Here is a 121,896-nt window from a genome sequence, read left to right as displayed (position 1 = left end):
ATTCTAAATTCAGATTTTTGTGGTTTCATTCTGGTTTTGGTTGGTTAGTTTTTGTTTTGTTTGTTTGGGGTTTTGGCGTTGTTGTTTGTTCATTTTTATGGTGGTGGGGTAGATGACAAGGTGAGCCTGGTCCAAAAGAGGACTGTGGAATTTCAGGAGCCAGATTGCCAAGAAGTAGAGTAAATCTGTTTTGTACAGGTTACTGTTTTAATCCTATTCTATATTAATCCTGTTCTATTTTCTTACAATTGAAAGTAATAATTTACCTTAAGACTAATGAGGCACATTTCTAAGGCCAGTATTACATGTGTTCCAAAGTGACACAACAAGACTGTCATTTGAATTCTCTGAAAACCCAGAACTGTACTTCTGCAGATCCTACTACTTTGCTGATGATTTCACTGATGACCTTCAGCTTTCATTGGCTTTGTAGCACTCAGAAGAGCCATATATTGGGTACTGGCACTCTCAATCTGAGTATCTAAAAGAGAGGAATGTGTGAAATTAGTATTTATTTTCTCAGGATCAGATAGGAACTAAGGAGTAAAACCAATTCTTCCACGAGATATCCTCCCTCCTTGAAGTATTGTATCTTAGCCTTTAATGTTTTAGTCTTTAGCTTCTGCCTTCTGTGGGACAAATATTTTGCCCAGACAGGAGTCTCATTTACTATCCGTCCTGATTAAATGCTGAATGAGTGAGGCGGTATGAAATACTGTCATTATGCATTATCACATCAGTACACCAGAGGGCAGGATTTAGATAGCATAAATATTTTTATAGTTTTCATGAATTGAATGCAGCAGCTAAATGATCTTTTCGATATGTTTATTGTAATCTGATTTTCAAAAGGCATACAATCATGCATTTACTTACATATTGTATGAATAACAATGGCACTGAATTAAGATATATCTAGTAATAGGAACAGTGTTTTTAAAAAACTGTTTAAAATATGTGCTTTAAATGCATCCATTAGCTATGTCTTCTAGCCAGAAAAAAATCTACCATTCTTTACAGTAACTATTGTCATTCTTATTGAGTGAAGAGCATACTGGGGAAAAAAAAAGTGAATTTAGGGTAGTCAGTTTTGTTCAATATAGTCAACCAAACTGATCCAAAGTGTAAGTCCTTTGACATATTACATTCATGTACTATAGAACGGTCACCTTCTTTCATACTTTTTTAGATCTGGATCACATTCTCATTCACTTACAACTCTTTAAGCTTAAGAATCATTAATTTACTTTCTCTGTCTTTATACAGAAGCTCTTTGTCAGCTCTCTCTGTTTCTTTTTATTTCTTCTTTACAATTTTTGAGTTGCAGTAACAAGAATAGCAGGAAGTTTTCAAGGATAGGTATTGTACCAGGAAAGCAAGCTGATACATTATTTTTTCCAATAGAGTAGGTGATTTAGCATGAATGCAGGAACTGCAGGCCTATTAACTCAAAATTCAATAGCGGCATGAATTTTACATATCAAACTTTGTATTGCAGACCAGAGCTTTAGTATGGTCACATAATGAGTACATTTAGAGAGATTCAATAGTCCTGGGAGCTGGATGCACTGAGCATCCGATGCAGAGCTGGTGGTGCAGAGCAGCCATTGAAACAGTCCTGTACTAAACAGCTCAGCAAGAAGTATTAGTAGTGTTAAAAACAGCACTGTAAATCTGAAGGCTTTACTTCCATCAAATTTGATTTCTAAGTGAATATAAACCTATGAAACTGAATACTGGCAAGACTAGTGGAAAAAAAAAAAACCACCAAAACAAGAAACAAAACCAAACCAACCAAACAAACAAAACCCCAAACCAGCAACAACAAAGACAAAAAATCCCCACAACAAACAAAAAAACCACAGGCACAAAAAACCCCAAACCAAAAAACAACAACCCCCCCACACACACATACAAAAAAAACCAAAACCACAAAACACTAACGCTGTGAATTGTACATCTACAATCCTGTAACAGAACTGTCAATATCCACATTGTATAATACTTCCAAAACACAATAAGCAGCAAAGAAGAGCTTAGGCTGTTTCCAGAAACCAATTACACGCAATATGTAACAGATCTACAGATTTTCTAGCCAGAGAAGTACAAACAAACTTGACCCCATTGCTGTCTGAATACTGGATGTTTGTGAGAACTACCAGGTTATATGGGTATTTGACCAGTCAGAGATTGTTATGTCTAAAAATCATAAATGTTTAACATTTTCTGACCACTGCCAGGTGACAGCCATTTTTGTAGGTCCAAAAAAAAGTGAGAAATCTTTGAACACAGCTGGAAATCCATTCACTCACTTCTGTTTTGGCACATAGTGCAGATAAACCCTGATGACTGCTGGAAAAAGTATTTTCCATAGCTGACAGTCTGTATCTGGGTGGACAGGCTGTATACAAGTCTCGATCTAAGCATGCATAAGAGGAAGAATAAGCATGCAAACAGTATGAGTGATGCATTTGAATAATTTGTTGCTAATGAAATGCTTAATCATCACTGTTGTGGCTGATCCAACAGATGCTGCATGGTGCCACTACTTATCGTTTATATATAGCATTAACAGATATTTAGTGTAAAATATCATGTTCCATTGAAACTCTTCAGTCTCAGCTTGTATAACGAAGGCAAGATTTATTTAATGAAGACAATTAAGCTGAACGGAGGTGACACAGTCTTGTCTGTCATCTGAGAAGTTTCTAGGAAGGAGGCCTTTCAGTTGCAGGCTGCAGCTGCTGGGACAGCTGATCCTTCCTCGCTTGTGCTGGGTAAAGACTGTAGGTGGTGGTGACATGCATGATCTTTTTCTAGTAGCAACATGTTCCTGCAGTACGTTTCATGTCAACAGAGCATGAACAGACTGACAGTTCCATGCAGGAATGGTCCTGGGTACAATCATCTGGCAGGCGAACAGCTCTCCCGTGCAACCAGATTAGCGTTATTGCCATCTTTGCGAAGGGCTGAGACCTCACCGAGTTACTTGGTGTGTGTTGTCTCACTCTTGAATTAAGTTGAAGTTACATATGCTGTTGTAACTTGAGGCTTACAGCACACATGAATAGATGATGGGTGTTTGCAAAGGTGTGATTTCTAGCTGAATGTCTTTCTAAAAAGGGATCTACCCTTGGAGAAGCAGAAAGGGGGTAATTAAGGAAGTGTTTGGTCTATCAATAGAGGAGACTTTGCTCCCAGGCTGGATGAAAGGTGCTTCTGCTAACCTGAATGAGGGCAGAGACTTTTTTATGCTCACTGGCCACTGATGTACTATTATTTTTCCCCATGTTCTTTCCCCTTCACCAAAATTTGAATGAAATCAGCAGGAAATATACTCTACTTACTTAAAAGCTCCTAGCCAGCATATTCCATTGCTGTTCTTTAAACATTAAATAAAGGGCAAAGCAGGCATGATTTCTGTACAGGGGAACTGAAAAAAGACAGGAAAGTGTAATTATCTACACCATTTTATAATGGCAATGGTTTGTGAAATACCACTTGCTTCAGTGTCTGTGGCCAGGGAGATCAAACAATGCAATAACTGTCCAATTTAGGAGAAACTCTGGCCTAGAAGACATTCAACTACATCACTATTAGACTCTGTAACTGTACCAAAAATAAAAAAATGAGGATTTGATTAGTGAAGTTTAAGTAATTCATTATTTTTCCTTGTATTTTTTCATGCTGCAGAATTTGAAGGTAATCTGAATTTTAGAATGTTGCTCTCCTCTGTGGGTTGTTTCTTTCCATCCCTGCTCATGACTGTTTCAGCTTCCTTCAAGAAGAATATAACATTTTTATCCAGATTTATTAAATGTGCCTTCCAGTACATCAAGTTGTTTGATAAAGAGTGAAACTAAGACTGGTTTTCTTTGGCTTCTACATCCCCTACACTCCCAGCCATACAACAGTAACCTCAGGTTTCCCAATATTTCTATTTATTGCAATGCACCCAGCTACTCCAGTGTTTGGAGTCCTCTTTTGCGGTACTTCTGATCCCCTCCCATGTTACATAAGTTTCTTTTTTTTTCATTCCCCTTCCCTGTCCTCACTGCTCCCACCACCCCTACCAGCCACCCACATATTTCCCCTCTGTTCTGGCCAGAGTTGGTGAATGATGTGCCTGGTTTGCAGCCTTGGGCTCTGATTACCAAGTTCATGAGTTCATCTGGACTGAGCAGCCAGCGGACGAAACTCAAGTAAGGGCTGACCTCTCTTTGCCGTGTTTGTGTGTGTCAGGGGGTGGTGGTGGTAGGTGCCACCAAGTGTCGCATTCACTGCGTGGCTCCTGTTTCTTATTAAAGGTGCACAAACTTAGTATTTCTCTTTTAAATCCAGTAGAAAGTAGCCAACAAAGTCAAAGGCTGACTGAATGACGTGCACTTAAGTTAGAAAAAAGGCTCTCAGGATTCTGCAGGAGGGAAAAAAGTTTTCCCCACCTTGTTTAATCTGCCATGCGGAAAATATCCCCCATTAATTTTAACAGATTTGGTTTTATTTGAGTAGCTGATAGACTGCTGCAGGTGTAGTTCAGTGGATTTATAATCACAGAAGGCTGCCCTCTGCTACTTGTGTGCTTCTAGAAGCCCTTCTTGTTGCCTTAGGCTTAGGGAATCATTAAATGGCTTTAATATTTTTTCATTTTGCATTTTTAATTTAGCATATGAAACAACATCAATGTCAATATTTTGATTTATAGTTATTATTTTTTCTTTATGTTTCCCTGTTTTCCCCGTAATAAAATCTGGTTGGTAGCAAATCATCAGGTTTTTAAATGAAATTTCTTGATAAGGAGACCGGGAATTCTCTGAGATGAAGTACTTGCACTCTACCATGTTGTGCTCTAACAGCTTTCTAAAGGACTTGCTGTGAAAGGGCTGTGCTTGATGCAGAATAAACAGTTGTGCTTTAGCATTTTTTTGAAGGCTGAATGTTTTCAAGAAGAACATACCAATGGCAATTGATAAGCATAGTAGTCACTCTGTTTCTGCTAAATAACCGAATTAAATCTGCAATATCAAAATAAAAGTTTAGAAATTCTATATTCTCTGCCTTTTCCTTTTCATCTTTCAGATACACTCTTCCTACAAAACTAAAAAAGCAGAAATTACTTACAGAGGAGGCGAAGCCTCAGCTTTCACATTTTTCTTGATAAGATGACAATTCCTAAGCTTTGCGCACTACTTTCCGTGCTGGAAATGTCTTCTGTGTAATGAGAGATATTCACTTCACAGCGAAACTTCCATTGGATGCTGGAACAAAAAGAGCACACACAGTCTTTGGGATTATAAATACAAAAAAGCCATGAATAGGTAACATTACTGTCCTATAGAATTAGATGCTGAGCCTGTTTTTGGTGTATACATTTTAAAAGTAGTGTCCCAGGCATAAGCTACCAAGGTGATCTCAAGTCTAGAAAATCTATCTTGAGAAAAGTTAAGGGGTAAAACCTACATGGCGTTAGGCAGATTTTTTTAAAGCTATTTAGTACAGTTGGATGGTTAGTAAACAACTCTTTATACGTTTTCAGTCCTATGTTTTTGATGAAAGATTGGACCTCTGCCAAAAAATCTGCTTCAGTCAAAACCATCTTTTTACAGTGTGTTTTTGAAATGCGTGATTTATTCGTAATTGCTTTAATCTATAACAGAAACATTTCAATGCTTAATCACTTAGCAGTCCAGAGACGCGATTCACCCCAGCAATGTAGCCCGAATCCTCCGTTCTGCAGCACCGTGCGAAGGAGCCCTCCCTTCTGTCCTGCCACCAAGGTGCCGAGGGACGTCTTGCCTGGTAGCAATGCCCGTCCAGAGCCTGGGCACTTGTCGTCCACACAAAACTCCCTCGAGGCATGTTGTGATTCCTTGGGACTCACCATTTTCATACTTTCTCTCACCCTGATTTTTTACTTAACGCTGCGACAAAACAATTTTACTCTGGAGCCTGCCATTAGATAAAGCAAATATAATTTGCATGCAGCACGCTGAGAGCTACATAAATGACAGCTCCATTTAGATATCCTGTCTGTTTCTGACCCCTCAGAGGATTTAAAAAGCAGAAAGAATTTCTGAGGAAAACCGCTCAGGAAGACTTTTTTTTTTTTAAGTTGTCTTTTATTATTGTAATTGCTAATGCAATCGCCACCTTTGAGACATGCTCATGGTCCTGGAAGACTCAGCAACCATCAGGTCAGAATTCAGTTCTAGCCTACGAATGATAACGTATCAGTCTCAAATCTCTGATCTAGCCAGTGCTGCAACATTAACATGGACAAACTGAAAGTGTGGCTGGCAAAGTGATGAGTAAAGGCACAAACTGTCTAAAGTGAGTTTTTTGATGTAAAAGTTCACTTATTTAAAATGGGAAAACATTTCTTCTCCCAGACTGACACTGTCCCTTTAATAAAATGGCTTGGTCTCCCTCTCAGTCCTGGCTTAGTGCCTAACGATCTTATTTTAAACTTTGGCCAACTGAGCAGCAATAATGGACTATAAAGGATCTAGATGCAAGGTAGAGCTATTTACAAGTGATTAAGCTATATATTTATAGATTGGTTTATTTTTTGTAAACAAAACCTATTTTCCAGTATGACCTACTGGACATATTTTCAACACTGACAGGTTATTCAATCCAGAATTTGCTTTTTGAATGCCTTCAAAGGTAAGAGACTTAGTTATTTTCTCTCTCTGTTTTTAAAAGACTACATCGATGGTTTCTGTATCTGTAACTGCTTGATGGATTTGAGGATTTAGGAAGGATGTTTAAATTCAATATATTGTCTTTGTTATGAATGATATTTAAAATGAATTATTGTAAACTGCAGCAATATTTTGTAAATCAATTTAAATGGAGGTCAGTTTTCTCTGGAAACCTGTTGACTTACTGGCTTAAATGTTGTAATGTTCATTTTATTAGTATATATTGTCATTATAACAGAATATTTTCTTTATGGAAAATATTGCACACATTCTGTTACAGCCATGTAACATTAATAATACATTCATGTATTGAATTTCATTACTAAGCCATTGTTTCTTAGAAGAATAAGTTGTTCATACTGATGCTCCAGACTTGGGTAATATATCTGCATCCCAAAACACCCAGATCTCTGTTTATTCCTAACAATTAGGGATTTCTAGAAACAAACTGTATTCTATGCTTTCTATAATATTTCTGGTAATTTAATATAATTAGTTTAATAGCAAAGTATGTTAATAACAATATGTGTTAGCAACAATTTCTTTTACCCTTCTCTGATAGATGTTCAAATGACAGCTAAAGATAGCACTGGCCTTTTTTATGAAAGAAAAGGGAGCACTGTGTTTGTTCTACCCATATTTCTTCTCTAATAAACCAGGTTCTAATATACATATGAGCTACAACTGGGATTGTACTGGCTGCTCTGCTTAAATCACCTACCCAGTGACTATTTACAATTGGTTTTTATACGTTGTCTCTAGAATTGTGGTTCCCACAAATGTGTATTCTGTATGTAAAGTATCTGTATCTGTATGTGTAGTGTAATATTTGCATCTACTAATGAAGTATAATATTTGCATTTATTAATGAAGTATTCACAGGTGGTTTTATACTTTTAGCAGGAAGAAAAAGTCGTCTGATTTGGGATCAAAGTCACTATGTGGAAAAAACATTCTTTCTTTTGCTTTTTACTTCTGGCTGTGGCAACAAACCAGATAGTATATGGGCAAAACAGAAAGAAAGGAAAGAATTCTTATTCTCTCGTGCAAAAAGATGAAGGTAAAACAATTTTCTTAAAGTTTCTGATTGACCATGTTGTGTGTCTCCACATATTTCGTGATAGTTAGCTAGTAATTGACAACTTACGTATGCATTTATAAAATGTGATTTATTTTGATTATCAGGCCTGGAATATACTGTGTTGACATTTACTTGGTCGTGAACTCCAGTTTGACCTATGATTTTCATTGACACATGTACTTCTTTTAAGATAAATGCTAAGGAGCCAAATTTTTAGTTTGAAATTGCATGAGGAATATTTTGTATACAAAATCAACTAAAATGCTAAAACGATCCCATCAAGACCTAATTTGAAAGTTCTTGTCTGTAGACTGTATTTAATAATACCGGTATGAATCAAAGTTATTTAAATTTAGTTACTTGACTACAGTAGAATTTATTGGCATTTAGAGTGAAATTTATCCTTTACTGGGAAGACAGAGGAATCCTTGGGGAAATTATCTGAGGACTGGGATTGTTGCAGAGAATTATCTGAAATCTGTGGTACAGGTGTGCCCGTCATTCATAGATTTAACTTTCTTGTTTCATTACAGGTGATACATGTCTTGTTGATATAATCTTTATCTTGGACAGTTCAGAAAGTGCCAAAAATCAATTGTTTGATTTACAGAAGAATTTTGTTCAGAACTTAACTGACAGCATTTTCCAGATGAAGCCGGTTAAGTCTCAGAAGTATAATGTCAGACTAGCAAGTATGCAGTTCAGCAGCACAGTCAGCATTGATCATCCCTTTACATCCTGGAAAAATGTGCAGAATTTTAAAGAGAAAATCAGGTCTCTGGGCTTTATTGGTCATGGCACCTACTCCTATTATGCAATTTCCAATGCTACTCAGCTGTTTAAAACTGAAAGTCGCAAGAGAAGTGTGAAAGTAGCTTTTTTGATGACTGATGGCGTGGATCATCCAAACAGCCCTAATGTCCAGGGTATAGCCACAGCAGCTAGGAGTCTTGGAATACATTTATTTACCATTGGCCTTTCTAAGAAAAATGTCCAAGAAGAAAAGTTGCGTTTGATATCTGGTGATTCATCCTCTAAACATGTCTTATGCCTGGATGATGAGAACCTGCTGGTTGATGTAGCATTGGAGCTGGTAAGTCATGCTGATGTTAAGCTTGTCACCCATCTATCCATGACAGATTTCATTTAACTTTCATAGGTAAGTCATGAAGGCAGCACAGAGGTTTGCAGGTGAACCAGGGCTGGAGCCAGCCTCAGGTTTGGAAGTTCAGAAAGGTTGTGAAGATCATGTGGGACATCTGCAAGAGCTGAGCTCCAGCACTGGTAGTGGAGAAGATCAGTAACTATGGGCTTAAGAATCAACTTCAAGAAATTCTACTGAAGCCAATGGAATTTTTTTTAATTGACTTGAGTGAAATTGGGGTTCCAAAGTACTGTAAATCTGCCACTGTACTTATAAACTAAGGGCACTTAGCTCCCCACCTTTCTAGTGCAGCGTAAGGCACATATAAGAAAAGGTATGGAGTACTGCTTAATTAATTTCTTAATTCAGAGTAGACAAAAGTGTTGCTGTGAGAGAGATGTCAGCTGGATTTGACCTTTCTCGCTTCTGAGCAATAATGTGCAAAGTGTTGGGGCAACCTAGGAAGTGTTTGGGGTTTAAAATCCTAGAAAACATTTTAAGTAAGAGAAGACTTTGCAAATAATAAATTAAGACAATTTGGACAGAAATGATTCTTAGAAAATGCAATAGCTTTAATTAGGGAGTAGTCCATACAGAATTTATGTAATATTTTTGTAGTCTCGTAAAGGTGGCAAAAAACTAATTTGGAAAATTTAAAATCAGAAACGGAACCTTGCTAGTTTATATGTATAAAAATAAATAATTATGTTGTGGAACTAAGCACATGGCTAGAGATCTCACAGATACAGTAGGTGAAAGGCATTTCTGAAAGAATTATTGTTGTCACAAGTCTGTGGTTTGTACCTGTGAAGGTATATATTTACAAAAAAAAAAAAAAAAAATTTCCTGAGATCTCATGGCACGATGCTGTCGTGAGGAATGCGGTGCATGTCGCCGCTACATCAGGAGTCAGGACACAAGGAGTTTCCGCCTCCCAGCCGCTCTCCAAGGAGTTGTGTGCTTGGACAGTAAAAGCTCAGCTGTGCTCATCACTGATGGAGGGACAGGGTATTTCTCAGCTCACAGAGTGTCTCTGAGTGTATGATAATATTTTAGAAGGTAACTTATTTTCATAGATAAGGGTCATAAAATCATGGAGTCGTTCCCCTGTATATTATGTTAGAAAGACCTTCCATAGGAAGGCCTTTTGTTAGGAAGTCTTCTCATATTCCCCTTGTTAGCATTGTTCCTTAATATTGTCTATTTAGCTGTACCATTACATCTCATTTTTTTTCCTGATCATTATGGGTCGCATGAAGCAATCCCCTATTCCTACCAGAGAGCCTTTTTTCATATGAGTAGGTCCACAGACTGGTTTTTACCACTGTGAGGAAGGGATGAAGGATGAAGATATTGAGATTCTTTACTACTGACCTTGCAAATTCTGTAAACTAGAGAAGAAAAATGGTTAAATTAGTACTCTGTTAAATCTATCTGAAAATAATATTTTTTCTTTTATTTTCAGGAAGCCTTGGTTCAGAAACAGGTAGGTTTTGGAATTTTTTATATTCTGATTACTCTTATTCATACTAGATCCCCTGATGTCAGCTACTTCTATAGTGCAACAATACTCCAGGATTAATCAACAATCCTTCCCTGAGTTGACTTTCATCCATTTCTTCCATCCCTTTTCCTGAGAAATCTGTGACTTCTGTTCATTAGCGGATATTATCAACAGTAAGACATAAAGAAATCTTCCTACCAGAGTGGAATAGGACTAGTACAAAACATGCAAGTTCATTAATGGTCTCAATAGAAAACAATAGCAATGTCGAAATTGTCCAAAAATTATGTAAGATTTCATGATACTATAGACTATGTATATGCTATGTTAAACATTTGTAGTTACAATAGTAATAGATTTGGTTTTGTTAGAAATAAATCAACAACTGATTTTGACTGGGCCATACAGGAGTGTAATTTTGATTACATAAGAAAAATATACATTGGAAGATCATTTATTTTCAGTTATTCCTCTTTTATGTTCTCTAGTCTGTGGCTGGGCAAAACCAGAGTTTATGCTTTAAAAGTTTGAAACAGTACATTTGAAAAATGTTCTTAATGTTTCTATTAAACTTTTAGTGTATGCGGAAGAACTGTGTGTGTGAAAAGGGAGCAAAAGGAGACAAAGGTGATTCTGTAAGTATGCGTTCATTTGAAAAGCCTCAAGAATTTGGATTTTAATAATTGAGATCATATTGTAACTGGCTACTGTGTCTCTAAAAAGCAAGACATTAGCTGTGCACGTACCGCAAAAAAGAACTGTATCATAGCATATTACTGTGAAAGGCCACTGTTTTAAGAGCTCAGAAGAAAATCTATCCATAATCACATACTATCTTGGAAATATATTTATATTACAGGGTAATAAAACACTATGGATAAATAGGTAAATGATTTTGAAGCACAAATCAAAAAGTTATTCTTGAATCTTGCAACAGGGAAGGAAAGGTTCATTAGGCAAAGGTTTAATTCCACCAGCACGTTTTATTTGTGTAAGGGATAAAGGTTGAAAAGATTGAGGTTGATGGCATACAGGAAGAAAGGTCTAAAATTCCCTTGCGACACCAACACGTAACCATTTCTTGGCTCTTGTAAATAAGAGAGAAGTGGGAGTTCAGATGGTGTGTGATCTCTTTGATCCCTTTTGTATCTTTAATATCTCCCACAGAGGCAGCCAAGGTACATACAGAGGTTTTTGCCTTTCTCCCTAGACACTAAGCAACACGTCAACCATGTGTGTAGCTGGTTATGAGCAGCAGGGCCTATTGTCCAGTTCCTTGGCTCTGGTTAAGGTGCATCTGGAAATAAATACACTGCTTCCAATTAAAAATTTAAGATCCAAGAGTTTTAATTTATTTTATCGAAAAGAAAGAGATGTAGCCTATTATAATAGGGGTTTTTTATATATACACATATACATTAAGCTTTCTAGTCCCCACCTTCATGATCCTCCAAACAAGAATAATGGTGTAACCATTTTTTATTCCGGGGCTGCTGAATATTGACACTAAGCTGTTCTATGCACAGGAGTTTTTTAAGTCAGAGAAGATCAGATAGTGGGGGGTAACTTTGAAAAATGGGAGGAGGAACTGCGTATGTTTTTTGTGATACCTTCCTGGTTAGATTTTCAAATGCTCTATAGAAAATGTGTTTATCCTTGAATATTGATTAAAAAAACCTCACAGATACCTTATACCATATATATATGTATATATTTAGCTAGGTAAAAGTAGTGTCACACGTGCCATACCTGAATCAGTGTGGGTTTCTACCTAAGCTTATTCCAGAATGATTTTGGCCTGTCACCCAGATATAGTCTTAGAGAAACTAGAGAATTTTATCCTCACAATGGTACTATTTTCCTACTTTGTTTCAGGGCAGTGCTGGTAACAGAGGGGAAAAAGGTGAGCCAGGACCAAAAGGAAACAAGGTAAAGTGGATTTAAAAAAATAAAGTAAATTTCTATCTAGTTTTATTCAAATCATAGAAGTGAATATACCAAAGGAAAAGGATATTAAAATATTATTTAAAAGATCAAATTTTGCTACGAGAGGTGTATAGTTAGCTGCTTTAGAAGTCAGAAAAATTTGAAACTAAACTGCTACCGTGTCAACACTGCCTATTATTCTAACTTTTCTCTGACAGCAGAGGTCTCTGAATCTAGCTGAAGGCTCTCTAAGCTCCACAGAGCTTTCTAACAGTACACAAATCTCTTGAGCAGTGTGATTTGCTCTCATGACTAAGATTTCAGTCATCTAATAACAGTGGTTGAGTTTTTCTACATTAATGTTAAGGAATTGTGTGTCCTTGATTGCAGAAGGAAGAAATGTAGATGTTCGTAAAGAAGAAAAGTGACTTCTGCTCCTTAAACAGTGTTCTTAGTTTTGCTGTAATGGTGATAAATAAAAAAGCAATACATATTTCAGTTGTATTCCTTTGCTTCCAATAGGGCGATGCTCAAAAAGGAGATCATGGAGAAAAAGGTGAAGAGGTATGTGACTACTGCAGTACTAACTCACATTGGATCTTTTCAGATTATCTTCCAGATCCTGATTCACAGTTTAGTTCCACTGAACTGTCTGCTTTATTCAATTATTTAGAGCACGAAAACTAAGTTCTGGTTTAGAGAAGCATCTATACTGAGATAAATAGTCTAATTACATGCTTAAATATAGAGGTGGGATGCTACTGACAAAAGGAACTTTTGAAGCTACATGACTTTTTATTGATTTGCATTAGACTTATCCCAAAGATAGAACTGAAAATGTCATCACTAAAAACATCTAGATAGTCCTCCAATGGCTTCTGACATCTAATTTCTCAGCTTGAATTCTTGTTGATTCGCAGTAGAAAGGTTAGCACTACCTCATGCATAAGGTAAATCCAGTTTAAAAGTCCTGTTTAAGTGGTAGCATATATCTGCCAAGAGGCTGGCAATCTAAGTGGCATATTTACAGCTAAAGTTATGAGGAAAAAAGACACATCTAAATTTCAAGAGAATTATATATCTCCAGACATAAAATATCTCCAGAGAGATATTTTATTGTTGTGAATAGTTAAACTTCTGAAACGTAATTCTTTACTGTTGTGGGTTTGTTTTGTTTTTCTACTTAAATTAGCAGTATGTTATACCTTTGCTTTCTCTTTTATGATTTTTTTTGTTTGTTTAATTTTTGAACAGGGAGCTCCTGGCTACAAGGGAGACAAGGTAAATTTTTATAGAATAGAAGTAGTCTGAAAACAGATTGTTATTGTTGACAGTGTATGTGAAACAATGGAAAGAAGAGCCTGTTTTGTCTTTTTGTCATGAGACCTCCTAATGCAATACCTCGAAGTAAATTCATTGTTTATGTAAATACTTGCAGACTGACTTGTTGGAATTAAAACAAACAACCAAACAAAAAACCCTAACCAACCAACCAACCAAAACCACAAACAAACAAAGCCAGAAAATGTAATCTAAATATAAAAAGAAAAATGTCAAAGACCAGAAGTAAAGCTGCTGAAAGCAAAAAAGAAAGTTGAGGGTTGAATAAGAGGTTAAGTAGAAAGAATGTGATTTTTTTTTACCACAAACACAAATAGATGCGGCAGCCATTAGCTTTTAAAATCTTTCCACAAGGAATTTTACTTTTAAGCTAATTCTAAATTGCAAGGGCTAATGCTTGATCAAAAAAAAAAAAAGCCTCCAGGTAGGCTCTCCAAGAAGCAAAAAAAATGATACACTTCACTGTTGTGCAAGATTCTAGAGCCAAAATTTACGTTGCAAATTGTCATAGCCAGAATAGAAACAGAGATAATCCCATTTTGACTTTGCTTGGTTTGAACACTTGTCTCCCTACAAGGATTGTTAATAAAAGCAGTGCCTCTCTGAATCTTAGTATTCATTAGAAAAATGCTTCAGTCAATTTTATGGAAACATTTCATGGAAATGGGAAAAGTAGACTCAGAAGTCTACTTTTTATATGTGTATTGATATGCTAAATCATCAGTGGAACACATTAGTAATTCTCTTCATTCCATTTGTACAATCTCACAACTGTTGTTCAGAAAAATCTCAGACATCACATTGGTGAAATCAGAACATAGAGAAGATCTCTGGAGGCAGCACAGCAAACTTGAAAAATACAGCAAAACTTATGAAATGCTAAATGTGTTATCCTCTTACGAGGTAGACTGGAAATTTTGTAGGCATTCTTAGATACAAAAAGTACCTATCTTGAGTAGAGCAGACCATGTCTTTTACAGACTATATCTAATGATGCCACTCTCAGGCTCTCAGGATCTACTAAACCTGTTGTGCTACTGGACTGCTTGCATAGTCTTTAACGTATTTAGTGTAATCAAAACATCTTGTTTAGCTGTTAACCTTTTGATTTCTTATAAAGGGTGAAAGAGGAGAATGTGGACCCCCAGGAATAAAAGGGGAAAGAGTAAGTATAATTTTTATTTGAACTGTTTCATGTTGATGGAGATACTAGAAAATCATGTAACATATTAATAAACATAACTTGTAAAGATTATTGTAAATTTGGAACATCTTGTAATTCCCTGGTAGCAGAGATACATTCACACTAGAAATACGACTCGTAGAAACTGAACCCACAGTTCACCATTTTCCTTTTCCATTTTGCAGAAGAAACGTAGTCACTTACCTAAAAGAAAAGCTGTCCTGACCAAAGCAAATCCCTTCTTACAAAGGACTGTGAGCGTGTTACAGAGTTCACCAGATTTTTTTCCTTAAAATGTTAATTTTAATTCAAGTGTATAAAGTTACATTGCAATAGAGGCAGGTTCTTACACAACCTGAACAACTTTCAGGTCTCCCAGCCCATCTGTGTTGAAACACATTGACATTTCTATCTAGTCCTCCTCTTCTTTTAACCTGAAATACGGAAGTGATACAAGTTAATATAGATTTTTACCTGCTTTTTACACTCTGAAAGATGGAAGGATAATGTACTCCTGAGTGAGGTAATCATGTGTCTTGAGTTCATATGAGCAGTTTTGTATGAGTACTGCAAACCACTGATTTATAGTTAGAGTTCTTAAGTATTACCAACTAGATTGCAATTGATCATTCTATTAGAGGACTTTTCTTCAGTTTTAACATCTGTATTATACTTACCTTTATCAAAGACCAACGTGAAAAGTTTGAGGTTCCTGGAACCTGTTACTTAATGATGAATTTCAGGTGGGAATTAGGAAATATTCAAAGTAGCAGTATTTGTCGCAAAGAAAAAAGGGCACTACACTATAACAAAAATCTAAAGGCTGATTATATCTTGTGAGATGCTACGGTTCAAAAAGGCAGCAAGTGAGTCAGAAAAGTCTGAAATATCCATGAGAAAGGAGAAAGAGTTGCATCTGTCAGAGGAATAAAGGAAGATCATAACTTCTTTGTCCAGGCAATACGTGAGAAATAGCACAAGGTTATGTGAAATGTCTACTAAGATAAAAGGAAACTGTTCAGAAGCTGGCAAAGAACATAATCAAAGCAGCCAAGAAATCTGGATGTAGAAAACATATGCCAGGGATGCCGGAAATTTGCTTGTTGAGGACAGTGATGAAAAAAAAGTTTGACATCTGCAGAGAATCAGAGATTATAATGGATTATGGACTTCAAGAACTTAGTGAAGAAGTGAAAATTACAGGCACTTCCAGAATTCCCAGCTTCACATTTATGAATACAGAAGATAGAACAATTTTTTTTTTTTATTTTTTTTTTTTTTTTTTGTAAATGAAAGTTTTCTATGCTGGGCAAATTCATCAGATATGGAACATACACAGCCAAATGTAAATTCAATATTCTGAGGTGGACCTTTAGCTGCAGTGATGGGTATTGAAGCATAATGGGCAGTACTGTTGTCTGGTTTGAAAATGTCCCATTTTTCCACTGCCACTTTCCAATCTCACTTATCAGGCTGACTTCAGCAGCGGTTTTGATGCTGTGAATCTGAGTTTCTTCAAAAGCTAATCAGGCTTGAAATTCAGAAAGTTTGTGTTCAGCTTCGAAATCAAAACTGACTTCAGTTATATTTGTGTTTTCTACCAAAAGTGGCTATGACTGCATATTATCAGCATATTGATGTTTGTGCCATCCCTTGCTTGTGTAGTATTGTAAATGGGCTAGAACTGAGTGGGCTTGTCTGCTCTCTCTGGTGGCTGGTGCTTGGCCTGGAACCAAATGCCAGGCAGTAGAGAATAGCTTAAAAATTCTGAATCTGAATCTGTAGGGGAAGACAATAGATGGGGTGTGGCTGCCTAGGTGTCACTGCTAAATTGGTCAAGGCACCTAGAGGTTCAAAATGTGACACTTGCCTTGAAAAACGCAGCGGTCTGCCGGTGCCTCTGTGCATGGAGATGTTGCTAATTAAAAGAGAAGAAAGGGAAAGAAAAGACCAGTAAACTATTTGCTGAAAGCTGTTTTTGCTTTAGAAGTAAATTATAACTGAGTATTGAGTCAACTGGAAGTGAAATCCCATAGAATATGCGTTCTGGGGACTGAATTAAAAACAACGCAGTAGAAAGATTCGTGAATAATCTACAGTGGTGGCAACTGGTAAGAACTCATTAAATAGAGAAAGGACAGCTAATGGAATAAAAAATATGGCATTTTACTTTTTTGGATATGTTTTTTAATATCTTTTGTAAACTATTAGTGTGATTCTCTGTATTACTGATGGAGTAGCAGTTTGAGTTAGTGTTACAAAGCTACCTGCAACTATTCTGGTGGAAGCACTGCAGCATTTTTTTTTTTTAATTCTGTATCTACTATACTTGTTGAAATTGAATTTAAAGACCTGTAGCAAATAACAACTAGTTAATCAAACAGCTAAGATGTTAAGTGGCCATCCACAATGTTTGTTATATATGAAAAGTATTTTAACAAAATATTGAGGATGGAAGGTAACAGGCGATTACTGAATACAGAATGAGAACAGCAGTAGCCTGGAGAGAGAATAGACTCCCTAGAAAATGCTTGAACAGAGATACGAGTCATTACATGTACACTGTGGTTTTCAATACTTTAAAGCAAAAAATTGCAATTTCCTATTAATCTGATAATTGAATATTATTTTTCCTCAGGGCTTGGAAGGTCCTTTCGGCCCCAGGGGACCTCGAGGACCTCAGGTAAGGAAACTAAAAGCTACCAAATAAAAAGAAAACACTCCGTATTCTGTAAGTTTCTTCTACATACAACTTGTCATCTCTGTGGAGAGCAGCATGTTTGGTGCATGAGGCACTAAGACAGCAGAATCTGGCAATCTTTGCCTTTTGGAAATAATTTTCAAAGAAAAAATCTTCACTGCTGCTGCTTAATGCTACTCAGAGGTGTTTGGCCCACTTGGGTTCTCCAACTACAGATCTCTTCTCTACTCCCTTAGAGTATAATCATGCACTGCCACGCTCCTACTGCTAAATGCCTCTTATATGACATGGCAGCATCCACCTGTACCTTGGAAAGCTGTACACAGGCCTCCTGAAATATAAGGCAGCCAAAGAGACTGAAATTTGTCGGAGAGACTAAAATCTGCAGTAATTATTAAAAACCCTGAGAAATGAGTCAGAGAAAGTCTCAATGCTATTAGGAGCAGAGATTGTTACCACTCTCAGATCACTGATCAGTTATTTGTTATCGATGCAGGAGTCCCTGTTGTCCTCTTCGCTCTTTGCAGTTGCTGAAAAGGGTTATTGCTGTCTTTGTGTTTCTTATACCTGTGTAATTTCCATTAAAAATCTGTACTAGACATGTAAAAAGAGCTGCTGTATGGACTAGAGATCTCAAGAAGTTATACCAGTAGTCTCCTAGTAGATCCATGAGTGATGTGAAATGATGACGACCAGCACTTGCTCATTCACTTCTCTACTGAGCCTGTTTCTGGGTTGTGTGAAAGAAAATTAATAGGAGCATAACAGGGTAATGGAAATTTATTGCATGGTATTGAGATTTGAAAATTTAGTCCTAAATGCCACTTTTAATGTTTTTGAATTATGCTTTTTGCTTTCCTTTTGCTTGGCAATGGCCATGCAATAATGTCACAAACGTACTAATTTATTATTTTATGCTCCAGTAATTCTGTTTGTCTGGCAAGCAGTTAGTAAGGATGTGATCGGTGCCCCAAAAGATTACACTTATTTGTTCTTGTTTATTAAAAACTGGAAACACATGGAGTCTAAGAGATTTTTGGCCAATTTTGGGAGGAATTAATGAGACAAATCAGATCACCAGCATTTCCCTACATGAATTCAACTCGCCATGCAGTATAGGTTCAGTTTTGCAATCTCTGTAAAAAAACAGCTGCTGTTGCAAGTCAAGCCATCTCTAAATTCTTGTACAATGACATAACTTGATTATTTTAAGGCAAAATCTTTTTTTTTTCTTTTCATATGAAGCATACTCCTACATTATCCCAGTTTTGAGCTTAATGTTACAGATCATTATACAGTAAAATGGTCCACATTCAGTTTAGGTTTGAAAGGCTCATTACAAATAAAATCCTAACTGTTCGAGAACAGAAACAGATGAATGTACCACTATAGAAGAGGACTAATCAATCAATGGTTACAAGGATTTACTGTAACTCTGAGCTGTGAGAACTAAGTACCATGAGAACTACAACATGCTTAATGAATAAAAGGAAGATAGCATGCAATGAGCTTGACAATGATTTATCTTATGTATTCATATTAAAGATTATATTATGTATTTCTATTAGTACATCCCGCCTCAAGCACATTGCCATTTTACTGCTGGGATATTTGTTCATCTCACATCACGATCACAATTTTCTCATGGGGAAGAATAGCTTGCAAAAATATCATTTTTCGAAGTCTCTTTTGGAAATGCTTTTCAAGTATGAAGAGATTTTAAAGAAATACTCTGTTTCTTTATATGGCACTGAAATACTAACAGAACACAGTTTGCTTGTTTTGAAACAAAGAAAACTGCAAGATTCCTTTTAGTAAATAGTACTCAATTCAAAAGTAAGATACCGTTTCTGCCAGCACTGGTTATTGAATATTTACAGTATTCAATGTGTTGGGCACTTCATGGGCTATGACTGACAATATTCTTGTCCTTTAGAGCTTAGCATTGTGCTATGTTTTACTGTACCCTGTTCAGGCTAAATTAAAAAGAAACTTTACATGCATCTTCAAAGGCAACTCATTCTGTACTTTGACTTTTGTGTAGGGTATCAGTGGACCTCCAGGTGAGCCAGGCCCGAAAGGCATTCAGGGGCGCAAGGTAAGATGAAGTTGTGTATGTGTAGAGGGTATTTATATAGGGAGAGAGGATGCAGAAACTTTGTGTAGAATCTAGTCTACAGTGCTTTTTCCTCAGTCATTCTTTGTTAGTGGTGTCCTTTGCACAGCAATAACGTACATCGCCTCGTGGTGCACCATGGTGTTGTTGCATTATGAAGCCTTTGTGTCATTAGCACATGCAGCTGGTTCTGCATCTGGGTCTCCAAGCCCAGCCATCAGAGCTTGGGAGAGCATTTTGTAGGGTCCTAGTAGGGTGCTACCAAGGACCTGTCTAGAGCCACAGCTCTTAGGTTGGAATTTAAGTCACCTGAATATGTGTCTTAGCTTCTGTCATCACTTGGGAAGCTTTTTCTAGAAAGTTTCTGACTAAATTACCTTGTGTTTAAAGATTTTAAGTAATTCTAGGTAGTGGTTATAAAATCTTTAGATTGAGTTTTTAAAGTAATTTTTAATCGTTTGTATACTGTAAAAACTCAAGACAACTTTGAAATTGCTGGAGCTGTAAGATTTGATGGCAATGCCTTATTTATATTTAAAATAGATCATTTAGAGTTAATGACTACAGCTTGTCAATCCAAAACAGTTGGATAGAGTATCTGATTAATTTAGGCAGTCTTCTGGTTTGCAGACCTTTGGGAAATTGCTTTGTGTGAATACAGTTGTCTTGTCCATGGGACAGCTATTAAAGTCACTCTTCAGAACAGAAAGATCTTTCATGATTCTGTGATTCTATGTATCTGTTTGAAAATGTATAAGTTTATGGCAAAGACTTTCTACCGTGGGTTTATTAATAGCCAGGGTAATACAATGCCATATCAAAATTATACGACGCAACTAAATTCATACAAAGCAATATGCCAAAGATGCAATATTTAAACACTCGTGTTTTGTTTCTTAGGCAACAATTTCATTTGAAGATTCACAGAAAAAAACTGTAAATATGGGAAATGTTTATGGTAAAAAGTTTGGAATACTGGCACCCATCATGATTTTCCTCTTCCTGACAAATGCTTTTTCATACTTCTTATTTCTTCATCTTCTCAACGAAATGCTTGATTAGGAAAGCTGCTACAGAATATTTCAGTAGTTGGGAAATAAAGAGGATGATGGGTCTGAAAGAAGCTATTCATACATGTGGCGGAAAAAACATGGGTCTCTTTAACTTCAGCACAGCAAACGACAGTAATTTTTTAATCTGTCATTTCACACTGATGAGTCCAAGCTAGTACTACCAGATACTTTTATTATACACTAAACCATATTTGTTGAATGTTGTTTGTCCTCCTGTCAGTCTCTTCACACACTTTCATGTCTATAAAATACATGGAGCTCTCTCTAGAATTCATCTGCCTCCACATAATATTCATGGTCTCCTGTTACACTTCAGCTTCAGATTTTCGGTATGAATAAGAAAGTAAGTTCTCTCTTTTCTCCTCTTCCAACTCTGCAACCTGCTGTTTTTCTCCTCTTCCAACTCTGCAACCTGCTGTTTAAAGCCTGTAGTTGAGAATTTTCCAGGCTCAGGCATCTATCATAACAAAAATACTGCCAGCCAAGTTTAATTAATATGCTTAGGTAATTATACTTAAGGAGTATAGCAGAAACATATGTATGTTTGGAGGGTATCTCTTGTCCACACCTAGCACCAAAGCTAACCTTTGGCATTTTGAATCTTATTTGACATGAGTGAAAAATTTTTTAATGATCAGTACAGATAATCAGTGGTTGTTTACATCTTAATAAACACCCATTCAGCTAGTAAAGGTCAAGGTCTTTTTTGGTTCAGACACATAGCAGTCTTTCCAGTATCTTTTGTCCTTACAGAAGGATTATTCAATTGCTCTTATAAAATTAGTTTTCATGACACATAGTACAATATCTTTGAAAAGTGGCAGTTATTTATAAGTGCCTTTGACAAAATAAATACGTCTGTTCTTAGTGCAGTTCCTTATACCCGTGGCCTTTTCGTGCTGATACTTTCTGCTTTTTGAGCTGAACTAGTGATTTCACTCCGGTTTAGCAGAGCTAAAGGCAGTTGTGTGCTGTTAGTAGTGACATGACATAACACAGAATACCACCTCTGAGCACTTTTATTTATTGTTAAAAGAGTAGACATTATTTCGTCTGTTTTCATTAATTTATTAAAAAAAGCTTAACTAATATTTATTTCCAAAAAACCCACAGCAGTGAGTTCTATACAATAGCACCAGTGAGGTTCCATGAGAGTGTTTATATTCATGGTAGTTTCGAAAATGTGTTTGTTAGTGAGGGGAATAATAGTGACTATTTGCAAAATTCAGTGGATGATTTACAAACAGAATGATATGGTCACAGATTGTAAAACTGGGGCATAAAACCAGGAAGTGAACACACAATCATAGAATCATTTTGTTTGGAAGAAACCCTTCAGATCATCAAGTCCAAGCATAACCTAAATCTAGTATGACCTGTGTTCCACTCGTAAAGAAGTGATGAACAGAGAGAGTACTTATGGTTATAATTTCAGAGGTGACACTGGGTTTGTTTGTTTAAACTCAGAGACCAGCTGCTAGAAATAAAGCACACATTTCTAGAAACCATGACATATTCATGGAAAGACAGAAAACAACACATTCTTAAAAGCCACTGCTATAGTAAGAGCTTCTGTGGAAAATTTCCTATGCATAGTAAGATTCTGAATTAGAGTCTAAAGTCATATGAACAGATGTGTTTTCAGACTTTCAAGGAAACAGTTAAGTTTGAATGTGGGTATTCAAAGCAGTTATTCCCATAAAAACATCTTCAGATAATCCCATGAAAAATCTGTCATTGCATATTTCCCTGAAAATATGTCCTGGAATGAACTGCTAAGCGATGCTGCTGCTTCTCTGATGACTTACAAATTCTTTCCTTACTTATGTGGCCAGCTACATCTTTCCTAGGAGACTGAAAAATCCAGCTTCTCTATAAAGAAGTTCTTAGGTGCCTCAACTAGCTTAGAAATACAAAATATCAATAATGTCTGTTAAAAAATCTATATCTACTTGTGTTGTTGTTGCCAATGTTTACTTCAAAGACAAAATCATTATATTTGAAGATTATTTTTTACCATAGCTTAATCATTATTGCATTATAGACTGAAGTACAGAGTCTTTGTGTTCCTTACAGTATGTATATGCTTTCTTAAAAGTAAATAAATTATTTACGGTGGCACTACCTGGTACTCATAACATAACAAACTATTTTGGGGAGCTAGACTGTTATGTTCCAAGCTTAAAATGGTACAGTTTTAATATGTAAAAATATTAAGCTCAGATCAAGTGTAATTTTCCTTCCCATTACTCTAGCTGATATTAAATGCCACCTGAAGAAAAATCCCAATAGGAAGAGAAAAATAATTTGAGCAAAGTGTTAGACAAAGAAAATATTTACAAAGAAGCTACTCTGAAAAGATGGCTTTTCCTTCTATGTGTGGAGATAATGACATTATTGACAGCACTTTATGGTTTAAATAAATTCCACATTACCTGTAGCTCTAAGATCATACAAGATAAAAGCCAGGCTTACTAACAGGCATATGAAGTTTGAAATATAGAGTCTTTAAAATAGCTTGAAGAGTTTAAGCTTCCAAGTTTTGCATGTTTTCTGGTAGAAGGCGGGGTTTCTTTCTCCATTACTATTCAGGCATCCTCTGCTGTCAGTGAGTAAGCATTCGACAAAATAAAACTTTCATACTACCATGCAGGCTTTTTATCAGAAGGGATATTTATGCTGCCTACACCCATACCTACTGGTACAGCTGCTGTGAGGTGGATTACAGGAACTGGAACTGGAAAGAAAACTGTGTAATGTTTTTATCATGGTTTAAAAAAAAAAAAAGAGCTTTGGGAAAAAAACATTATCTTTATAGAACTCCCATCTGCATTCAAGGCAGCAAATGTATTAGCATAGCTCTATTGTGAGGGTGAACTTGCAAAGGAGAGAATGATTTGTGGTAGGAAATATCTCTCAAAGTCACTGTGCTTGGGAAGTTCTGTCAGGGGCTGTCAGAAATAAATACAAAACACAGCATCTGTTTGGATGACAGGACAAAAAATTTGGAAGACACTTTCCAAACACAACAAAGGGCCTTGCTTTATTGTTTCAGCTGAGAGATGAGCTTGTATTTGTTAAACACCATTTTTCAGAATGGAACAAGTTCCTACACCATTTCAGAGGTTTAGTTTTGACAAAAATAGAGCCAATGTGCTTAGTGGTGTTTCCTGTGCCCAGAGTAGCCTCCTTACACATAATGGTGCCGCATGCTGCTGAATTGGGTTTTTTTATTTTTATCTGATAGATTTTTTTGTTTTAATATTTTCTCAACTTTGCCCATCTTTTGCATTCATTCTCTGGTGGGTGCTAATACATCATGGCACAACAGATGTTCCAGGCTGCCTTCTCCATGAAACAAATGAGGGCTGTGAATTTGAACAGCTAATATTTAGCACGACACCTGACCTTACAGCAGCCTGTGCCTATTTCTTTCTCACTGGGGCACCTCATCCTTGAAGTGGGCAAGTCCATCCCTAACCAGACTGTGTCCAGGCTCTGAAGCTACGTGGAGCTGTATCTGTTATCGAGTGTATCAGTATCAAGCTACTGAAGGCAGACTTGGTGGTGAGCTAAGGGAGCCTATAGGCTGAAAGGCAAAGTTTCTTGGACACCAGGCTGGTGTGCTTGGCTTAGCGTTCTTCCAAAGCCCACGCTTTTTGCATCTTGACCAACTTTGCAAGAAGCACAATGGTGGGTAAAAGCAGCAGAAGTATCTCTGTCCTTGAGGGAATGACTATGCATGGAAATTTGCTCTCAAAGCTTTCTACTGAAGCCTTAATATGACAGTTTTACTTGTATATCTCCCGTGGGGATGACTTTGCCCTGGAAGCAGAGCACGCCACGGGGCTGGGTGTGTGCAGCTACAGCACTCTGGCTTTGCTGGCACCGTTCTGCCGCCGCACTTCTATTACACATACTGATGCACAACCAGAAGCTGAACTTCCATTGATGCTTAGAGGCTTGTGACCTGTTAGCATGCATGAAATTCAGAACCCTAAATTACTGCCACTGGAAATTAAATGGAGGCTTCTAAGTCACTAAAACCCTTCTGAAAATGTTCAGTTTAGTATATATTATTTTCTAAAGAAATAGTATAAAACATTTCCTTGCATATTTCCCCTACATCTTGTTTAAACAGAATCAGCTGTTGACTTAAAGGACAACAGTACTTAAAATAGAGTTTGTAAAGAGAATTAAAGCGAGACAAGTACGAGCTTTGGTTATATTATTCTTGGCCTTCCCTAAATTTCCCGCTGATGGGAAGCACTTAATAAAAATAGGGTTTGATCAGCTGATTTTAAAAGGACCGTTTGTTCAGTCCCAAATTAATCCCATGGAGGAAGTGGAAGTCTAGAATATGGGCCATTTGAGGAATTGTTGTTGTTGTTGTTTGATCAGTTTCGAAACAAACACAGGAGAAAAAAATGGCTATGAACAAAAAGGGTCAATTTCTAATTGGCTTTATATCAGTAAAAATGTTATCATTTATGATAATGTGGGTACATGTCAACCAAGTTTTGACTCTGGCCCAAAGGCTTCATGAAAATATTATTAGGAAATCCAAACAATAATTTCTACCTAGGATGTATTCTTTAGTTTGGGAACAGCTACATGACAGAATCCACATCAAAGCAACACCAATGTTGCTAATATGCTGTCAGTGCGCTATGTGGAGATACATGTACAATTCTGCTGAGTTATACCAGCTTTCTCTGATTTTTCTCTGCCTTTTAAGACTTCTCTCCTCATGATGCTGTATTGATTTACCAGATTATGAAGGTGTGCTATAAAATCTTGTATTTTAAATAAGAATCAAATTTCGTAGCTGCTCTTCAAATTACCTTATTGCCCTGTAATTGAATGAAGACTGGGCATCAAGTTCCGCTTTATTCTAGGTTTAAAGTTGCAGTAGTAGCACTCCAAGTGCATAGTTATCAGAAATTAAGCTTCAAGGAAAATCTGTTCATTTATTTTGACTGTATATTTCCATTCCTGCATCTTAGCTTCATTCTTTGGCAGATTAGAAACCAATGATTTCTGGAGAAATCTCTGGCTTTGAAGTAATTTTTTATACTTCCATTGACCTCTTAAGTGCAAAAATCTCATTGAAAGGTTTCAGAACACAGCATATAAAAATTTTCAGTATATACAAAATTTCAAGACCCAAATAGGAATACCTCCCCAGAAAATAAACACATTTTGATAAAAAGTGTTCTTAATACTCATGTGGCTACATTGGCTTTGTTAGAAACGTACTAGACATGGCAGAGAATTAGGAGCTGCAAAGACAGCAGTAGGAACATGATATGCAGTTGCTGCTATGGGAAAAACCTTGAATCCAATATTTAAAGCATAAACACTGCTTAATTCCCAAATGTCCATTTTTTCTAGCAAGAAAAAAAGCTGAGGAAGCACCACATGGTTGGATAAAGTCAAGACCGAAAATATGACAAAGAACAAATATATTTTTTATCTTTCCCAATGTGTATGAGAGAATGGTTTTGTAACATTATTATCTATGCCAGCAACTTGTATAGCCAGGATATTGACCCTGCTCTTAATCTAAACATTTAGCTTTAAGACAGACTTTTAAAAAAACCTTTTAAAACATGTTTCTATAGGCCTAAATGAGGCTATGGAAAGACACTCTGGGGGACTTTGATTAAGGTTCCATTTGCATTCATAGTTTCTTTCAATTTTTTTTCCTTCAGGGAGAGCAAGGCCCTTCAGGTCCTTATGGTCCTCCAGGACTCCCTGGCATTGGAGAGCCAGGACCCAAGGTAACTCTCAGTAACACGTCTGTTAAAGTGCTAACTATGTGCAGTCATTTTTTGGATGGAAGTTCTCACCTGCTGCTTTTTCAAACTCGAATGCTTATAACCTAAATGTAAAATTGATACAATATTGATAAGATTTTGTACTTGCATAGGATGGAAATAGCAGACCTCCCTTTCCAGCACCTGTAAGTTTTTATCATGATCCCATTGACACAATAAGTCAAAAATAATACCATTTAAATGGGATTTAAATATGTGAGTTCATTTTCAAGCACTAGTAGATGCTTGCTCTGATGAGTAGACTGTACTTCAAGGCATAGAAATACATCTCAATCACTGTGACATACAGTGAAGTCAAGATTATTATTAATATTTCTTCACTACGGAAATGATATTCTTATAGGTTATAGAATGCTCTCTCTCATGTAGCCTTTAATTCCTCCATTTTATTTTGTTGCAAAGGACTGCAAAGTGGAATCCAGTCTTGCTGCTTTGGATAAATCATATCTGCCTATGCCGGCCAGCCAAATCTCCTCTTGGAAAACTTCAAAAGCATCCACATAGGAAACATGGCTACTTAGTTTATGAGAGTTTTATCAGAGACCTACAGCTCAGATGCAAACAAGGAATCTAAATTGGGCAGAACTAGTTCTCACCCAAGTTATTCTGCCTGATGAGTCTTTAGTCTTGCTTTATGCCATTTTTTTCCCTATTTTTTGGAGCCAAGTGCCAGTGTCTAAAATGCCTGCACTTTTTTGGTTTACTGCTCTGATTTCTGCATTCATTGAACTCCTGCATATTTTCTGTGCAGTGAGGTGGACCCCAGGAGATGCAGAGGGATTATATAGGTCAGAAACTAGCGACTGGCCATTTCAAAGGAGCTCCACTGGGTCATTCCAAAAGGGAACATAGTTTATGGAGAAGGAATGTCATCCCTAGTCTCTGTGCTATTCTGAGGAGAGATAAAAACCCTCTGTGCTCTTATCCTTGAAGAGCATAGTTCTCAGTAAATTGGAGGAATTGTGAAACCCTATAAATAGAAGTTACAGAAACTATGCAGTTCCTGGAGTTCCAGTGTAATCCCTTATTCCACTGAAGTGGGCTTCAATTCGAGTGCCTAGAGATAGGCTATGGGTGAGGATCCTCCACACCTGAGCATTCCTACTTCGTGGCTGGGTTGCACTTCAACCAAATTTAGCCTGACTTCCCCCCCTCATCCCTGTCACCTCTCAGGTCCTGCACTTTTAAGCAGTTACCCTTAAACAAAGTGATAACACCCCTTTGCTGTTGGCGTGAGGGCTGGAATATGGTATGGTGCTCCAAGTATTAACCGAAAGGTACTCTCGAATGCTTCTAAAATGTCATTTATGCTTGTTTTACATCAACAGATGTTACACGTTTGGTTTCAGACCTTTCTTGTGACATCATTAAGTCATTTATATATGCCTGTTATGCTTTTCCAAAGCATCGAGTTGAATTAGGACTGAACTTTCTAATATTCTTTTTCACAAGGGTGCTCAAGGCCAGGAAGGTAAAATTGGAGACCGGGGACCTCCTGGAATTGGCGAGCAAGGATTACCTGTAAGTCAATGATAAATGCAGTGGAAGTAGAAATAAAGTCTTAGTAAACATAATGGATTGACAGCAGCTGTACTGGCTTCTGATTCCATAAACCCCCCTACACCTAGTCTGCAGCAGCAGAAATGTGTTCAGCTGTGCCAGCCCAGTATTGCAGCGTGTGGCTTTACCCAAGTGAGTTAATGAAGCCGAGTCCAAACAAGTTTTGGGGAAATGAAAAATTGCTTGCTCCATGTGAGCAGGATTGCAGTATCCAGTTTTCAGAAAGATATGGAGTTGTATATTAATAGGTGTACTCCTACTTATTTGAGTTGAGGATAATCTTTAAAAATTGTCTAAAATCACGTTTTAAGAAGATGAAAATCCAAAAGCTGAGGCATTCCTCACCTCCTTTGTGTACTTTGGACTGCATCAAAAACAAAGACCAAATTTATATGCTTTTAATTATGTCTTTATCTTCTGAATTGCAGAATGCTAGCAAGTTTTTTGTAAAATTGAGTTAGTGCTCACTGGCTGCTTTTTCTTCCTGAAATGTATAAAATGTATGGCTTCCTTGTGTATTTCGTTAAAAATCTCAGAGATTGTTAATTAAGAAGCCACAAATGTGGATGGAAGTTAGATTCATCCTAATAGTATTTTTGAAAGTCACTTTGTGGCTGTAAAAGACTGTTTTTCTCACCAAAAAATGTAGAAACTTTTTGCTTAATCAAGATCATCCTTGAAAACTCTTTATTAGTTTCAAATAATGAAAGATGATTTTTTTGAAGAACATGAAGTATTACAATTCAGTTGTAATGCTGTACTTGTTTAAAACAAAATTGACATTCTCTAATTTTGTATGTTTAACCTGCTATTTTGTATGAAAAAAACCTATGTTCGAATTAATGATTTTCTGAAAATCATGAAATTATATGAAATTGTAGGGAATAAATTTCACAGTGGTAAATGTATTTATTATCAATTAATCTACAGGTTCATTTGGGTTTTAAGGGCACAATCTTTAGACATTAATAATGTAATTATGTAGTTCACACCATTATTTCAATTAAGGGTTGCTACATTTCATTTTAATTGCTTGGGCTCAGCCAGCTGTTATGGAAGCATTTTTACTTAACAGTGTCATAAGAACCTATACTGGCAAGTTAGACAAAATGTCAATAAAAAATGGAATTTCTGATATAGTGTGAATATATTTTTCTTTTCTTACAGGGACCACGTGGCCCTGAAGGTTCGCCAGGTGAGAAAGGTCTACCAGGAGAGGGCATTCAAGGCCAAAAGGTAGTTTTATGGAAATTATGCTTTTTAACATTGTGGGCCAAATTTGCAGTAGTGTTTAAGTTATTTAAGATCACTGATCATTCCACTGGTCTCAAATGTCAGCTGATGGATCTTGGTCTTCTGAATCGCTGTTTTCTCTGAGTATCCCTCCGAGCTCAGAAACTGTATCCAGATAATTACAAAAAAGTTGCATGGTCCCTCTAACAGTAGTAAGTTAATTATTCTCTTATTTATGTGTTTAATAAGGTACCTTATTTTGGTAGCATTCACGAGATAAAATATAATCTGAAAGACTGCTTAGCTATTTATGTTCTGTGTTGGAAGAAAACATTCAGTAACTGTTTTCATTCTGTCATGCCATTTTGGGAAACAAAAAGATGTTGTATGAGTCTCTATGGACAGTTACTTCATTAGGGGCATTTACTAGGTTAATATATGTGAACATTCTTTTTTTAAAAAATAAGTACAAACAAGCAAAGGTTTATGACTAAGTCACAACTGGACTTCCCATAAAAATGTATCCCTCTCTTTTAGTGACTTCAAGATTCTCTAGAGTCTTGAACTACTAAGCAAAGAAATTTTTCTTCCTTTTATGGGAAAGATGGTACTTGTGTCCTTGCACCAAGTTCTGATCTGCTCTCTCTGAGTAATGAACATATTACCCCATTTTCAAAATGTAGCTTCTTTCTTCCTAGTATTTAATTTTCTCCTTTAGAAGTCCTGCGTTCAACAACACAATGAATGAAGCATGTAATTAATTGTAATTGAATCACTTTTCTCTAAGACTGATAACTCCACTGACTATTTTTCTTGTTCATTTTGTAAATAAATACTTTTCTCCTCATTATCTACATTATGATGACCAGTTTATCTGGGATAGCACTTTTTATAAATTCCTAAATATGGTTACAAAACTGCACATATTTCCAGGGTGAAAAAGGCTCTGAAGGTATACCTGGTCCTCCTGGACTGCCAGGTCAACAAATCAAAGGTGACAAGGTGAGGCGCAGAATATTTTTCTAATCGTATCTTTAGTTAATTATATTTATAGTTAAATTAATGATGAATTATTAGCATAATATCACAACAATAGAAAGGTATGTTTTACCTAGTGTCTGAAATACTACACCATTCCATGCAGCTCCATATACTGCACTCATCTATACAAGTAGCTGAGGCTGTTAATGTTAACTGAGGGCACTAAAGACTGTAGTCTATGCAGCTGGGAATATGAGGGAAGAAATTGACTTTTCTCCTCCTAAATTTATTTCAGAAATATTGTATTTTAAATATTTCAAATTTTATTTAAATATTTTTTAAAAGGTAAAAAACTCTTTGAGTTTTTTCTAATCTAATGGACCCAGGACAGAAAAAGGTACACTCTGGCTTTTGAAATTTGTTAGCTTTTTGGTGCCTAATCCCCCAAAGAGGAATCCAGAACAAATGTAACCCCTTTGGCCTGATGAGATTCCCGCCTGTATCTTGTGCATCCCCAGGGAGTGGCTGACGACACACGGCCAGATGTCCTACAAAGCAGAGGCAGCGATTCCAGATCCTCTTTCTCATGATTATTGCCTCAGCTCTCCTCCTGCTCCCCGTTGGTTTCTTTCCCTCCTGTCCCCATGTCTTCTGCTCTCCTCATTGCCCCACACTCAGCTTCAGTAAGAGGAGAGGACAGCACTCCCATCCCAAGTCATTGACAGCTTCATCAGCAGAGAGTGCTTCACAGATGTGGGAAGTTCAACTTGGACTTACTGATCTCACCATCCAGTCAAATGGCTCTCCAAAATCTTCAGAGCAACTTAGGTGGTGTGGTGAGGTCTGATCTGGTCAGTCTGTGAGAGAGAAGCTCAGTGAGAACCTGCCAGACCATCTAGGTCAAGACAGAGCCATCTTATTCCCATGTCTGTGTAGGAAAAATGCAGTGATGGCCAGGATAGTGAGCATTTGGGATGGTTTCAGTAAATAAGTGTTTCTGGCATACGTGAAACTAATTATTTTTTGTTTTCTAGGGACTGGTGTCACACATCCTTGACACCTTCATGGGTCTGTGCCATTTCCAATACCCACAACACCTCCCCATATTCCTCTGTTTCCATCATTCCCTCTGCTATAGTTCCTCTATTCCCTCCCCAAGTGCTGTACAATACCATTGCAATACCGCGTGACAAAGATTTTTCAAAAATACCCTCTAGCTGCTCTGTTGACACTTGCAAGTTATTCCTTTGAGAGCTGTGTGAGAAACTGTGTACATTTCTGTACAATAAAATCTTTAAAATTAATCTCAGTGTGTAAAGATAAACTATGGTTCCTTCTGATAATAAAGTTACTGCTGTGATCATCTTGTGTTAGAAATGAGACAGAGTTTGTAGGTAGGAAGGGGTATTATTTTTATTAGATCAGTTGCCATAGGCAGACTTTCAGGTATTCTAAACACATTTAACTCAAACAAAGCAGCAAACTTCAAGCTAATACAGCTTGGAGGCTGTTTCTTTGTTTTTAGTTTAAATATGTTTATCAGCTAGCGTGGATTATTGCAGTTTAACTCTTGAAAATACTTTTGTATAGGGTGAACAAGGTCAAGTGGGACCACAGGGCCCAACAGGACCACCAGGAATAGGCAATCCAGGAAGCCAGGTAAGTCTAAATTTTGGACATGTAATGAGCATGTGCATGTAGTTTTCATTTTATACGGTATCAGAGCTCTAATTTTGATGTGAAAACATTAAAAATTTCACAGTGAGTTTTTATTTTAAAAAGTACCAAACTGGTCTTTAGGCAAAGTTTCTAAATATAAGTGATTCCAACTGATTAGCATGGTCTTAGAATCAAGCAAAACAGATGTTTGGTCTAATCTGCTTAGTAATTTGCATAGGAGATAAATCAAATACATTGCTTGGATGATGACATAGTATAGATAAGAGTTTCACAAAGTAAGAATCCACCACTTCTGAATTTCAAGTCCTTTGAAGGAAAAATAAAATAAAGATCTCAGAACTAAGCCTGAGGACAGGCTGGAAAATTGTTTTCTTTAAAGATAAGGTAAAGTCATTATTAACTGGAAGATGGTGAAATTCAGATGTAGAAGAACGGAATGCAACAAGTCATTTATTTTGCTTTGTAGGGTATACAGGGTCCACAAGGAAATCCTGGAGCAAAAGGATCTAAAGGTTCTGGTCTGCCAGGTCCAAAGGTAATGACTAAGACATTTTTTAAAAAATAGCACCAGCAAGAAACAACAAGCAATATACCTTTGCCAGGCGTTTCAAGAGTGTGTTCGATGAGATGAAAACCTAGGTCTTCATTAGAGGTAACAATTTGCTTTTCAGTCTTTGAGGGAAAATCACCCATGTTATCAAGGTGTTCCCCATACGGAGCATGTGGCATTTGCTTAGTGTCAGCCCTTCATCTTTGTGGATGTGGAAAGAACCTGGAAGTGGGCTAAACTAAACACATTTATATAGTCCTAAAATTACATTCGGCCCTTTGAAGGCAACCACGAGGCTGATGTGGCCCCCGGTGAAAATGAGTTTGACACCCCTGGGCTAAGCAATTACTGCTCTCGAAGCCCAGACCTCTAGTGAGACAGTGTCAGGTGAGCACCCCAAGGGGAGAAAAAGGGAATTGACGAAGTACTTAGGAGAGCAAGTGGAATGAACTGAAGAGCTGTAAAGCAGAAATGTGCTTTGTAGCCACCTTGATCTACAAAAGGAAGACATGACTCACTGTAGCAAGAGCAGAGAGGAATACAATCATCTTCTTCTGGGCATTACTTTGGCATGGAAGTGGCAGTTGCAGCAGCAATGTTTAATATTAATGTAGGGAAAAATAGGGAGCTGTGAAACATGTGTATGAGGACAGTTTTCCTAGTGTGAAAAGGTATTTTAAAAAGCAAAATTGAAACCAATGAATTTCTATTTCTTTAACTGTTTTAGAACTACCAGAAGGAAGAATCATGAGAGTAAAGCTTTATCTTAAACAGAAGTTTTTTTTTTTCTTTATTTAGACTCACTTTTAATTCAGTGACCAAAGCGTGTTTGATATAGTGGTATAAAATAAAAATATAAAACATATTAAAACAAAAAGGAGAAAGCTGGAATGATTCACTTAGACTTTCTGCCCACCGCAAGCTTAAATAAAATAGATGCAGTCCTACAAGTTAGGGGAGTTTTAAAGAACAGAATTTTCCAGTGGAAAACTGCTTGGCTGAAAACTTAGAATCATAGAATATCTCAAGCTGGAAGTGACCCGTAAGGACTCTCTGTGTGTAAAGCAGTTAGTGAAACAGTGCAAGTAATGAATGAAGGTAAACTGCGTTCCTTCGTTAAACAAAAGGTGTTTTGTTACTAGGGTCAACCAGGTGAACCTGGACAAAAAGGAGAACCAGGAATTCCAGGAATTGGCGTACGAGGACTTAAAGTGAGCCTATTTTTATTTTTAACTGCTCCTTACAGGGTCTTCTAATTCTTTCACTAGTTGCTCATAAACTAAGATTTTTTTATATAAATCAACTATGATTGAAATAAGGAATTACAGTGACAGATATTCCCTTAACTTCACAGTTTTAGCTTTTAAACTCAAAATGCTGCATTAGAGCTCTCACCCTCTGACCTAATATCATTACTGCAGCCATAGCTGGAGCAGAGTTTTCCTATGTGGTTCCTAAGCTAGTGAGGTATTTCCAAGGCCAGTTAGAAATGTTGCAAACCGTGTTCTTCTGCAATGACTGGAAAAAGAAAAACCCAGTCTGTGTGACGATGGTGATCAGACTGCCTAAATGTTAGAAGAGTTGTTAAACACGTAAAGCTTTGACTTCAGCTGCCATTTTAAAGACTGTGTACTATGTCCTTAACAATTTAAGTAGGGCTTCCAGAACCTTGGGTAAGGTGACACAGACATCTTGGTTTTGCTGATTTTTCCCAGGATCGTGGAAGAAGCACTGGGCAGGACTAGTTCCTGTAGATAGTTTCAACTCTTTGTGGCAGGTCTTAAAAGCAATGCCTTCACCAGTTTGTACCATCAGTGAGGTGATAGTCTCCAGTCAACACCTCCATCCATGGTACAAACCAATCTATGAACTTTATGCAGCTCATGCAATGCATGTGGTCAGATAGACCAAAAACCGTAATTCAAAAGTGAAGTGAGCAGGCTGGACAGGCATTTTTGGCTGACCATTCCTTAAGTCCCAGATGTTTGACTTTGCAAGTAAATTACATTTGTATCAAATTGTTCTTGTGCACAAAATAAACAGCATTCAATCATGGTTTTACTCACTGAATAAAGGTAAATTTAGTTAATACAAAACCAAGATTGAAGAAGTAGATGTGGAGCTTTGAAATAAATTGAAAATACTTATTTTAGATTGTATGAGTAAAAAAAATTACTGGGTCTGTAGAATATTTATCTTACTGGGAATAGCAACCTTTATTTGAGCAAAAATATTGTATGTCATGAATTAACATTTTAACACACTGTTAGATCCAGTTTACAGAATAAAGGATTCATTGAGGCATGCGGATATAATTATTTATTCTTCTTTAAGGGAGATATAGGTCTAACAGGACTCCCAGGAGAGAAAGGGGTGCAGGGAGATCCTGGGAAGTCAGGGCAAAAGGTAAGGAAATATATTTTTCTGCATGTAAAAGGTGTAAAAGAAAGAAAACAAATCATTATTTGCAGGTATGCAGTGGTAAGTTCATCCTGGGGGAGGGCATGTGCCAATGCTTTTGCCAGGGAAAAGGGACCAGGCTAGTTGAGATGTTTCCAACAAACTTTGCTAACAGTGGCTACCATCTGAATCTGCAACCGATTTAGTTGCCCTGCCTTTTGTGGCCTATTGACTACTGTTAAACTTCACAGTCTTCTCAGAGAACAGATAGGTTGTGTCTTTAGCCTGTTCCTAAGAGCCAGTTCAGATTTTTCCTGACACCAAGAACTCATGCTCAAAGTGATGTGACCTAGGACATCCAGCAGGGTGGTGAGCTGTGGCTGAAGTTTGTCGGCCTGGTACAAAACCATCACAAACATCTGCAACCAGGGCTGCTGGCTTCCAGGGGAAATTCCGAGATTTTAAGAGAAACTCTGCCATATTGGGAAAGAGAATCATAAATTCAAAACGGTCAAAAGAAATTTAGAGGAGTGCACAGCAGAGTGCCAAAAGTAGTCAATTAAGAGTAAGTTAAATGGAGGCTTTAAAATTTTACTCATTCCAGAAAGAATGAGCTGCTGAGTGAGCAAAACTCAGTGCTTTGTTGAGTTGCTGCTGTGAATTCAGGCATCTCCAAACTCCGCAACTGTGCAGCTTGTCAATGAGGGCAGCAGCTGGCCAACATGTAGCTCTGATGAACTGAACATGGTTCAGAGTAAGCACATCAGCATTTTTTGACTGCAGGTCTCTAATCAGAAAGTATCTGAATAGCTGTAATAAGCATCTATTAATAATGCAACTTCACTTTTTTCTTTTCATCTACAAGGGCAGTGCAAATACCACAACCTAAGACAGTAAGCCTTCCACTGAAGGAAAATGTATTCAATTTCTGTTGCAGCTTAATTATTTTTTAAAAATTTGAAGTCTCCCACTATATAAGTGCTCAAAAGTGAAGATCTCAGTGTATCAGAAGGGAAACATCAGCATTACGAGTAAGCGTTGGGTTAAATTCACAGGTGGCTTTTGTATTTGGGAATGCTGGGGTTTTTTTCTCTTGCGTATTGGCTTTATACTGATGATCATCTTGGTGCTGTCACCTTCACTGTTGTAATTCGTAATAAGTGAAAATATTAGTACTGAGCAGCTACCTTGGGCATTCAGGACAGTGCAAAGAACAGCTGATGCCTGCAGTTAGTAGCACAGAGATGTTACAGCAGTTATTTGCAGGTGTGAAGCTGTCTCACAGAAGTGGGACCCAGACTGAAGCCATCAGCAGGAGGCTCTGTAATGCCACTTTCATCAGCAGCTCGGATCAGAAATGGATTTTTAAGCTTCGTTTTAATCTACTTTTAACTTTCTGAATTACCTACAGGGATTCTGACATACTAATCTGACTTATATTATACAGAAATATTTTGTAGAAAATGTTCCTTACCAGAATGTTTTATGTGGATTATTTGTGAATTATTTGAAGTAGTGTTGCTGGCAAATAGATGCAGTCTGGATTGGCCTTTGTCTACAGAGTTGCCCAAAATGACTGCTTCTTAGAAGTTGTTTGTCTCAAAATTGGTCAACCAAGACATTTTCTATAAATTTGCAAGCATTTCTCTTCCTTATATGAATATATGCATGCAATTCCTCCTACAAAAGATTGATGTAATTGCAAATGGCACTATTACAAATGTCTGTGAAGTAAGGAATATGAATGCAGGAAGGTGGAAGCGGGGGTTAAGAAGACAGAATACTTTAATTTTTGCAGGACAACGTTTTAACCAGGTATTTACTGACATTTTTAGGAAAAGTGTGTATGCGAGCATTGTTTCTCATAAGTCTATTGATTCAATAAAGTTACCTAAATGAAAATTAATTAACTATTTAATCTCTGTTAGGGAGAAAAGGGAGATCAAGGTCCAAGAGGCCCGGAAGGACCCCCTGGCAAAGGAGATGTAGGCCAAAAGGTATGGCTTGACATTCACCCTGGAGAAATACTACAAATTTTATTTTGTAAGAGCTCAGATTCTGACCCCTTTTTTCATTCATTATATCTTAAAGAGCAACTGTATCTTACCTGATGTTTTAAAAGACTTTAAGAGGGAGCAGTGTACTCCTTAGCCTGCACAAGTGGAGCAAAGATTAGACTATAAACACAGACCCTAAAGTTAATTGTGCAGTAGAGATTTCATAAAAATTCAGTACAGAATTTTCTTTAAAATTAGGAGACAAATTATCTGAGCATGCTCATAGGAGGAGGGGAGGAGCCAAGAGAAATTATGTTACTAGTTAGATGTTTAAATATGAAATTAAAAGCTGGAAAGATGTATCAGTACACAGACAGCTTTTATCTCCCACCTGGTTAAATGTAGGACATTTGGGGCAGATTCTAGAACTGAGTGGGATTTCAGTTGGAGTGGAGCATCTAAATATTTTCTAATTACGGGCAACATTGTCATCCTGTTTTTGCTCATTCGTGTATCTCCCAGTTGTGAGTAACACTTTGCTGTGATTGAAACAAAAGGTCTATTTTCATCAGGGTGACCCAGGAGAAAAAGGATCCCAAGGACTGATTGGTTATAGAGGAGCACAAGGCCCAGCTGGACCGAAAGTAAGCCTTTTCCTTCAGAGTAACCCTTCACTTTGTATTTTATAAAAGTATCAATGGAATTTATGTAATGTACCAATTTCTCAAGCATCTGGTGCTTGAAGACTAAATAGAAAAAGGAAAAGCAGAAATATTTCTATCCCTCGTCCTGAATGACACAAAAGTCCCAAGGAGAGAAAGAATGGGTAAACATATAATACAGATCTTATAGTTACGTGTGAGCACTGAGAAGCTAGATTAAAGTTGTCCAAGTGATTCTAAAGATCAGCAATACTTTCTGTTATAATATTTTGTGATTAAGTGTTGCTCTGAATGACACAGAAATTGAAATAATACAAGTATTCTGGTTATTCCATTGGCTTTGTAAGCCAGACACAAAAAATTATTAATCATATACATTGTTCAACCAATAGTTATTTACAACATAAAATGTGGACCAACTTTCGCAGGAAGAGTAAGTTGATTTATGTTTTTTCCCCAATATTGTCTATTTTGTAGATAGATCTGTGTTACAGATATTTTTATAATGTAAAGTGTTGAAAAAAATTCTTGCTACTTGTGCAGAAAATTGAACTGTTTAAATCTAGATGATACCATTTTGTAACAGGGTGAACCAGGAGAGAGAGGACCACCTGGTGTCACTGGATCATCTATTCAGGGACCTGCTGGACCAAAGGTGATTATCTGATACATGTTTGCTGGAGACCAGAGATTGGAAAATTTCTAGTGCATATATCTGTCAAAAGAATATAAGTTAAAGAAGTTAAAATTCCTTGTTGCAGTAACAAAGATGACTGCATTTTAGAAATAAGAACTGAAAAGTAATAAAAATTAACAGAGTGCGTTTGAGGGCCCTTTAGCAGGATACTGAACTTAGTACGTGTTATTGCCTTCCAAAGCCATTTGGTAAAAAAAAAAAAAAAAAAAAAAAAAAAAAATATTCTTACATTTTGGTTGTGTTTTGGCCCCTCCTGTGAAATTTATTACTTTGAAGTTGGTTGTTGTTGCTTTTGTTGTTGTTTTTGTTTTTCAAATTTACTCTGTACTTTGTTTCTTATACTAAAGGTTTCCTGAATGTGGCAACAAATCCCTGCAGGAATGTGTCTGTGTTTAGTTCCAGAGAGTTACATGCTAAACTAGATGATTTTGTGAAGATGAATGTTTGCATGTTACTTCCAAGTGAACAACTGGCCAGTAGATACTAATTTAAATAAAATGTCATATATAAGACAGCTACAGCTACATCCACCTAGTTTTCTATATCGGGAAAAAGTACCTGAAATGAGTGGGACTTGTCCTGCTGAGTAAAATAAGTGGATTCAGCAATGGTAAAGCTAACTTCAAAGTTTTTAAAAACAGTTGAAACTCCTTTTATTTTTATTTTAAGAATAAAATAGTTGCTGCTTTTATAATGTGTAAAATGATCATTAGCAATTGTGTTCTTGGAACGTCCTGGTATCTGCAGTAGTGAAGCCAGACATTATAAATTTCTGATGCAAGGAATCTGCATGTTTTTCAAAGCTGGGAGTTACCATGGTCTGAGGTCTTTTTAGTACATCTCTAGGTATTTGATGTAGTAGTGGATGATTGCTAGAGGTCTTAACTCCTGGACAGACACGGCTGCGTCCGCTGGAAATTTATTTATTTCAAGCTACACTCATGTTTGGAGACTAGAGTTATATTTCCCCTGACAACTGTTATGCTGCTATTAATGTGGAGACAGTAACATTAGATAGCTGTTTTTTCTCGAAGTCCTTTCTATGGTTACAACTGCTCAGTGGTTTTGATAGAATATTTGATCTGCATTCCCTGGTGAATGTTTGGTTAAATACTGCCTGTCATTCTCACTAGTGTTAAAAATTGCAAAAGTTTAATTGAAAATTGAAATTTTCTTCTTAAGATCCTTAATGTAAAGTAAAACATCTGTTGCCATAGATTTAACTCTAGAAGGAGCCAAATTTTGCTCTATGAAGGGATAACAGGAGGAACTTGAATTCTAAACCTGATTGCTTTCCAGGAAAGACACTGACAGAGCTAAGCTTACCATACGGTTGTACTGGGTAATATTTGAGGAAAACCTCAAGTATCTTCCTGGGTTTTCAGGCTGTGGAGTGTGCAGTTTTGAAGTGCTGCACCATTGCATCTGTAGCCTTTCTAAGCATACTTTGTGTCAGCACTTGTCTTCAAATTTTTTTGCTGTTCTCTGTGTGCTCTGGCAGAAACAAGGTTATGCATCCTTGCTTCTGTGGGCACAAGCAGGCAGAAGCCACAGGTGAATCTGGCCGCTGAAACTGATTTATGATATTCAGCCTTCAGCTGAAAACTAAAGGCATCAAGTTATTCGTCAAGGCAGAACAAACTCTTTGAGACAGTTGTGGAGAAGCAGAAGTATAAGAGAGGTCAGAATCAAGGTAGTAAAAGCTTCTTCTAGAAATGCTGATTTCATATTACCCAGCTCAATAATTGTCACTGTCAGAAAGAATTTAATAGTTGTTCTTTTCTGAAAAACTTTGGAAATTAAAACTGAAAATAATTAATATGGATTTGGATTTGTTTCTTTGTGGGTAGGGGGATCCAGGACCCAAGGGGCCACCGGGAGATGATGGACTTCCTGGAAATTCAATAATGGGACCAACGGTAGGAGTTTTTAGACAAAATATGGAAAATAAAGAAACATGAGACATATGCAAAACTCTTGTGAAAATGTAGAAACCACTTGAACAACCTTTTCAGGAAAGTAACTGACCACTTCTTCAACTTTTCCATCATTCCAGGTTAGGTCTGTTTTTCAAAATCTTTTCAAAGAAGAAACACAAAGTAGATTACATAATTAATCCTGTGTACCTCATCCTGCAAACTTCCCTCAGGAAGTCTTCATTAGGAAAGTGTCTCTTCAAATTCAGTTTGGCCTTTCATTATCTCATGTGGTCTTTTATACCTCTGTATGGGCAATATGCTCTTTACTGAGTATAAACTGAGAGGTATTAGTTATTTTAACAGTGGTGTCTCAGTAATAGCAACCTCGTGCATTCAAAAACATAGGTAAGACTCAAAATAAAGAATTTAAAAAATAGATCTTTTGGAAATACTTATTTGCATATAGGTTACGGAATAGGATTTACTTGGAATTAGAAGTAAAAACAGAGATGAATTCATGATCCAAAGTTTCTTTTCTTGTTAAAAATAAAAAAGTTATTAAATGTTTCTAAAACATTTCTCATTTTATGCACAATTTAAGAACTACGGATATTAAGAATGAGGAAAAGGTAAAATTTGCTTTCCATTATAAAGTTATTTATGAACTAGAAGCACACTCCTTGGTTAAATTTTCACAGAAGTGGATCAGAATTCCATAATTTGAAAATTAGGAATCATGAACAAATATCTTCCAGGGCTGATGCAGTTTGGATCTGGTGGCCGGGTTGTGCTTGTGGTCTTCCAGTGAAAATATCCCTTTGGACTGGAGAACAGGAGAAATTGATACAGGACTGACCTACCATGTACAATTTTCTTTAAGCATAAGGGCTGCTTTCACCGCTATCCCAAATTCCATCTTAAAGTCGTTTCAGGGATTCATCTGACCAGAACACTGAGTCTACCTTGAATATCTTTGTTCACTTACCTGCTACACTAAACCTGTGATGTGCATCTTTAGGAGAGCCAAAGCACCTCTTTCATTTTCCCTTGACGAGGATAAATTGGTTAAGAAGATACGATTGCTTGTGTCTATGGTAGAGACATTCATGGGACAGGAAATTTGGACCCAAAGTCTGTTTTTGCTGGATACCTAACAGGAATATGAATCAGTTTGTTCTCCAGACATGGACACTGTATTTGGACAGAGCAGCCTCTGAGATCTGAGCTGCTATCAGGGCTCCATTCATGGTTTCTTGAAGCATTATGTTACTGCAGAATTTTCCAGTCATCTTCGGTCGTTTGTATTTTCTTTTTTCTAGCTATTTACTTTTACTAGAATAGACAGGGAAATATTTGCTATTTGTATGTAAGTATTCTTCAGGGTATGTTATCTGTATGTATATTAACAACTGACCTTCTAACACTCTACAGGAGAGTCCATTTACATTTCTTGGTTCTGTGGGACTGAGGGAAGGGTGTTCACTTCTCCCTGTATGACCGTATCACACCGTGCTTAGGAGTGGGGTGAAAGTGTGACCTACAGGTCACACAATAAGGATTTCTGATGAGCGGTGCTGTCATGTGAACATCTACAGCACAGACTACCAGCGAATCTTGAGGGATGCCTCAAAGTAATATATTTTCTTTCTTGTTTCTGTGAAGAACAGTCTATTGTAAGCTCAATTCATTTTCTCAGTAAATGTCAGGAGAACTATCACTGGAATGAGGAAAAGAGGAAAATATTGCTATTTGTTTCTCTTCTGGTCCTGAAAGGAAGCATTGAAGTTTTGCAAACGCACAAATCTTTAGTAGGAGTCAGTGGAAGAGTCAACAGAAGGAGTGATTGTCTCCTGCTAAAGAGCATTTTAGGCTAAACTAAGAGAAATTAAGTATTTCTTATAATAGGTTGTATTTCTTTCTTTTACTTCTCTTGTAGAATGCAGTTTTGCTTTACTGTATGAGAGAATCAAAGTGATTACCTGGAAAAGCAAAATGTCCTATATAAAATAACTTAAGGCTGGCACATTATGTTTCAGTATTGTTGAATTCATTGTTCAAGTGTAAAGAGTTACTCCCGAAGTCATGAAAGTTTAACTTTTTAAAAATAAATTTAACTTTCTATTGACTTAAGATAAAGTAAATGTTCTGAAGATTTGTCTCTGCAACTACAAATCTATAAATTAATAATTTCCTAATAGACCTCCTATTCTTTTGAAGTCTAAGTTTGATCAACTGAGCTGACAATAGAAAAGCACAAAAATTTCTGAGCTTTGCAAACAAATTGCAAGAGCTAGTAAATGCTATTCTATATTTTCAAAAGGATATTAAATAGTTTTCTTACATATTTTTTAATATTTGTTGAATTGTGATGATCCAGTTACTAGTACAATGCGTGATTTACTGTTTTGTGTTTAGGGTAACCGGGGACTGCCTGGACCACCTGGACCCCGTGGAGAAAAAGGCGATGGCCACAAAGGTGAAGCTGTAAGTACAATTTTAATTCTGTACTTTGTGTTCTAATTAAAAAAAAATACTATGCAATAACCCAATATTTAGTTACATAACTAAGTGCAATTAATCTTCCATTTCATGCTATATCTAATTTAAATATTTCATATATATTTTGAAGTCCTTTCCTGTCCTATGTACAGCGCCAGTTCTACAGGCAATCAGAACAGGATGTAAACCTTTGTTGTTTCAGCATCATGAAAGTGATACCGTGTAATTCCATCCAAACCTTCATGGCTGCTCATACATGTTTAATATAATAACTGCTTTGAATTATTTTCCTTCCCTGCTCCCCTCCCTCCCTTTTCTTTAGCATTTTTTGTTCAAGATCTCTTATAACTTCTGTTTGGCCAGATCTTGAAGCCTTCAATTCCTTGATTTTTCAGCTGCTTTCATACCAGGGGGTTAAATCCTCTTTTTTGAAGATTCCCCTCCCCTTGCTTTTCTGATGGTTAGCTCCGGAGGGGGTTAATGCCTGAGCATTCCAGCTGGCACATTCCCTTACAAGGGCACATAAGCCCAAATTTCAGTCATCCAAAGCCACACAGATGTTTGATTAGCCTTTCACTAGAAAGTGAAAATACTGGTGCCATCCTTCAACCACATGTCAACTTCCATTAGCACTACTTACTTTATGTCTGTAATCCATCTTTATTTCAAACTACAACCACAAAGACACTCCGAGGTGGGACCTGAGTGCTTCCAAATAAGTCACGGCTCAGCTCCAATTTCCTGTCATTCAAACTGATCCTGAAAAGATCCTCTGGGATAAGAATTAGTTCAGAGGGTATTTACTCAGAATTCCTGGTATAATGCCATGTACCTGATGTATTTCACAGCATGTGAGGACACTAGACCTTTGGAGGGTCAAGGAGTGCCAGTAACAGACCCAGACCTATAAAACATAGGACATGCAAACAAATGAAAAAACTCTACTGTCATCCCAGTTAAAACTGAAATGCAAATGCAAATGCAAAGGCAATCATGAGGAAGGCAGTGATGCAAATAGACGACTGAAGAACTTTTAGTAGGCCTCAAAATGCCACATAGGAACAGAAGTTTTAAGCTTTACAAGTCAAGATGACTTGTTTAAACCACATGAAAAAGAAATATTGGTAGATACAGAATCAAAGAGGTCAGTGAGAAGCTGAAAACTTTTCATTTCTAATTAATCAAAGAATTCAAGAGAAGCCTGGTTTGATAACCATTGACTAATAAAGGTGAATGAATGCTGGCTGTAGTCTGCCCAGTCACAGGATGACAAACTTATGTGTATTCGCTTCCTGCATTTCTGTTAGTGACTTGGCAATTAAAAAAAAGAGCTTTGCTCTGCAGTAGTGTTCCTGAAATCACGTCTGTTCCAGGATTCCCATCTGCAGCTGCCATAAGGGCCATGCTTCCCTGCAACTCAGTCTCTGAGTTCAGTAAAAGCTGGTTGTGTTCCTCTCTGCCACATGAGTTCATGTCCTCGAAATGTGTGAAGGTTCTGTTGTGCTGCAGCACGCATCTTTCCCCTTCTCGAGCTGCCTTTCCATACCTCACGATCTGGAAAGGCCAACTTCATAAACCACTGGCAGACATGGGCAAGATTTATGTAGCTAAGTCTCTATAGCATGATGGGGCAAAGAAGTTTGCCCTATGAATGCCGAAAGGGAAGGCGGGGATACCCCCCACAGTATGAAGGGCAGCTGGAGGGGCTGTGATGGATTGAGCAGGGAATTCAGGAGAACACACTACTGAACACAGATGCACCAAAGTATGTTACGGTTACCCACCCCCCAAATTTAGATGGTTTAGCTCTGGTATCCCAGGTGTGTAATGTCTGCACTGTCTGAGTTATGGAACAATGTCTGCTTTCTCACCGGTTTCTCTGAGCTAAGAACGACTCCGATGTTATTAAGTAAAGAGACGGACTTTTTTCCACCACTCTGGTGGTCTTTTCAGGTTTTCACCTGGGACTGAGGATGACTGTTGCTCAGTACACATCAGAAATTTGAAGGATTTGACAAAATACAGCAAAACCAGAGAGATTAGTAATTATTGTTGAAGTTCTCTTCTTTGTTGAAGAACACAAGTACTCTTACTTTAGCACAACTACTGACATGCTTTATTCCTCTGCTGTACCAGGGACCTCCAGGACCAGCAGGCCCCCCAGGACCAACAGGCCCAAAAGGCGTGGGAGACGCTGGACCAAAGGTACTTGTACAATAGTACTACACACATCTGACTAGTACACAAGGTAGACAAACATCTCCTGAAAAATGCATTAGATTAGAATGGAATATATATATGACAAAACACTGCAATCTCATATCCCACTTTCCATTTCAATTAGAAGAAAAGCTTGTGATAGACTTCTCTGGCATGATAAATATAAACCAGTTCCTGCTTTATCCTCAGCTTTTATGCAAATCTGCAGGTTTTCCGTACATCCAAAGACCCAGAATATTTCTAGATGCTGGAGTTTCCATGTGGATGTCAGAATCCAACACAGAGTATTGCCTAATAATTATGCACTTCCCTTCTCCTGTAAAGGGCAAGAGACGAGACCCCAAAGGAATCATAGGAAATGTTGTTTCCATGGAACTAGTGAGATACTTTTAAAGTTCCTAGAATTGGATTACTAAGAAAGACTATAAACCTCCATCTAAAATTAATATTAGTTTAGAGGCAAAACTCAGCAGAAAAACAAACAGACAAAGAAACAAACAAAAAAACCTGATAAAGGGATTAGAAATACAACACTGAAACACTTCCAAGTTTTTTTTCACAAAAAACAGAATAGCTAAAATGTTATAAAGGTCTAAGCGGTGTGTAATTCACCTAAAAAGTTGCATTGTAACTACTATGCTATAAAAAGTTAGAAAAAAGAGACTTAAGATTAAAATCAAACATGACTTTTTTTTAAATATCCCACAGAGTGGTTTTATTAATTATTTCCTCATTACATATGTGAAATAGGAAATAAGCAGCCTGTTGCAGGAGAAAGCAAAATAAATATTGCCCAAACAGCTTTTTTCCCGAACAGAAAGAACTTTCAACTTTGGTTCCCAGAACATGAGAATTCCTATTTAAAATAAACAACAGCAATAACTTCTTAAAAACATATCCACAATAAAGGAAAAACCAAAGGACATTCATCCTTAGAATGACCTGAGCATAGAATGACCACAGAATGACTTGACTTTAGAATGACCATAGATTAACCTGACAATGGGCTCTGAGAAATCTGGCTTTGTGCTCCTGTTCTGAATTACTGCTTATTAATACAAGACATTTCCTATAAAGTAATGCAGGGTCTGAACCATGATACAAACAACTGAAAAACTAGAAGTACTTTAAATTATGTCGTTGAATGTAGACTTACAGAAAATACATATTACTAGCTAATTAGGATGGTTTTTTAATATGAGATTATATATTTTCCAAATAGAGATTCAAGACTTGATATAATATAGTCCTACAAGACATTGTTCTTGGTACTACAGAAGAACATTTCATTAAACCCCTAGAATAGTGTATGAAATTATTAAGGCAGGTACTAGATAAAAATGTAACTTATGACTACAAAATGTCTAGGGGGCATCATTATGTCTGAAATACTCCACCATCTCCTAAATACATAATTCTGGAAAGTGGTGTTTCCCAAAGAAAAAGAATTGGAAGGTCATATCAGGATCTCCCAATGTGATGCCATGGTTGAAAGACTACAAACACCAGGAATATAAATCAGAATTTCAGTGAGAATATAGGGGTTTAAAATAAAGGAATTTGAATTAAATCCGACATGGAAACTTTTTTTTTTTTAAAGTGAAAGAAAACCACTAGAATAATGGCAGTAAAATTTCTCACAACTGGAATTTTTAAATTCAACATTGGTTGTTGCGTTTCTGAAAATTATCACAAATGTACAAGGTTTACAGAAATAAACTTAGTGAAATCATAGTGCATAGTGGTTTATATGAGAGATCAGAAAATGGGTCACAAGTAATTGCTGGGACAAGCAATTCTTTGACTGTATAATTATTAGGAAAGTTGCAACCCAGATCATGACTGATGGAAGTACAATATGGTGTCGTAAAATGCACTATACAGGAGGAGGTAAAAGCTACAAACTGAAAGATAATATACCAAGTTTTTGCAGTGGAGAACATGAGATCTAGTGCTTTTATGACAGTTATTCCTAAACCAGTGTAAGTTTCATGGTATAATAACATATATATTTAATTAAATAATAGATTAGCTATTAACCTACTTACAATTTTCACTTTCTGTTCTAAGTGATGTAAATCATTGCCAATTGAAGTGAGTTGCTCACATTCCTTTATAAAGACATCGAATCTTACCTATCAGTCCACCCATGAACAGCATAAGAAGTTTTATCAACCCTCCAGGTCCGTGGGCTGAAGTATATTCAGTTTAGTAAAGGTTTATTGGTAGTATCTTTTTGTGGAGGAATATGACCTGTGTTCCATTAGTTGAAAATTACTGATTAAAAATAAATTTGGTGATAGGCGCATTACCTCAACCTGAATTTGACTGAGCAAAAGTGAAATATCTCTGACCAAGAGATGAGGCTCTTATAATTTAATAGTATTTAATTCCAAAAGGAAATAATAAAATTCACCTGAATTGGAAGAATTCCCCCAGAACTTAGTTCATAAAATGAACAATCTTCTGGGTTTTTTTAAATAAAATGTAAGCGCACTGGCTATCTCTCATCCCTTCCACATTAAAAAAAAAAAAAAAAGAATATAAGAAGAACAGCAACAATCTCTGCATATAAAAAAGAACATTTATTTGATAAATTTACACTCCAGTTAATTTGAAATTCCTTTGAGTATCATTATATAGGAATGTTCCACTCAGCTGAATCAGAGCTCTGTTCTCCCCACTTTCAGAAATGGCTCACATATGTGCACACTGCTAGATAGGAATTTTATGTATCAGAGGTCAAATTCACATGAAAACAAAACTGGAACATGTGGGATGCATTCAATCCTGGCAGCACCCTATTTTTCGTAGCATTAAAACAGTAGCAAATAATGTCAGAATATAATAAAAAAATTATTTAAAAGCATTGTTGCCAACTAAGAGGTAGGTTACAAACATTCAAGAGCAAGAACCCAGCACTAGAAATAAAGCAAGCTTCATTGTCCGTAACTGGATAGCAGCAGGATTGTTAAAACCCCAAGCGTAGTCCCTAATGCGTGAATATTTGGGCTGGATCCAGTTGCAATATAAATAACTTTTGCAGCCTGGGCCCTGTCTATTTGAACTAAAATGTGGAAAGTAGACATGAAATGTCTTTTTTTTAATGGTTCTTCTTACAAATACCATTGTGTCCACTAGTCCTCACTAAAGAGAGTACTGCAGTGTCTGTTGTATGTTTCAGTATCAAACATAGATGCTTCACAGTAAATGAGGTATATATATTTTGAAGCCAAGATATATTTTGCAGGTGACGATGATGCATCTGGTGAATTTTCTTGAACAAATGGTAAAGAATAGATATTGGAGTCCCATACTTTACACTGTCTTGACTCAGCTCTTTATTTCTTGTTTCAGTGGTGTTTTTCTAGTTCACTGTTTTGCTGATGATGACATGCTTGTCTACAAGCACAGTACAGGAAATAAATTAGACCTCATCAAAGAACAGTACTAATCCTTCTTGAAATGTATTCCCTGGAGGACAGTTTAGTGTCACACCTTAGAAAAAAGAACTGCTGCACTTCACAACCCATAAAGCAAAATAAGTCTTTTTCTCTAAGCCAAGAAATACAGAAACATAGGATTATTATCAAGCTCTACAAAAGAGCTTTTCAGTGAGACATCTGGTATTAACTAAGCATGTGAGGCTAAAATTCAATCCTTCACCTGCAACGACCCTGTGTAAGAATGTGTTACCCATGGGAGGAAGACACAGATGACTTCAAGTCACCCTTACACTCTTTTTGGTCAGGGCTGGTCTAAAAGTAGGTTGTGGGTATATTGGATACTGGGCCATAAGGAATCATTTACTTGTTTGGTAACCTGCCTTCCATCACAGCGGCTTACAGGCTGTTTCACAGGCCACAGCAGCCCAGGATCTCCTAAAAAACCTTGTAATGTAAAGTCTTATCTGTACATCCACCTCTTAGCTCTGGCACCTCTGTCAGGTTCAGAAGGAGGCTTGGGCAGGGAAAGCTTGGACTGGTCTGTGCAACTTCTGCTCATGAAGCTCCTACAAACAGCTTAAGGTTTTATTATGGTTCGCAAGGACATTGAGGACCAATAATTATTCCTTTGATAACAGATGGTACTAAATAGGAAGATGACTACATTTGCCTGGACTCTCAGTATTTCCTAGTAATATGACAGTCTCAAGCTAATTGTAAGAAAATGCATTGCAGGAGGAACTGAGAAACCAGAAAGGTTTTAAACGATCAAGAATATCTACTGTTCATCCCACTGCAGAGGGACATTTCACAGCATTATGTACCAGACTTAAATGCTACAATCTTTAAGTACTTACGATTGTAATCTTTAAGAGTTTATAGACAGAATTTTTGGGTATGTTCATGTTCAAGGGTATTGCCAACATATTGGCTCTTTGCATTAGGAGGGAAGGCGTGATGTAAAAGCCTCAGGTCATATGAGGTAGAACACTACTCATGAGAACAGCCCTCTCTTTAGTTCCCTTTTACAGACCAGACCAGAAAGGAACAATAAACTCCCCTCTCTGATCAAATCCGAGGGAGAAACTCCCTTCCGACTGAACATGGCAATCGATTTTACCCAATGAGCTTGACACAACAAGTTAGAGCTAAGAGCATCCATGTACCGTGCCTATGTCCTGACTCAAGCTGGCCAGACTCCAGTGCTTTGGAAGAAAGAGAAATTGAAAATAAATTCAGAAGCCAAATGTTACATCAAGAAGGAAAGCATTATAAGCTCAATCTCAGCCTTCGCCTTTGTATTGAGTTCCCACCTCTCCATATCCATCAAACCTGAGCATAGTTTGGGCCATAATATATCTTTATGTAAATAGCGCATATGTCAGGACTTAACATGAGAGTCTCATAGCCATGTAAAAAAAAAAATGGATTGGAGTGGTCTCTTGCTAGAGACTGAACCTTGGGCATTTCACCTCAAAGCAATTGTTATAATGACTGCACACATTCGTCCTGGAAAGTAAAGGAAGTCAGTAAAAGATCTTGTACTTTTGTTTCCTTCCTTTTTAATCAGTTTGATATGTTGTTTCTTTTCTCCTGCCACAACTCCGAGTGTCATCTGTGATTTGTGTAATACATGCTTGCACCTCTCTCCTAGTTAGAATGCTCCCTCTGCAGGCTCAGCCATTCTACAGCTTTTCTGAGTGCAAAAACAAGTACAATTAAGCATTTTTATAATGATTTTTTTCATTTTGTCAAGAAATACAATTTCTTTTTGGCTCTGTTATTAATATATCGGATGATCAATAGCTTATCAGAGCATTTCTTTCTTTTGTACTTGCCTGCACAGGCATAGGTTTAGATACATTTGCTAAACCCGATCCAGAATTTTTTGCATCTATAACTTACCAATTATAGATTTCTTTTTTCTTTTCAAACTGATGGGAGTTTTCTAGTGATCACGTGCTGAATGGATGCCTATTCCGTCATTTGTACAATTATGGGCTGAGGAAAACAAAACTGCCTCATGTCCCTGTGCCTTACTTACCCTTACCAGTAATGTCCCCCAAGCCCCATGTCCTTTGCTGGGTTTGTCTGTTTGTTCGTTGGTTTGTTTGTTTGTAGTTTTTTTCTCACTAAAAGCATAAATGGAATCTCTGCTCTTTACCCAGCATCCAATTATCATCAGATCTGTCAAAAAATAATATGCTTGAGGCCTCTACATTTCTGATGAATTTGGCTGAAATCAACTGATGAATTCAGAATATAGTAGGAGAAAAAAAGAGGACTAACACAGACAAGCAGAAACACAGGCTGAATACCACGGAAGCCTCATTTCCTCAAGAAATCAAGCTAAGCATATATGCATTAAAGCTTTTTAAGAAAACAGGAAAGGGCTGTTCTTTTCTGTATCAATGCTATTAAAATTCATTTAGTTTTCCTAAACACATTAGTTCGACAGTTCTGGAAATTAAATGTTTCTAGTTTCAGAGCAAGCACAGTATCAGTAAAGGGCATGATCTCTGTTGTGTCCCACGAGAAAGCTCCCTGTCCATCCTGGCAAGCCCCTGCAGAACATGATGGAAAAATAGTGTTGTTTGCAAATGAGTTTGCTTTTCTTTTTCTTCTGTAGCTAATAGGTTTGCAAATTAGAGTCGTTACTCTGCTGGCGATTTTGATCACATGGACCGTTGCCTGAGGAATAATGTTCTTCGCCTAGAGCTTAAATAATGTGGGTGCCTGCATTTGGGGCTTTTAAAAATATCTATCTATGTTTATGTATGTAACATTTGTTTGGTTTGTTTTTTAAACTCAGTAGTTTGACCGCTTTGTAAGTGGATGAAAGATGTTAACAGTTAATAGGTGATGAATAACTGGCATTTCTGTGAATATTTTCAGGGAGACCGTGGAATGAGAGGTTATCCTGGGCCCCCTGGGCCACGGGGAAGTGGAACAGTTGGACCTAAGGTTGGTACGATGCCATGTTGAAGCTTTTGTGCCCTTTGTGATGCTGGCTGCCAGACTCTGATCTCTCGGACACAGAAACGTCTTCATCAGTTATTGATTTATATTGGTGTAAGTGCAGGAGAAATCAAGCATAAAAACATGGGAACTGAACATACACTTCTACAACCAGATTAGGAAGCAATACTGACCAGATGAAAATTGCATTTGCAGCTAAGCTTTATGAGATTACAGCTGGAAATTGAACAGAACTACCAGGCTGATAAATTAGTTAAATGATGAATTCTTCCGTTTATATCTATTTTGTTTCCAAGAGATTCTTTTGAGGTGGAAAATATGTTAAATGTGAATTTTATGCTTGTAATTTTTGCTCAATGAAATTGAATCCAATTAATTTAATTAGGAAAAAAAACAATGAAAACAAAAAGGTCAATTCTATAAGCAGCCAGCATATAACATCTAAGCATTTTTTTTCTCCCTCCACTAAAGTGATTTATAGTTCAAAAAAGACATGCTGGTAAGAAAAGAAATTCAATGTATGCTTGGATTTCTTTATTATAGGTGTATTCATCAATCATTTTTACAAAGGCAATTAGGAGAAATTGTGTATATTTCTCTACTTAAGTTAAAAATAGATACACCTCAGTAACTTTTTGTGTGATTTCCTTAGCAGAAATTAACAGAAGTCTCCACTGCCATTTTGAATAAACCAGTATGTGAATGGAGAAACATTTCTATTACCACCCTGTTACAGAAATGCAATAAGCAACAGAGCATGAATATTTTCTCAGGATGTATCACTTTCACGGGCAAATTTTATTCTTTAATTATTTTCAGCTTTCTCGTTCCTTGGCTTTCCTGGGAATTTGCGAAGAATTTGCAAAGACCCACAGTGAGAGACCATTAACCAAAGAAGAATCAGAACTACGGTCTTTGACATGGTTTTACTTTTTGCTCGCAGTGACTTTGAGATTACTTTCTTAGTGTTATCAGGAATAGAGTTTACTGCCTAATTCTTCTTTTTGTGCCCCACTGACTGTTACAGGGTATCATGGGACAGAAAGGCTTGCCTGGTCCACCGGGACCTCCTGGCAACAGCATCCAAGGAAGCAAGGTAATCCAGTTTAATGTGAGATCTGTCCAGTGTCTTTTCAAAAGTGTCTCTTAAGGAGATTCATTGTCTGTTTTTCTCTTTGCCACTGAGTCAGTGAACTCCTACAAATTTTCATTGTATATTTACATTTCTTGTTCATAAGGTATGTAATATTTAATTTGACTCTTGAGTTTTCAGTATTGTTGGCACCCAATTGCTCTCCTATTATTCTTGCCATTACAAATATATTTAGCCCGGAAAAAAAGTCTAACCTCTGCCACATCTTAGTGATTTACTCAGAATTAAAGGACACTCCAATGAAAACATCCAGGGTTTTCTCTGGATGACCTTGTAGAAGACAGTAACAGAGTTCTATCATGTCAAAATAAGTCAAACAACAGTCATAGGAATATAAAAGAAATTAGCCAGTCTCCCACATACTCTTCATCAGGTTTTTAATCACCCGGTTCCAGCCATAATTACAACTTCTCTCCTCATAAGGAGAAATACAAACATAGTAACATATTTTGAACATTCAAAGTTAATAAATTGCTTTGTCATAAATATGTGGAAGAAAATTATTAAAACTGGAGGCATTAGTAGAGAGCAACCCAAGTTTCTCCTATTTCTCTTAAATCAGTGTGCTTGAAGTTGAGCATATGATTCTTTCCCTGTATCAGGACTGTGCTCAGCTCTCCAGCTCTAGGCTGTCAGAGCACCAATGATTCAGTAATGGGGGCACTGGTTTTGTTGGGTTAGGAAGGATGCCTCCCCAGACTGCAGTTGGCTGGAGACACTAAAGCCACCAGGGAATTCCTTGACAAAATAGGTTTTCATTGGAAAACAGTAGCATGCTGAAACAACAACAAATCATTAAAATGTACCTTGTTGGCAAAATGTTTCAGAGGAGAACCTTTCTTTGGTTCAGTGTGGAATTACTTCGTACAAGCTTTACCAGAAAAGCACAGATTCCTTCTGAATTTGTTTTGTTCAGTACTCACTCTGATTTCAGCTTCAATGTCTTCTATTTTTATATTCATGTTTAATCATTTCCCTTTTTATACTGCAGAGAGACCTTCCTTTTTTCACTATGAGGTGTTTCATAGCATAAAAACATACTTTACCGTGGTCTTTCTTTTCTCCTTCTTGTATAACTCTCTTTAACAGATTCTGATTTATCTCATCTCAGGACTTTGCTGGACAGAGATCTCTGCACAGTTTGAGTCATGACTGTGTAGACCTTTGGTTCTGATCTATTTGCAGTTTTCTTCTGTATTAATTGTTATCAGTAACCACAAAGCTATTATGTATTTTAATGTGAGGGCATAAGGAACTTCTTATTTTCTTTTCTTCCTTTGTTTTCTGAATCTCTGAAGGCTCTTAGCTCTATTTTTATGGAAAATAGAAAAATTTCTGCCATCCCTGTATGGCTTTATCATATAGGAAAACTATTTCCTTCCTGGCTTTAACTGACATTTCTTATGTGTTTCCAGAACCTAATACTCAGGATATATATTTGTTAATACTATGGGTGTGTGAGGTTATTTATAAAAGTGCAATTGCCATTCTGAACAGAAATGTTTCAGCAATCAAATGCGTCTGATGATACATGAAAAAATATATAGATTATGTAATATCTTTTCTGTTCCTGAAGAAAGAGGAAGGTTATTCAAAATACACTCAGTGTGTACATGTACATCTCTCTCTCTGTCTCTCTCTCTATATATATAGATACGCACACAGTTTTGGATGTTATTTTTGCACTGCTATGAATAAATATCTAAAGCATGTTTTAGAATTGCAAATAATTCAATTTCATCATGCAAGTTTTCTAGTGAAAGAACATGGTCCACTGACATGCGCTGTCAGACAAAGGTGTGTTTGTAGTGTAAGGATGTGGAATTTAGGGATGTAGGGAAGTGACATGGGTTCTGGCTGTGGAATCTTTGGGTTTGAAAACAAAGCTGTAATATGTGGTGGATCAAACTCAGCTGGTGTTGTTTCTACAGTGTTCCACAAGTTGCGTAGTTACAGTCTTGTCATTTAAATTTTCTTCCCTTAAGAATCACTTTTTAAAATTATTATTATTTTTATATAATTCTTAGGAAAAATTTCTTTCTGAACAACTTTGGCAACTGTCTTTCTCTGTAGTACCAGTTTCCTCCATACACTGATGCTCGCTGAGCTTCTGTCTCTTCTGTCTTTCCATCTCTTCACAGCCATGTCAGGCTTTTTTCTTTATGGTCACTGCTCATCAGCTTAAAAATACTATGCTCCTGGGTTTGAACTATCACTCAAAGTATTTTTTTAATATATACATACATAAAGCTTAGTCTGTATATGGTACGAACGGAATGTCAAAAATGAGATGGTTTTTGAGTAACTTTATGTCAATAGCTACTTTCACAGGTTTTCTTTTTTATGCTTGGTTTCCTTTCAAAACCACAGTCTAGACATTCTCAGATCTGCGTTTAGTTCATAGAATGACATTTTTACATAGAAGTCTGCTTATTGATCAGTAATCTAGCAGGATATTAGGGTCAGGAATCCAAGGGTATGCATTATTACATGCATACCACTTTGGTTTTTATGATAAGATTGATGGTCAGGTTTGAATTTAATCATGTAAGTGGATTGAACTGGGAGAGCAACATATTTTTAAATTAATACAGCATAGTTGTTGGTTTTTACTAAAAGTTCATTTATGGTATCTATTAATATGCTAAATCCTTCTTGTGTTGATTGATTGCACAAGTAGAGGAAGCAAAATTTGGTTCCACAGTTGACATTTAAAGGATAAAACTCACATGTGTGCCTGTGAGAAATGTCAGCTGTACAGGTACAACATTTTTTAGAACAGTAGGTCTGATTCAGTTTTCATGGCCTGAGGGCCATCCTAACAATGTCAAATGGGCTGTAACAAAAAGCAGCAGTAAATGTTGGTTGTGTTGGATCTGACATTTATTATTAGGGAAGGATCACTGGAATACACAGCATATCGTAATTCTGGTTTATACATATGTGCTCTGCAGATCTGCAAAGGTGTTAATTGGAAGTTGTGTGATAACCCTAGTGGGGAAGGAATATTAGTAAAAGATGCTTTAGTGAGACATTCTGAGAGCTCTGGACTGAAAAAATAAAACTAAGCTTGTACTTGCATCTCATAGGCTAGGTTTGGTACAGGTGATGACTGCTCCTGGAGCTGGTTTTGGTATCTGCACCAGCACTACTGTTATGTGAATTATGTATGTAATGTGAATTATGGTGAAGCATTTATATACCAGGGCATATAATTCCCTCTAGCTGTGTTTAAAATGTATACAGCAGTTGATACAAAAACCATATCGCGTTATCATATTAAATGAAACAGGACAGTTTCTGGAAGCCAGATGCTGTGACGGATTTTCTATACCTACTTTATAACAGTTGTGTTTTACGCCCACATGTTGTGTGTCCACACTGCTGGAATGAACATGCTTCTCAAATCTGTGTGCGTGCAGGTGGGCATGGAGAACAATCATCATAAACAACTTCAAACTTGGTAGCTGGACTGATACTGTCTGCTGAAGTACCAGCAGAAAGATGTTCTGCTCTCCACAGTGTGAAAAGCAGAGATGTCTTTTTATTTGCTTAAGGCCAGAAAAACTAAATCAACCCTGAAGAGATTCTGGGTGTGTATTTCTAGAGCTTTGTGTTGGACCTTGTTTTACTGCTTGCAGACTGGATGAATAACTGTCTGAGCCTCACTGAGGTTACTTTTGTCTTTCATCTGTTTCAGTGAAATAACAATATTTCATTTAATTAATCAGAAATAATTTCTTCATTATATACTTTATAAAGGCTTCATGTGTGTTCTGAATCAGACCAAATTGCTTATTTCTCCAGCTTCAGACAGCTGCTGTCTTGAAAATAATGTGTTTCATTGCATAATACAAACATCTGGCTTTCTCTATGATGCAAAATGTTATGAAGTGAATACATACAGCATAGATTTTACTTTAATTTTTAGTTAAACTTACTTTCCATATTCTGTTCAGGGAGAAAAAGGAAATCAAGGTTTTCCTGGCTTAAAGGGATCAATAGGAATTGGCCTTCCTGGACCAAAGGTAAATCCTGAGTTTGTGGTAAGGGAAAATAGATAATTTTTTGTTCTTTATCAGTTGTTTGGTGTGGCAAGTCTCTGAAGATAAATAGAAGGCAAAGACATTGCCCTATATACCTAGCAAGGTAAATGCCCACTATTATTGCTTTATCTGGGAGTCTGAGAGTCTGCTTTCAGATATTGTCTTCATAATACATACAAGATAAACCAGCACACACACCAAAAAAAGAAAAAAGAGAGAAAATTTATCTTAAAAGCTTATTAAACCATAACTCCAGCTCTGACTGTCAACAAAACTGGAGTTACTGATTGTGTTTAATAAGGTTGTTTTAAATTAGGGAGACTATGGAGATAAAGGTGATCCAGGGAGCAAAGGTGCCAAAGGAGAGATTGGAGACCCAGGACCTCCAGGACCAAAGGTAAAACATGTTTTCATATTACTTAATTTTACACAATAGAAATTAGACAAATTTGGCTTTTGTTAATTGTCTCACTCTACCTGTTTTCAGGGAATTTGGGGAAAAAAAGGCGAACCTGGTCTTTCGGTAAGTTTGTAAATGAACTAATTTAAAAGGTAGTTTATTTGGGTAAATATTTAAAAATAATGTGATGTTACACAAGATTGTTTAAGGGGCATTGCATTGGCTGCAATTTGTAAATAAATAAATAACTAAATAGATGTCAGCAACCTTAAAACTAGAGCACACAGCAAATTAATACATATTCTTTTTCAGAGGGAAGAAGTTATCAGGCTTATCAATGAAATATGTGGTAAGCATTCCAGTATGGAAAAAAAATAGTTCTAATAAAACACACTGAATTTACATTGATTATGTGGATTTGTCCGCTGCATGTTTGTGTGTAAAGATACTGATGTGAAAACGATGCTCACTATGTTCCCAGATCTATGCTGGAAGTAATGTCCAGCTCTTGTTTCTATTTATCAGTATCAGTAACCATAAATTAATTCGTTATTTGACCTTTAACTGACTATAAATCTGACATACGGTTTCTCATAAAATGTCTGAAATATTTGTTCTTCTAGGTTGTGGTATCAGATGTAGAGTAACACCACTGGAACTAGTCTTTGTCATTGACAGTTCAGAAAGCGTTGGACCGGATAACTTCAATATTATCAAAACTTTTATGAAAACAGTCATTGACCAGGTATCGGCCAACCATGCTACAGCCCGCATTGGCATTGTCAACTTCAGCCATAAGGTGGAGTTGGTGTCTTCTCTGAAGCAATACACAACCAAAGAGCACCTGAAATCCGCTGTTGATAAAATGCCCTACTTAGGAGAAGGCACGTACACGGCTTCTGCTATCCAAGAATCCATTCAGTTATTTCAGGCAGCGCGCCCAGCAGTAAGAAAAGTGGCTGTTGTTATAACAGATGGACAAGCGGACACTCGCGATAAAGTACAACTGGATACTGTAATAAGGGAGGCCCATGCTACAAATATCGAGATATTTGTCATTGGCATTGTTCAAAGGACTGATCTTCATTATGATGATTTTCTGAAAGAAATGCAGCTCATTGCAACAGACCCTGATGACGAACATGTTTACCAGATAGATGACTTCATGACACTTTCAGGTAAAAGAAACAATGTTTGAAGGGGAAATTTGACATAGGTGTGTAAGAGAATCTAGACTTTTCCATAGCAGGGCAAGGCAGCCTGCTGAATGGCAGCTTAGGTTTCTCTTTTCGATGCAGCTCTTTCTTTTGTTCCTCATTTCTATGGCCAGATAAAACCTTTGCCAAATTTTTACCTCTTGCAGAAACAAACACAATGCACACCAGTTTTCCAAGCCGAGGCCTTCTTTGGGGCACTTCTCTTTTGTGAGGGTTTGCATCAGTCTTCCCTCGCAGTCCTTTTGTGCTTCACCATGGTTTCATCCCAGAGAAATGCAGAGTTTTTTCCACCTTAGTGCAACATTTCAGTCTCTCTCTCTTTCATATGGCTGTTGTCAATCTTAAGTCCCTTCACTATCACTTACAAGCACTCTCTTGTTTGTATTTTTTTTTTTTTTACTGAAGGCCATAAGGAAACCTATGCTTTCATCCTGATTCTAGGGAAAAGGTGGTGGAGCAACACACAAGGGAGTGGGGTCTAATAGGACATTGTCTATTTCAAACTGTGGCTTAAAAAATGGTGTGGCCGGAGCTGGAATCAGGAGAAAATCCAAAGGAAACTTACAATGACCTGTGAAGAAAAGTGTATTGATCTAGATTAACTGCAGACTAGCCCTATGAAGTATATTTGTCCTGAGCAAAAATTTTGCTGAGCCTGTGGATGGAGTTAAGTGTGGGTTTAAGGTATTAACAGTGAGAACTGAGCCCAAGCTACAGTTCTGGTCCCAGCTAGGGTTAAACATAGGGCTCTGACTCAGGCTCCAGCATTCATCATAAAAGTATTCCCAGTCACTGAATTTTTTGTGCAAATAAATAGAATGTGTCACCCAGTTTTTCTTTTTCCTTCCTACATGTAAACACTTTCATGCCTTCACTCAATTTTGGGTTTTTTTTTTCCCTCGCTGTTGAGCTATGACTTGGTATTTTTATCTGTATCTTCTTAAACAAAAGGGCCTTAAAATCAGAGGGCATTACTTTCTTACTTCTCATTTGCATCTTGATATAACTTTAGAAGATGGTCTTTCACGAGTCACTATCATTGAAGATTTAGGGTTAATACTGCACTAGAAGCTTGTGGTGAATCATTATGACTTTTCTTGATTACCCTTATTAAATTTCATCATTTTGTTAACCTCTTTAGCTCTTGAAAATAAACTGATCACAAAAATCTGTGACAATGTGTCCGAAGTCTACATGAGAAAAGATAACGGTTTATCTCCAAGTCCAGAATCTGAAATTGCCAGTGAAGTTACTAATAGCCAGTTACCTGAAGTGGCTACTTCAGAGGTTTATACGCTTCCTACAGAAGGAATTGGTTACCCGGTAAGTAAAGAAGTAACAGTTATCAAATGTTTTTAAAAGATGTGTGTCTTTGTTTGAATTCAAAAAAAGATCTTTGGAGAAGCATAATGTACCTGTGTTTCTCTATCAATAACAAGTTCCCTGTTCCTCCTGCCTGTCATTTACCATTTCTTGACAGACTGAAGATGTCAGATCATTCCCAGTGAGTGTACTAGATGTTAAGAAGCACTGACTTACACCAGAGTTTCTTCAATTTTTTGTTTTATTTATATTACAGACTAAGTAGCAACTGAAATTTTGCTTCAGCTGAATTAATTTTGCCTAGTGACTAAACAGAAGGCATAACTTTGCCTTTCCATTCAGGTCACAGCATCAGAAAATGCATTTGTTTAAATTATGGCCACATCCTGAGTAATCACTAGAAGGAGGTCTGAACCCACCTGCTGTTAGTGGTATTTTTTTCACACATTAATTAGCAATAGTTTCCTACATAATTGTCTCAATTTTTTTCTCTTAGCACCTGAGCCCAGACGGAATTTTAAGTTATAAGATTTTTTACTCCTTTTGCAGCTTAGTCCACCACAGAGCAGATATACTGAGCTGCTGCCATCTGCTCAGGATCACGCTGCGGCCACCTCTGCTCCCAGAGAATCAAGAGTTCCCCCACTTTATGACATACCTGAAATCAGACCTCAGAATCCCACTGTCAATCCTGTGTTCAATGTCACTGCTGCTGAAGATCGCCACATAACGGTGTTGCAAACACGGGTAGCAACAACCCAAAAAGGTAAGTACTGTCCTCAGATATTGGGTAGCCAGTCTGCACCAAAACCAGCCAACCAGCAAACCTCACTCCCTCCCCAAAAACAGTTACTAGATTTTACTACTGTTGTTGTTCTGGGTGTTCTGGCTGTGGACATCACACACAGCGAGAACCAAAGTTTCAAACCAAGATGACAAACAACCTCTATGTACCAATTGTGTGCTTAGGTATTTAAATAGCAGCTTGGTTCTTACATCAGGATTCAGGCAGTCTCTTTTCAAACTGTTCTTGTATTTGTTTAGACCTGTTCAGGGAACTCATTAATAAACATGGAATTTGGGTACAAATTTGAGAGGAGCATATGTACTCTCAGGTACTACAAGGAAAGAAAGGGGTGCTCTTCTTACTGAATGAGGCACTTCTAGGATAATGTAACTTATCTGCAGATCCCAAGCTAACTTGTACTGACACACTTTCAGATCCAAGGTGCTTGGAACCTATGAAACCAGGGGATTGTTTGGACTACGTGGTGAAATGGTATTACGACAAGAATGCCAATTCTTGTGGCCAGTTCTGGTACGGAGGTTGTAATGGTACCAACAATAGATTTGAAACAGAAAAAGAATGTCGAGAAACCTGCGTTGATTGATGAATAAGTAAGTTATCTCCATCAGGTCCTCCTTTAATCACCTCTTTTCCAGGCTAAAAAGATTGAGGTTATTTAAATGGCTCCCATACAATGCATACTTATCACATCATATATTATAACTTTGATCAACCTGGATATGTTTCTCTGAAACTTTTTGAGATGGTGAGATCAGAAGCACACTTGGTGGTCATATATTTAGACACAGTGAGGTATTCTACTTTCTTCTCTATTCCTTACCTTACAGTTTCTAACATTGTATTTGATTTTTTTACCATTACTGAGATTGAAGCTGGTATTTTCACAGATTGTAAATCCAAGAACTCATCTATAGGATAAGCTGAGAACCCATCATATTAAATGTAAATTTAGGATCATTTTTCCCCTCATTTATTATTTCACACATATCAAAACTCAGTTTTCCTTTGCCACTCGCAGCCTACGCCATCAATATCACAAGGTCCTTCTGTAATTCTTGCAGTCACTGCTTTTCTTTACTCTTCGGAGTAACACAGTATTGTCACAAACTTTGTCACCTCACTTTTTACTCCCTTCCCTAGATCACTTACAGCTGTATTGAGTAGGACAGACTATAGCATACATCCTCCAGTGACTTCTTTCCACTGACCATTTATGCCCTTTCCTTTGTTTTCCTCTTCTCACCATTATAAATTAGAATACTATCCATCTCAAATCAGTATAACCTTCCTTTGGGGAGGGACCTTACGTTTTTGAAATCCAAGCGGACTGTACAAACTGCCTTAGTTCCACATGCTCGGTGAGACACGGACTTCAGAGCATGCTGATCAGCAGTGCGTAACTTCCTTTACAGAAGCCACAGAGCTCATCCCAAGAAATTGTATGAAATACTTTATTTCATCTTTCAGTACAGGAAAATTCCATTGAACTGCAGTGTGTTGTTTTTTAAAAAATTTCAGGAAAATTAATCAATTCCTTATTTCTTCTAGAAATGACTGCTGTTGGCAGCTTTTAAAGCTGGAAGTTCATGTGTATTGAGGAAGAAATGACTGAGAAGAATCCAAAATTATATGTTAACATAAATATATTACTACCATGCTCTACTGCTTTCCCCACTATGGTATTCACATTAACTAGATTGCTGTATAACCTATGTTATCTGCAACACCATAGCAATAACTTACAATCACACATACACACACGGAAACATAACTTTTCCCTCCAAATTTGTATTGATTTGTTACTACTACATGATGAAATTCTATTTTTACAATTAAAATGTCAAAAGTGTTTACATTCAACATTTAATGGCAGAGGTCTCTTATTCTCTTGGAAGAAAAAAAATATGCTCTAGTTTTAAACAAGAGTAAATGGTTCCTGAAATTAGGACTCTTAATAGAGCATTTAGAGACATAAATTAAGATTTCCATTAATTAGAGTACCTCTTTGGAGTGTACATACCACAGCTATATGTAATTAGAGGGTTAGAGGGTCCCCCTCTGCATTGAAGCACATATGGATTAACATCAATGTAATATTTTCAATTAATTATAAAGGTAGGACCTTCATTCAGAATTAAAACCAGGATTCTTCACATCCTTCAGGCTAGTCAATACATTTCAATTTCTCAGGGCCTCTGTGTTACACAAAACAAAACAAAAAAATCACTCTAATATATGCTATTAAATTAAAAAAGGGAAAAGCACTGAAAGATGCATGTAAATGTTTGCATGTATGTTTTCTACTTTTAGCCATAATCCTATATGAATGTATCATTAAAACTGAAAATTATGAGTACGTGATTAAAATGGAAAGCAATACCTGATAAAGAGTCCTGCGTTGTTATTTCTTTGCAAACAAATAACTAGTATCTACACAGGCTGTTTGAACGATTGCGTGCCCAATTTCCAGCCCCCTTGTAAGCAAATTATAGCATCTACAATGCAAAATGAACTTGTTCACAGCAGATGGGATGCAAACTTCATTCTGTGGAAAGATTTACCCAAAGTACAGTTTCAAAGTTTTAATATATTTTTTCCAAAAATCTGGGCTTGTTAGTGAGTTTCGAATTAGAAAAGAAAAAAAATGACAGCATCCCCCTCAAAAAATCTTGCTCTTATTATACTCAGAACTTATATGATGATCACTCAAAAAAACCCTGAGGGCACAATTAATTTCTGTTTGACATGGAGCAGTAAAACTCAAGGTCATTACCTTGTGCTATGTGTCCTGTGATATCCTGAAAATGAAGGGACTTGGTGTAGAACAAAGGTCAAGCTGTTGAAATCGAGAACTAGTTTCATTTCACAGGAAAAAAAAAATATCAGAAAGCAAAATTTGACAAAACTTTTAGAAGTCTGTTAGGGCTTTTTACCTCAGAAAAATAAGTTGCTTCAAAGTATATTACAAATGCTGTAGACATACTCTAGTGATAAACAAAATCAGCTACATATAAAGCTGGATGTAAGCAGCAAATAAAATAAAAGGTCAAGTAAAAGTTTTCAAGCAGATAAACTGCCTACTGGTAGCACAAAAAGATCATGGAGAGAATCAAACTACTGTTCAGTAGTAAAACCAGTGCCATCATACCAAGAATATCTATGGCTGGCGACCTTTAATAGTGAACAGATGTCTAAAACAAGAGAGGAATAAACACAAAGTTTAGGGAAAAAGAAGAGCAAGAGGGATAGAGACAATGATGCTTTCAAATTGGCTGGAAAAAGTAGATTCAAAACTTAAAACATACTAGAATATGTTAACATACTGTCAAACTTCAAAGGTGTATTGAGAGACTTTTTTCCTAGGCTAGGTCTCAAATCCAGTATTTTGATTTCGTTTCACTTAGGTGACAAAGGCGATATACGGAGAGAGATGTATACAGATAGAGATAACTAGAGTGAGGGAAAGGTAGGTAGATACAGGTAGATACAGGAATAGAGGTACGTATTCAGATGAGGGTATTGAACAAAGGGCATTTCATAACAGAAAAGATGAAAAAAATGCACAATTAAAATCTACTGTGGATTACTTTATGGATACCTGTAAAAAAAAAAATCGCTTGAGTGTAACAGGTGCCAAGACCCACTTCATTTCGCGCCTGCCAGGAATATTTTAGGTTTAGCTCCTCTTGGAAACCCACAGCAGCAAAGTCCACTGGAATTGCAAGGACATCTGGGAATTTGCAGGGTCTTTCAAATCTGTTCTAATCTTCAGTGCCTGGGCAGTTGCTGCAGGGGTGGGATTAGCTGTTGTGTTCAGCTCTAGATCTCCAGATAAAGAGATAGGTCTTGTCTAAGAAATACTAGGGATAATGAATGTGGGGATAATTGTGAAGAGGTAAGTTATAGGTTTGCAATAACATCTTCTATAATCTTTAGTGCAAACGTTTCTGGTTAAGTTGACAAGCTGTAATAAGTACAAATAGTGACAGAAGGTCACTGCTTGCTTTTCCACTTCCATGTAGGGTTGACTAAACCTTTTGTAGCAAAGAAGCAAAAGTGGAGACTATGAAGTTTGTTGGGTTTGTTTGGTTGGTTGGTTTTTGAGTGCTGTTTAAATCAGATTATTCCAAAATAAGCATCCCTTTCTATTCAGGTCTCTCTGTGAATCCCCAGACCGCAGACTCTGAACGTATGCTCTGATATTTAGTAAACCATGAAAAAGCACATAAGTCCTTGCTGAAATGGCAATTCTTCTCTAAATCTGTATCAGCAGTGACTGGCAGCATCGGCTCCTGTCTCTCTTTACCCAGCTCCACATCCTCAAGAGTGTCTTGGGTCAGGAAACCAGCGAGAGGGCACTGCTTGCCAAATACCCACTGCTTTATTGAGTTACATAAAATCCTAAAACATCATTACTAACTGAAAGCATTACGGTTTCCATTGGCAAACAAACAAACCTTTTATCTACATTGCAGGCAAATTTTAAAAGCAAGAATGTTTTAATTATGAAATTCTTAAATCTTCTGCTAGACCAGGACAAATGCTATAAACCATAAAAGCTCAATATGGTTGACTATAAGAGGCGCATTTTTCTGTAGAACTAATCATTATAAGGTGAATTTTTTTTTCTTACATCTTTGCTTCTAACAGAAGCAAAAGGAAAAGAAAATTAACATGAAAATAGTACCCCATCTGCTCATCACAGAACAGCAGCAGCTTTTCATTTTGAGCAGCTCTACCAGTCTCTTGCTAACAACTTTCAAATTGAATTCGTCTTTTGCCTTAACCCTGCTTAGTCGCTGCCTGTCCCTGGGGCCCATTCAGAGTGGTTAATAATGCTGCCTGTTCATTGACCGTCCTGCTGTCTGCACTCCTCCATTTTCTCCCACATCTTCAAATTTCCTCTCTCTTACCCTAAATTGACTGAGGATACGCAACATTTCCTGCACTGCAGTTTCAAACGTCCTCAGAAAACTGATTACCATGTTGCCTCATTTGCAAGTTGCTCTCAAAGACATTCCTTGGAGAAACAAAACAAACAAACAAACAAAAAACCCAACCAAAAAAAAGACTTTCCTGATAGCATGACTGAGACCAGAATCCACCTTTTTTAAAAGAAAAATTTTATGGACAGTATAGATTTATCGCAGTATTCCTGCGCTTTTCTTTTCTTGCTATGCTGCTTGCTTAGCTCTTTGGGTGCCATCTGTAGATCCAGCACACCCTGCCAAAGCTTGCAAAGGCAACCAGCTCACAGCACATAGCGTAAAGCAAGGTCTCATGGGTAACTTGATGAATTTTTTAAAAATGTATTTTATTAAAGCCAGAACCAATAACTCCTCTTCCTCCACAACTAAGTGAAAGGGCCAAAGTCTCCCTGGGCAGGTGTGTGGGCTGGGACACCTCAGCTCTACCTGTGGGTAGAGCAACTTTTCTAAGGTCTCCTGACACATGAGATACTGTAGGTCCAGCACTGAGGTATTTGACATCCCCATTATCTACTGTTATTCCTCTTGCAGCTCCTTATCAATCATCCTTTGTAATCATTTCAGGTTTTGAAATTACATAGGCAAACATAAGCAGACATCTCAGCTGTCATACTTGGTAGCTAGATGATGAAGTATAAATTATATATAGTTACTAGATTTTCACTTGAGACAGCCTTGAATATGTGTCCTTCCTTCCAGGAATATTATCACATCTTTTAGTAGGGACAGAATCAGGTTTAAGCTTCAGGCATAAATGAAACCCAGATTTTGAGACAAATTCTACTTTAGTTTGACTTTTTTTTTTTCTTCCTCGCCTCCCCCCCACCCCAACAGGAATATGTAGAAATTCAGCCAAATGGGTGAGGCTCTAAAACATGATCCATAAAGACTTTCTAACAGTGTGTGAGACCTATTTTAAAGCAATTTCTAAGACAAGAAGAACACATGGGCTCTCTTCCTTGTCTCAGTCTCTGCTTTCAGCAGCTGTAACCTCCCAGGCAGGGAGGGAAAAGGGAGATTTTTGCATTTTATTGGCATGGTAGTAGAGATCTCTCCAACATCTGGTACAGTTGACCCTGGAACACAAAGGAAACCATTTCTTATTGTAAAAATAATGGTAGATAAGAGTTTTGACAAGTATAAATCTGGCAACCACAAGGTTCAATGTGAGAGTAAACCCCCAAAAGAGTTTTGGATTAGCTTTAAAATTGTTAGAAACTCAGCTAATCCCAGGTGCTGCTGGAAGCATTTGGGCTGGTGCTCCTCTCTCAGCAGCTTAAAGCTTTTGGTACACTTAAACTGACAGAGCACTAAATAAATGAGCAGCAATTCAAAAAACCCCCAGGCCCAGGCTGTGCCTGGGTACGTGCCCTTCAGTGGCAGTGCTGGGGAAGAGGGGCTGCAGGGGAGAGACGGTCAGCGCATGGAAAGCATCGATTTGGAGAAGGATTTCAGGATTTTGCAGCCTGGTGGCTGCCTGCTGGCCCCAGGCTCACTGAGCACAGCAGCACCGGTGTGGCAAGCGGGGCAGGGAGCAGCGATTTTTCCATGGAAAGCAAAGAACTAGTAATTCTTCTGAATTACCATCATGGCACAATTGGCAATTTCAGCTACTTATTTCATCCAGGGCAACTCCCTAGTGCATCATGTTTTCTCGAAGGATAGCTTCTATCAGTGTTAACTACATTGTAAATTAATAGGTAAAATATATTTCTGCTGACCGGAAAGGTTGTATTTTCCAATTAATTCCAGCATAATGAGATTCACATATATGATCTGGGTCTGAAAATTAATATTTTCATTGCAATGACCCTCAGAGAACTATGACTGGGACTGCACTTTGTATAACTGCCCAGATCATAAGTTACTTGAGGCACAGGCTGCCAAAATACACAAGTTGCTGTAATAAGCAGAAAATGTACTGACGAGGGTGGTGCCAGAGGCAGAAATGTGCTCCGCCTGAAGGGAATATCACGTCTGCAAATAAAAATCTTCAATTTTTTTTTTCTGGATGAACTGTACAATATGGTAAACCAAAAGCTGCAGTACTCGCTGGATATTCTAGAGCATACAGGTGAACTTGTGTGAGTGAAAGCCATTCTTTGACCAGGATCCTTGAGAGTTTAGTAGTTGTATGTCAGGCTTTTTTGATATTTTTTGGCACGCTCAGCGATGCATTGGATTTGTTTACAATTTATACACTGGTTGAAACTTTTCTTTTTGAGAGGAAAAAATCACCCAACAAAAGTTCCCTAAAATAAGTTAAAGTCCACATCAGTATTTTAGGTTAACATGGAGTAAGGGTGTTGTCCTGGTCCCCAAGTCAAGCATTCCAGAACCTGTCATGTCAGCAAAAAGAAATCCCAGCATCTTAAATGATGCAGCTGCAGTACAGGGCCCAAGTGAGCACAGCTTTATCCTACAGTGCCACCAGGAGGAAAACAACAAAATGCCTCTATAAAACAAACATAGCAAGACATCAACAGGTTTTTCAAAAATCTTATTGAAGTAACAACTTCCAAAACTCAGTTCAGCAGCAGCAGCTGCTTGAAGACTTTTAAATCACCTCTTAATTCATCTCACAAAATTACATTTTTTACTGGCCACCATAGCTACGTCACGTTCCTCACTCTCTTTGACAAATTTTTAAGTTGTCTTATGACTGATGTTTAAACTGGACGTTGTGTAAACAGGATATTCAGCAAATCAGATACTGTGCATTGCAGGGACAAGTCTTACAAGTTATTTACACTGAAGTAGGAAGGCAGCTATAAAAAGAGCCCTTATCCACTACACCATGGTAGGAAAGCCAAAGAGCCCCATAATCCCCATAATCGCATCATGAATCCCCTTGCAGCACCCCACTTCATCTATAACCATTGCAATACTGCTGAATCTAGCAAACTTACAGCTAGCAATAAATGTCAAGCCTGGAAGCGCTTTCTGGAAACACAAGCACCCAGGGAAGTCAGTTCAGTATAACAGCAGCAATAACAAATGGGAGCCCTTGATCCCAACCTGTATCTCCAGTATGAGGCCAGGCAGCGAATGCGTCATGCTGGAGATGAAGCTATAACACAGCAGCAGACTTTGCTCTGAGCCAGATTATTCATCCTGGTGATCCAAGAGCTCCAGAGGTCGTGAGCCAGAATGCATGGAGGTGTAAGCAGTCTCAGAGAGAAGTAAAGATTTTGGTCTCCGCTTTTGGATGGTGCCCCAATGCACCCAGCATGACGTCTCCTGTACACAACCCGAGGTACAAGCTGAACCACCCTCCTACTCCCCCAGTCAGCTCAAACTAGCAGTGCCCCAACACACCTGTTCTCTGTAAAGCTTTCTCACCTTACAGCCCTGAGAACAAGGCTTCATTCTGGAAACGTCATTTCACTAAATTGCTTAAATATATATATATATGTTGCACAGGGAAATATTTTTACTTTTCTGTATTTTACACTGTTTTCTGCAGCATCCTGTTCTGTAACGAGAGCCCATTCCAGCTTTTGGAAGAGCAGCATCTATTAAATCAAACGGCCGCAATGGGAGAGGGCAGCATTAACATCTGATCTAGAAGTTATTTGCGATATAAAATTCATTCCGACCATTGCATCAGGATTGTTCTCACTCTCAGGTGTATGTTGACCTTTCACACTCAGGACGTGCTAGTAGCACACCTTGGTCTTCATCTCCACCTGTCCTCAGGCGTTCTCTTTGCCCGCTAGTTATCGTAGGCTGGCAAGCATTTGTTTGGACATTTCCTCCTGTGGGTCTTGGTGTAAAGTTTTTGGATGCTGGCTGTGTTTCTTTAACTGTGCTTTCTTTAACCAGCTTGCTTCCTCCTCTAACATGGAAGAGATGTATCTGTGAAACAGCAGTGAAATGCTAAATATCAGCATAATGCTGAACTGAACATCAAGGGAAAGTGTTTCCTGCCTTGTTGCATTTGTTTCCTGTTCTTTATGTATTTGCTTTTTAAGAATTACAAGTAATTCTTAAGCACTGGGCTTAAGTTAGGCACAGGAGCTGCAGGCAGCGCAGCCACCCTTTATTACTTCCATGTGGGGAAAACCCTTTGAGATCCTGCTATCAGACATCAGAAGCTTTTGTAACAAAGGAACTGTGCCAATAACAGGGTTAACCTTTTAGCTCTGCGTACCAAGGAAACATGATCTCCGAGTTCATCAAGTAATAGGCACAACTATTGTACGGGAACAGAGGGAGAGAAGGGAACCTTTACACCCATAAAACCCAGTGTGCGTTAACCAGGATGCAAGATTGGAAGGAGGGCAAACAGCCTGCAGCCACTTACATGTTGCAGCAGAACAGTCCTTTCCCCACGTGATGGAAATAGTACACGTTAGCATCGAGGTAAAACAGAAGAGCCTTACTCCTGAAGAAAACATTCATAGCTGTACAGTGACTACAAAGACCCAAATGCTACTTTCGTAATGATATTTTTACAGCAAGAAGACAGAGCTGATGCATGAGACTTCTCCCTCTGGGACTGGTGTGAATTTGTGAATGTTCAGATCTATGTTTGGTAAGACAACTCCTGCATTTAGAGATCATGAAGGTTACCTAAAATGAAAACATAGCCAGTGCATTTTGAGAAATATTTACTTGAATGAGTCTGAACAAGATGCACAAAATGCACTTTTGGAAGATGACAAAGCCCAAGCTAGCTGACAGGGAAATACTTTAAAAGCAGGATGCTGATGATTAGACTGACAAATTATGTTCTAATCTGGGTAAACAAACTGCCTGTTCTCTGCTAAAAAATGGGGTAACATTGGCAAATAGGAATAAAGTCTTCATTGTTCACATTGAAGCACTGCCAGCTCCTGAACAGGAGAATTTGCTTTTCTGAATGGTGTTTGAAAACTGGTTTTAGCCATGATTACCCTACTCGTCCTTGAAACACTAATCATATTTCAGCTACGAGGTCAACAGAATCCACGGCAGAACATGTGGAACCCACTGTTTCCAATGGTAAATGTTCAAGCTGCTGGTGAAGTAACTGTTCTGTGCTAGGGAAAATTTCAGACCCTCAGGCATGATTTTCATACGATTCATGGTTAACTCCTGCAGAGTATTCACCTGGGCTACAAATCTGAGAAGGATACAGTTTACAGCCACATCCCCCACTTGAGATAGAATAGCCAGAGAACGGACATTTAACAGTGTCATTGCACTCTCAAATTTAGTAGAACTAGGAGGTTGAAGACAATACACACTTTAAAAAAAAATAATTACAGAGACATATCTATTTGTTTTGATTTCTACCAAGTACTTGGGATTTGGCCCTAAGTTAACATTTGTCTTAAATGTTACACTCTCCAGCTCCAGTGGTGGGGAGCAGGAAGGCAACACTTAACAGCACAACATCTGGGTGGTCCTAGTTAAGAATTCACGTGGGACAGTGAAAGGAAAACAAAAATCACAGTCCAAGGTTGTAAAAGTGCAGGATACTAATGCACATTAATTTCTAAGTCTTTTTGATTGGTTCTTAGACAGAGGAGGAAGAGCGAAGACCTTGTCTACCTGAGGCCACGCAGGATCCAGATCTGCCGGGGAACACTGAAAACTCAGGGTGGAACCAGGAAGGAGCAGCAGCAGGAGGCTGATCTGGTTTCTTCAGGTGACTGAAGTTGCTGACAGAGCTCCTTTCCTTGCAGTGGGTCAGGATTTTATCCTAGGAGGGGAAAGAAATCAGAAGAGGGCAAGGAGTTCCTGGAAGCCAGGTTAGAAATTCAAAGAAGTAAGCCAGCCTTTTTGACTTCAAGATACCGAAGTGATGGGTTCACGCACGCAATAGTTTGCTTCTGTACAGCTGAAGAACAGTACCGCAAACTTAGGTACCTACTCAAGTAAAGGTTTAGAGTTTAAATAAGCAAGCTGCTCACATCAACATTTTATCTAACAAACATTCCTGTGAAACTCCCATCTCTACTCAGATCTAAATTTGAAACTCTGTTACCACTCAGTTTTGCAAAAGACTGTTCACTTCTTTGTGCAAAAGTAAAAAATAAGATAACGACTGTAGGAATGCTTAGCAGACAGCTGGAAAATTCACGTTCCTTTTAGAACATTGCTACGAAGAATTCCCTCTTCTCTAAGGAAAACATTTTTCATACTTCTTTAGCACAACTGGCTGCTAGAGTTTGGAGCCAGTCCTCCTGTCCATCCTACCAAACTGAGACATGTTTTAAGTATCAAATGATAAAACATGGTTCCAACTCTCGCTTTGGTAGTGACTAATTTAGGCTGATTTTAAAACATGTTGTAAGTTAGTAATTTTACTGAAGGCAGTGTACCATTTCACATACAGTCCTGAAGTGAGCCCCAGCCACTTGGGAGCGTGAAAATGAGACAGATCCATTGGGTATCACGTCCTCCTCAAAAAGCACTTCGCAGAGCAGAAGGTGAAACTATTGACAGAAAAAGGAAAGGGGAAAAAAAAAGGAGGGGAGGAATGGGATTCTGTTTAAAAGACAAATCACACTTTCAAAGAAGGTAACACCCTGAATATGCAAAAGAATTGACACTTTCTCATCCCCAGAGCTTTCTGACACATCAGAGAAGACCCAGGTAGAACTGGAACACTGGAGTATGAAGTTTTGGTCAGTACCAGTGCGGAATCCAGCACCCGAGGCTTCAACCTCCCTAAATAAAACAAAGCTTAAAGAAAAGCATGTCTGGGGGAAGAAGGAAAGGAGGGACCGTACTTCATGGCTTGCAGTTTTACCACCAAAGTGGAGTGTTGCACACAATGGAACAGGGGCAGAGGGAGCCTGGAAAGAAGAGTGAACGGGAAAGAACGTGGGTCACAGTTCAAAACAACCTCAGAGCTGAAATCCAGTGTTAACAAGAGCATACTTAGAAGTACAGGGTGTTTCAAGAAGATGGACCCAATTTGAAATCACTGCTGTTTGGAAATTGGGTCCATCTTTTTGAAACACCCTGTAGTCTCCCTAACATGCTTTTTTTTGACTAAACAGTGTTGAGAGCATCTCTACAATGTTTATTGGCATTTCAAGCAGTCTTGCAGGCATATGTATTAGAAAACTGAAAAAATTGAGAGCTCAGGCTACATTTCTGAATTAAATAGCTGTTTTTCTTTTATAAATGCCAAGTACCATCCTAACACCTGGAAGTAAGATCCCATGATCCAGCTGTTTCCCAAGTCTATGTTAAATTATTAATACTTTACATGTAGAACAATGAAAACATTCACTGCAGGGCTACGATTTTCTCACTTATTCCTCATATACTTGTCAGAACAAGTCCCTCACTACCAAATTTCTAGAACCCATAGAAGGGCCCCATTAAAGTGAAACATCGTCAAAAAGGAGGAATGACTGATAAACATTTCGCCGTGACTGCTGGAATGAGCAATACACAGCCTTATCTTCCCCACAGCTGAGAACAAACTTCACAGTCTCTGGGTCTAAGATATTTACTTAAATTTACTTTTATTTCATGCTAGTGCATGGAGAACTCCAGGAAAATTCTCTTGAGGCAACAAAGCTTTCTGTAAGTGAGCAGGTTACAAAAGCTTACCTTCATTTAAAGATATTAAATGTCTTTAGTGCCTACAGCTTCTGGTAACAAAATACACAGTCTGTTACATACAACAACAACAACAACAAAAAAGGCAAACCCACATTTACAAACGTTTTTCTACAGCGATCTAGTTTGATCCTGAGAGTTGTAAGTTATAGTAGCATCGCATAAAAGCACAACCTATGCCTGAAACTTCAGACGAACTCTTATTGTCCGTTCAAATTGGCTGTTGCTCCTTAGCTAAAATATTCTAGCTTTTGAACACAGCTAGGTTGCTTGCCACACACTTCCTGCACTTCAAAATGAAATAGTTAATTAATCCAGGTTAATAGCACCAGCGGGATCTGTTACAGTACTTGAGGTAATGAAACACAGCTGGACCATGCTTGTGTCTCCCATGTCCAACAACCAACGTTTCCTATGGAAAGACACCTCCCATCTGCACAAGTGGAATATTCTTTTCCGCCAAATATTATTCTGCATGAATCGCAGAAAGCTAGGTTAGAAAGCACAACATTAAAATCTTAACAGGTTTGTTTTGCTTTGTTTGGGGTTTTTTTTTCAGAAGGAAGAGGTTCACTGAAAGGGTAAGTCCTTTTAAAAGAAGAAAGTGTTTAATTTTGAACAGTTTTGCTTTATCTTTGAGGTAACAGCTATAGTCAGCTTATTCAGGACTCTGTAACAACATGGAGACACTGAAAAATCAGGACAATGCAGAAACAACAGCCTTCTTATGTGAATCTAGTACAAGCACTTAGGATTATTTTTACATTTTAAAAAATACCATCTTTGCTTTCAAGGTAGCTTGCTATTTGTTACTATAACTACTATAATAAAAATAATAACTATAACAACAGAAAACATAGCAAGTGTGAGAAGCTTTTAGTTTTTTCTTGGGTGGATACAGGAAAGTCAAAGAATGTTTTTATTAGACTCAATTGTGCTGCTACGCTACACTACTAGCATACAGGAGGGGTAAATGAAGACAGACATGAACTGTGTATGAGATAACTTATTTTATTTATTCAATTCTCAACTTAAGTTTGATGCTAGAAGTTGATCAAAGGCACTTCAAAGAAGGTATTTAAGAAACAAATCCTTATGGTGATCATTCCAGACAAGTCACCAACTTGTATCTACCATCAGGGACACAACTACCTATAATTGCCAAGTGAAACATTCACAGGTTTTAAGTGGAGCATACTGTCCAGCAGCAATATTCAATTCTTTTAGAGCATTAATAACATTTGTGGAGTATTTTAAATACAATATCATAAAACAAAGCAAATTACACTTTTGGAGTTCCACAGAAGCTTTTCTTGACAGAAAAAGGACAAAATTGCCTTTCCAAGTGGTCCTGTATTGAGAGATCTATTTTCACCTGTGCGTGCACTATCAACATCAGTAGCAGGTACATCAGAGAAATAACCCACACTTTTCTGTCATACTAATATAAAACACCCAGGTAGCAAACTGTTTATAAGAGGTCTATCAGCTACTCACTAAAACTTATACTTCTGGAAGCATAACAGAACAAATGGCAATATGTGAAAAAAAAGTTATTTTTAACATATACTCCCACAAAAGCAAAACAAATAAAGCATCCTTAAAGCTAAGAGGTACTAGGAAAAAATCTTCTGCAAAATGAGAGATGGTGCTAACATCATCAGCATTTAACCTTTTAAATAAGACCAATATAGACTTCAAAACTGAACTGGGAGTGAAAGAACATTAAAATTGGTCTGTTTCTGCAAAGATTAATACTATTATCTGATCAGTGATCAGAGGGTAACTTCTTGGCATTCTCATTCTTTCTGAACTAAAAAACACCTAACACAAGGTTAAAATGTTACTCTGTTGCACTAAGTGACATTCCCACATCCAAGTGCAAACAATTGCTGCCTAGTAATTTTAAGAAAATTAGTTCAAAATTTTTAGATGGGTCATTTGAATCACTATAGTGCCTAATGGAAGCTTTTAGGTTTTATAAAATTAAGAAACCTCTTTTAGAAACAAAACCAAACCACAGAGCAATAATCTGTATAGCCTTAGAGAGCCCGTGTTGCTGCGCTTCAGAAAGGCATACTCACCTGGAATATAGTGGCCTCCTTGGGCTGCAGAAATACTCAAATTCAGTAAATACTTTCTCAAAGCACAAAGACCCAAGAGTGAAATAACAAACTACTAGTTGTAGTGTAATGTTATACATGAAAATTATACTAACTGTTCACATTCCGACCTGTCTACTGAAGCTTTTGAAGGCAGCGAGATACAAACCAATTATTTCAGAGGTATCGGCTCATTGTTATGGCAATAGAATTTAACAAAGAACAACAGTCTCCAGTCATAATCACAGGATGTAAAAAATGATACTTTTCTTGCTTGTCTGGAAGGAAAAAAAATTCTTTGCAGTGCTGTTAGAGAGGCAAAAGAAATAGATTTAGAGGCCTAAGTGCAAGGACACTTTAAAACAAAGCAAGAATGGATGCTGGAAGAAAAAGCTACTCTCATTTCTCCAGATAGCCCACCTATTTATCACAAGGTAGTATGTTCTTAGCCTTATTCCCTCAAGAAATGGAACTTGTTCCTTTACTTCTCCATTCGCTCTGAGGTCCTGCATGTTTAGTGGAAAGGGAGGCTCCTGCCCTGCACTGCTAAATGCACAAGCTCCCATTGGGCAGCAGACAAGACCAGAACTGCTGCTGAGAAAAGGCTTCACCGTGAGCTCAGCAGTGGCTGGTTTAACTTGCAACCTCAGCAAACAACCTGTGCGGAGCTCAAACACCTCACTACCCGCTCCTCTTGTCCACCTGAGACTTATGCGCGATGAAACCAAAACCTCAAAGACAGTACAGTCAGGATAGTAAGGAATACGAAGAGGAAAAGATGTTACTTCACAGGGCAAATACAGGGCACAAATCTGCAGAAACTATGTAAGATTAGTTCTGCCTGTTGTGGCAGAAAAACTTTAAATCCCCACGGATGAGCTGAGGAAGAAAGCAGTAATAAAGGAACAGTACAATAATTTAGTAGATCTTCTACATGGGCTGAATCTACAAAGAGATTAAGTTGGGATCGTGATTTCATCTTATAACTTCCTCAAGTATTCAAAAAAATTTTAATTGCATGTTTGAACAATGCCACTGGAGTTAACAAGACCATATGGATTTCACGTGATTATTGGCTTGTGCTCCACGTGGCATAAACATTTAGCTCACGGAAGGAAGCACCTCTCAGCGTGGTACCATCCGTTCTCCTCTGGACAAGCATCCTTCTGATTGGAGCAAACTGGAGACTTTTTCCTTTACTAAACAAATGCAGTTATAATTTTCTGCTTATGTCAATTAACATTAAATAAAGCTCGTATCTCAGTACTTCAGGGGCAGTCTTCCTCATAAAAGACCAACAGATTTAACCCTGCAGGAACCATTTGTTTAACTAATACCCGATATATGAACCTAGCCTATATTCAGGCACAGAAAATATATGCAATATTTCAACGCCACGAGATATTTCAGTAATTGCCATCATGCCGCAGAGCAATGGTCAGAAAGGAAGTCATGACTCTCTACTGTTGGACAATAGATAAAACTCCAATCTGTACAAGAATTATCTTTGGAAAAAAAAAAACTTCCAGTACTACATGGTAACATCCTCTCCCAGGAACATCCTGAAGGACAGCAGTAGTAAATAAGGCTGTCTGCTACCAGTATGTGCCCTTTCCAAAACAATGACTGGAGGTAATTAGGTTATGTCCAAGTTCATCAATATGATGAAGGTGAAAAGTAATAAAAAGATGAAAAAATTTCTATTCAAGTGTGGCATAAAGACACACAGCATGTCAAGCGTAATCCCACCCCCCATACTGCTATTCACTCAATTTGAAAAAGAAAAAGCCAGAAAGTTTTAAGTTAACTGTATAAAACATAGGCTTGGCCTCTGAAAATTTAATTAGAATTTAATTAATTAGAATACTTATTTTGTCCCACACTAAGAAAGTGTTTCCAGTTAAGAGGCAGCGATACTCAAAATAGTGGAGAAAGTTAATGCACTTTGAAAAATTCCTGTATTCAGGCTGGCTTACCTGAATAACTATATACTGCACCTTCAAAAAGAGTCAAATAAGGATCATTTAACACTTTGTTCTGAAAAAGGTAACAAGCAGATACAGAGGAAATTTTTAAAAGTGAAAGAAAAAATGAAATGTTCAGAAATTAAGTACTTCAGCCAAATAAACTAGATGTTTAAGGAAGCACTCAAATTGCCTTTGCTGCAACTTTAAAATAGGACTTGTTTGTATCTGTAAAATTTTAACATATAAGGTAACTTCACAATTTCAAAGTATAGTCATGGGAAAAGCAAATGGAAACAAACTAATTATAATATGGGCTGAAAGGGAGTTATTATAATGCCATGGTAACTTTGCTAAGATACCGTTCTTTCTGTTTTACATGGCAGGTGTGATGGAAAAGAGATTTCTATTTCAAAAAGCATCTACCTTGTCTTATGCTGAGAAATTCTGAGATGAATTTTTATATCCATTTAACCAAAAGGATAAGTTAATTTAAAAAAAAAAAAGCGCCACAGGCAAACACATAAGCAGTTTGCATCACCTCAGCAATTTAAACAACAGTGACTATTTCTGGGTTTCTCCCTAAAATAGTAGTGATCCAACTTCAAATTGGTTTGCTCGACAGAGACTTAAAAATTCTAAAAATAATTCATAGCAGTGAAAGCAATTGCTGAAACAATTCAGATTAATCTTTTGGGTGGACCTCTGCCTATCCATAATAACCAGTCTGTCATTAAGGCAAAGCAAACTTGAAACTCTGTTTTCATGTCTCTCCCCTTCTTACAGGGCAATGTACACATAGTAACTTCAAGACATCAAGACTAGTAGAGAAAGCCATCATGAAGTATTTGACCGTGCAGCATCCAATTTCTAATTTCTAATATTAGAAACCTATTTGCATTGTAAACTTTGATTGATTATCTTTGAACTCGTTACGTTTTTCATACAAATTCTTTCAGATATTAGAGTAACAGAACAACCTCCTATTTCACAGCTTTAGGGCCCCAAACCTTCATGAGCAGGGCTGCAAGGTCCCACCATGCCAAACAGTCAGAGCCAGCACTGGCCTCTGCTGTACACAGACAGTGAAGTACTGCCAACGTGATTTTTGAAATAAGAATCACCGTGAGTAATTTTAGTCCACAAACTTCATGCAGGAGTTTGAGGAGACTCTTATTCATTGTACTGCCTTCTTTTTGTTTTCTCCAAAGTCCAGTTAATTCTCAGATATTTTTTGCTCTAGCTTTTGATTATCCTCCAGTGCTTCATTTTTGCTCTGCTCGTCTGGATTCTTTGCCAAATCAGGATTGTACCGATACAAATATCCATATGGACGGAGATGATAAATCAAATATTCCAAATGATACATAGTCATGGAGTCAACGTAGTGGAATGAAACTGCTAGATCAGAGCAGCATCCGGGACCCTAAAATACAAAACAAGTCAAAAATAGTCAGCAAGAATTGCAAAGCATGCCCTGGATAAAAGATCCAGGAAGAATTCAAACACATACCTGACTTCATGGTAAGAAATTCACTATCATCAGTCATACATGTACTTCAAAACTTAGCGACAGGCATGCAAAATGTATCAGATATATCTGCCAAAGCACCTTTCTAAAGTAAAGTTGCACAAAGTCTTTTGTTTCTATAATCAAATCAGCAAAAAAGCTAGTTGCCCTCATGTCAGAGGTTTTTTGCTTTTCCATACTTATTTTTTTTTATGCTGGTGTTTAAAAAAAACCAAAAAAGCAGCACCAAGAAGGTTTAAATGCATTGCATTTATATATAAAGCAATATATTCTTGTTATTCATGACAGCATCCATCCAGAGTATATAAGCCAAATTAGTGTGTGCACAGGCACCTCTGGGTGTGTGTTCACACATTATACTGTTTGTAAAAATTGTCAGTATCTGACTCCCTACATATAGAAAGATGTAACAAATAATTTTGGAACATTTTTTTTTCAAGTTTATTAATTTCATTGACATGATTAAACATTTTGTTAACACATTTGTTACAACTTGTTTTTCCTAGCTCAATTTAGTTTTGAGAGCACTTTTCTGGAAGAGAGTTCTGTGTTGTTTTTTTTTTTTAACAGACTCGACTGCAGAGCTGCTAATATTCCATCTCTAATTTGAACTAAGAGTCAACATTTAAAGGAATTGAAGAGAACAACTGTTACATAATTATTATTATTTCAATACTTACCAAGTTTAACCAGTATCAATTTGTTTCAATACCAGAGGAAGTAGTCTCTATCCAAACACAAATATGACAGGACAGGATCAAATATGCAGTTTCCATTATGGATCCCCACCACCACCATGTCAGTCACGGATGTAACTGTCTACAGCTCAGCCAACCGTGAAGTGCAACCACAGCTAAAGCTGCTGCATCCTGACACACTAAATACAGTATCGTAACAGTTCTAAGCTACAGAAATGCTCTAATTGCTCAATACAAGCATAAAAATAGCTGCTTTACAATGAAAAAAGCCTACTGAAGAACTAGACTTCTTTTCCCACATCTTATCCTTGATTTTGGCTACTTATGCTCATCTCAAAGCTTGCTGAAAAATAAAACCTTTAAAAGTGATCTTATAATCCTAAAAAAGAAGCCATATTACAGATTATATGATCAAAGTTTACATTGCAGAATACCTTCAGATCGTTTTAATTTCCAGTAGTGCCCTAACTGCCCTTTTCCTTTTTTTTTTTTTTTTTTTTAGACTGGAGATTTCAGATGCGGAACACAAAAGACAATCTTAAGTTCTTGCAGTAAGAATGTTTCATCTTGTAAATGTCATTTTTGTTGCTACAACAAAAGAATTTTTAAAAAATTAGCTTTGCTAGCTCTCATGGTTGCCTCTATTTCTACATAAGGTAAACAAGAGTCCAATAAAGCCACATAAGGAAATCTATCATATCTCCTTGTATGGGTCATGCTTTTATTTCACGTCTAGGCAACGTTCATTCTTCCATAATCTTTTCAATGGGATTCACTTACATGTACAACTTAACAACGCTCAATGAAGAAGTGAGGGCAGGGCAGCTACCAGGCAAACCTGCACACAGTTATCAGTGACAAAAATATTGCAACACATCTCCATTTGAAGGGAGAAACACTAGTGGACAGTACACTCGTGCATGCCATTACTCATCAGCCACTCCAGTAACCTGGGAATCTCCGAGCCAATTTTAACCAACCATAATCATGAGCAAGTCTCAAAATCACATCTCTTTTTACAGGTTTTATGCAAAGTTTGCAGTTGGGTAGAAAAGAAGGGTGTATCAGTGCCACCTCTCCTTTCAGTAGACTTTAATGTAACTAAGCCATACTGTTTGAGCCAGTCTGTGCAGTCAGCACACACAGCTTGGAATGAACCACACTGGTCTTGCTTCTCAGTGCACACAGGGTGTTGGGTGGCTGGAAGAGAAGCTGCAGACACTGTGTCTGAGATATGAGAGAACAAAATAGAACAATAACTTTGCAAGGAAGGTAGTAGTGGTGACACTTGACAAACATGTAAAAAAGGTTTCAGCATTTTTTGCTGTCCACAGAACATAGCAAAACAGCAATAATAATTTAAGATTCACTAGCTCTTCTGGAATGTTAAGTTCTTTGCATCAACTTTAAGTTGATGACTAGCGTATTTAACACATTTACACACAGGTGTATCACAGGATATCACAACAAAATCTTCTTTTCTAACATATATTGAGCTGCTATTAATCTGCTAACTCACACATCATACATATCCACACACACCATAAGATGTACTTTATAAAATGGGTACAAGGTTCCTAAGGACTTACCTCTACAGCAGGATAATAATTGTAATTCCAGTACCAGAATGTTTTTGGTAGGTATCCTCTGATTAAGTGATGTTCTGGAACAAAGGGATGAAAGGTTTCTCTGCCACTTGTATCCCTAGAATCTCCTGCTTCCACATTCATGATCTCCATGCATTTTCCTAGTGCTAGGTCTTCAACAGAGGAACTGTGAGAGCATTTGTTCGTCTTAAATGCAGTAACGAATCTCTTCAGAGCTTCTTTGCTTAGAACATATCCTGCTCCTCCGCTCATGTAGCCCTGTTTCACATAAGGCTTAAACCTTCTTCCAAAGTATATTGGTTGTTCAGGGCTGTATTTTGAAAGAAGCCATCTCAAATTGTCCAAGACAACATATGTATCATCATCTGCTTTCATAAACCAATCCGCATCATCAAAATAATTGTCATATACATATTGAAAAGCTTTAATAGTCTTCCAGTACAGTTGGTCCCTGCCTTCTTTGGTTTCTAGGCCCACAGTTGGGAAGTCTTTGTTTTCCTCAGAGCTCATAAAAAGTATTTTATTACAACGTTGGGCCCAAGTGGCCTTAACATGCTTGGCTTTCTTTTCTAGATTTTGAGGTCCCGTCATAACCCAACACAGTATTCTCACCTTCTGATACAGTCCCTCTGCAATATTTTTATTCTCATCTAAAAAAAAAGAGTAAAGTTCCAAAACAATATTAGACTTGACTGCAAAATAAATGTAAGAGCAACCTCCACCCAGATATTCTGTTTCTAGATCAGAAAAGACATGCAGAGAAAGAAAAGGTGTTTGCTTCTAAATGTGCCAATTAATGAAATTAGTGTTATATTTAGGAAGAAAACAAACAAGACTCCTAAATCCAGGAAACTAAAATTCTTAAAGCTACTTCAACTTCATAGGATAAAGGAGAGCATAAAAGCCATATCGAAATGGGTATCTGTTCAGAGAAGCATGGCTTTAGAAAACCCTGTTTTGTACAGAAAAAATGGTTTACAGGCAACCTCTTGGTGGTGTCAGAGGACTAATGAAAACTAAAAAGCCAAATATTTTTGCCATTCACAATGAATACAACTTAATGATTACGACACAGAAAGGTCAAAAAGCTAATAAGCTCTGTTATACATATCCATGTTAACTAACAAAACCTAATAAATATTTCTAAAATAGCAACATATTCTTGAAGAAGAAAGCAGATGGTATGCCAGAAAGAAAGAACTTATCACCAATTCAAGTTAAATCTTACTTATTAAAAAAAATCAGATTAAATAAGCTAGGATACTATGAAACTAGTATTATTGTTGTGCTGAAATGTTTTTATTTACAGACAATCCAACAGAATAGACAGTTATTTGAGGTGTGTACTATAATGTTTTCCAAGATGCCAAAACATTAATCTCCCTCAAAGAAACATTTTCACTTGATATATACCGAGTGATTTTAACTCATGTAAAAGAATATTCCATGGAGAGTGAGATCTGCGTAACTAATCCTAAAATATTCCTGCTTACACTTTATGCAACGATAGATCAGATTTCTTTGTAACAAATTTCTACAATTTCATGTGAAACACTCACAAACTTGTCTTACAAAGTTTTCAGTTTAAATAGCAAATTACTAATTAACATCTTCTTCAGCAAATGCATTAGAGTGCATTTTTTCTCATCCAAACTGTCCCAACTTGGACACTATCTGTATTTAGGATTTAGGATGAAATTATTTAATGAGATGTGTCAAATGTAAAAGTATGCCTGAAATATTAGAAGGGTATACCTTTTTTTTTAAAAAAAAAATGAGAGTACAACAGAATTTCCCTGGTTTTGACTGGGAACAACAATCTGTGCTTGGACTGCTGCATGATCAGCTTGGCAAACAATGCCTATAGTGACCCCTCTGCCCTCCCACCTCAATTCCAACTTTTATTAATCATGTCAAAAAGTTAATTTCTTTCTTTTTTTAGCTTTGAGAGGCTAGATCAAAAGTTAGAAGTGGTCCAAAATTAGCTTCTTACAGTTAAAAAGCAATTCAGCCACATCTATAATGCTAGCAAATATATCTGCTTAGCAAAACCACTATTTGGTATCAATAGTTCATTTGATAAGTTCCTGCTCCAAACAAATCTGGATACAGAAGCTGGACAAACAGTTGGGCTCTAAGGAAAAAAAAAATCAGTACTGTAATGAAAACACACAAACAACGAAAACCACCATTCAGTAGACCTCAGGAGAACAAAGTTATTTAGATGCAACTGGAACATGGGGAAAGTGAAAGAAAAGTATTCATACAAATTCTTGGCAGTGAAGAAAGCAACATTTTGCAATACATGAAAAGGAGGCATATTATATCACTAGTCAAGTGTAACAAAATACCTTTATGCTGTCCAGAGTCTGCATTGAAATTCATTTGTCCTTGCAGCTGATTGTTATCAATATCTGCTGAGTGTTGACCATGTGGATCATTGTGAAGGATATGAGGCTGGATCTTAACCTGTTCTTCTAGTATAATGCTGAACAGAAGATAGCATACAAAAAATCCTATCGCTGATCCAAAAGTGAAGGTTAGAAGGTTCATCAAAGACTTGGAAGAGGCCATCTCCTGAAGGTAATACACTGTCAAAAACAAAGGAAAAATACATTAAGCTTAAAACTGCTTAACACACAAATCAAAGCTAAAACTATAGGAAGAAATCAAGGACTAAATCTCTGGAAGAAGAGATCTCAGTTCTAGCTCAGATTCAGTTCCCCTGGACTTGCATGGAAGTTCAAGGACAAGAGCAATGCAAATATTCATATGAAATTGTACAACCATTGATAAATTTAGTGCAAAAGGTCAACCATATACTCTTTAGCTTAAAATTATAAAGGACAGTCATAAATCACAATAGTGACTGTACATACAAATCCCATTCATTATATTTATACAATAATGTATAAAGTGCAATATCTTATTTATAAAATTGTAATATATGTTCACTTCTTCTCTTCATCCCAAGAAATCTGTACTTTAAAACGTAATACCTAAGACTTTCATGAAGCTAAAAGATGATCAAAGGCAACCTACAGGTCAAGATACAATATGGTCATAAGATGTACTTCAACTCCAGGAATAACAATATTACAGGAATTCTTTAACAGCTGTCAAACACAAACAGAGTTTGAAGAGTTATAAAAGCAAATCAACTCCCAAATTAGGGCAGTTTTCCTTCCACTTTTAGGAAGTACTGAGGACAGACTTTCAGAAGAAAGAATAAGACAACATCTGAATTTTCATACAGAAACATCTATTTTTAAAAGGCATTGGGAGGATGAGGAAAAGAAAATGCATTAGCCTCAAGGCATCTTCTACACATCAAAAACCTTGTATTCCAGTAGTAAAAAGAAAAAAAAAAAAATCTTTGCTCCCTAAAAAGACTTGGCTGACCATTCTGTAAAATTAAACAAACCCAGCATCTACGCCTGTGTAAAGTGAGCTTTATACATCCAAAACAAGTGTGAATTTTTACATATTAAACACTTGCAAACCAGTTTCAGGCTCTTGAAGCTTAAGACCTTTTCATCTTTGCAAAGGGCTGAGATATTTTCTAATAATTCATGACTAAACTAGAAAAACATGGACTGTTAAATATATGCTGGGTTCAAGCCAGAGCCTTACAAACAAGTTGATGATGTTTCTTCCATTAGGATCATTCTTAATGTCAATGGGCAGAACCCAATTTAGTTAGTCAGGGAGCCAAAAAAAGAAAATGATGGAATGTACAGAGCATCGATGAAAACCATTGATCGTAAAAGAGCTGCAGCCATCAGAACAACTCATTTAGCCTGCAAGCGCTTATCTCGCTGGCTGTGCAGAGTCTATTGGAAAAAAGACTTGTCTCCAAGCAAGCTGCATTAATCACTTTGCAGCAACACGCACTCCAAATAACAGCTTTCTGTCTGTCTGAATGCTCTCCTGAACAGAGAGCAGAGAGGACAGAAAGCAGGTGTGCGTACTGTTAGGTTGGCACCTTCAGAAATCATCATATTTACTGCACACATGTAGATCTACATCATTTGAGAGTGAAGCAGCTCTAATGTGATATCCTTTTCTTTCCACACTGATAGAAAAACAAAAGAAAACTGGACACGACTTGAAGCACAAAATAAAAATCAAGAAACTTAAAGGCTGTATCAAATTCACATAATTATAACTGTGGTTGATAAGGAGTTGATAAGCTTTAATATGAAAAAGCACGATACAACTTTTTAATCATACATTGCCTTTCCTCAATTCAGTATTACATTTTGATGGATACTAAAAATTGCCTTTAGACAGCACATCTTAAAGTATAAAATTGACTGCATTATCATTTGTGACCCAGGCCTTGAAAAAAATGACTTGGTTTCCAGCTTTATTTCTATTGTCTTACATGCCACTAACTTGGGAAGAAAATATGAGGACTCAGATCAGGTGCTTTCCAAAAAAACACAGTAACAACAAAAACCCCAAAACATCACACATTTAAGGAAAAGCCTATATGCACAAGCAGCCTATGACACTGAAAAGTATCCACTGTTCTAAAATTATAATTTTTTTGTTTTCACTTTCCCCATCAACCACCACAAAGTCCCCTCAAAATTTGCATCACACAAGGGGAGAGGGTCAGAATAAAGCAATGGCTTCCTTCAGTATATTAAAAGGGGGAAAAAAATCCATGCATGCACACAGTGTAGCTACAGCACTTTCTGGAATAAAAGGTCCCCATTGTTCCATTTTTCAATATTAGGTGTCTCTTTGCCATACAATTTCAGTTATCTGCTCTAACAGTTGTTACAATTACTCTTGCTTGGAGAGAAAAAAAACCCACAACTTGAAAATAACTGCTGCTTATTAAACTATAGAACTACGTTAAATTAGAAAAAAACTTTAAGTGTGTTGGAAATGTTAAAAGAGAAAAAAGTACATTCGTCGTATTTGGAAATCAGAAGTTGATTCGGCAGTATTCCACAAGCAAAGAGGATTTCTGGGAGCAGATAGGGACACATACTGAAGCTGTACTTCATATCTGATACGAAACGCCCCTAGTTACAGTTTTCTATCTAAAATAATCTGCTCATTGTTCTATCAATTTTGTATCAACAGACTGGACCACTGCATATGTGTGTGTGTATCTACATGTTCATAAACTCCAACAGTAAACAGGACAGAAATCTTCGTTTTTTATATTATCTTGATATTCGACATAAGTATAGCCCTTTAACTTGCCAGCAAAAATAACTGAATGCTATTGCATTAGACTAGAACCAGAAAATGTCTAACAGGAAGGTCAGTTCTTATGATAAGCATCCTCACTCAGACTCTTTGTCGACATTCTTTTGTATACTGTGATTCATTCAGGGGCAAGACATGCAAAATATTTAAGTGTTCCAGGTCAGGTTGGACAGGGCTTTGAGCAACCTGATCTACTGGAATGACAGCGAGTTGGACTAGATGATCTTTAAAGGTCCCTTCCAACCCAAACCAGTCTGTGATGCTATGACTATGACATACAGAGAGGGAAAAGGTAAGTGCAAAACCCACCAGGTCACTAAACGATCACCATTTTTATTCCTATTTCTACTTTTACTTCTCAAGTTCAAAACCAGATACTACTCAGAAAAAAAAACACCTACAACAAAACCCTAGGTTTAAATTTAATTTATGCTCTACTGGTCTATCATGGCGTCTTAAACAAATGTATCTATTTAAGTATTCATGTAGGTAGCCCTATTCACATCAACCAGACCACCAAATGTTTCAAAAATCTCTCACAAATTAACAGTCGTTGTAGATTTGGTTCCAAATCTAAGTTTTGAGAGTCAATGATTTCTGCATCTTCAAACTCTACAGGAAAAGTCATTTTCCTGTGTTAGGGGCTGCTGAACTCCACAGACCAATGGAGACAGGGCTGCTGCAACTCCACATCCCCAGGTCCAGCCAGTGACAAGGCTGAGGACGTATTCCCACAGTTGCACATGCAAACCTGCAGATACACAGGGCTGACCACACAGATCAACACAGCTAAAAACAGGGGTCATGCAAACACAAATATGGTCTGGCCTTATGCTGCTCCTCTCCCTAGCTAACCAGGACAAAACTCCATTAGTGGGGAATACAGACAATGGGGATCCATCCAGTAACTGGCCTCAGACACTCAGTCTATCCAGAAACCAACCCTGAATCCTCAGCCTTCCCACAGTCCCACTCTGGTTCCTGGTACAGACCTCCTCATCCAGAAATGCACACAGGTCCCCACAGGCATACCAGTATCCACCAGTAAACGGCCTTAGACATTCAGCCTGCTCAGCCTGCTCGGGAACTGGCCCTCAGATCCTTTTGTCTCCAGTTGCCTCTCCCAGAGACACACATGCAAATTAACCCCCAAAACCACTTCCAGATCTTAGTCCCTCCAGTAGCTGGCTTGGACCTCCTGGACTCTCATATTGCCAAACTGAAGACCCTTTGATGTCACTAGTACCTGTCCCACACTTAGACCTGCCTCATAACCTGGCTCCCACGCCTCTTCTCCAACTCAGTGGCTAGCCCTGCATGATATTCAGTAGCAACCACACACTGGCATGCTTGTGAAGACAATAAGCAGGCCCTGTGATCTCTCCAGTTACTGGTACTCCAGACACACAAGCCTCTATGACTTATGGTCTCCACTCTGGTTGCTGGTGTTGAGATTCGCTTACTCCAGTCTCTCCAGTTGCTGCCATACCAGACAACACAGAGGTCCCTAAAACTTATGCTATCACTCCAGTTGCTGGTACTTAGACCTCAGTACACATACATGAACATAGCACAGAGTCCCCTGATCCAGGAAAACAGTCAGAAATGGAGCTTAATGGGCAAAAGGGGCAGGCATGGTAATCTGGCACAGGACATGGCCAAACATACTGACCAGCCACTGGTTTACAAGTAAACAGGTCCTTTATCCCCTTATCCTCTATTTTCCTACACTTGCTCCTCCTCAAACCACCTTGCTCCTTCCCTTTAGTCCCTCCCCTAAACATCCCATAATAAGTTTTGTACAGTCACAAGATGCTCTTCTCCTGCAACCCATAATATGTCTCACATTCTGTAGGTAGTTACTGCCACCCAATCTTGTAAACTGTTCCAGAGAGCCCTTCTATTGACTTATCTTGACATGTGTCATACCCGTGCAATGGGGCTGGTGGGTGTCCAGTGATAGAACGAGGGCTGCTTCCTCTGATGAGATTAAAGGGGTGACCCACCCCGCCATGCCTGTGCAGTCCTAATGATAAGCCTTTTAACACATTGATCTAAAACAAGAAACAAAGTTCTCCGTCTGCTTGCTGTTCCAACAAGGATTAAGGTCACCCTCCTAATCCAAAGCAAATTTAGGGAATCCCCATACAACTGGAATACATGATACTGGAGCTTGCACCACCTCTCTCTCTCTCAAAAAAAAAAAAAAAAGCAAACTCAGACCATAGACCATATAACTTTTTGAACTTGTTTCAAGAGGAAACACGTTCAACAACAACAAAAATCTGTGATTTTCAAACTTACGGAATGCGGGACATAACTAGATATTTTTGTACATGTTTCATCACTTTAAGATTATGAGAAATAATGGAAATCATGAGAAATAATGAGATATATGGCTAGCCTGCACACACAGAGCTGCATTTTCCACATATTCTTTACTTACAAAGTGAGGGGGAAGCTCTGAGGACCCAGCGTGAAGCAGACTGCAAATGTCCCTTGAGGGCTATGTAATTAATATTGAAATTGATCACTACTACCATGCCCTTAGAGTCGAGCAACACATCAGAATAATTAAAGCCAAACTGTAGAAAACAGTTAGCTGTGCAATGCCCAAGAAAGGTCTTGTACTCACCAAATCCCATGATTTCTAGAAGCTTCATATGTACATATTCACATGCTTCTAAAATAAAGCTATATGCAAAACACTTGTACATTTGCTAACGTTGCCTGCATCAAGGATTACTGTGAACTGCTGCAGTTTCCTATCAACTAAGCACAGACTATATTTTTCATTAAAGAAAATAATTTAATGTTATAAATATTTCTTTTGAGAGGAACTTTTTTCATCCAAAACTCTTTGCTGTTCTATCCAAAAATACAGATAACAAAAGCCAGTTATTTTGGTACAGGTAGACAGTAACAGCGTTGAAACAAGATGTGTAACAATCCACAGCACAGGTGAAAGGGAGGAAAGATCCTGGTAATCTCCTTCCTCGTTCCAAACGCCGACACCCTCTTTCAGCAACAAGTTACCACGTCCAAAGCACATCTTAGACCTCTACTAACCCAGCTGTTAGTGAACTGCGACGTCAATCCAGGAAGTCCCCGTTAAAACGGGCAGAAGGCGATGGCTGGGGAGCAGCGAGGGATCCCCCCCTCCAGAAGACACCCGGCACACTCCTTGGGGCTCTGATGGACTCGCTGTCTCCCAAGGAGACCTCTCCTTCAGAGCCTCTCCTTCCCAGGCGGGCTGCCAGCCACCTGCTGTCCTCGCAACCGCGGGCACCGCTCGCACCGCCCCGGCCGCCTCCTCCCGCCCCGTCACGGCAGGAAGACACCTTCTGCACCTGCCTTCACGCCGCCTCCCCAGACGGTGCGCTGCGCGCAGGGTGCTGCCCGCAGGCTCCTGCCCGCGGGCCTGCCCGCCGGCCTCCCCACGCTGACGGCCGGGCCCGGATCCCGCCGCGGCCCCCCGAGCGCCGCTCGCCGCCGCGGCCCGGCCGCCCGCTCACCTCGCCGGCCGGCGGGGGCCCGGCGCGCGCTCAGCGGCGCGGCCCGCAGGCAGCCGTTGGCCGCGCGCAGCGTAGGCCGCCGCCCCGCGCCGCCGCCGGCGGCACCATCGCGCTGCCCCGCGCTGCGCAGCCCCGGGGCGGGGAGGGGGGGGGCGCGGCCCCGCCCTGCCGCCCGCTCATTGGGCGGCGAGCGCCGGGGGGGGCGTGGCCGGCCCCAGCACGCGCGTTTAACCCTGTCCGCCGCGTGGCAGCTCGCTCGTTCCCTCGGGTTCGCTGCGCGCGCACGGCGGCAGCGGGCGGCGCTGCCGGTGGGGGGCGCGCGCGCGCGAGAACCGCGGCCTCCGGGGCGCGAGTCACGCGTGGGGTCGGGATCCCGTCCTGCCTTCCCCCCTCCGCCGCTCCACCGGGAGCGCGGCCACGTCGTCGGGGCCGGGCCGCGAGTAGATCCCGCGCCTCCCGTTGTGGGGAGCCCGCCGGCGGGTGCCCCGGGCTGGGGCTGCAGCGTGAGGGCGGGGGCCGGCTCGCCCGCCGCGCTTGGTCAGGGCGATGAGGTGTGTGGGCGGAAAATGGCACAGGGCGGAGAGCACGCCAGGGCACGGGAGAGCGAAAGGCGTCACCTCCCCTTGACCACTTAAAGGTTTGTAAGCGGTGAGCTGTTTCGGCGGCGGTGCCTCCTCTGCCTCTTCAGACACCTTTAGGAAAGAAATGCCCGGGCAGGGCGGTCCCTGCACCCTTTTATCGCGTTACCTTGCTCTTGTCTGCCTGGGCTTGCCTGGGAGCAGCCGTGTCCTGTGCTCACGCCGGGCTGCGGAGCTCCGCTGCTTTGCAGCCACTCATTCCCTGCACTTCAGCTGGTCTGGAGCCTCTGCACTTCCAAAATACCATTAGGCAACTGCAAGGGACGTTGCTAGGTAACTGAACCCTCTGAAATCGCTCCTTATCTCCCTGTGCTAACGCTGCCTACCTTTTTAACATCCATGACGTTTCTCTCTTCCTATCTTTCCTCAGGAAAAAAAACTGTTAAATGTGAAGAGGGATTATAGATTTAAAAGGTGTTTCAAATTTCAAAGTAACCAAAGGATAGCATTTTACAGACAGCGGGAAGTTAATGGAGGTTTGCAGTACTAGGTGGAGGTTTTATTGATTTATTTAAAAAGGACCGAGGTGCAGCTATGTGCAAAGAAGAACTGATCCATGCTGAGGGCCACTCGTGTTTCTGTAAATGGAGGTCACTGCACACACTGCTCTTGACATCTTGCTGTATCTTCTCACTCCCCATGGTTTTTGGTCCTTCCTCCAGTCTGTCCAGGGGTTCAGTGCAAGCCATAGCTTTGCCTCTTTATGGTTATAGAGCTGTGTGTTCACCCGCTGTCTGCCTTCTCCAAAACAATCAGGGGTATGCCTGTTCCTCGTCTGGTTTTAGTTCTTTTTCTCTGGACAACTAGTCATTCAGGAGATGCTGGCTTTTGTGCTGGTTTGAGAAGCTCCCATGTCCCACATGGCTCGAGGTCATAGTTTCTCATTTCTGCCCCATCCCACAGTTTGCTACTCCCTTAAAAAAAGAGAAATTGCAAGCAACTTGGTGAATAATATCTCCTCGAGCTAGTTTCATTATACCGGCATGTTCATTGAGCGATTTCGCTCTTTGTTAGCCTACTTTGAAATGAAAACTTTAAAGAGAGAGAAAGGGGAAGGTCCTGCAATTTAACAAATGGCTTGTCTGTTCATATCCGTGTACACAGTGTTTGCTTTAACAAATGTGACTGGTTTGGCCACATTATAATGGCTGTTTAATGCTTTATGGAGACATTTACATACCACACATACAAGCAGGGGTTTTATTATACTTGTAGATGAGCAATCTGGCAGTTCAGAGTAAGGGAACATGCAGAGCTGTACTTCCTCCAAGGGGCTGCTCTGCCTGTGCAGTGGTAGCAAACACACTTGCACACCTTCTGCTGTGCAGCACTGCTTTGGGTAACAAACTGCCTTTGGGTGGCTGTGCAGAGGGAAAAGCCATTCTCTCTGTTTCACCATGATCCCTTTCTGTATAAACGTGCTACTTCTACCAGAGACTCGACTCTGCCACTGAGAAAGCCCAGCAGTGATGAGGGACACACTGGTATAATGGTAATATGGCAATGAGACTCACATTGCCTACCTTCTGGCATGTGTGGCTGGGAACAAATGAGAGGGAAATTAAATTTTTTTAGTAATTAAAAGTAAAGAAGTCAATTTGGTCTTCACGTTGGCATATACAAAAGAATGAGATCTTTCCCTACCCAGGAGAGGTAGCCATAGTCAACAGAAGGACTGTTTGCTGCATGCTTCCAAAAGGTGCAGGGCAAAAGCAGGGTAGCAGGCCCCTGATCTCTTTACTCATCGCTAGGTAGGGCTTTGTGAGCTACCTGGCTGGGCATCTTCACGCCTGAGCCCTCTGGAGAGCGCTCCAGAGTATGTGCTGACCATAAAAACCCACTCACAGGTCAGCTACTGCTCTCAACTCTCTTCATTTCCATGTGCAGGAGTCTGAGAACCAGGTTTCTAAAGAAGAAAGCTGACACAAAGCTAAGGTGGAAGGTAAAATACTACAGCTGTTGTGAGGCTGTGTGATTTGGCAGGTCATTGACTACACACATAGTATTTAAAGATTTAATTGGATATCTAATAAATATCTGCGGTGAAACTGGATTTCCTTCTGTAAGCACCTTTCCACATGCTAATGGCTGACAAGGAACCATATTCTACATATTTCCATTCATAACTATTTTTTTTCTTAACATTTTGTTCAGCTGTAGATTGTCTTATCCTGACTCTGTTTATGCCATTACTTTTATGGATCATCAGCAAGACCACGAAAATATATATTAATAAGTAGTTTTTGTATATTTTGACTGAAAGCTACTTTTGTGTTCTGTTCGCTCCTATTTGGTCAGACAGCCAGTTTAAATGTAATGCCTTATTTGCTTAATATGATTTATAAAAAACCCCACTAACTTGACCGTTCAGATTCAGTGAGACCATTCTTCTCTAAAGAACCTATTACCCATTCTGTGTCAGCTTGTGAATGCACAAATTGTAGCTGCGGGCACACTGGACCAGACCAAGTACAAGTATTATCCAGACCTACTCTAATTCCCAGAGCAGAACAAAGGCCTTCAAGAAAGGGAATGGACTTTCAGTTTACCACCACACCTTTGCCCACTTGACTTGATACAGGACACAGTAATTTGGTGCTGTGGTGTCCTGGAACAATCAGAACCATCTATAGAGCTGTAAAACTAATTCACTTGAACTGTAATCTGTTTGATTACTGTGTCAGATATAATAAAGAGGGTTCTCTGAACTGAAGCATATCACCGCACCTTCCTTTTACGTGTAAGAACACCAGCTGGCTCGAAGTCTGACATCCTGTTATGATACGGAACTTTACTCACTATATTTCTTGCACAAACAATAGTGGAATTGCCATGTAATAATACACATTACTGATCTGTGAAGTTAGAAGTACTGTTTGCATTTAAACAATGTACAAGCTCTACACTGCTATTCGTGTCAGCCAGATGTGCTTGCAACAAATATTTGACATAAAACAGGCCATTGTCAGCTTACAGATTATAATTCAGAGTGTGCCGAAAACTTGAGTGATACATTTTGAGTGGCAGTATAAGAAATCAATCACTAGATCTTGCTAAAAAGTTATATCTTAAAGAACACTTTAAAATAATTTGAAGTAAAGGGATTTTGTTTGTTACCGGAATCAAAGAATATTAAATGTCTTTGGATTTTGATTGGAAATACCAGACAAAATGTAATAAGTTGTCATTCTGGAAATTCTGCAAGAAGACCACTTCCCCAATGCTTCTATCCTGCTTGCAGACCTGCCCCTAAGCCTACTTCAGAGTGCTCTGTACTACATCCTTATTTCTATGGATGAAACAGTGCCAGGAACCGTTCTTTGACATAATTATTTTACAACTTTTCAGTTCAAAGTAAGTTGAGGGCTGTGTTGCAGCCCACCAGAATGAGGTTTTCCTATCATCGAACTAAGAAAATTATGCTCCTTTTGAGCGCTGTGGGACGCGGTGGGAAGGCACACCGGGGCACTGACGGGCCAGGATGTCTGCTGGGATCCCCGTGGAGCACTGTGCTGTGGGTGGAGTGACACCTCAGTCTTCTCCTTATCGCACTTGAGAAATAGCTCTTGGCAAGTGTCACTCTGTAAACCATGCCTAGAGATTTTCTCAAGGAAGGCTACTTGTCATAGACATGTATCACATTGATGAGTGTGCTAATAATTAGCCTCCCATACTTGAATGTACTTTCTGGCCCTGATTTATCTAGAGAAATGGCCTTCCAAAACCCACTAAAGCACTTAAGAAAAATACTTCTATTCTTGTTACTGAGATATTGCTGTATAGATAAGTATATTTCCGTTTGTTTTACATACGCATGCACCTTAAAAGTTAGCCAGGTCAAGTGCAAATATTTTCTCTGTCAAATCCTACAATAATAATAAAATAATAAATTCTCAAATAATAAAAACTCTAATAAAAGAGGTGTGTTTCAGAACAGCTTGAGGTGTAGCCGACACTCATGGATACATTCTTTTGCCTATCTCGTACTTGTTCCTGGCAAAAGCAAAGAGGTTCAGGGAATCCTTGTCAGCTAAAATGAGATCGAAGTAATGCTGCTATTAAGTATCATTCTTGTATAATTGTATTTCTGTGAGAGTTGATAGAAGATTTTAGTTAGCTCATCCTTCTCTTCTTTGAAAAAAAAAGCCCAATGAACCAACCAAAACCAACCAAAACACAAACAAACACACAACAACAAAGCTTAATAAAAATGTGGGAATATTGGAAACTATCCTGTTAAATTAGTAGAAATACCCACATTATCTGGCATCTGTTATAAGAGATGAAGTATTTTCAATAAGAATTACAATGCAGAACTAACTCTTCTACTTTGCAGTCATTAATTGTTTAATTATTTTAATCTTTAATTGATACTGCATTTTGAGTTCCTTTAGAATTGGATTTCTTCTCTTCGGGTTTTCTTTTTGGTTTTCTTCACTTTTTCTAATTACAATTCTTTTTCTTCTCTTTACATGTAAAAAGACAAAGATAATTTTTACAAAGTCTGTTGTTAGAGTTTCTAGCTAGGGAAGAACTGGGGGGAGAGACATTCTCTTATACTATTTATATGATAGCAGTAACAACAAAAGTTGTACAAAATTCAGAGTTAATTCCTAGGAAAAAAGCAAAGTAGCTATAATGAAGAAACAAGGCAATCATTTGAAGGGTTCAGTACTACTTGATTTAACAGAGTTAATAAGAAGCCAATACCTACTGCGAAGTGAGCTGCATTTTAGTGTGTACTTCTGTGAGAAATTACTTTCCTGTTATTTTTTTTCTTCTACAGAAACTAATTGGCTTAGTGTATGTGGTAGTGCAGTTGTTTATTTTCCACACTGCAAAGTGTTACATTTGCCAGTCTAGTTATTTCATTGGAGACCTTTGTTGTATTTGTTCTACGCCTCTATTTCCGGTAACAATACCAGCAAGGTGATGGTTTCTCATTTTGAGGTAATAGCTCGACCTAGTGATGGGAAAGAGCAGCTGCAGTCATATGTTTTAGAATAGTTTCTCAGCCTTTTATAAACCAAACTGTATCTAACCTTTTATTTTTTTTTAAAGATCCTGATGCGGTGTTTGATAATTGTTATTCTTCTTCCTCTGTTGTTCTTAACTGTGTTTAGGAGAGCATATATGTGCATTTAAGCACATTTCACTGGACACTTTTGATTTCTTCCAGACACAAATCACAAAATCAATTAAAGTGCTTTAAAAGACTAAAGCAGCACAACTGACGTGTGTCAAAATAACTTTATTAGAATTATGTTCAGTTATTCCAGCCGAAAAATACATTTCAGTTAAGATTAAGTCTCTGTTAGGTATATTTAAGCATGGATTTAGCTGTTACAGCTTTATACCAGCTAACCATGTCTCTTACAGTGGAATTTAGCTATATTCTAGATGAAAAGGAACTTTTTTGTATTAAACAAAACATCTATTGAACTGGCCAAAATCTCACAATGGGCAAATTCCAATGAAAAAGTGATCTGAAGATTGTAATTTGCAGTTAATCCTGCTATATTGACTACAACGGTTAGTTTAAATGCTAATTCAGCTGACACCTAATCTTTCTGACTGTATGAAAAAGAACCAGAATTTAAATTAGTGCTACCACTATGGCTCTAAAAACTCTAGAGAATTATTCAGCTTTACATTATACAATCAATATCAGACAAGTCATTTTTCTTTCTTATTCTGCAACTGGTTTAAAAAAGCATATGTAATAGTTCTTTGGTTTTGTGGTTTGTTTCCCACCCCCGAGGAGGAGAGAATAAATTACACTGGATTCCTTCTCATTAGGCAAGAGCACTATTCAGTTCAAGTCAGCAATGGTTCATTCCTCTGTGGCCTTGGGCCTACCGACAATAGAGCCATTGGTATGCCATATGCCGTTCTGCCGTGTGTGCTGTATGGCCAACATCTCTTTCAACAGCCCCTTCTTGTCTGTGCTAAGAAACATGGGGGATAATGGAAGGGCTGGAATGTTAAAAAAAAGGATGGAGCAATAGTGCAAAATGCTTCGTCTTTTGTGCAGGCAATAACAAATCACCTTGCTTTGTGTTCTCTCTCGCTGCAGCACTAGACGTGCCTTCCTAGTACTTTACTGAAGTTCTGAATGCCTGGGCTCTAGAAAAGATTTTAACACTTCAGTGCTGTGACCTCTAACTCCGAGGTCAGAGCAAGTCTTATTTGTTTTGGAGCTTAACATAATTAAGCAGAAAGGGAAAAAAAAAAAAAAAAAAAAAAGATTAAATACAAGAGACTATAGCAACAGGAACTCTCAGTGGGAGAGACAACTACTTTTAATGCCATGAGAGAGAGGATTTTGTCTGCAGGACAGACAAGTAGTCTGCCTGTCCTCTAAATGTCTTCCAAAGGAAGGGAAAATAACGGAGAAGAGGGGAAAAAGAAAAATCAAAATTATAGGAACAAACAGCTCTGTTAGGTCGCTAAGTTCTTTAAAAGCTGCAAGCTCAAAGCTCGCTGGCATGTGGTGCGGTCCCACTGGGTACAAGGCAGACCAAGCGATACAAACGTGAGCCTGCCTTGCTTCAAGTCACGGATCTCCAAACAGCTTCTGAATTTGACAGTTTCTCTTTTCACTTTTTTCCTCCCACTCAGATACGGAGATTAAAGTATGGTTCTGCCTGAGATCTTGAGTGCAAGCACTCCATCTTCAAGAGCTCATCATGTTACGATTCTTCTGGGGAAGGAAAACCAAAATAGGAAAAGGCCTTTGCTCTCTACATATGCATATCCCTGACATATAACCATAGGTTTCAGATGTCAAATGTGTTACCAGAACACCTGGCACTACAACTATTGTGTGGTAAAGGTACATGTTCCCAACATACCTTTATATTTGTATAGACACCCAGCATATGAGTTACATTATTTATGTCAATGCATGTGACTGGGGAGGAGGAGCTGATCTCCACCTTCCCGAGTTCTGCCCACCACTGATCTCTCTCAGTGTAGAATGGGCTGCCGATGCCACCATGGATGTTTCTGTGTGGCTCCATTAGGAGAAACAACCTTCTGCTTTCAAGCTCAGTCCCCGTCCTAGAAAATACACTAGGCTGCTTCCAGAAGGAGCATTTGCCCCTTGATTTTCTGTTATTGCGCCAGTGCTGGATCATGGAGCAATGTCTGCGTAAAGTCGCTCTTTGTTGGTGGAAGTGAAGCTGTACACTAACTCCATGCCCCAAGAATGGTATTAGATTCTTGTTAGTGCACATTCAGGGACAGAAGATGTACACAGATACAGTACATAGACTTCAACACCAAAGTTATTTGTAGATGCTGGCAAACACAAATCAATAGTAGGATATCCTATTCAGTGATGATGTGTGGTAAAGTGTTGTGTAGCAAATACATCAAGGAAAAATTTCAAGCTGGAAAATACAGGATTCTTTGTGATCTATGCCAAGCTTACTTCATAAACAGTCAGTCACTGGGAGTTGAGAAACAGATAGTTTGAGGCATCTGGAAACTTGAAATTGCCTATTCTTGCAACTCCATTACTATATGAGTTAGGATTGGAGAATTCAGAAGAATATTGATATTGCAGTTCGGGGTGTGTTTAAGGCCAAATGGAGACCAGTTGGCCCAAGCTAAAAATGGATACTGGATGCCAAGGGAGTCATGAGAGTGTAGACAAGGTACATCCCTCTCCTTCCCACAGCCAAAATCTCCCATTTTGCAAAAACAGAAACTGTTTCAGCATTATCCTTATTACCCCTCAAATTCCTGGTGATAAAGCATCTTTAATGGTCCGTGGCTATGTAGATGGTCTGGCGGGGTGCAGAATGCCTGTGTTCTGCAGCTACTCACCAGCAATTGCCGTGCAAAGGGCTGGTGCAAGGCTGAGCACATCAATAGAATTTCTGATGTTTTACAGTCCTGCCCATTATAACAACGTGGCCCATGAATGGCAACCTTCACCATCAACAAAGGGTCTTCAGTTCCTGTCTGAGAAACTGCAGGGTATGTGCATTTGATGCTGACAGGAAAAGGAAAGTCCTTCTCTAATATTTGAATCTGGCCATTGTTTTCTACTTCAGATCTTGTCTTCTTGCACAGCGAGGCAAGAGAGCAAAGGATGGGAACAGAGAGCTGGGAAAGCCACCACCACAAAACCAGCTGAAACATGTTCCCTCATGCAAAAAGCCAGAAGCCATGAGGGATACCTTCAGGAGGCTACTCCCTGTAAAAGCCCTAGGTACTATAGGTTGTTAACTTGTCAGTCATTGCTGTGAAAGCGAACGACTTGCATCTTAATCACAGCCTCTGACTTTTCCACTTTCCCCTCAGTTCTGCCTCCTCTCCAAACAGATTTCATGGATCTCCCAGAACTTACACATTTCCAGTCTTCCAGGTATGCTAGTGGTGCCACATGCCATGGGTGCACCAAAGGTATTCATCTTTAGTGGGAAAAAATGAGGAGCACAGACTTCAGCTATGAGCAGTGTTCCACTGATGGCTGAGTTGACAGTGACCAGCTCAGTGTAAGTCACACAGCTGCAACAGGTTCTTCTGTACTACATTGTACTAATTTACCTAATCACTTTGACCTTTCATTTACTCATTTACCTGTTGTCTTCAGAGAATCCTCTTAGCCTTTCATTTGAGGTGATTAGAAATAAAACTAATCCAAGTACTTCTTAATTAATTAATTAGGAACCGTCTTACAGTGTTTTTCAGACATTCTTAAATGGTTTTAGCCTGTGGCCAGAGGGTTACTCTCAGGTACTAAACATGATACAATGAAGTAGGAAGTCTCTTAGCTACTCGTGGCACCCGATTTTTATGTTCAAACCTGTTCTCTCCACCCAGCTAGCATCAATTTCAATTCCTCTCAACAAAAATGGAAGTAAAAATCAGCTTTAGAGGAGTATAGTGGAGAAGAAATTGCTTTGGAGAAACTTACATATGATAATGTCTGCAGGAAGGAGAAAAACGAGAGGAAAGGTGACTGAACACAACAGAGCTGTCAAACTGGGGTGTAATACATCTAGTGCTCTCTGCAGATACACTGAAAGAAAGGTTTGGACATTGAAGAGCAACACAATGTAAAGGGACCGCAAACAGTAACATTGCTAATGTTTAAAGATAGATTGTGTATTGTATCGTATTTCTCTCATTAGTCTCATATAATATCTAACACCATAAACTCCATTAAAATAGAGGATTAAACATGCAAGACATAGTAAAACGCAGCAGTTATCCCCAGTTTTTAAAAGTGGGTAGTAAAGGATAGGATTAATATGTAGTTGTTACCCAGCATGCCCTAAGGGGGCAGACATTAATGAGGACTTGGGAAGTTTGGCTCCTCCCTGGCTGTGCTCGCCCAGCCTTACTGGGCTGCTTTCTGCAAGTTACTTCTCACCCTCCCTACCTCAGTTTCTCCATGAAAAGATTCTTATTTCATGAAATGGCCTGTGACTTACTGTCGTAAAGCACCGTACGAGATCTAGTTAGGAGCCATAAATTGCTCCTAAAATGAAAATGTCCAGACTACATGTCCCGTCCCAACAGATGGGATAAGGGATGAGTTAACTCTGAACGTGACGCGCACCCTGACTCAACAGATGAGACCAGGTGTGAGTTCACTCTGGGTTAATTCTGCGCAGTTATGCGAAGTGAATGACGGACAATCACTCCAGGGGTCCAATTCAATTATGAGTTTTACTAAAAGTATGTGTTGGAATACTAGTTACAGCGAATAGTGGCTTGGCAAAAGTATAACAGCAAAAGGTCCTTCTACAAGCAATGTATTGGCAACCATTAGTAGCTATAACACAAAATTTAACAAGAATCCAACAGCAGAGCTTAAGATGATGTTACTCTCATATGTTCAAAAGGAAAAGAGAGAAAGAGAGTGGTAGAGAGAGAAGGAAAACTAAGGTATAAGAGAGAGAGAAAGAGAGTAGGATATCACCACTCCACAGGTTATCGATCCAGCAATGTCCAGTGAAGGGAGGGTGGATGTGTTGAAGACCTCGGTTATGCTGCGTAGCATATACACACCACACCTGATGCCACGCAGGGAGTCATTTTATAACCCAGTTCATTTACATGTGGGCAGTTCATCTCCTCCCTCCGCTCGCTCTTCATGCTAGTCAGGGAGACTCTTCTGGAAATGGGTCTGGGGTCTGCAAACTAGGGGAAGGTTCACAGTGAAGACCAGAAGTGCGTTGTCGTGCCCATCAGGGGTAGCTGTTGGTTCATGGCTTTCTTCAGGTAGCTGGCTGTCCGACAGATGAGATAATCTCATTCCAACTAGGCCATGAGGCCTTCACAGCGATTAACAAGGTGCTTGACGCCATAACCATCTACCTCTTCTATCGCCAAACACAATACCTTGGGAAAGATAAGGGAGATGGCTGTCTGCACAACCACCTGTCTTGTCCTTCCAAAGCAACAAAACCCAGTCGTTTAAGGCATAATAGGGTCCTTTGTTCTGCTAATGATGGAGGGGAAACGCTTCAAGGTTGTCACACTACAATTTAGGCCTATGCAGGCTCATCCAAAAATCTTTGTGCAGAGAAAATAAGTGAAGATGTAAAGAAAAGCTGTTTACAAAAGTATCTGGAAAACAAACCAAAACGCACACACAATAACGTGCAACACAAAACCAAACAAACACCAACAAACCTAGGTTAATGCAACATTTTTTGCATATTTCTTGTAGTATTCCAAAATGCAGAGGCTGTGACATTTAGATATCGAGGGAGGGGAGGGAGAGAAAACCAAAAGCAAACAAAACCCAAAACAAGGCATTCCGCAGCACAACCATTGCTCTTCTGTGAGCAGTGACTCAGTGCCATTGCACGCACTTTCACTCTGCTCTTGCAGGCAGCGCAGAGCTCCCAGGACTGTACACATGGTGTCTGCAGGCTGCCCAACGCCTTGACTCTGCCAAGCCCAGTCCTGTGTCCAAGTGAAGCTCTGCTGAACAGAAACCTCCTGCATCTCCTCCTGATCAGTGCTGGAGTCTGCTGCTCTTGCATAGGGCACTTCAAAACAGTTTTCTTTCTAAAAGCTAAAAATATCCTTTTAATGGCTTCTTAAAGGTCCTTTTAAAATTGTACATAGACCACATTTATTGCTGACAGCCTGCATAACCTGAAGCACTTCACGCACAGCACTGCAGTTTTAACTGAGTCCACTAAAGTCAGCTATGAAAGTGCACTGCATGCAATTTACTAACGGCTCTCTTGAAGCATACATAGAGAATTAAGGTTTCTATTTAGCATTTCTCATCCTAGTCTTCACTATTGAATTTCATTTACTTTAGCACTCTCAAAGGTGAAAAGGCAAAACTGTCCAATAATGAAGTTCAGGTAAGCATCAAAATTCCTTTCTACCCATAGCACCTATTAACCACGTTTTGCCCAGCAAAATCCTAAGTCCTCTGTAAATGCTTCCAAAGGTGCGAGCTTTGCAAGCGCGCTCTCTGCCAAACCAAATAAAGCAGTTTTTAGGCAGCCACATGCAGGTGTCTGAGCTCTTTTCACTTCACACAATATGAGGTACAACTCGGGGCAGATTTTCAGGGATAGGATTTCTGGTGGCTGCAAGTTGCCCTCATAAGCCTGATGTGCCCAGCAATGCCTGGTAGCAGGTGCTTTTCTCCACGGCGGCCCAGGGGAGGTGACAAGCCCCGGGTTTCTCAGCCTGCGAGCTGGCTCCTTCCCCGCCGTGCGGCTCCCCGAGCCCGGCTTCCAAGCACAGATCCCGGCCGCCGGCCTGAGCTCCGCGGACCCCGCCGCACCGGATGGTGGGGTGGAGAACGCATGATGAAACTTCGCGGCGGGTTTCAACAGCAGCATGCGGCGGGGGAGGAGCCGGCGGCGGGGGGAGCCGCCTCCTCCTTCATCACCCGGCGCGGCGCGGGTGGCGGCTCCCTCTGCGCCGGCGGCCGGCACCGGGTAAGGCACCGGAGCGGGCGGCGGCTGCTGGGCCGCGGGGCTGAGCAGGGCTGGGCTGAGCAGGGCTGGGCTGAGCAGGGCTGGCCGGGGACGCGGGGGACGCGGCCGCCTGGGCGAGCCCCGGCCTTCCGCCGCCCGTCCCGGCGCCCTCGCCCCGCCGATACGCGCTGCCCCGGCTTGCGGGCGATGGGGGCGGCGGGCCCCGGGCGCGCTGCGGCTGCCGGGGGAAGGCGCGGACGTGTGGATGGGCCCGGGAGCAGCGGAGGGGAGCGGCGGCGGGTGCCGGCGGCCGCCTGTGAGATCAGCCCCGGGGCCCGCGGGGCTTGCGGCAGCCGCCCCAGCTGGTGGCAGAGCCCGGCACCATAGGCAGGGGCGGAGCTCCCCGGGGCCATCGCTTGTCCCAGTGAGAAAGGCGTGGAGGGAGCAGTGGTGCGGTGCCGTGCTCCTTCGCATGCCTTTTGCAGCCCCGGTGTCCCCGGAGCTGTAGGCTTGGTGGCTCTCGGAGCCTTCACCCTAACTAATGGTAGAGGTGGGCTGAGTCTGGAGACCTCCAGGGCAAGTGATGGGCGCTGCGGACTTCAGCCCCAAGCTGTAGTTAGGGTTAAGATCAGGGTTCAGGTTCCAAGAGCCACCAAGCCTACAGCTCCAGGGACAGCAGGGCTGCAGAAGCATGGCCAAGGAGAACAGCACTGTGCCAGCAGCGCGCTCCGCAGCTTTCTGATCTGGGCCACACACGGCACTGGAGAAGTCCCACCTAAACCTACTGTCTTTCAGTTTGAAACCGTTGCTCCTTGTCCTGTCACCACAGGCCCCTGTAAAAAGCCTCTTTCTCTCTTTCGTACAAGCCCCCTTTTTACGCCAAAAGGCCACAAACTGGAAGAATTGTTAACGTTTCTGCTAAGATAATGTTACTTCAACAGATCATACCCAATGCCCAGTAATGATCTGATCTATTCTATTTGTACTCTGTGAAAACAATAATAGACGACCTTGGTGTACCTACAGCTAAACTTATGCCTAATTTGTTGCTGGCCAGAGGTCACTTATTATATTTTGGGCAAACAGCATTTTACCTGGGTTAGTAAAGTCTGCTGTTCTCTTGATCAGTCCTTTTGACAGTTAAGCAATTAATAGTCTGCGTTTGTTATCTGTGCTTTCCAGGCATCAGTTCTTGCTTATAATGTTCATGTCTTTGTTGAACAGGTTCTCCGCTTTCAGGTAGATCAGCAGCCTCACCATGTGCGGTATCTGGGCCCTGTTTGGGAGTGATGAGTGCCTTTCTGTCCAGTGTCTGAGTGCCATGAAGATAGCACACAGAGGTCCTGATGCCTTTCGTTTTGAGAACGTCAATGGATTCACCAACTGTTGTTTTGGCTTCCACCGCCTTGCGGTTGTTGATCAGTTATATGGCATGCAGCCCATCCGGGTGAAGAAATTCCCGTATCTGTGGCTGTGTTACAATGGAGAAATCTACAATTTCAAACAGGTACGTGTTATACAGGTCATATGGCTTTTGTTATTTTATTTCAAAACTGGTGGATATTTGGAAAATGTTTAAAACATGGTGGAATAGAATATCAGGAAACTTTTAAAAAGTTATTACGTTATTAGTATTTAAAAAGAAGTAAATTATCTTGATGAGCCGTGAATCTGTGGTGGCTTAGATAGTTAACATACTTAGTCTTTCGTAATGCAAAATCACTTTTTAATTGACAAGAAGGGCAATAAGTACTTGTATCTTTAGGTCTGATCAGTTTAAAATAAAGATGCATTCTTCTTTATCTCTTGAGGAGGGAATTCCAGGCCTCTTTCTCCCCTTCTCTCTTTATAATGCAAATGCTTTTAGGCTGTCTTGCTCTTCAGTTATTTTGGGTTGTTCTCCAAGGTGTCAGTTATCGCATTTAATCTAGTTGGGATATGTCACTTATAGTATATTAATGTATAGCATGCATGCTTATGTATTTACGTTAAAGCAACAAGCACTCTGGAGATGTTTCCAGTGTGCCACCGAAGTCCTTAGGTGTCTGCAGCTTAAGGCAAATGCTTGTGGGGTATTTGAGAGCCACCTAAGCAAGTCTCTTGGGCACAAAACAAGTAACAACTCTGTACTTGCTTCCTAAAGTGTCTGAATGTCCCCGATGGGTGTCATGCTACTGCTGAACATGGTCTGTATTCCTCAGTCCCTGTGCTGAGGTGTCCCTGCTGCCTGTGTTACTTGTAAATGGAAGTGATTCAGATCATCCAAATTTGGTGTATAAAGCATCCTACAATTGTTACTGTTTTTGAATCATGCTGAAACGAAATGCTTAAAATTAATCATAAACCGAACGTGGTAGTATCAGAAACATATGAATAATCTGAGCTGTCTTGGTACTTCTAACATCACATTTTTCAAGCCAGTGAGGCTGTTGTCAGTGATGTCAGTGACATCAGTAATGTCATTGGGAATTTGACCAAATAGGACATTTTTTTTCCCCAATCTTTTAAGTATGTCTGAAATGTAAGATACACTTTGCCCTGCAGTCCACGTGAAATGTATTGTACCAGTAGTCTGTAATACTTGTTGCGTTTTGCATTGTGGTTTTCCTGCTGTTCAAAGCAGTTGAAATTACTGTCAATTGCCTAAGGTCCTAAGGGGAATTTAATTATGCAGAGTTTGCAATGTCATCAGCAGGAATTTCTTCGGTTGTTCTCACTACATTATGTACCCTCCTTCTTTATAAAGAGATCTTTCACGCTTGGGGCTGAAACCTACCTGGGAAAGGATCATTCATGAAACAGGTGTTTTGTTTAGGGCAATTACTTAGTTATTCTGATATTGACTCAATTTTGATCCAAGACTTTGCCCCATAAATAACAATTAAAACTGAAGAATTTAAATTAAAATGCTAAAGCATCTGTTTTATGGGGTTGCTTGGCTTTTTAGTGTTTTATTGAAACCCTTTTTCTCCCTGTCTGGGAGATACTGAAAGGACATTAAGAGTAGCACCACAAGAACATGAAGAATACTTGGTCCGAGTTAAGTCTGACAGCTAATTTATTCTTCCCCCACTCCATCTGCACAGGCAGAGTGAAAAGGTTAGTTTGAGGAATGGAGAAGATTAGGCAGAAGGAAATTCTCTATGCATTAAAAAAAAAATCCAAAAACCACTAAACAAACAAACAAAAACACACACAAAACCCCTCAATGCTGAGGAATCGCAGTGACTGCATAAGTAAACCAGAGTTTATTCGTGAAGTACTTTACTTTGCAGAGATGTTACCAGTGTCAATGTGTTTTGGGGAGGGTGTGGCTTATGTAGATGTCATTATTATCGGGTAAGAATGTGGCCCCAAGTGATGTGGGACTACAAAAAACGTTGTCTATGTTTCTGGCTCTATTTTGAGTTGGATTTTTTGAAGCAGTGGCTGCCTGCTTCGGCCATTTGTCAGTGGGAGATGGGGAGGCCAGGGCTTCTGAAGACCAAGGTCATGGGTTTGCAGTCTGACATCCTCAAATAGAAATGTATCTCTGAAAACCTGCCACAATTTGAGTTGCTTAAGACTGCAGAGTCAATCTACATTGTTGGAGAGATGATCCTGGATAATATTTTGAACACAAAAGTATAATTTCCTTCTTTGCTGGAAATGTTTCTATAATGCTTGAACTGTGATTGTACAAAAAAACCTTTTAGTTTTCTTATTAAACAATTATATGAATGGTGGTGTTTTTTCAATTAATAAGCAGTCAATGTTTGCAAATGCTTATTCGTGTTTTTCTCTATTTTTTTTTTCTCAGTTGCAGAAGCAGTTTGGATTTGAATATCAGACATTAGTGGATGGTGAGGTTATCCTTCATCTTTACAACAGAGGAGGAATAGAACAAACAGCATCCATGCTAGATGGTGTATTTGCTTTCATCCTTCTGGACACCACAAACAGAAAAGTGTTTCTGGCAAGAGATACCTATGGAGTCAGGCCACTGTTTAAGGTGCTGACTGATGATGGATTTCTGGGTGTCTGTTCCGAGGCAAAAGGTAAAACAAGTTGTGTTTAGTGCCTAAATTATCTTAGGGGTTGTTGTCAGAGACAAACTTCTTTGTCAGGCTTTTCTCCTAAGTGTGAGGAGAAAGTGAATTCTTAGTTCAGTAATAAGTGAACTATATTTAGTAGTGGAAGAACTATACATAATTAAAACAAAAACCACAGACAGTAAGGCTCTAAGATGTTGAGTTGTCCTTAAATAAGCCAGTTATTTTAGATATATTAATTTTATAATTCTTTGTGTTCTGGAATCATAGTGCTATTGAGCCTAAGATGTTTTATATTATCCCAAAGTTAAATGTAGTCTGTAGAGTCAGTCTAGATTTAGGCTATGATAAATTACGTTAGAATTTCTTCCTGGTGTTCTATGGTGAACTGGGAAATAATGTCACAAGAACTAGTAAATCTGTAAAAGCCAAGAATTTTAAAACCCTGCTGAAATTTCCTGCAGCACTAGGTAGATTTTTACTGACACTTATGACAATTTTTTTTTCTATTGAGATGACACATCCACTATTGTCTCTTTTTTTTCCTCTTTTTTTTTCTTTTTTTAAGTAATTATCTATAGCCTTGAAACTTGCATATACAAATCCAAACAGTGCCAAAAGAGAGTTTATTGCCTAAAATGCACTTTGGCTAGAATTGTCTTTCATGATTGCTTGTGTCTCATTTACTGTACATCAATTTTATTATCAGACTCCAGTGTATGTTGACTCCTCTAACAGTAGTACTAAGTACTAGTACTAAGAGCTGCACCTTCTCTGCTTCTTGGGAAGGAGGAAGGGGAGCAAATATTTTAGGGACTGTGTCCTCTAACCATCCGACTGAATTACTGGTCCCGAACAGTAATTCAGTATCTCTTTTGGGGTGTTCCTCAAGGGGCATCCAGCTGACCAGCAGGTGTGAAACATCCTCTTTCACAAGAGGAATGGAAATGAGCTTTGGCCCCAAGTTTGATTCTTAGCATTCATTAGCAGCGCTCTAGGTCAGTCTGGAACCAGTGAGTTATGAAATCACTAAATCAGTGCCAATTAAGCAATCACTTCAGTGATGTAGTTTTATTACAAACCCCTTGTTAGCTTGACTACGCTTAATTTTAAACACAAAATCAGTTATTAAATGTCCTTTCCATATTACACCTTAACCTGGACATCATGTAGTTAGTTAGAAAAGTGCTTTTCTTAATGCCCACAGGAATAAATTGCAACTTGTCATTTAGTAAAAGTTACTGGCTTCCTTTCTCTGCTATCTGCCTCAGCTTGAGATGGCTCAAATTTATGTGTGCAGCCTACCAGAAAAAGAATCACGCTCCAGCCAAGACAGACTCAGACTCAAAATGGTACTTTTAAAAATCAGATTTAGGATCTGGAGAAGATATTTGTATCTATAGTTTTAGTATAGAGGCTGTTCGAGTGTGATATAATGTAACCACCCTAGGTGAAAAACTCTGACTTTTTTTTTTTTTGCATTTTATTTGTAGGACTTATCAACTTAAAGCATTCAACATCCTTATGTCCTAAAGTGGAACCATTTCTCCCAGGTCATTATGAAGTATTGGATTTAAAACCTTCTGGCAAGGTTGCCTCAGTGGAATTAGTGAAATTTCATAGCCATAAAGATGAACCACTCCATACTGCGTTTGATACAGTGGAAAATCTGCCTTCAGGTAGTACAGCAAAGCATTTGGTACTTATTCTGATTAAGAAGTGGAAAAATTATAGTATTTGATTGTAAAACTTGTATTGATTGGTTTAAAATTGCCATTAAAAAAACCCAAACCAAAACAAAACAAAAAAAACCTGGAAGAACCTTTATAAGGTAGGAACCTGAGAATTGTTTCTGTTGGCTGTTGTGTACAAAGATATTTGAATTTGCATGCTCTCATTATCAAAGGAAATTCAGACAAATATCTTTGTTTTTCTGATTGGATAATCTACCAAAGTCTAAGTAACACTTCTTGGTGTGTGTGTGTTTTGTTTCCTCTTCTTTTCTGGACAGGTTTTGATCTTGAAACAGTGAAGAGCAACATCCGTATTCTGTTTGAAAATGCTGTTAGAAAACGTTTGATGGCTCACAGAAGGATTGGTTGCCTTTTGTCAGGCAAGTAGCAAGAATCACAATTCTTGTGTCTTCTCTCTCTTTTGCCCATCATCTACCAGTTAGAGGAAAGTATGCTGGTTGCTCTGCTCTGATGTGCTTGAAATGCAAGTTTTCCAGTCTTGCAAGTATCTTGCAAGTCTTAGGTTTTTCAAGTTTACTCTGGATGGGGTGTTGGCTTGTTGAGACACTAACTGCTTTTGACTAAGAAAAATATACAATACTGTTAACTGAAAAATCACCCAATATGTTCTTAAACATGTAAGATTTATGCTTAGGTTGGTGTATGAAAATAAAATGTAATTATTACATTCACTGTGCACTGAGTGAACATAGAAAAAGGCCTTGGCGTGTTCAGCTAGCAGGAGGAACTGAAGTTCTTACTTGTCATCTTCTTTGCTTTAGCCTCTGTCCTAGACTGCCATTGATTCACCAAATTACAGGGGAGCACCTGGACCAAAATTATTTTCTACACTCTTTTTTTCAGGTGAGGTAACAGCTTGTGGTACAAGAAGTTGTTCATTGAATTGGCTGTTACCAGATCAGTGTTACGGAGGTGCTCGACAGAAGAAAGGCTTTGTACCCATGGGACTGACATCTTACTTACTGTGTTTTTGTAGCACTTTGTACTTGTGGTTATAGTTCTGATATCAGAGAATCATAGAATAGTTTGGGTTGGACGGGACCTTCAAAGCTCATCCAGCCCAACCCCCCTGCAACGAGCATCTTCACCCAGATCAGTTTGGTCAGAGCCCCGTCCAGCCTGGCCTGGGATGTCTCCAGGGATGGAGCATCTACCACTTCTCTGGGCAACCTGGGCCACTCTCACTGTAAAAAAAATTTCTTCCTCATGTCTAGCATGAATCTCCCCTCCTTTAGTTTAAAACCATTACCCCTTGTCTTGTCGCAGCAGGCCCTGCTAAAAGGTCTGTCCCTGTCTTTCTTATGAGCCTCTTTTAAGTACTGCAAGGCTGCAATAAGGTCTTCTTGGAGCCTTCTCTTCTCCACGTTGAATAACCCCAGCTCTCTCAGCCTGTCCTTGTAGGAGAGCTGCTCCAGCCCTCTGATCATTTTTGTGGCCTCCTCTGGCCCCTCTCCAACAGGTCCATGTCTTTCCTGTGCTGAGGGCTCCAGAGCTGGTTGCAGGACTCCAGGTGGGGTCTCACCAGAGCAGAGTAGAGGGACAGAATCACCTCCCTCGACCTGCTGGTCATGTTCCTTTTGATGCAGCCCAAGATACGGTTTGCTCTGAACATCAGTAATTACACTCATTTATCATGAACCCTATTAAATGTGCGTTTCAATGAGACAGAACTGACTATGAGATACTGTTGGACCATTGCCTTACTGTGGCATCATAAAAAGTAGGATGGAGATAAATGAAACAGGGAGATATGCAGAGTTGAAAGATCCCAAAAAGCCTGTTCTAAACCAAAATTTCAGGTGTCAAATTAGAAGGCAGTCAGCAGCTCCACAGATGCACATGTAGAATGTTCTAGTAGCAAAACTAAGTGCCCATGCTGGTATAATACCAGAGTATCTCAGCAGTTTTCAATTTTGAATATGTTTGTTGGAGAAGTGCTTTTGTTTCCAATCATGGGGGGCGTTCTGCAACTTCACAGTGGAAACTCAGGTTTTGATTTTCCCGATAGCCACATCGTAAGCGCTCAGTTTGATTTCTGTACTCTCCTTTTCTCAGACTTTGTGTGTAATTTGTACAGAAGGTTACAAGGTAACATGCCCAAAAAGGAGATCAGGGTGGGAATGGATGCTAATGCACTCAGCTGAAAAAACACATGCAGACTGTAGGAAACAAAGAGGATTTTGCCCGATGCTTGTCGGAACTGCAGGCAGGTGTGGGAGAACTGTGTTTTGCTCAGTTCTTCAGAAGGGAGCAGCAAGTAGAACTAGTCAAGGATTAGCATAACTAGCTCTTGAGAATGAGAAGGTGGAGCCTTAGTGTACATCTGGGCACCTTGTGCTTCTGTTGATTTCTTGTTTGTTTGTTTGTTTTCCAAACTCTTCAAATCCTTCCACTCTCCTCTGAGAATCAAGAGGAGAAAAAAAATAAGAATGTCACTAGTGAACCTTTTCACTTTAAAGTGACATTTAAAAATTAATTCCACTCAAAATGTAGGAAACACACTTTTAAAAAATGATTGGGGAAGCGTGCAATCCTTACAGTAAACATTCACTTCTTTTACTTAATTCTTTTTTATTCAACCAGCAAACAAAAAAAATGTACATAGTTCTGTCAGTAGAGTATCAAATGTGTAGGTAAGAAGAGGATAGAGAGCAGTTTTGAAATGGACAATAAATCCTGTTATAGCAGAATTAAGAAGGGCTGTGTTCTGTAGTGGTGCACTGTTTTCAGAACACTTTGTGTGTATCGCAAAGAAGGATTTCCACTGGTGCTTCTGACACCAAAAGTACTAATGTCTGTTACTGAAGGTGTTCCACTGGAGTTGCCTGATTCTCTTGTTAAGCAGAGGTAAATTCGCACTGGTACAGGAAGTATCTTGGATTCAGGTGGCTTAAAAATGAAGCCCACTCATGAGATTCTGTTATCTAGATTCAGTGTCCTTAAGGGGGAACAAAAAAGTCAGTTAGACACCTAACCAAATGATGTGTTTTGTTGGCAGGGGGCTTAGATTCCAGCTTGGTTGCAGCTGTTCTTCTGAAACTGATGAAAGAAATCGACATTAATTATCCATTACAAACCTTTGCAATCGGGATGGAAAACAGCCCCGACTTACTGGCTGCCAGAAAGGTACAGTAAGCCTTACTTTCAGTTTGTTCTGAGCTGCTGATTGCTAAACAGTATATATTAATGGTGCTACCTTCATACTATGGTATTAATAGTAATACTGAATATTCATGTATTGCTGTGATGTAAATCAGTTTGCAGGAGATTGTTTAGTACAACATTTGCTGCTTAGTTAAATCTTACAAAAGAGATAATTGAGCCTTACCTGTTCTCTCTTGCATTTGGAAGACTTTCATGACAGGCTCCCATTACATTGTTACCAAAAGGATGGTATTTTGCAGTTGTCTCAATTCTCCCTCTGGGTTTTAGGGTAAATCTCCACGCTATGGTTCCTATGCTATGGCATTTGTATTCATGTTAAATATTGTAAGTTAATCGTCAGTTTACTGAATTCAAAGCCTTGTACAAAATGTTTGGCATATGGAGTACCCCTTAGATACCCAGGCTGTCATGTCTTTTGAGCTGCTTTTTCTCTTCAGGGCAAATATCCAGAGTATTTAGAGCCTCTATAGATTCTGTTTGGCTTTGGGCAAGCAGCTGGATGGTCTCCTGTAGTCATGATTGAACACTGTAATTAGAGAGAGTACGTTCCCTCTGGTGAATGTACCACTGCAAGTCAGATGGGCTGCCACAGTGCCGTCTTTTTTTGGCCTAATGTCATATGATTCTCACTGTGGCAGAAGGGAGCTGGTGCTTTCCCTCACTGTGTGTGTTATAAACACAATGTATGTTTAAAATATGTTTTAATTTAAAAGTGATATGTTATTATGACCTTTTACAAACAGGTGGCAGCACATATAGGCAGTGAACATCATGAAGTAATATTTAATTCCGAAGAGGGAATTCAGGCAATAGAGGATGTTATCTTCTCCTTGGAAACCTATGATATAACAACAGTAAGAGCTTCAATTGGTAAGATTTTTTTTAATAGCCATTTTTGCTTTATATCACCAGAATAGAATTTTATGGAAAATCACGTAGTCATCTGCTAGATCTTTCAGCTGTCACAGAACCTGGGAACTGGGACTCCCAAGTTCTGCTCCCCAGTCTTGTCTGTGATTCCACACTGAGGCAAAACCAGTTACTAGTTTCAAAGTCACCAACTGCACAAAGCAATTGTCAAGAGCTGTTTCTGAAGCTCTGAGAGGAAAAGCAAAAGTTATATGAAGAAGAAACGTTAGCTCTACAGGTCTAGGTTTTCTCCTCTCATAAATATGAACCTTGGAAGAAGGGGGAAGATTTAAAGGTTATCTGAGGTATGATATGGTAGCAAACCAATTATGATTACTCTATTCCTTGCATAATTTTAATACTAAAATGGAGTATTTCTTGTCACTCTCAAGTGACACATGCACTCAGTCTAGTTTGACTTCTTATATGTTTGATTCTGAGAAATGAAGGAAGTCACCAGCCGCTCCTTACAAAGGGTTGTCAACCTGACAGAATGAAAAGCCCTAATCCGATGTGATGACCTGTGTAATGCCACTTATGACATTTTACTCAGTTAATCTCGTGTCAGCCTAAAACATTGTAAAAGAGTTTATAAGCCCAATAGGCAACACAGTTTTGAAAACCCAGGTCCCTGCATGTAATTTGGTACATGAAGGTAGGACTTTGGAATGTGAAATATCAAAAGTATTTCTTTAAAAAATAAAACAAAATTTTCGTCTATCATCTTTTTTTGTGACTGTGGCTTAGTATGAAAACTAATGAACTAGATCCTTTTCATTAGATCTCTTGTTATAAAAGCATATCTTTTGAAAAGATGTAATGAGGGGAAGGCATAATTCGGATTAATAAATAATTATTTAGGCCCCCCCCCCCATACACACAAACAAAAAAAACCCCAAAAAAACACGCAAAAAAACCCCAAACAAACACACACACACACAAAACAATACAAAACAAAACAAAAAACCCACACACGTGAAAAAAGAGCTTCGTGCAGTTCAACCCTCAGTGACAGAGAGTTAAGCAGCAACTTTTGCTGGTACTTTCATTCTTCAAAGCTAGAAGGTTTGTTCAGGACTGTGCTGGAATTAATCATGTGCTTAATTTCAAACTGAGTCAGAGCAACTCCTCTGTGTGTTCCCATGGGAATCCTCCAGCATTCCCAGGATCACAGACACACATGTCTTTCTGATATTTTGAGGGCTAAGTATAAGTACACGATTTAGATGTATTTGCAGCACTTAGTTGGTGTGGCTGTTGATGGCTTTGAATAACAATGAAATGTTGTTTTAGTGTAGTGCAGTTGTTTGCTACAGAAGAAAGTAGTGTAGGAGAGAAACTTCTATAATGCTAAATGTAAGACACTACTAGCTGTATAGAGCATCATACATGTTGCTGAATTTTAATAACTTTTTTTAAGGTATGTATCTTGTCTCCAAATATATACGGAAGAAGACAGACAGTGTGGTCATTTTTTCAGGAGAAGGATCGGATGAGCTGACACAAGGATATATATATTTCCATAAGGTAAATATATTAATGATACAGAAAGTCCTTGAGCTGCTTGTTCTCCCCTTCAACAGAAAATCTCTGCTGAGATTTCAAGGTGTGAAGTTTGAGGGTTGTCATAGCTGTATATTTGGTGAGAATTTCTCCTGAGATGGCATAAGATCCGAGGGATTCAATTTATTCACTTGGAAAATAACTTTTTTTTTAAACTTCAAAATTCCTGAGACTATTATTTCTTGTATGTGGTCTTTTCTAGTTCTCTGTAATCTCTCTAGATTACTCTGTGATCGTTACAGCTCAAACACCAGATGGCAAGTAACGGTTCCTTTGGTGCAGCTATGTTGTATCTGTGTGCTACATGCATATGTCTGGTTACAGGCACCGTCTCCCGAAGAAGCTGCAGAAGAGAGCGAGAGGCTTCTGAAGGAGCTCTACCTGTTTGATGTACTCCGTGCGGACAGAACTACTGCAGCACACGGGTAAAACATTGTCTCTTGGATGCTGAGGACTTGTGTGATTTAAAAGATGTTCAAGTGGTGTTTCCCGGGTCTCAGTACTGGGGCCAGTTCTGTTTAGTCTCTTTATCAATGATCTGGATGAGGGGATTGAGTGCACCCTTAGTAAGTTTGCAGACAACACCAAGTTGGGTGGGAGTGTTGATCTGCTGGAGGGTAGGATGGCCATACAGAGGGATCTGGACCGGCTGGATCGTTGGCCTGAGGCCAGTTGTGTGAGGTTTAACAAGGCTGAGTGCCGGGTCCTGCACTTGGGTCACAACAACCCCAGGCAGCGCTACAGGCTCGGGGAAGAGTGGCTGGAAAGCTGCCTGGCAGAGAGGGATCTGGGGGTGTTGATTGACAGCCAGCAGTCTGCCCAGGGGGCCAAAAAGGCCAACAGCATCCTGGCTTGTGTCAGGAATAGAATAGAATAGACTATTTCATTTAGAAGGGACCTACGATGATCATCTAGTCCACCTGCGTGACCAATTCAGTGCTGACTAAAAGCTAAAGTATGTCATGAAGGGCATTGTCCAGAAGCTTCTTAAACACTGACAGGCTTGGGACATCGACCACCTCTCTGGGAAGCCTATTCCAGTGTTTGACCACCCTCTTGGTAAATAAATGCTTCCTAATTCCCCGTATAAACCTCCCTTGGTGCAGCTTTAAACCATTCCCATGTGTCCTGTCACTGGATACCAGGAGAAGCATTCGGCACCTCAATCTCCATGTCCCCTCCTCAGGAAGCTGTAGAGAGCCATGAGGTCTCCTTTTCTCCAAGCTAGACAAGCCCAAAGCCCTCAGCTGCTCCTCAGAGGACATTCCTTCCAGCCATGTCATCAGCTTTGTTCTCCTCCTCTGGACAAATTCAAGGACCTTCACATCGTTAAGTTGTGTGGCCTAGAACTGCACGCAATATTTGAGGTGAGGCTGCACCAACGCTGAATACAGCTGGGTAATCACCTCTTCTGACCGGCTGGTGATGCTGGGTTTGATGCCCCCCAGGATGCGGTTCGCCCCCTCGGCTGCCAGGGCTCGCTGCTGCCTCGTATTGAGCTGCTGCCACCCAGCACCCTCAGACCCCTCTCTGCAGGGCTGCTCTCCAGTTGCACCTCTCCCGATTTATACTTGTGCTCGACATTGCTCCATCCCAGGCACAGAATCCTATTTTGACTTGTTCAGTTTCATCCCATTAATCATAACCCAATGCTCCAGTCCAAAGCCCAATCTAGATCCCTCTGCAAGGCCTTCTGTGCCTTAAGAGAGTCAAAAGCAAAAGCCGCAGGATCAGTAATCAATAGCTTAATGGTGTCTGTGCAGGCTCCTTTTCATTGTTTCTTGAAAACACAAACAAATGTGAATTTCAGAAATTACAGCAGAAATTGTTACTTCGTTCTGTGACATCTTTACAAACACTGATGCAAATCTCAGTGAGCAACTTGGTAGTTCTCTGGGGGCAATAGGATATTTTTTTGATGTGTTTTTGTCTATATGAGACATCGGTTGTTACAAGTCCTGCAGGACTGTAGTCTTTAAATTCATTGTATTAGAAGATGTCCAGCAGATGGCATCATAAATCATCAAGATCTTTATTTGATCTGTGCTGACTATACACTTAACCTTCCAAACTGATGAATTAAATGGCAATAGTCATGAATATGCAGGTGAAATTTCTTCTAAGTAAAAGCAGAAAACTTTGTGTTTATGTGAAAGACAGAGAAAGCTTGACTGTTATGGAACTTGTACGTAGATGACTTGTTGGATTAATTCAGTATCTCTTCTGTTTATTTCCCCTGTTTAGTCTTGAACTGAGAGTCCCGTTTTTGGATCATAGGTTTACTTCTTATTATTTATCTCTGCCAGCAGAACTGCGAATCCCAAAGGTATGTAAAACTAGGGCTGTACCCAAGTGTAAGCTTACAAATTCACTGGTACATGTTCTAAGCATGACCAAATCACCTGAATTCAATGGTTAAGTCCTCTACCCAAAGTCAAGCATGCTCTTAAATATTTTGCTGGATTGTTGGACTACTGGGAACCATTTTCTGACTAGACCTTTTGAAAGGGAATAATTTCTTATGTTTTTAAAGCCAGATCTTTGTACTGCAGTTCCTGACACTCACAACGTTGTTTCTTGTTCTGCAAACAGAATGGAATTGAAAAATACCTTTTAAGACAGTCCTTTGAAGATTCCAACTTGCTTCCCAAAGAAATCCTCTGGAGACCCAAAGAAGCTTTCAGTGATGGTATAGCATCAGTAAAGAAATCTTGGTTTTCTATTCTTCAGGACTATATTGATCAACAGGTAGAATTATCAGCTTTTATTTTTTTCATCTTTCATGCTAAGGTGTATTAGATATGGCTGCCAATGGGAGGCAGCTCACATGCTTAGCTGGCAGAATAGATCTGGATATGACAGTAACGTGAGCTTCGTGGTGGAGGAGCAAGATAAACTTCAGTCAACGATCTTCTGGCTGTCTGAGTTGGTTAAACACATTTGAAATCCTAGATAGAAAGAAATGCTAGAGCCTGGCAGAAATTACTGTGTAAGGAAATGAACATGATTTAAGTATCTGGATTGCAAATTAAATTCTGTGTCAGCAAACACAATTTCAAGGTTACATGTAAAGCAGCTGCTTCAGCTGAAGGCACTTGCATGAACTTACTCTGCAGCTGAGTAACACCATAATGACTTTATAATGTCCTTTCTTGTTTATGTCATTTTTTTTCCCGAGCCATGCCTAGCTGAGCCTTTTTGCTTTTTAAAACCTCTCCTTGCATTGCTAGCCAATGAAGACTTAACGGCATTCTGGCTTCAGACAAAGTATAATAATCTCTGGTGTGCACAGATAGTTCAGCCATCAAGAGGAAGCAATAACACTCAGTTTACACCAGAGCTCTGTCTTACAGAAAGATGTGTATTCCGGCCTGTGGACGAGTGCTTATCTGGCCTACCACCAACTGCTTGTTTCGCGTTTTCTTTCTCTATATCCACAGGCAAGAAAGTAGTTGGGTCAGGCAACAGTGTTGTGATGCCTGTACTGAGCCTGTGTTGGTGTAGTCGGGGCAAATGTATTTCCTGGCTGTGGGGAGGCAGACAGCAGGTTGGCACTGGAAATGAGCTGCTTCACAAGTTGCCTGAGCTGGTGCAACTGTCCATCCTCCCTTTCTTAGCCAACTTAGCAACTGCAGGTGTCTTTGCCTCTGCATCCCAGGTCTTTTGTTGCTAAGAGCTTGGCTATGCAAGCAGAGTCAACAGGTCTCTGGGAGCTGGGAAGAAAAAAAAGAAAAGGAAGCCACTAACATGACAAAAATACTGCTTTAAGGTGTTCCAGTTGATTCATAGCAAAGAGAAAGATAGGAAAGAAGTTTTTGTGAGCTTACTAGCAAAGGTGATTGTAACCCAAAGAGAAATGGACTTCACATATAATGCAGAGAGAAATATTAACAGCACTGGAAATATAGTTATGTATTCATAAAGGTCAAGAAGCCTGCAACAAAAATTCACCTGTGATAAACCTCTGCCTCTAGAAGAGACTTTTTTTAAACCTATGGCCATTCAGTAGTTGGTGAATCCTTGTATGTCTTTAACTTCAGCAAATTGACTTCTAAAAGTTAAATGTATTTGCAGCGAATCCTTGTATGTCTTTAACTTCAGCAAATTGCCTTCTAAAAGTTAAATGTATTTGCAGTTTAACTTGAGTTTTGCCTGTGTCTGTAGGTTGATGACCTTTTGCTGGAAAAGGCAGCAGAGAAGTATCCTTTCAATCCTCCTAAAACAAAAGAAAGTTATTACTACCGCCAGATCTTTGAAAAGCACTACCCAGGGAGAAGCAGCTGGTTGCCTCACTACTGGATGCCAAGATGGGTTAAAGCTACTGATCCTTCTGCTCGCACGTTGAAACATTATAAGTCGGCTACCCAAGAATAGGCTGTTGAAACAATCCCCCAAACAGAAGTGCTGTGAGCAATTTGCATGCACTCTGCTTTAAGAAAAAACAAATTATGCAAACCTAAAGCTTAAGTGGTCTTTAAGATGCATTTCGACAACGCTATTGGAAATAAGAGCTTTCTGTGGTTAGTGTTGTATTAAACATTCACTCTGCTGTACCAAAACCTTGTAATTCATGGAAAAATACTTTACAGACAAGGATCTACCTTATTTGGCAGCTCTGTTCCTTATGTGACCTTGATGGTATTCATTTGCCTTGCAGTCATTTCATATGTTTTAGTGTGAACTTTGTTTTGAGGACTTGAATAAGGGTAGGTGATGCAAAGTACTGCAGGCCTTAGGAGCAAAGGGGAATTTGACCCTCATTAGGTAATGATTTGTGTTCCTGGCTTTGGGATTTGGGTAGTCTGTCTATACTGTTCTATTCTGAATGTCTTTCTAAGCATTCCTGAGAACCTTGGTCTGGTTTTCAAAAGGTATGTAGATATTAATAGTTATGCAGAGATGCTTACTAGAGTTTATAATAGTGATGGTGCTGGGTGTTACTTAAATGAATGGGAGTCTTATTTGCTACTGTAAAGCCACCAGTTGGCTGGTTTGAACCTTGTAAATATACCAGCAGTCTAAAGATACTGTGACTGTTATCAAAGAGCAGAACAGACAAGAGAAGCCGAGTTACGTCTTTGTTTCTAACTCAAAGGCTTCAATTTTTAAGCATAATTATTATTCTTGAAAATAGAGTGTTAAGCGGGTGAGTTGTATCAGTCTGATGGAAGCTGCATGGCTAAATATTTTAAGAAATTTTTAACTTATTGTTGGAGTTTTTCCATCTGTATGATGAAAAAGTAGACCATGTTGCTGCTCAACTGCGTGCGGCCAACTATGTGGTGATTTTAGTCAGACAAAGCATCGTTGAAGACAATGGGATCAGGCACCTTGCTTGGAAAAATGGAAAAAAAAGGCTTCTTCAGAAACCAGAAGAACTTCTAATACCCTACTGAAAAATGACTTTTTACCCAGGACAACTTTTTATTAACTACTTAAGCATGAGGTTGCTTTTTTGAAGGTAACTTAAACATAAGGGTAATCAAAAATATATGTGTGCTACAGGTTGACTTGATTAGCGTCATGCTCTTTTTGAAGACAGAAGTCTAGTTTCTTGTCATTCTTGAGTAGGAAACCAAAGCCAATTGTTATTTAAAAGATAAAATATAAGCAATTCTGGTTTAAAACCTTCATAAAATGGCTGATTGTCTATGTATTACTCCCTTCTAATCCCACCTTTGAATCTGTATTCCAGAAACGTTACTGAACCTCTCTGTGGTACCAGGGAGCCCAGGAAATGTCCAGGTATGGCCAGTACTGGCCAGATTTTTACATAGACTTGCACATACTAGTTATTTATTCATATATGATGAGTAAGGTAATTATGTTCCTGGAGCCTTCTTTACTTAAGGGCCATATGCTTGTCCTTTTGGATTTCATTGAAGCAGTAAAGATGTCTTTTGGTGAGCATCTACAAGGTGATGCTTATTTAACTGTCTTCACCAAAATTTTTTTAAAAAGAGCTGGAAAGCTAGGTTGCAGGAACCAGTGTTTGATTTGCTCTGGAAGCTAATTACTCAATGAGTTTTATAATTTTATTCAAATTCACGGTTAACATCAATCAAGGTTGTCAGGTTTCTCCACTCAGAACTGAGGTAAAATATGGTAAATTGTGGTTAAAAATAAAATACCAAAAAATTATACTGAGACTCTGGGGGGCTGGGCTTAGTCTTGTGTTCTGACAGACCCAATGTATGACATCAGGAAATGAGAGATGAAATGTCCAAGGGATATTTAATCAAGGTAAGCCTGTGTTTGAGCTGGCTGTTGAACAATTGACCGAAAGGAGAGCATGGCTGAAGTGCAGAACCTGCCTTTCTCCATCGCGAGGTAAGCTGGGTGTTTGTCAGCGACTTTCCTGGGGGTAGCCAAGCACAAACATCATCTGTAGGATTGCTGTTATGCAGTACCCATTCTGTTGGAATTTTAGGACCTATTGGTTTTCATTTACAGATGAATTAATACATTGTAGTTGACTATAAAGGCTGCAATTAAGAAAGTCTTAAAAAGCCTTGAATGAGCCTGACTCTGGGTGCAGATAATGCACAGTTTTATGATTTTTATTTTCGTTTAAATTTAGCAACTACATTTTTATTTAAAAAGCTAGTTGCTATGGGAGGTGTTACATATAAACAAGGTTTGTCCATGCTGCTTTTTTAAGAGTTGTGTATGGTATCTCACCTACCCCTTTCCATAATGCCATTTTTCATCTTATAGTTGCCTGGAAACTCTTCCAATAAGGGAAATCTAGCTGGGCAGCTAGTTTTTCTTGCCCTGTATGTTTAAATTTGGATCTCTCATGTGTCCCATGGGCTACAGCAGCAGATGCTGATGGTACACTGGAATCCACCCAGCACTGGTGTTTCTCCCAGGTGAGGTTGGGGCTGGCTCAGCTCTGCAGCCCAGCAGCTCTGCCCCTTGCGCTCTGTGCTCCTCCTCACAGCATCCCGAAGTTTGAATTCGGATCAGGAGGTTTCTTCTTGGGATGATTTTTTAATTTTTTTTTTTTTTTTTTTCTAGCCGGCAGATGGCAGCCGCTGTTAGCATGTGCATGCAAACGAGCTCTTCATCCCGAGGGCAGCCTGCTTTCCATCCTTCTCTTACTTGTGCCTTTTAGCCTCTTCTCACACACTTGTGAGTGGGATTCGTGTGAGAGTTTCATGGGAAACTCTAGATTAGAATAGGGGTAAAGCCAAGCAGAAAAGAAAAAGGTTGTTTAATTGCTGTTGCTCACAAGATACTGTGCAGAGCTTCTCATGCTGGTGCTGCAGGTGAGAGTTGAATGCATTAGGTATTCAATATTCAATTTGAAAGTAATTAAAAATTGGAAATGTGAGTTGTATTAGGTATACAATGCCAGTTCTAGGGAAGATGGAAGGTAATACTAGGCTGCGGAATGAAAAATGTTAATTTTACCTCTGAACTTGTTAGGGGTTATTTTTTTTCCTGTTTTCGTCCTGATTAACATGTGGATCATGGGATTTCAGACAGTCAGAACTCTATAACTCCCTGTAGGAGGTTTTACAGATACACATCAGAAAGGCTTAGGGCCATACCTCTGCTTTTTTTCTCAAAAGAATTATTTCAAATGTATCTGTATACATATATATATATTATAAAATGCGGTACGTCATATGAATTTGGAAAGACTTCACATCCAGTCGCTTTATGAGCTCCATGTGATGAACACTGCCATACTGCGTGTACCTGAGAACTGACACTCCAACTGTGCCAGGAAACATCCCCCAGTGACCATCGATAGTATAATGCAAATGTACAGCTGGCTGGCTCATTTCACAAATGCACCCTTTCCCCTGCTCCAGGCGCACCCTGGAGAGAGGTCTTCTGCACTCCCCCCACCGCTTTTTTTTTTTTTTTTCAGTGATACAGGGTATTTCAATGAGCAATTTTCACTAAGAAGATGGAGTAACTGGGTCCAAAATAGTCCCTTAGAGAATTACAATCCCAGGTACCTAAAATTATCAGAACTGACCTCAATTCCTACACCATCATCGTCTTGCAGAAGCCAAGAGGAGAGCCAGAATGATTTGGTTGCAAAAGCAGCTTCCATTTCTTCTGCTATTAAGAATAGATGTAGTCTATAGTAATAAACTGTATTACTTAACATCTTTCACCACTGTTCTTGAAGACTGCTCTTAACACCTGGGGCAAAATGTATATTAATACAAATTACTTTTGATTAAAACTATTATTATTTTAGCACAAAAAGGAAGGGGGTGGTAGAAAGGAACGTTCTCTCTTTAAATATTTAAATACTCGTTATATCAAAGTGATACAAATTACTGGCTGACTGACAACTTGCTAATAATAGCTTAAAAATGCA

The 121,896-nt window shown here is 38.9% G+C and overlaps 3 protein-coding genes across 6 annotated transcripts; 2 read left to right on the top strand and 1 right to left on the bottom strand.

The window, feature by feature from the left end:
* Positions 1–4,145: 4,145 nt before the first annotated feature.
* On the top strand, positions 4,146–62,768 carry COL28A1 (collagen type XXVIII alpha 1 chain). Of its 3 annotated transcripts, XM_065629095.1 has the most exons (37): positions 4,146–4,202; positions 6,624–6,663; positions 7,602–7,761; positions 8,316–8,875; positions 10,392–10,412; positions 11,009–11,065; positions 12,306–12,359; positions 12,879–12,920; positions 13,611–13,637; positions 14,818–14,862; positions 17,519–17,563; positions 19,626–19,679; positions 26,485–26,553; positions 28,063–28,131; positions 29,338–29,406; positions 30,337–30,405; positions 31,975–32,043; positions 32,531–32,599; positions 33,757–33,825; positions 34,949–35,020; positions 36,943–37,011; positions 37,584–37,655; positions 38,260–38,328; positions 40,221–40,289; positions 42,705–42,773; positions 44,925–44,993; positions 51,350–51,418; positions 52,461–52,529; positions 56,546–56,614; positions 56,949–57,029; positions 57,120–57,155; positions 57,345–57,381; positions 57,656–58,210; positions 59,391–59,572; positions 60,122–60,338; positions 60,794–60,970; positions 61,929–62,768. In XM_065629095.1, the coding sequence occupies exons 3-36, from the start codon at positions 7,641–7,643 to the stop codon at positions 60,961–60,963; spliced, it is 3,483 nt and encodes a 1,160-aa protein (XP_065485167.1). In that variant the 5' UTR covers positions 4,146–4,202; positions 6,624–6,663; positions 7,602–7,640; the 3' UTR covers positions 60,964–60,970; positions 61,929–62,768. The 3 variants fall into 3 exon arrangements, with proteins under 3 accessions (XP_065485167.1, XP_065485168.1, XP_065485166.1); XM_065629096.1 differs by lacking the exon at positions 4,146–4,202 and having other exon boundaries at positions 6,468–6,663; positions 7,605–7,761; XM_065629094.1 differs by lacking the exon at positions 4,146–4,202 and having other exon boundaries at positions 6,468–6,663.
* Positions 62,769–73,982: 11,214 nt separating this feature from the next.
* On the bottom strand, positions 73,983–89,625 carry C1GALT1 (core 1 synthase, glycoprotein-N-acetylgalactosamine 3-beta-galactosyltransferase 1). 2 transcript variants are annotated; one of them, XM_065629964.1, is made up of 4 exons: positions 89,581–89,625; positions 83,188–83,427; positions 80,819–81,486; positions 73,983–78,426 (listed from the first exon to the last, which is right to left on the bottom strand). In XM_065629964.1, the coding sequence occupies exons 2-4, from the start codon at positions 83,408–83,410 to the stop codon at positions 78,217–78,219; spliced, it is 1,101 nt and encodes a 366-aa protein (XP_065486036.1). In that variant the 5' UTR covers positions 83,411–83,427; positions 89,581–89,625; the 3' UTR covers positions 73,983–78,216. The 2 variants fall into 2 exon arrangements, with proteins under 2 accessions (XP_065486036.1, XP_065486035.1); XM_065629963.1 differs by having other exon boundaries at positions 89,135–89,590.
* Positions 89,626–102,076: 12,451 nt separating this feature from the next.
* Positions 102,077–119,157, top strand: ASNS (asparagine synthetase (glutamine-hydrolyzing)). Its single transcript, XM_065629044.1, has 12 exons — positions 102,077–102,151; positions 103,355–103,637; positions 105,930–106,167; positions 107,655–107,840; positions 108,173–108,274; positions 110,914–111,041; positions 111,824–111,950; positions 113,410–113,516; positions 113,877–113,977; positions 115,797–115,878; positions 116,145–116,300; positions 117,717–119,157. The coding sequence occupies exons 2-12, from the start codon at positions 103,389–103,391 to the stop codon at positions 117,924–117,926; spliced, it is 1,686 nt and encodes a 561-aa protein (XP_065485116.1). The 5' UTR covers positions 102,077–102,151; positions 103,355–103,388; the 3' UTR covers positions 117,927–119,157.
* Positions 119,158–121,896: the final 2,739 nt, after the last annotated feature.

Source organism: Caloenas nicobarica, chromosome 2 (genome assembly GCF_036013445.1).
Source record: "Caloenas nicobarica isolate bCalNic1 chromosome 2, bCalNic1.hap1, whole genome shotgun sequence".
NCBI classification, from domain to species: Eukaryota; Metazoa; Chordata; class Aves; order Columbiformes; family Columbidae; genus Caloenas; species Caloenas nicobarica.
The sequence above is the reverse complement of the archived record's forward strand: the minus strand, read 5'-3'. Positions and strand labels throughout refer to the sequence as shown.

Coding starts and splice junctions, on each gene's coding strand:
- COL28A1 (XM_065629095.1), top strand. CDS start 7,641: ATGTGGAAAAAACATTCTTTCTTTTGCTTTTTACTTCTGGCTGTGGCA. Junction 12,360..12,878: donor CAGGACCAAAAGGAAACAAG/GTAAAGTGGATT, acceptor TGCTTCCAATAG/GGCGATGCTCAAAAAGGAGA. Junction 52,530..56,545: donor ACAGCATCCAAGGAAGCAAG/GTAATCCAGTTT, acceptor TATTCTGTTCAG/GGAGAAAAAGGAAATCAAGG.
- C1GALT1 (XM_065629964.1), bottom strand. CDS start 83,410: ATGGCCTCTTCCAAGTCTTTGATGAACCTTCTAACCTTCACTTTTGGA. Junction 81,487..83,187: donor AGACTCTGGACAGCATAAAG/GTATTTTGTTAC, acceptor CTTTTTTTTTAG/ATGAGAATAAAAATATTGCA. Junction 78,427..80,818: donor ATTATTATCCTGCTGTAGAG/GTAAGTCCTTAG, acceptor TTTGTATTTTAG/GGTCCCGGATGCTGCTCTGA.
- ASNS (XM_065629044.1), top strand. CDS start 103,389: ATGTGCGGTATCTGGGCCCTGTTTGGGAGTGATGAGTGCCTTTCTGTC. Junction 111,951..113,409: donor AACAGTAAGAGCTTCAATTG/GTAAGATTTTTT, acceptor ACTTTTTTTAAG/GTATGTATCTTGTCTCCAAA. Junction 115,879..116,144: donor CAGAACTGCGAATCCCAAAG/GTATGTAAAACT, acceptor TTCTGCAAACAG/AATGGAATTGAAAAATACCT.